The sequence below is a fragment of the Phoca vitulina genome, unplaced genomic scaffold (genome assembly GCF_004348235.1).
Source record: "Phoca vitulina isolate PV1807 unplaced genomic scaffold, GSC_HSeal_1.0 scaffold9, whole genome shotgun sequence".
In the NCBI taxonomy this organism is placed as follows: Eukaryota; Metazoa; Chordata; class Mammalia; order Carnivora; family Phocidae; genus Phoca; species Phoca vitulina.
This window is the reverse complement of record NW_022589712.1, coordinates 8238851-8344653: the sequence shown is the minus strand read 5'-3', so window position 1 is coordinate 8344653 and position 105803 is coordinate 8238851. Positions and strand designations below refer to the sequence as shown.

The following is a 105803-nucleotide window of genomic DNA, read 5'->3' as shown; positions in this document are numbered from 1 at the left end:
AAAGAAAGAAAGAAAGAAAGAAAGAAAGAAAGAAAGAAAGAAAGAAAGAAAGAAAGAAAGAAAGAAAGAAAGAAATGAAAGGGGATATAGTTCAGGAATTTGGGACTCCAAAGTCTGGGGAAGATATTTCTAAACCCCAAACAGTAAAAGATGTAAGACTGAAAAAGGCTCTGAGCAACAAAGGCTCCAGACTCAACCCAAAGCAAAGATGAAGGATTTGGGCTTCCCACGTGAGCCTATCATTTTAACTGACTCAACGTAGCTGCTATTACACGGATGGGGTGAACAAGCAAGGATGTAAATCATCCTTGAGAGGTGTGTCTAATAAAAAATTTTAGAAGTGGATACTGGCACATGAACTGGCAGCACACTTTGCTTAGAAACCCACCAAGTTTTTAAGGGAATCGTATTGCCATGGAAAACAATAGAGTCAGAACTAAAAAGTCTTCCACTGTTTGAGTTTTAAACTAACTTTCACACCAAACTTGCACTGGCAGAAACCAGGCCATGAAAGCTATGCATCCTCCCAGTAGAGGGAATTGCCCATCACCTACTCCAAATGAACAGTGGAGAATGCACAAATTAGAACCTCCAGGGGGTGGAGCCAGGGTCAGGAGAATGTAGCACAGGGAACAGAACCGGAGTCTAATCAGGAAACTGCTCTCACCCTTCATGATGCCTGCCATGGACCAGTGAGTGCTGAGTTATTTCCTCCCTCTTCTCTGAACAGGACTTTTTATTGCCATTATCTGTCCATGCACTTCCACTTACATTGGGTTGGGATGGGAAGGTTGGGCAGACACCTTGACTTTCTGGTTCATAGGTCCCCAGACCATGAGGGGCCACAAACAAATCTAATGGACAGGACTGTATATCACTTGGAGTTGGGACTTTGGAATATGGTGTTCTAACAACGAGAACGAAACATTGACCGAGACCGGTGACCTGCAGACAAGACCACACCAGTATCCCTTACAGTTTAGTATGGGATTAAATTCTAGCCAATGAAATATAAGCGGAAGTGATGTGTGCTAGACCGTACAAGCTCCCCACCAGCAAGTCCCCATGCTCTCTCCACTTCCGCCAGCTTGATGCCAAGTACAGGAACCCTGGACACTACATATTGAAGATGGTGGGGCGCAGTAGAAGCCTGGGTATGTGAATCACTATAGAGTAAGCGATTGACTAGGGGAAGCACTGGGAGCTTTATATGAAATAGAAATAAACATCTAGATGGGGCGGAGCAAGATGGCGGAGGAGTAGGAGACCTGGATTTCCTCTGGTCTCAGGAATTCAGCTGGATAGGGATCAAACCATTCTGAACACCTACAAACTCACAGGAGATCGAAGAAAAGAAGAGCAACAACTCTCTGAACAGAAAAGCAACCACTTTCTGGAAGGTAGGACGTGCGGAGAAGTGAATCCGAGGCGATATTCGGGAGGATAGACGGCGGGGGAGGGGCCTCCATCGGCCGCTTCTGGCAAGTGATAGAGGCGCGGAGCACAAAATCGGAACTTTTAGAAGTCTGCTCCGCTGAGGGACGTCACTCCAGTGACTAAGCAGGGGGTGGAACCCTCGTGGGACAGTGTGGTCTCAGGACCCTCGGGGTCACAGAAAGACCGGGGGTGCCTGAGTGCGGCAGAGCTCCCAGGGATCGGAGCAGGGAAGCCGGCTGCAGAGACGGAGCCCAGGCGCGGGCTCTCAGCTCGGGGTTGCCATAGACCGTGATCCGCGGCACAGTCGGGCCACTGCTCCTCCAGCAGGGACCCAACAAGCGGCAGATCCGGGGAGACTCACCTTCTTCCCCTGGGAGGAGAGGTGCGGGAGCGCACCGCAGGGATCTGCTGGGTTTGGAGACTCCACCCGGGGTCAGGTGCCAGATAGAAAGGCGCGGTCACAGGCCGGGTGAGCGCGGAGTGTGGCCGGAGACCGGGGAGATGGGAGTGACTGACGGCTTTTCTCTGGGGGCGCATTGAGGAGCAGGACCCCGAGTTCTCGGCTCCTCCAGGGCGGAGACTGGGAGGCCACCATTTTCACTCTCCGCCTCCAAAGCTGTACGGAAAGCTTGCAGGGAACAAAAGCTCCGGAGAGCAAACCCGAGCAGATTACTTAGCCCAGACGGCAAGGGCGGGGCAATTCCGCCTCCGGCAGAGACATTTGGGAATCACGGCAACAGGCCCCTCCCCCAGAAGATCAGCGAGAACAGCCAGCCAAGACCAAGTCTACCGATCAATGAGAACGGCAGAACTCCAGCGCTAGGGGAATACTGCACATAGAATTCATGGCTTTTTTACCATGATTCTTTAGTCTTTCAAAGTTAATTATTTTTTTTAACTGTCTTTTTTTTTTTTTTTGAATTTTTATTTTTCCCTTTTTCAACCAACATCTTATCAATCCCTTTTTTAAAAAAACATTTTTATTTTTCATTTTTAGGGTCATATTCTATCCCTTCATAGTAGTTACCCGTATTTTTGGCATATATATATAAGTTGTTCTCTCTTTAAAATTTTGAGATAGTTTCTTCTAACAGATCAAAATATACTCTAAATCTCTAGTGTATGGTTTTTTTCTACTTCCCTGCCTGATCACATTCTCTCCCTTTTTTCTTTTTTTTTTTTAAATCGTCTTCTTTCTTTTTTCAAACAACTTATCAATTCCTTTTATAAAATTTTTTATAATTTCCATCTTTACAGTCATATTCCATCCCTTCATCATATCAACCCTTATTTTTGTACATATATAAGTTTTTCTTTCTTTAAAATTTTGGGAGGCACTTTCTTTTAACAGACCAAAATACACCCAAAATCTAGTGTGTGGCACTGATCTATAAACCAGCCTGATCATATTTGACCACATTCTGTTTTTGTTTTGTTTTGTTCTGTTTTTGTTTGTTTTTATCTTTATCTTTTTCTTTTTTCTTTTTTTCTTTCTTTTTCTTTTTTCTCTCTTTCCCTTTCTTTTCCCACTGCTTCAGGTCTTTTCTGATTTGTTTAGAGTATATTTTCTGGGGACGTTGTTACCCTGCTAGCATTTTGTTCTCTCATTAATCTATTCTCCTCTGGACAAAATGACAAGACGGAAAAAATCACCTCAACAAAAAGAACAAGAGGTAGTACCGACTGCCAGGGACCTACTCAATACGGACATTAGTACGATGTCAGATCTAGAGTTCAGAATCATCACTTTAAAGATACTAGCTGGGCTTGAAAAAAGCATGGAAGTTATTAGAGAAACCCTTTCTGGAGAAGTAAAAGAACTGAAATCTAACCAAGTAGAAATCAAAAAGGCTATTAATGAGGTGCAATCAAACATGGGGGCGCTAACTGCTAGGATAAATGAGGAGAAGAGAGAATCAGTGAGATAGAAGACCAAATGATGGAAAATAAAGAAGCTGAGAAAAAGAGAGATAAACAACTACTGGATCACGAGGGCAGAATTCGAGAGATAAACGATACCATAAAACGAAACAACATTAGAATAATTGGGATCCCAGAAGAAGAAGAAAGAGAGAGAGGGGCAGAAGGTATAATGGAGCAAATTATAGCAGAGAACTTCCCTAATTTGGGGAAGGAAACAGGCATCCAAATCCAGGAAGCACAGAGAACCCCTCTCAAAATCAATAAAAATAGGTCAACACCCCGACATCTAATAATAAAACTTACGAGTCTCAGAGACAAAGAGAAAATCCTGAAAGCAGCTCGGGAGAAGAGATATGTAACCTACAATGGTAGAAACATTAAATTGGCAACAGACTTATCCACAGAGACCTGGCAGGCCAGAAAGGACTGGCAGGACATATTCAGAGCACTAAATGAGAAAAATATGCAGCCAAGAATACTAGATCCAGCTAGGCTGTCATTGAAAATTGAAGGAGAGATAAAAAGCTTCCAGGACAAACAAAAACTAAAGGAATTTGCAAACATGAAACCAGCCCTACAAGAAATCTTGAAAGGGGTCCTCTAAGCAAAGAGAGAGCCTAAAAGCAAAACAGACCAGAAAGGAACACAAACAATATACAGTAACAATCACTTTACAGGCAATACAATGGCACTAAATTCCTATCTTTCAATAGTTACCCTGAATGTAAATGGGCTAAATACCCCAATCAAAAGACACAGGCTATCAGATTGGATAAAAAAACAAGACCCATCGATATGCTGTCTGCAAGAGACTCATTTTAGAACCAAAGACACCCCCAGATTTAAAGTGAGGGGGTGGAAAACTATTTACCATGCTAATGGACACCAAAAGAAAACTGGGGTGGCAATCCTTATATCAGACAAATTAGATTTTAAACCAAAGACTGTAATAAGAGATGAGGAAGGACACTATATCCTACTTAAAGGGTCCATCCAACAAGAAGATCTAACAATTGTAAATATCTATGCCCCTAACATGGGAGCAGCCAATTATATAAGCCAATTAATAACAAAAGCAAAGAAACACATCGACAACAATACAATAATAGTGGGGGACTTTAACACCCCCCTCACTGAAATGGACAGATCGTCTAAGCAAAAGATCAACAAGGAAATAAAGACTTTAAATGACACACTGGAACAAATGGACTTCACAGACATATTCAGAACATTCCATCCCAAAGCAACGGAATACACATTCTTCTCTAGTGCCCATGGAACGTTCTCCAGAATAGATCACATCCTAGGTCATAAATCAGGTCTCAACCGGTACCAAAAGATTGGGATCATTCCCTGCATATTTTCAGACCACAATGCTTTGAAACTAGAACTCAATCACAAGAAGAAAGTCAGAAAGAACTCAAATACATGGAGGCTAAAGAGCATCCTACTGAAGAATGAATGGGTCAACCAGGAAATTAAAGAAGAATTTAAAAAATTCATGGAAACCAATGAAAATGAAAACACAACTATTCAAAATCTTTGGGATACAGCAAAGGCAGTCCTAAGAAGAAAGTATATAGCAATACAAGCCTTTCTCAAGAAACAAGAAAGGTCTCAAGTACACAACCTAACCCTACACCTAAAGGAGCTGGAGAAAGAACAGCAAATAAAGCCTAAACCCAGCAGGAGAAGAGAAATAATAAAGATCAGAGCACAAATCAATGAAATAGAAACCAAAAGAACAGTAGAACAGATCAACGAAACTAGGAGCTGGTTCTTTGAAAGAATTAACAAGATTGATAAACCCCTGGCCAGACTTATCAAAAAGAAAAGAGAAATGACCCAAATCAACAAAATCATGAATGAAAGAGGAGAAATCACAACCAACACCAAAGAAATACAAACAATTATAAGAACATATTATGAGCAACTCTATGCCAGCAAATTAGATAACCTGGAAGAAATGGATGCATTCCTAGAGACGTATCAACTACCAAAACTGAACCAGGAAGAAATAGAAAACCTGAACAGACCTATAACCACTAAGGAAATTGAAGCAGTCATGAAAAAATCTCCCAACAAACAAAAGCCCAGGGCCAGATGGCTTCCCAGGGGAATTATACCAAACATTTCAAGAAGAATTAATACCTATTCTTCTGAAACTGTTCCAAAAAATAGAAATGGAAGGAAAACTTCCAAACTCGTTTTATGAGGCCACCATTACCTTGATCCCAAAGCCAGACAAAGACCCCATCAAAAAGGAGAATTACAGACCAATATCCCTGATGAACATGGATGCAAAAATTCTCACCAAAATACTAGCCAATAGGATCCAACAGTACATTAAAAGGATTGTTCACCACGACCAAGTGGGATTTATCCCTGGGCTGCAAGGTTGGTTCAACATCCACAAATCAATCAATGTGATACAATACATTAACAAAAGAAAGAATAAGAATCATATGATCCTGTCAATAGATGCAGAAAAAGCATTTGACAAAGTACAGCATCCTTTCTTGATCAAAACTCTTCAGAGTATAGGCATAGAGGGTACATACCTCAATATCATAAAAGCCATCTATGAAAAACCTACAGTGAATATCATTCTCAATGGGGAAAAACTGAGAGCTTTCCCCCTAAGGTCGGGAATGCGGCAGGGATGTCCACTATCACCACTGCTATTCAACATAGTATTGGAAGTCCTAGCCACAGCAATCAGACAACAAAAAGAAATAAAAGGCATCCAAATCGGCAAAGAAGAAGTCAAACTCTCACTCTTTGCAGATGATATGATACTTTATGTGGAAAATCCCAAAGACTCCACCCCAAAACTGCTAGAACTCATACAGGAATTCAGTCAAGTGGCAGGATATAAAATCAATGCACAGAAGTCAGTGGCATTCCTATACACCAACAACAAGTCAGAAGAAAGAGAAATTAAGGAGTCGATCCCATTTACAATTGCACCCAAAACCATAAGATACCTAGGAATAAATCTAACCAAAGAGGCAAAGGATCTGTACTCAGAAAACTATAAAATACTCATGAAAGAAATTGAGGAAGACACAAAGAAATGGAAAAACGTTCCATGCTCATGGATTGGAAGAACAAATATTGTGAAGATGTCAATGCTACCTAGAGCAATCTACACATTCAATGCACTCCCCATCAAAATACCATCCACTTTTTTCAAAGAAATGGAACAAATAATCCTAAAATTTGTATGGAACCAGAAAAGACCCCGCATAGCCAGAGGAATGTTGAAAAAGAAAAGCAAAGCTGGCGGCATCACAATTCCGGACTTCCAGCTCTACTACAAAGCTGTCATTATCAAGACAGTATGGTACTGGCACAAAAACAGGCACATAGATCAATGGAACAGAATAGAGAGCCCAGAAATGGACCCTCAACTATATGGCCAACTAATCTTTGACAAAGCAGGAAAGAATGTCCAATGGAAAAAAGACAATCTCTTCAACAAATGGTGTTGGGAAAATTGGACAGCCACATGCAGAAGAATGAAACTGGACCATTTCCTTACACCACACACAAAAATAGACTCCAAATGGTTGAAAGACCTCAATGTGAGACAGGAGTCCATCAAAATCCTAAAGGAGAACACAGGCAGCAACCTCTTCGACCTCAGCCGCAGCAACTTCTTCCTAGAAACATCGCCAAAGGCAAGGGAAGCAAGGGCAAAAATGAACTATTGGGACTTCATCAAGATAAAAAGCTTTTGCAAACCAAAGGAAACAGTCAACAAAACCAAAAGACAACTGACAGAATGGGAGAAGATATTTGCAAATGACATATCAGATAAAGGGCTAGTATCCAAAATCTATAAAGAACTCATCAAACTCAACACCAAAAGAACAAAGAATCAAATCAAGAAATGGGCAGAAGACATGAACAGACATTTTCCCAAAGAAGACATCCAAATGGCCAACAGACACATGGAAAAGTGCTCAATATCGCTCGGCATCAGGGAAATACAAATCAAAACCTCAATGAGATACCACCTCACACCAGTCAGAATGGCTAAAATTAACAAGTCAGGAAATGACAGATGTTGGTGGGGATGCAGAGAAAGGGGAACCCTCCTACACTGTTGGTGGGAATGCAAGCTGGTGCAGCCACTCTGGAAAACAGTATGGAGGTTCCTCAAAAAGTTGAAAATAGAGCTACCCTATGATCCAGCAATTGCACTACTGGGTATTTACCCCAAAGATACAAAAGTAGGGATCCGAAAGGGTACGTGCACCCCGATATTTATAGCAGCAATGTCCACAATAGCCAAACTGTGGAAAGAGCCAAGATGTCCATCGACAGATGAATGGATAAAGAAGATGTGGTATATATATACAATGGAATATTATGCAGCCATCAGAAGGAATGAGATCTTGCCATTTGCAACGACGTGGATGGAACTGGAGGGTATTATGCTGAGCGAAATAAGTCAATCAGAGAAAGACATGTATCATATGACCTCACTGATATGAGGAATTCTTAATCTTAGGAAACAAACTGAGGGTTGCTGAAGTGGGGGGTGGGGTGGGAGGGATGGGGTGACTGGGGGATGGACACTGGGGAGGGTATGTGTTCTGGTAAGCGCTGTGAATTGTGCAAGACTGTTGAATCTCAGATCTGTACCTCTAAAACAAATAATGCAATATATGTTAAGAAAGAAAAAAAGAAGAAGAAGAATGTAGCAGGAGGGGAAGAATAAAGGGGGGAAATCGGAGGGGGAGAAGAACCATGAGAGACGATGGACTCTGAGAAACAAACTGAGGGTTCTAGAGGGGAGGGGGGTGGGAGGATGGGTTAGCCTGGTGATGGGTATTGAGGAGGGCACGTTCTGCATGGAGCACTGGGTGTTATGCACAAACAATGAATCATGGAACACTATATCTAAAACTAATGATGTAATGTATGGGGATTAACATAACAATAAAAAATTTAAAAAAAAGAAATAAACATCTATAGCTTATTCACTCACGTAGGGCTTCTCGGTACAGCAACCCGCAAAAACAGGGATGTACCTGGGCCGTAAACTCAGGCAGCCGGGCTCCACAATCTGGGCTACGCTACTCTCCATGAAAAAACACGAGGTATTATTATGAGCCACTTTCTCTTTTTCTCAATAAAAAATTGTAATGTCTAACCTGTAGTAGAGTCTCAAAATCTGGTAGGTGTCAGGGTTCATTATATAGTCCTTACTTTCCATCAGGGTTATTTCCCCCAGATCTCTCCTCCTCTTTTTTTAAATCTTTGCCAGAAATTTAACAGGAGCTCTCTGAGAATTTCACAAGTCAATGGCATACAAGATAATGTCTCTTAATAAGGCAATAAAGAAATAACATACTCCAAATCAATGATAATCACACGATTGCTCCAGGCAATAAAGGAATAAAGTCCAAATTTAGTCGCGGTGAAATTTAATATGAGTTGGTACCCGGGAGACAGCTTAGCCAACTGAACTGCGCCTTTTGATATCGCTTCAATGCGGCTGGGGATAAGAAGCTGAAAGACTCGGTTGTTCTTCCTTCCGGCATCCTTCTTTTTTTAATTTAATTTAATTTAATTTATTTATTTGAGAGAGAGAGAATGAGAGATAGAGAGCACGAGAGGGAAGAGGGTCAGAGGGAGAAGCAGACTCCCTGCTGAGCAGGGAGCCCGATGTGGGACTCGATCCCGGGACTCGAGGATTATGACCTGAGCCGAAGGCAGTCGCTTAACCAACTGAGCCACCCAGGCACCCCTGGCATCCTTCTTGAGCCCCAGTGAGAGACGGAGCCGCTACGAGCAACACCAGCAAGACTTCCATTGTTGGAGAACCTTGTTCAAAGGACGTAAGCTGGACGGATGCCCTTTGTGACATTAACATTTCGTGTAATCAGTATTCACTTATCCACCACAATTTTAGTCAATACACAGATAAATCCATAAAATGCTGGGAGTTGGCACCTAAGATGCTCTCTCCAAATCTATCATTCTACATCAAAGGGATAGGACATGAAACAGGCGTGCTGACCGCATCCCACGGGTGCTGAGTGAAAGCACCAGGCCTGGGCTCCAGGCCTGCCATGAAATTCACTGTTCTTCCTGTGCCGCGCGAAGGCCAGCAGCAGGGAGAGGGGCAGGCGTAAGGCCTTCAGTCACAGCAGTTCTGCCATCAAACATCCGTGTGGGTTTTGTCAGGTGAACTTGGTAAGTGAACTGAGCCTTGCAAATACAGGTATTTACAATGAGGACAGTATTATATCACATCATTTAATAAAAATATTTGAATATGGGCCAAAATGATGTGCTCAGTACCAAAGACACAAATGAACAAGAATCTCCTGTCCTGGGCCTTCCTGGAGCTCCTGTTTTAGTGGGGGCCAAGACAAACACAGAATGGCCTCTGTTAAGAGAAGCCATGAATGCAACAATGGGACAGTAAATGACTAGCAGAAAGCAGGGACTCGGAAGCGCTCATTCTCTTTCCCTTTCACAGTCTAAATTGAGAGGTCTTATTTTTCTTAATATGTTCCAGAAGAGTCTTGAGAACAGCACCCATTACCATTACAAGCACACGTGGGATAGCAAGCAGGAGGACCTCACCAAACAGGGGCACCTTACTCCCCCTTCCAGGACTGTTATACAAAGAGTCCAGGGGAAGATGCATGAGGTGAGCTCTTACTTCCCAGTATGAGTGGATAAAATATCACCTGCCCAGAACTTTATGGGGAAAAAAAAGTAAACAGCTTTTTATCGCAAGATGTGCTGTATATAGTTAAGACAATATTTTTTTTTTAAGATTTTATTCATTTATTTGAAACAGAGAGAGTGGGGAGGTGCAAAGGGAGAGGGAGAGGGAGAATCTCAAGCAGGCTCCCCACTGAGCTCGGACTCTGACATGGTACTCAACCGCATGACCCAGAGATCATGACCTGAGCTGAAACCAAGAGTCGGACGCCCAAACGACAGAACATCCCAGGCGCCCCAAGGCAATGTTCTGTCTGGTTAGTGTTTGAAGATGTTCTAACTTTATAATTTAGTATATAAAATACTATGCTATTTCATTATCAGATGTTACTACAGATATGAATAGGCTTCATATGCCTTCTGAGTTTTAAGAGTAAAATTTCAACTACCTATCACTTATTATCCCTGTCCCACAGAAAAGCAGTAAAAATGATAAAGCATTACATTATTGTTTTGACACACATGCATAATGCAGACCTCTTTTGATAGTTGACATTCTTTTATTAACAATCAAAAAACTTCACACAATAGGAAAATAAATGTTTCTCTAATGAATAATTAAGTGAAAACTATCCAGGACCTTATAGGATTTTTAATGCATCCCAGGTTTGATGTGTACCTTAGAAGACAGGACATCAGCTTGCACAATCATTAGGTATGACTGCAAATAAGAAACTGATTTATAAAAGATTTACCTAACGGCTTTCCCAAACAGTAGCTCCCCTGCTTAAATTAAAACAGGAAATAAAATTTGTATTTAGACCTAGTTTTAGATGACTCACAATACACATCAATCTTAACTTTATCGTCTTGATGTTACTTTTTTAAAGGTAGTCACCAGAAAATTCAAATCGCATTTTAAGATCATGAATTTGAGGTGTGCAATAAAACTTGTAATTTCTCAACATCAAAGTTTAATTATTACACAACAGTTGAAGCAGCAGATTCTACTTCAGACAGCATTTGTCTCATGCCGTTTTCTTGCGGCATTAATCACGTGATGGTGTTCGAAGCACATTTAAGACTAGAGCAGGCACTGCTGAGTGGTCACAAAAATCCCTCTTGGATGAACAATGAATGCTTGGTTCATTTCAGAAGAAATGGCTTTTACCTTTTCTATGTCTTTTCTATTATGAGAAACAGAGCTAAACAAAATTTTGAAGTCTCATTTTCTGCTGGATGATTAAAAGCTTTATCTGTAAATTATCTCAGTCTCTTAAAATCTATCTGAAGGGAGGAAAAAACAAAACCCTTAGGGAAAAACAGTGTGCTTTCCCTTGTTCCCACAACATAAAATCAGAGCAAAAATAGAGCGCCATAGAAATTTCAACATTGAATTTTTTTGAAATCTTAAAGCTTAATAAAAGTCAAAAAGTTTTATATTAATCAGTCATCTCTGCATACCTGCTAGTTCAATACAAACCAGGATCTGGCAGACTACTTGTATTCAAAATGCCATCTTTCAAAAAGGTTCTACTTTTCTAAATGGTCCATTTAAAGAGTTCACTGCCTTGCGTATACATGTATGTGTGTATGTATATGTATATATGTGTGTATCTATGCATATATGTAAGTGGTAAGCACATGACTCTCATTTGCACTCCATGAAAGTCACTTCACTGTGGTAGATGAAGGATGGCAATCCTAGTCTCCAAAGTGTCTTCAATCCACAAGCATACACAGTTATCACTACTCTCATCAACGCTGCTGACAATTCAGAAAGCCTAAGTACTTTCTAATTGAATTCTAAAAGAAAAGTGCCTTAAATTTAATTTTTTTAAACTTCAGTCTTCAATATTGAAACTGCTAAGTTACTCCATCTTTCCATGCAAAAAAAAAAAAAAAATAGAATAAACTTGGGGAAAAAATAATATACTAACTTGGGAAAACATCCAGTTACTAAACAGGCTTAAGAAAAAAACCTATATAGAAAAAGTATTCCCAAAAAAGGTAAAATCTATGTGTGTTGCTCACCACAGGATTATTTGAATAAATAACAATTAGTAACCAATGAAATATTCAGTACAGAACTGTAAAATAAATTAGGAAGTGTCCAATTGATAAATTATACAGCCACCAAAAATAAGGAAAATGACATGACAATGTCAAGCCAAATTACAAAAGGCTCCCTGCTACATTTAAACAGTCCCACCTGCAAGCACGAAACAGGAACACAATTTGACAGGCTGTGTCACTGGATTATGGGTATCGTTTTCCTTTATTTAAAGGACTATACAACATAAAGCTCTATAGTGACTGTGCATTTTTTTAAAAGAAAAGAAGATCAAATATGATGGAATAACTCAAAAACAAGTCTTTGAAAAGCAATGTTCCTGGGCAGGGACACGCCGCTGCCCACATCCAGAAACCAACCACCTGCCACTCTGGGAAGAGAGCACCCGACCCAGGCTGCCGCTCTGCAGAGGGGTGCTCGTGAACAGGGTGGAAACGTGGGGCAAGCGCCTGGCTGGAACAGTCTGTGGCCTCATTCCCAACATTCATTTTATCAACAAGGCCCAGATTTGTCCGCTTTGAGCAGGTACCTAACACATACTTCTATGTTTGATGACAAACTTTCACATAAAAGTCTTTTTATTTCTCCCAACAGAAAAATTCAAATGCACGACTATTTCCTTTTCATAATAGAGCAATTCTCAATTGGCAATCAAGTGATATTTTTTAAAAGACAAAATGGTGTTAACCCTGTGCAACATGTGACCAAAAATAATTAAAGGCCCATGGGTGATATCAAGTACTACTAGACAGAAGATTACTTACAAAAAGAGCAATTTTCAATAGAAAAACTGAACATTTCCCTTGGGAAACAAATTTAATCTTTTATCATTAAACAACTGGGCAAAGGACCAGGTTTTCTACAAGTGCAGTAAGGGGCAAAAGGCTTCCCCAGAGGCCCTAAGAGGACAGGGATGAGATCTTTTCGATGGTTTTATGATGGCTTTTATCACCTGCTGGCTGTTTCAGCTCTCAGAAAATGATGTTCAATCAAAAGACTAAATCATACAAAGCACTTACTATTTTCAGTTGCCCAATAACAAAATTTGAAAACAAGAAATTCATAGCATTAAATCATGTTCATCAAATGCTTGAACAAGCTAGAAATGCTACAATAGAGCAGCTTACTGGTAGACTACGGTACTCTGCACTACTACAAAAATAGTCGTGAAAAGCTTATTTTGCTCAATGTAATGATCACGTTTTACTTTTTGCAAGCCATGTATCTCTCCGTTACATTCTCCCAGTTGATTACATTCCAAATAGCTTTTAGGTAATCCGGTCTGACATTTTTATACTGAAGGTAATAAGCATGCTCCCACACATCGATCCCCAGTAGTGGAATAAGACCTATTGGAGAGAAGGGGGGGAAAAAAGCAAAAACTATGAATTTCAATCTAAAACGTAACTGCATCTTCTCCACTGAAACTTTATCCTTTGCATACAAAATTACCCTTTACAACATTCCCATCCATTTTTCAGTTTCTTTTACAAGTAGGAAATTCGCCTAAGAATGAACATCCCATAAAAATGTTTTTAAGCTTTGCTCTTTGGAAGAAAATGCGATAAAGAGTAAAAAATTTAAAATAGAGTTTGGAAAATTAAGTACGGTATTTTAAGAGCTGTTCTTGAAATACCAACAAAGCTATCCATGAGCCAATTCTCGGGCGATCAGTAAGGTACCATGTTTGTGGGGGTGCTTGAGGACCTTCCAAAGCAGTCAGGGGAGTTTTAGGAGAACCCGCTCTGCTCCTAAGGCTAATGTTAGTCTCAGAGAATACAGAGCATTTATGAGACACTAACAGAAAGAATAAGTTAACAAGGAAAACTGAACAGGACCAAAGAAAAAGAGACACTGTCCTCAGAAATTAAATAGTGTAAAGAAGGAATTACTTACACAACACTCATTTTCAAAAACTCTCAAACTAAATGACAAGCTCTCCTTTAGGAAAACAAGTACCAACCAGTAGGTCTTGAGCAGTGGGGAGGTATGTCACTAATCATGTATTATGAATAATTAAGGTAACAAAGTTTATAAATGATTTTTCCCCTCTGTAAACTGCCGTGACTTTTACGGATTTTCATTCCAATGGGCTTTCCTCAAGTGGAAGAGAAGCAGGTGTGGCCATGGTTCACCTGGAAATCACAGCCTTGCCTGTAAGGCACCTTCAAAGGTAGACCCGACTCTCTGAACATTCTCCAGCATTTCACTTTCCCAAAAGAGCCATTTAGAGCCTGGCTAAATCTGAATATATCCAGGGAAATGAGGCATGTAAGCAAGTCTGCGGGCATGTGTTGAGGCAGAAAACATGGCTGAGAACTACAGATAATTGACGTTAAGACGTCACCACAGGTCTGTTACATTGAGGATCAAAGTTCCCACTAACTGCTGGATGCCTTGTGACTATTTCCTAAAGACATTCTGATTCAATCTGGCTCAACATGGAAAAGGATTTGGTGTCCCCAGCCTGGAGCTTCTAAGCCAAATATTTTCCTATACCAAAACAAAACCCCCCAAAAAGGCATAAGTCTGGAAATCTGAGCTCTAGTGCCATTCTGACCACAGGTGCTCAGCAGACGGGCTGAGGGTCCAAGGCCTGAGGTCAGACTCAGCTTCCAGGTCTTTTCCTCCTGCGTGGTGTTTATCTAATTTCAGTGCATGTAATTATGTAAGCTGATACGCATTCTCTGTCAAATGAAGCAGGGTTTATGTTCAAAACATGTTTTGTTAATGTATCTGTAAAATTACATGTGCTAATTTTGCAAAACATCAAGGGCTTTTAAAGCATTTTTGCTTACACAAGGCTCAGGGTATTATCAGCTGTTAAGATCTACTCACATTAGGACATGCTCACAATAGGTTTAATCGCTGCTCTTGTTCCTTATTTCAAGGTAAATGCTTTACAGTGAACCATCTCCCACTAATGAATGTGAAACAATTTTCAAACCTAACCTGTTGTTCCTTGCAGGGGATCCTGGTTAAAACAAGCAGCAATCTGCAAGCGTCCCTGTTCCTTACTGAAACCAAGCCAACCCCAACCTGAGCCTTGGACGCCAACGGATACGGTGGTCAACTTCTCCTTAAATTTGTCGAAGGAACCAAAATCACGTTTGATGGCTTCCAGCAATTCCCCTATTTTAAAAAAAATCCAACAACATGCATAAGTGAACAGACTGTAACAATAAACAATTTTATTACATATATTAAAATATGCCTGTCATAAGGCACAAGATACAGCTAGACACATTGGAAGACATAATATAACACAGTGAGCCTAGACGGTACCACGTTACTCCTGCCTTGACACTAGCATCATAAGGTCTCACAATTGTAATTCACGGGTTTGTTACTGAACCATGTTAGAGGGATTTCTTCCCTCACTGTGCTATTTCCATCAGAAAAGAAATAATATTTTCCGTTAGCTTTCTTGTTTCCCTTCAACAGAAAATTTTACTTTGACTTCTACCCTACCTATTCTGTCTCAATTTGGGAATAAAATTTTATGGTTGTTATTTGGTTCTTCCCCAAGGCAGCCTGATCTTTCCTATCACAATTATGTAATTTTAAAGAGAGTGATTTTTGTCTTTTATTACTGAACAAAAGGTATACTATAAGAGCTATTGTCCTTTTATTCTGTAGCAATGTAACATATAATTCTAGATTGAGCACATCAACCAAATCAAGTAGGCCAAAATATCACTTCTCTGATTATCTATTATAATAGATAGTAATTATCTATTATAAGCACAAATAATAGAATAAAGTGGTACAGATAACCCAAAGTGTCAGAGAACCAAGACCTGTTGGCTGAAAATGGGCACCTCTGACATTCTACTGAATCCCAGAACCTCAGAAGTATTAAGTCACCGTCTGCAGACCTAACTCATAAAAAGAAATGCCCAGCTTCTCAAATTTACTCTCCCATTCATCTTTACTTCCAAATGAAATTGCTTATTACAAGTGCCTAAGATGCCTTCTACAAAACAATTAAAAACAAATAAACCCACAGAAACTTTAGGTACATGCCAGAAGCCCAGAGACAGGGAGAGCTCTACTTATGCCCCATACCTTCCCTGGGATGAGGAGGGTAATTAAGTCCTCTGGGCCTCCACGAGAGACACAGGAAGTCAAGTAAACGAGCCAGAGTGAACAAGACCATTAGCTCTGTAGTCCCCTCATTTACCCTCCAGGTGTCCTGGAAAACCTAATTTTCTGGGACAACTAACTTTTTATCAGTTAGGAAGAGCAGGAAAATAATAGCAAAAGGCACAATTCTGAGCATTTTATGTTTGATAACTTATTTAATTTTCAAAACAGCTCTATTACTGTCCCTGTATCGTACAGATGAAGAAAGTAGATACAGAATGATTAAGTATCTTACCCACCCCCAGGCTGCTCAACTTTTCTAAAAACCATTTACCAGTCTTGTTCTAATGTACAGCACATTCCAACCAGAAGTTGACACCGTATCTGACACTGTATGTGTATAAAAGCTGATGACGTAACTCCCTGAATGTACTCTCCATTCCTACACACGTCCCTTTCAAAGTTACAACTTTGTTGTACTCCTTGCTATGAAAAATATGCCACTATGATATCTCAGAATTAATGTAAGAAAAGCAACCGTCGTTCCCATCGTGCACAAAATGCAGCTAAGACTACACCAGTATCTACCAACCTCTGGGTTCTCCACCGCCCTTAGGGCTCAGGTTTGTCCAGAAGATGGAATGATTGATATGGCCTCCGCCATTGAATTTGAGCCCAGGCTGAAGAGCTACCTGAGTTGTAATGTCACCTGTAAAGAGGCAAACATACTTTTTAAAATTCTTACTTTTCAAACATTCTATACACCATTTTCTTTGTAAAACATCAGATAATTAGACTAGCTTATCTATAACATCCCTATCGGTCCTAAAATTCCACAGTTTCGAACAACAACAACAAAAAAAGATTATCTTAAAAAATTATTTGTCCCAGTGGATTTTCAATTCAATTAATAACATTCTGAACAACTCAATGAGTGTCCCAGCAGCGGGTGCAAAGCATGCAGAAAATTCTTTCCTGAGCTTCAAAGAACTCAAAGTTTTCTTGGATATTAAAGATTTCAGCAGGGGCGCCTGCGTGGCTCAGTCAGTTAAGCCTGTGCCTTCAGCTCAGGTCATGATCTCAGGGTCCTGGGATTGAGCCCCGCATTGGGCTCCCTGCTCAGCCGGGGAGCCTGCTTCTCCCTCTCCCTCTGCCTGCCACTCCCCCTGCTTGTGCCCTCCCTCTATCTCTGTCAAATAAGTAAAGAAAAGAAAAGAAAAGAAGAAAGAAAAAAAAAGATTTCAGCAACAATGAGAACAAAGATAGAAAACAGTGAAATGCAGTATGTGTGGTTCCATAAACAGTACTAAATGGTAAATTTTCAGGGGCGCCTGGTTGGCTCAGTCAGTAGAGCATACAACTCTCGGTCTCAAGGTGGTGAGTTCAAGCCCCACCGTGGGGGTAGAGATTACTAAAAATAAATATAAGTTTTTTAAAAAAATGGTAGATTTTCAGCTCTCATTTTCTAGATAGACAACTATTCCATTGGGAAATAGTTCAATGTTACATCAACAAAATATTCAGCATATTCAAGACTCAACTTCAGATTTCCAATCCCAAACTTACCCTCCAACGGCCTTCCCCAGCCCAGCTGCTTTCTCAGGACATTTCTGAGGACGTGGTCATTTCTTTTTTTTTTATCTTTTTTTTTTTTTAAATTTTTTTTATTGTTATGTTAATCCCCATACATTACATCATTAGTTTTAGATATAGTGTTCCATGATTCATTGTTTGTGCATAACACCCAGTGCTCCATGCAGAACGTGCCCTCCTCAATACCCATCACCAGGCTAACCCATCCTCCCAACCCCCTCCCCTCTAGAACCCTCAGTTTGTTTTTCAGAGTCCATTGTCTCTCATGGTTCTTCTCCCCCTCCGATTTCCCCCCCTTCATTCTTCCCCTCCTGCTACATTCTTCTTCTTCTTTTTTTCTTTCTTAACATATATTGCATTATTTGTTTCAGAGGTACAGATCTGAGATTCAACAGTCTTGCACAATTCACAGCGCTTACCAGAACACATACCCTCCCCAGTGTCCATCACCCAGTCACCCCATCCCTCCCACCCCACCCAAGGACCTGGTCATTTCTTACTCCTTTCCCCTCACACCACGTTCAACCCACCAACATACCCACCAGCAAAGCCAGCTCTACCGTTAAAAAGATCCAGAATCCAGTCCCTTCTTCCTGCTTCTGGTGCAGACGAGCAGCATCACCTACCTGCATCTGTGCCACCATATCCCATACTGGTCTCCTGCTTCCACACGGGCCCCCTACAGTCTGTTCTCAACACTGGCCGGAGGGCTCCTCTGCACCCCACACTGATCGTGGCACTCCTCTAGTCAAAGCCCTCCAAAGGCTGCTCCTCTCACTCAGAGTGAACCCCAAGTCCCTACAACCGCCTTCAAAGATACAGGTCATCTGACCCTGTGCATTTCCTCGCTGGCCCAGCTCCAGCCACACTGGCCTCCTTGCACTTCCAAGAGAAGCTCAGCCTGCTCCAGTTTAGGGTTTCCTAACCCTAACTGTTCCTAACCCTAGCTGTTGCCTGGACTGGAATGGAATACTCTTGCTGAAGATAGCCTCGTGGCTCATTCCCACATTTCTCCGTCATGTCTCCACGGACATGGCAACCTCATCAGTGAAGCCCTCTCAAACCACAATATAAAATGGGCAATTTTCACCACTTCCCCAACTTGTTTTTCTTGATAGGACTTACAGCCCTGGCATACTACTACATATTTACTTGTCCATCTGTCTCCCCGCTAGAACAAAAGCTCCGATAATAACAAGGACTTCCGTGCACTGCTGTGTCCCAGGGGCCGATATATTGCCTCCTACATACCAGGCACTCAATAAATGTTTGATTGACTAGATAACTGAATACATTAAATGTAGTTTTTATGAAAAAAAAAAAAACTAATTCTCTGATATCTATACTTAAAAAAAAAATCACATTGGAAGACTTTTTTTCTACCTTGCTAAATAAGTAGGCAAAATATTCTTTTCCATGCCTTTAAGAAGCTAAGATTAACTATTAGGGAAAATGGCAATTCCCTTGTTCAATTAAATCCCAAGGGCTTATTATTCACAAGATACTAAGAGACAAAGTGGAAGACACAAAGAACCACTGAGAGCTCTGTGCTTAGGGAGTTTACATAATAGAAGAAGTTCTCTAATCTGTTCTTAGGGCATACCTCGGAGAGGAGGAAAGGGCCAAGTGATCTCAGAATACACAGATCATCTTGGAGAGTTGTTTTAAGATGCCAACTTCTTGTTGTTATTATGTTCACAATATAATTTTGTTATAGATCAGTGTCCCTCTTAGAAATTATTCTAGGAAAATCACCCTAAAAATAAATGTAGGTTTTATGTTGTTTTTTAATAAATCAACAGTAACTAAATTTTTCTAATGGGAAAGAAACATGCTATTGAAAACCAGCTTAATAATCTCAATCTCTTAAAGTTTACTTCATCATTTTTTTTTTTAAGATTTTATTTATTTAGGGGCGCCTGGGTGGCTCAGTCATTAAGCGTCTGTCTTCAGCTCAGGTCATGGTCCCAGGGTCCTGGGATCGAGCCCCGCATCGGGCTCCCTGCTCTGCGGGAAGCCTGCTTCTCTCTCTCCCACTCCCCCTGCTTGTGTTCCCTCTCTCGCTGTCTCTCTGTCAAATAAATAAATAAAATCTTTTAAAAAAAAGATCTTATTTATTTGTCAGAGAGAGAGCATGCGCACAAGCAGGGGGAGCAGCAGGCAGAGGAAGAAGCAGGCTCCCCACTGAGCAAGGAGCCCGATGCAGAACTAGATCCCAGGAGCCTGGGATCATGACCCGAGCCAAAGGCAGACACTTAACCGACTGAGCCACTTCATCATTTTTAAATTTTAATATAGGGGTGCCTGGGTGGCTCAGCTGGTTAAGCGTCTGCCTTCAGCTCGGGTGGAGATCCCAGGGTCCTGGGTTCAAGCTGCTTGGCGGGCTCCCTGCTCAGCAGGAGGTCTGCTTCTCCCTCTTCCTCCGCTCCTCCTCCCTGCTTGTGCTCTCTCTCTCTCAAATAAATAAACTGAATAAATAAATAAACTTTAATATAAATTTGGGGGGTGCCTGGCTGGCTCAGTTGGTAGAGCATACGACTCAATCTTGGGGTTGTGAGTTCGAGCCCCACATTGGGTATAGAGCTTAAAAAAAAAAAAAAAAAAGTAGTAATTGGGGCTTCTGGGTGGCTCAGGTGGTTAAGTGTCTGCCTTCGGCTCAGGTCATGATCCCAGGGTCCTGGGATCCAGCCCCGCGTCAGGCTCCCTGGTCCACAGAGAGCCTGCTTCTCCCTCTCCCTGCCGCTCTGCCTGCTTGTGCTCTCTATGTCTCTGTCAAATAAACAAATAAAATCTTTAAAAAAAATAAAAAATAATAGTAATAAATAGAAATGTGCGGGGCTTTGCAATCTGCTTTTAAAAATACTATTAAGTTCAACATTTTCCTTGGTTTCAATTCAATTTTTTTCCTGTTAAGTACAAGTTAAATACTTCTGTTTGAAAAGTATTTATTTACCTACTTTTAATGAGATTGATGATGTTTATGTCACTTAATACTTTTGCCCCAAATTTTCAAACATGAAAATTTAATTCTTCGACAGTCTTTAAAATACATAATTTTTTAAATAAAAGAAAACTTTGTAGGTACTTATTAATTTATAGTCAACATAATACAACATAATGTACAGCTTTTTTTGTTTTCAGTAACTTTCATGAAAACAAGTAAAGGTGTGATTGCACAAGAGAAGGACTGAAATTAAGTTGTTTTTAAAATATTGAAGAGAAAGGTTCAAGTTGTCAGGTGTTATCATGCAGGAAATAATTTCACAACTGGGATATTCCCCACCTTGTCATCATTACCACATCTTCCCCGAATTTGTTATTTTCTAAAACCCCTTTCCCGTACAAATCACCAAAATTTTTCCCCGTACTCATGGTTCCCGTCACAAATCTTCCAGAATGTGGCAACTTCCTCTTGTTTTTGTTTAGCCAATTACCTCATGCAATCAGGCTGAAATACTACATTTTCCCACTAGATGCCCCCCGTCAACAAGATGTCACGGTCTGAAATTTACTCAAATTTCAGAGGACCTAAAGTCAATAAACTTGGAAAAAATACATCTTTTAACTGGGCAGCTTATTAAGCAATACATACCGTCAATTATTTTTCTCGTGCAAGCCACTGATTAGTAGGCTGAAAAGTGTAATAGGATTTTGTACAGAGACATTAAAACACAGATCCTCGTACACACACGCCCCCAGCCACAAAGTCCACACGCTCCTTACTGGTTTTGTCAACTAAGCTCTTTGGGGGGGGGGGGAGTGTACGTCCATATTATATCATAATACTGAATTCTAAGTATTAGTAGATACACACAGGCCTGTTTCAGTTTCCCCCAAAATGACTGCATTCCTTGTGAATTCTGACCCCCCGTCAATTCCAGAACACGCGGAGGAGCCGCTCTCCTGAACGGAGGGACTGGCTCCCGGGGCCGCGCCTCGCTGTCCCCTTCCCGGTGGTTTCTCGCCGGCAGGCAGCCTGGCACCTACCCTTCTCCAGCGCCTCCAGATACTTCTCCTCGATGACATTCAGGTTGTTCACGTAGGTCGCGTGGTGCTTGCTGTGGTGCAGCTGCATGATCTGGGCGTTGATGTGAGGCTCCAGGGCGCCATAATCGTACGGCAAGTCGGGGAGGCTGTGCTTCTGTCTGGAAGCCAGCGACCCCAGCGCCGGCACCAGCGTCCGGCTCGTGCTGGAAAGAGAGCAGACGCAGACCGATTCGCTCACGCGTCTACGCAGACCCAGCGCCATCTGGGCCTTTCTACCGCTTGCTCGCTCGCCCTCCACATTCGCTGAAGCTTTAAACCAACGCGGCAGCCCTGCGCCGCGGCAGCACCGGGACGCGCTCAGCGGACACCTGCCCTGACGCAGGGCCGCCCGCCGCGTCCCCACGACGCCGGGGCCCCGAAGATGCCCGGGACCCGCCGCGCCGGCGCGGGCACGCACGGAGCGGGGCCGGTGGAAGCGGCCGCCCGTGCCCCTTCGCCCTCCGGGCCGTGACCCGTCCCCGCTGCGCCATGCGGCCCGGCCGCCTCACCTGCGCGCTGCCCGGGACAACATGGTGAGCTACGCCAGCAGTCTAGGCCGCAGAGTCGACCCGCCGCGCCGACGGCCCGGCGTACACAGACGCACGCCTCGGGCCGCGCCGCAAGGACACCGCCGACCTCCACGGGCTCCGCCCCCTGCGCCTGCCGCTCCCACGCCGGGGGGCGCGCGGTCTCGGGGTCTGCCCTGCCGGAGCCAGCCCGCGCCCTGAGCCCAGGGGATGCGAAAAGGAGGGACATGAGGGACCTGCCCCAGGGGGCCAGGGGAACCGCGGCGCCCACCTGCCCGCTTCTGAGCGTGCGACCAAAGGGAAGGCCGCGCTCTACCTCCCCCATGGTGGAAGATGGTACGGCCCGCAGCCCCGCCCCCCCCCCGTCCCCCTCGGGGGCCCGCGGGCAGGGCCTCAGCAGGCGCAGCCGGCGCAGCCCCGCCCCTTTGCTCCCGGCGCCTCAGGGCCGCGGTGGGGTCCGGCGACTCCTGGGAGGGAAGGCTGCGGTTTCCCTGAGCAGCCTTGGCGCGCCCTAGCGAGCTAGGGAGGTCCCTCAGGAAGGAGAGTCCTGAGCGCTGGTAGGGTGTAGAGCCGGTGCCCCTCCAGCCGCTGCCCGATGTGACCTTCCTTTCCGAGTGAATTTGACCTTGGGACCGGAGCCAGGACCGGGGCGGCCTGATAATAGTGTTACTGAACGCCTGCAATGTGCCAGGGACTATGCTGCTGGGTTTATATGCATTTATCTTTATTTCACTCCTAGAGTAGGTATCGTTGACTCCAGACGATATTAATGAGCTCACTGAAGTTAAGCAGGTTGCCCTGATCACACAGTTAATAAGTAAAAGAGTGGATTAGAACCGAAAGTTCGTACTTTCTTGATTACTAAGCCTTACCAGTCAGGTCCTGAGTGTTTGTTCAGAGTGACTTCCAAGAACCGAAAGCTCAGGAGAATATTACAAAAGTGCAACAGAGGATTCTTTCCTACTGTGTCTAACAGCCCAATGAGCTGCATCTAATGCTTTCTCAACAATTAAACAATCCTAAATTGTGTGAATCCTTTCTATATAGAAGTTAGGAAACCCTTACACTATTATTGGCGTAAGTTGGATCCTTACTGAATAGAATAATATAAAAGGAAGCAGAGTAGGTGCTGAATAGTTTCAGCTACTCTCTTACACCCCCCTCCCTATCTCTCCCCCCTTCCCAAGGATGACTAGGTTTTGGGTTGGGGAATAGCTAACAGGAACCACTGAGCTGGCTTCTCAGCAAGAGGGCTGGCGCTTGCCAACAGTTGGGAAACTAACCAAGAATATTTGATGGGATAAAGGAGGAAAATCAGGTTGGGGGCAAGCTAGGCATATGCTTAAAACTCAAACTATGGTTGGTTACGGAAATTAAGAAGCATTTTAGCTGAACTGAGATATAAAATAGTTTTTCAGTCAAGGTAGTCTGGCATTGATATCGTGAAGGGCAAGCTAGTTAGAAAGCTGTTCCGTGAATCCTAGCTGAGGTCCTAAGAGCCAGTTTTAGGGTACTAGCTCTGAGAACTGGAAGAAAAGGACATTTTGAAGGACGAAATAACAGAATTCAGTGACAGATCAGTCACTAATAAAAAGGCTTGTTCTATCACTGTAAGGCAACTGAGCCCAGTTAGGCTGCATGGATGTACTCCTAGTTTGTACAGATGATGATACTTTGATACTTAAATTGACCCCCTCAGGAGATGCCCTTTTGAACAAGGAACAATTGGGGGGTGGGCTAGTGACAGTAACAGTCTGGTAGAAGTGTCTCTCACATCACGTCTGTATCAGCTACATCCTTCCAGAAGACAACCCCAACTGTGAGAGTATCTGGATTGAGACCAAGGATTTGGGGGACACTGGAGATTAGGAGAAGTTTTTTTACCTTCTTTGTCTGCCACATCCAATAAACGGGCCTCTTTTTCTTTTTTGTTGGCGACTATAGGAAGTACTCATTCAGTATTGGCCCGGAGTTAGATTACAGTTGACTGGGGTCTGTCCCAAATTCCTCCAGCCAGCTCAGGATGTCATCTGCCACATCTGGCAGTATAACTGGGCATTTCCCTTGCATAAACTTCCCAAAGCTACTCAGACCCACCACGTTAGACCAACATATTGGCTGCAGGAAGCAAAATATGGGTTGAGATGAAATCATTTTGAGCCAGTTATTAATCACATTCATATTCTAGTGACTGAGTGTCTCGAACACAGAAGAGCATATCCATTCCCTCATGTAAAAGCAATCTGAAGTAGGCAGTCCAGGCTGGGATGACAGTGCCATGAGATGATCAAGGACCCAGGCTCCTCTGTCCTCAGAGTTGCTTCATGATCCGTGATAGTTTCTAGAGCACCAGCCATCTCACCTCCTTCCCATGAAGAGGGAAGGAAAAAAGGTTGGGCCCCAGCTGTCTCCCTTTTAAGGACCCTTTGCAGTAGATTCACCCAACAGATACACTTAGCTACAGAGAAGGCTGGGAGACGTAGTCAGTTAGCTGTGCATATTTCCAGCCTGAAAAAAATGTGAAATCTAATCTCCAGACTCATCTCTTGTATATGACTCAGGTCATAATTCTTGGACCTGAGCTTGATACTGCTCCTCCATTCTCATGTTGGGTTGTACTTTCAGTCACATTACTTCTTAGCCTCAGTGAAAACCCAGCTTCCTAGAGCTGCCTCTGGCAGTGGGTCACCTGACTTCCCACCCTTGCAGACCATAAACCTGGGAAGCCAGAATAGAGGAGCGTAAAAAGAAAGGGGGTCCCATATCTAGAGTCCAGCAGATCCCTCCATAAAGACGATGCAGTGTCTACCCCTTTAGGGGAATGAATAACCCACCATCATAACTACTCCAGGTGTATTAGTCAGAGTTCCCCAGAGAAACAGAATTGATATGATTTGTATATATGGAGAGAAAGAGATGAATTAAGAAATAGAATTGAGGGGCGCCTGAGTGGATCAGTTGGTTAAGCGCCCAACTCTTGATTTCTGCTCAGGTCACGATCTCAGGGTCATGAGATTGAGCCCGGTGTTGGGCTCAGCACAGAGCCTGCTTGGGATTCTCTCTCTCCCTCTCCCCTTCCCCTTTGCGTGCTCTTTCTCTCTCTCTCCAAAATAAATAAATTAATCTTTTTTAAAAAAAGAAACAGAATTGATATGATTTGTATATAGAGAGAGAAAGAGATATATTATAAGGAATTGACTCATGGATTATGGAGGCTGGCAAGTCCAAAGTCTACAGTGTGAACCGACAGGCTGGAGACCCAGGACAGCCAATCATGTGGATCCAGTGCAAAGACAATCTGAGGGAGAATTCCTCTTGCTTAGGAGGTCAGTTTTTGTTCTGTTCAGGTCCTCAGCTGATTGGATGAGGTCCACCCACATTATGGAAGGCAATCTGCTTTACCCCAAGTTCACCCATTTAAATGTTAATTTCATCCAAAACACCCTCCAAATTGACGCATAAAATTAACCATCACACCAGGTAGAAAAACAACTTGGCCAATGTATTCTGTGTGAGAAGTGGGTTGATCTATTAATATCCCAGGATTATCATGGAATAAAATTGAATTCATGGGCACAGTTCTAAGAATAATTCCCGAGAGCTACCCAAGATGAATGGACCCACATCCCTGAGGGCAATGACCAAGCATAACGATCTCAGGCTGGCTGTATCTCCCGGCCAGCATATGCCAGGGGTTACACCCCACACCAAGGAACCAGCGTAGGTGTGCAGGAGGCTTGGCCTCATATACCACAGAGGTTCATGCCAGAACTTGGTCCACTGGAAATAGTATGAACTTTGGGTCCCACCTCAGGCATGTCCCAGAACGCTAGCTATCTTGGCCTACATCCCCCTACTCTGGTGCTGGCTTATATCTTCACTGGCTCTTTTGTGGGGGAAATAGCATAAAATCATGTGAAATAAGCCTAGAAGTGTTTTCACCCTAAGAGTATTAATTTAGAGGCACCTGGGTGGCTCAGTCAGTTAAGCGTCTGCCTTTTTGGCTCAGGTCATGATCCTGGGGTCCTGGGATCCAGCCCTGCAACGGGTTCCCTGCTGGGCGGGGAGTCTGCTTCTCCCTCTCCCTGCCCCCACCCCACTCATGCTCTCTCTTACTATCTCTGTCTCTCTCTCTTAAATAAATAAATAAATAAATAAATAAATAAATAAATAAAATCTTTAAAAAAGAGAGTATTTAGTTTAAGGAACTAGTCAGCTATATATTGGTACAAGATAGTCTGGTTGATTATCAATTACTCTTGTATGGGGTTTGAAGCGTATCCTCTCAGTGATGCACAAACCAGAAGTTCTCTTAATCTCAACACTGACCCTGAACATTCAACTCTCCCTTGAGCAGACATCTTAGTTTTGTCCCAGACCAGGTTAGTACTTAACTCAGTTATTATGGACTGCATTGTGTCCCCCCAAAATTTATATGTTGAAGATCTAACACCCAGTACCTCAGAATGTGACTGTATTTGGAGATAGGGCCTTTAAAAAGGTGCTTAAATTAAAATGAGAGTTTCAGGGTAGGCCCTAAGCCAGTGTGACAGGTGTCCTTATAAGGGGAGATAAAGTCACACACAGGCTGAGAGGTGACCATCTGCAAGCCAAGGAGAGAGATCTAAAGAGAAATCAATCCTGCTGACAGCATGATCTCAGACTTCCCGCCTCCAGAACTGTGAAAAAATAGATTTCTGTTGCTTCAGCCCCCCCGTCTATGGTATTTTGCTTTACAACCCAAGCAAACTAATACAGCAGTTCACAGCTTTCTGTAATCCAATCTGGTTATCAAACTGTCAGCCACTGTTGAGTTTATAATCACAATCACTGGGTCTCCTTCCCACTAGGGACTCCCACGGCACTCCCCTCCCCTCTCCTCCCTGCCCTGCTCCTTCAGAGGGCTTGCTGGCACTCACCTGCAGGGAGGGAAAGGGGAGTCTGTATCCAGGAGGGATGGCCTTTCTTAGCTGTCTCCTGCTTTGGTGTCATCTGACCCCAGGTACCAGTTCCAGCCACAGTCAGAGGCTGAGAGAGAAGAGGTGCGTTTTATCTCGGTCGGGTTCCACTTCATCCTAGTGGCCCCACATATGTACAAGGTAGACAGATACATATACAGATGACATATCTGGCTGAGCCTCACCCCAGCTGGCTCTCTGTCAGGTAGACCCCTTGTCTCTGCCCAAGCGTGGCCATGCCTCTGTTGGGCTCCCCTGTCCCTTTTCTGGGTGAATGTTCCTTTGATCAACATGCAGGGCAGGGCAGCCTGGTTCATGCTTCATCACCATGCTCCCTTTGAGACTGGTTGGTGCCTCCACCTTCAGAAATATCCTGACAAAAAGTGGGTACCAGTGTCCAAGCTCACCCTCAATGTTCAGGGCGCATAGGTTCCATGATCCCCTTTCTCCAAGGGCATGAGTGGAGAGCAAAATCAGAAAGGATCAAGCCCAACACTCTGTTAAAGCCCAGAACTGCTCTTCCTTTCAGTCCCCCTTCTGTATTTCCCAGTGGGGGAAGCTGCCAAACCTGCACAGCTTGTCCACAACATGAACCTCTCCACCTTTGATCCAGGCTGTAGGGAATCCATAATCTTACTTCTGGTAGCAGCTGACTCCATTAGTTGGAACTGGAGGGTGAATGAGAAAGGATTTCAACTGGTGCTTCAACCTCTGTGTTCTGTTGTTATTATTTATAAATTTATTTTTATTTTTTTTAAGATTTTACTTATTTATTTGACAGAAAGAGAGATAGCGAGAGAGGGAACACAAGCAGGGGGAGTGGGAGAGGGAGAAGCAGGCTTCCTGCTGAGAAGGGAGCCTGATGCGGGGCTCGATCCCAGGACCCTAGATCATGACCCGAGCCGAAGGCAGACACCCATCGACTGAGCCACCCAGGCGCCCATGTTGTTATTATTTAAACAATGATGTACCTACTGTCCTCTGGATGCTAAGCTCGTTATGAGTTGTGTATAGAACCAGCGATCATACTTATCCCCAGGAGCTTTGTCACAGACCTGGGGAGCCTGTCACTCAGGAAGGATGGTGACATCTGGGAGTGCTGATGGGAAGGCCAAAAGCCACCCAAACACTGGAGTCTGAGGTCAGAGGCCAGAACCCAGAGAGCAGGGTCTCTCCCCCAAGCAGAGCTGACATTTTGGACCAGATGACCCTGTTATGGGAGTTGCCCTGTGGATTGTAGGATATTTATCCACCTCCCTGTTACCCCCCACTAGATGCCAATAGCACTCACTCACCTCCAGCTTTGACAACGAAAAATGTCTCAAACATTGCCAAATGTCCCCTGGGGGCCAAATCATCTCGAATTGAGGACCACTGTCCTAGAGGTAAAACTATTACAAAAATGTCACACCAAGTGAGTTAGTCAGCAAAGGATGCCAGACCATGGAAGGCATAGTGGAGAAACCCATGCTTTTCCACCATACCATGCCGTTCCAGGCAGAATACATATCGTAGAAGCTTTCATACACAGTCCACCTCAACAGCTTTCCAGATTAACAGACATCTTTCCATTCCTCTGTAGGGCATAGTGACAGATGCCCGTAACCCATGAATTATCAGGGCCAGACCACTCACTACTGCCCCAGCAGTTGGGGTGGGTGCTTACCAAGAGGCAGGTGTATTTGTTCCCCTAACAGATTTATGCCTAGTTTTACTTATTTACCAGTTATTGAAATTATGTGATTTAACGAAGTCCTATTTAAGATGTGAGAAAGGAAGTTATTTTAATGAAAACTAAAGTGAATACTTTGTAAAGTTTCAATAAAGGTGAGCCACTAAAAATAATCGCTGTTCAATTAGATGAGGGCAAAATAAGTAATATGATTGGGAAGATCATTGAATGGTGAAAGGATCAGATTGCTTTGCAGGTGTCTTCAAGTTCCCACCCCACAGCTGAGAACTGAAAACGGAAACCATAGACAATGCATGATTAGTGTGGTCATGGGCAGCTCCAACAATTTTCTGGCTCTTCATCTGAAAAGTATTGAATGGATATGCATTTGCATGTTTTAAGTTAAAATGCATTGTTTAAAATAAGTACATGACATTTTTTTTCTGACTCCAACTTTTTTGATCACATGGAATAAGAAGACGTCTCTTAGTGTTAAATGAAGAACACCTATTTCTGGGTATGCACTTTGGAAGTTATGTTTAAATGACTGGTCTTTGGGGGCACCTGGGTGGCTCAGTCATTGGGCGTCTGCCTTCGGCTCGGGTCATGATCCCGGGGTCCTGGGATCAAACCCCACATCGGGCTCCCTGCTCAGCGGGAAGCCTGCTTCTCCCTCTCTCACTCCCCCTGCTTCTGTTCCCTCTCTCGCTGTTGTCTCTCTCTGTCAAATAAATAAATAAAATCTTAAAAAAAAAAATAAATGACTGGTCTTTGGACATAACGTTTATTTTTGTTAAAATCTGACTTTCTGCTGGCCTACTTTTCTTTCGGGGTCAGCATAAAGCAGAGATCTCATTTTCTTTTCTTAAGCTTCCCTGGAACACAATGCGGTCTCTCAGCTTTTTGACTAAGTTCTGGGTGAGAAATCCTCAGTGACAGGTGGTCTCCAAAACCACAAGAGTCAGTGTCAAACAACAGCTAGACAAGACAGTAATAGTCAAGTTAAGATTCCCCCACAGGCCCCTCGCTCCCCACACCACCAGCATGAACCATAACCCCACACCTCCTCTCTCCTGCAGCTCAATCCCTGAAAAGCTAGAAACCAGGGTTAGCATGCTAGGAGAGGAAGAGCAGGAGAAGAAGGCCCAAGACTGGAAGAGCCCACCAGCTTCCCTCTCCTCCCACTGCAGACCGCAGACTTCCCTCTCCTTCTCCCACTGCAGTCCTGCACTAAAGCACAAGTCTCAACTTAAAGTCCATGGCAGAGGTTTGTACATAGGACTGGGCATTTAAGACTGAGCCTGTGTCCCAACTTAAAGTGATTATATGATTTATCACCTACAATTAAAAAAAAAAAAGAAAGAAAGAAAAAAAAAGGTCCTGGCACCAGCATTTTGGTCCAGGGGCAAAGAAAAAACCAAGCTCAGCCGGCCAACATAATGACACAGTGGAGTCACTGTGCGATCACATCCCACAAATCATTGCTACCCAATGTGGCAGCGACACACCAAGCCTGTTTACCAGAGGGGTGCCTGGGGGGCTCAGTCAGTGAAGCCTCTGACTCTTAGTTTCTGCCCAGATCATGATCTCAGGGTCATGGGATCAAGCCCTGTGTGGGGCTCCCTGCTCAGCGGGGAGTCTGCTTGAGGATTCTCTCTCTCTCTCTCCTTCAGCCCCCCCTACCCCCCTCAATTAAGGAAAAAAAAAAAAGACTATGTCTACAGAAATTCTCCCAGATTTCTGGTCTTTGAGTGGCACTTCAGATTTCTAGCAGTAATGTGGATTTTTTTTCCCATGAGTGTGTCGCATGGGTCATTTCAGTGGGGATTTTAGAGGCAAGCTTGCACCCACACCACCACGTTGCCCAAGGGTACCCACCTCTGATCAGCCCAAATGTGACTTTAAATCTAGCAAGTACTATGAAAAGTTACAACTTAGGTTCTTCAAGATATGTTATGGCATCCTGAGTTGTTTTCAAACATCTCTTGAAAATTCCTTTAGAAAAGTTGGGGCGCCTGGGTGGCTCAGTCAGTTAAGCGCCTGACCCTTGATTTCGGCTCAGGTCATGATCTCAGGGTTGTGAGATCAAGCCCTATGTTGAGGCAGGGGCGTGGGGGGCTCTGGACTCAGTGGGAAAACTGCTTGAGATTCTCTCCTTCTGCCCCTCCCTTTGCCCCTCCTGCCTCCCTCTCTAAAAAAGATTAAAAATAAAAAAATAAAACATTTAGTAGTAGTATGAATTTAATTTTTTATTTCTATTTTTATCTTTTTAAAGATTTTCTTTATTTATTTGAGAGATTGCACGAGCGGGGGGGCAGGTGCGGAGCAGAGGGAGAGAGAGAAGACGACTCCCCACTGAGCATGGAGCCCTCCATGGGGCTCAATCCTAGGACCCCGAGATCATGATCAAAGATCATGAGCCAAAGTCAGACACTTAACCGACTAAGCCACCCAGGCACCCCTGTACAAAGCAGTTATTAAGAACACTTAGAAAGCTAAATACATTTGAAGATAGGTTGAAGTAAATGAGAATGTTAAATATTAGGTAGATAACTTTAGGAAGACCATTATATTCTTTTGAGTCAATAAATGTTGATAAGAATTTAAATGATATTAAACAGAAGAGAAATGTATTTAAAAGAGCTAAATACATTTTAGCTCTTTTAAAGCTTTTGTGTAATGAATATACATTTATATAACTAATAGAACTTCAGTGAACACAGAACCCAAGAAGATGTTCACCCCATGCTACATCTGTCTGTTGAAAATAATCGGGACAGCACGCCTTGATTCTATGAGTGACGTTGTTACCCCAGTTGAATAGGACAGTAACTGAAGCAATTACACAACCTCTCGTCTAGCACAAGGCCAGGGATGATCCAAATGACAATGAAGTGAGCACTTGATCCCAGTTTTCCAAAGGCCAAGGCTGAAGCCACATATAGAGTGGGTTGTGGAAAAATGCCTAGGTCAAAGCCACACCACGGTTTATCCTTTAAAAACTTATTAAATAGGGGCACCTGGGTGGCTCAGTCGGTTGTCTGACTTCAGCTCAGGTCATGATCTCAGGGTCCTGGGATGGAGCCCCACATCGGGCTCCCTGCTCATCAGGGGGTCTGCTTGTCCCTCTTCCCCTTTTCTCTCTCTCCCAAGTAATTACATAAAATTTAAAAAAAGTATTATATATTTATTATCTTTGTAATGCCTTCTAGTAAGATTCCTATACGAAACAAGCACATTTAGCTGCTGTGATTTATCCTGGCTATCTTACTCATTCCCTGTTTTCAATGTCTGAGGCCCACGAACACTTCCTGGCCCTTGCCAGTCCCTTCTTCTAGGGGCTGGATCCCCTTCTCTGCCTCTGGGCTCCCGCTTGGGCTCCCACTTGGATTATAATTAGCACGGCTGCCACAAACTCTGTCCAGCATCACCTTCCACCCGCAGGACTCCCTCACTGCTGAGCCCTGCTCAGAGAATGGAGCTCTGGAAACATTTGTTTGCCTAAACACACCTAAATTTTCCATGCCTTCTGGACATGGCCTTGGACAGCCTGGTTTTCCTTATTAAGAAAGACCCTGTGGTCACTGCAGCCACTTTTAGATAGCCTCCTACCCAAATCTGCCCTTGTTATCATTTGGTTATTCCTCTCTCTGGGGCGGAAGCACGACTCAAACTTACTGGGTGGTTTGGCTATATTTAGCACTTATTTTCTACGGAACAAGAACAAAATCCCCCTCCACTGTACATAAACCTTCTCCTGCTGAGAGGGGAACTTGTTCTTAGGCACAGGGGTCTACAGGCATAAAATAAGGCTGTCCCAAAGAGGGACCCTTACTTTTATCATATCAGGCTGAGGAGATTAAACATACTTTTAAGTTACGTTCTCTGCAGTAGTCATACGTTTATTTTGCTGAAGGTTTCTATGTGTACATATGTTCCTGAGGGAAGCCTGTTGTGTATGTTTAGGAGAGGAGACCCTGAAATCAGCTTAACTTTGTCCAAGTTGAGGCTTTCCCTCTTCTTATCTGTGCTGTTATTGAACCTCTCTGTGCCTCGGCTGTCCCACCTGCCAAATGGGACTAATACAAGACCTCACTTCCCTACAAGTCTGCTTGTGAGAACTAATAAAACAATGTATGTAAAGCCTCCAGCAAAGTGTTAAGAATCATTTTCCTTCTCTTTCTTTCTATAACTTTCCCCATCTTCTTTTTCCTGTCCTGAAAACCAGGACCTCAGATATCCCTGAGTCCCCCACTGTGTGATACATCTCATACAGAATGTTTCCTCCTCAAGAGGGATGAGCCCAGCTTTGATCTGGAACGTTGGGCTTCATCAGCCCCTTCTCCGGACGGTACACCACCCCCTGGGGAGTCATCCTCTAAAAGTCCACCTTGACTTGGCTTTGACCAAGGGCTTAGAAGCACAGCGTTTCGATTGTTTCCTTTTCTTTCATCACAAGGTGGTGCTCTTTCCCAGAATACTAAAAAGCACTTCCGGTGTCGCCCTTTGTTGAAAAGGTGTAACAACGTGTTGGGGTTGTGCGGTAACTCCTGCCCCAGTGTCTCCAGATTAACCACATCCCGGCTCACCGATGCTTTTAATCAGTAGCCTGTGATGGCACGCGTGGGGGTGCTGGCTGTAAAGAGTGGTTGCTGTCTAAAGATTTTCTGTCTTGCTGGGCTGCCTCTTCCCTGGTCCTTTGGTTATAGGGAACAGACTTTTCTGGGGGGGGGGTGGAGTATGTTTTGTCTATGCCTGTTGGTATTTTGAGATTGCCTGCTTCTGAGGTTTATAAAGCAAAGAGAAAGTTCAGGCAACGGGACAAGCTTTGTGTTGCTCTCTGGTCCTGATGTCCCTAGCCCGTGTGCTTTCTTACGTTCGTTCCATAGGTAACATGCAGGACTTTTTGTTGTGCTTCTTGAGAGGAACATGGAATAGTATGTCTGCTCCATAACCCCAAAAATGGAAATCTTCCAGAACTGCTCTGTGGACGATGTTTTTGATGGGTGGCAGGGGACCAACTAGGAGGCTGTTGGAATTTTGCATGAGAAAAGATAAAGATCTGGATGTGGTCAGTAGCACTGGACACAGATGAGTGGGATAGAGAAAAGAGGCTAAAAAAGGCAGGGGGGTGCCTGGGTGGCTCAGTCGGTTAAGCATCTGCCTTCAGCTCGGGTCGTGGTCCCAGGGTCCTGGGATGGAGCCCTGCATCGGGCTCCCTGCTCAGCGGGGAGTCTGCTTCTCCCTCTCCCTCTACTTGCTGCTCCCCCTGCTTGTGCTCTCTGCCTTCAAATAAAAAAAAATTAAAAAAAAAAAAGGCAGGAAAGAGCAATGAAAATAAGTCTTATGTTATTCCTAACAGACGTCTGTAGCAGGTGGTCAGCACAGTGACTGGAACAACTGCTCTTCTCTGCAAGAAGTACACATTTTCAATGATCAGGAGCGAGTCAGGCACATGGTTTTTGGATGGACTGTCTCCTGAGCTAGTGGTTCTTTAATCTGTGGGGAATAAAAGGCTGTCCTTTTTAAAAATTAGAAGAGGTTTCATTGAGTGTTTGACCCAACAGAACTTAGCTGTTGTACCCACAGGCTGGCAAGCAGCAAAGGAAAAGAGAATAGTAGTTCTGAAAAGTTCTGAAAAGAAGATTCTCCAGGCCCTTTACATCTTTAATGTGGCTAGGTCTGTGTCTTATAAGGCTTGGGTTTCTGGAAGTAAATAATGGTATGTAAATTTCTGCTTTATCAAGTCACTAAACAATGAGGGCCATAATCATAACCTAACGTAAAGTGGTACAGTAAGAACAATTATTTTGATGCACGGGTTCAATAAAGCAAACATAATCCATATATTGAGACTTTTAAGTATTCAACTCTCTGCAGGTGAATTGTTTTATTATATTTTTCCCCCAAGAAAAACCTAGCTTTACTTGGTACCTTTCCATTTTCTTTAACTTGTTTATCATGTAAATACTCTTTTTCCCTAACTGCCTAAGTCAGAATGTGTTTGGTGATGTGTTAATATGCACCCTGATGGACAGTGGTTTAAAATATATTTCTATTTTACTTCATAAAAAGCCCAGCAGTTGGCAGTCCCTGGGTTCAATTGGGAAGCTTAACAATGTCATCCACAATCCAGGAACTTTTCACTCCCTACTCTGTATTCTCAGCAGGCTGGCTTCTGTTTTCCCACTTGGTACTTCCTGATCGTGAGATGGTTCCTATAGGTACGAGCATCACAGCCTCTCCCAGACTGTTAAGAGGAAGGGAGGGCAAAAAACACTTTTTCCTCATGTACACCTCTCTTATCAAAAAGAAAAACCTTTCTCAGAAGCCCCAGGAGATTTCCTCTGGTCCTGGCCAGAACTGATCAACTGGCTAATTCTGCCTGCAGGAAGATGGGGTATCATGATTTTTGGTAAAGAAGATTCCAATACCCCCCATTGATTTTCATCAGGGGAATCCTCCCCATACAGAGGTACTGGAACTATAGACAGGGTACTTTCAGTTGTCACATAAATAGAGAGATACCACTGGCATTTAGTGGGTTAGTCTTGGGATGCAGAATGTCCTAAAATGCACGGAACACTTTTACACACACAAAAAAATTCATCCTACCCCAAATATCAATAGCACTCCTGTTAAGAAACATCGGCTCATACCAGCCATAATTCATCCCCTGGGCTGAAGATCTTATGACTCAAACACCATTAGGAAACCATCAGCAAGAAGAGGAACATGGCTCCCAGCAGTGTGTGCCATGGTACCCTGGTGGAAGTTGGAAGGAGTACAGTGATGCTTAGTCATGCTGGCATACTGAATCCTTTTCAGAAAGTGCTGTTATTTGCACTGAATGGGTGACAAGGACAGAGATCATGATAGGGAAATTATCTCCAAGGTCTGCCTTTATTTTATTATTTTTTTAATAAAGGATTTCCCAGGAACTAGACAAGCCTGTTTTCAAGAACAAGTGATTCTGCGTTCCCCACACCTCTATTATCTCTGCTCCCTGCCCCCATCAAGGATTCAGAATGACTGAAACTTCCAGTAGAGTCACTATTTGGGGGATAAAATTTCCTTTGTATTTAGTATAGTGTGGCAAGTATTTAATGAATGTTTCTTGGGTTTTTAACAAATACACTGATTCAAAACAATACAAGAAGGGGCGCCTGGGTGGCTCAGTTGGTTAGGCATCTGCCTTTGGCTCAGATCATGATCTCAGGGTCCTAGGATTGAGTCCTGCATTGGGCTCCCTGCCCAACGAGGAGCCTCCTTCTCCCTCTCCCTCTGCCCCTCCCTGCTCCTACTCTCTCACTCTCTCCCTCAGATAAATAAAATCTTTTTTTTTTTTTTTTTAAAGATTTTATTTATTTCTTTGACAGAGAGAGACACAGCGAGAGAGGGAACACAAGCAGGGGGAGTGGGAGAGGGAGAAGCAGGCTTCCCGCTGAGCAGGGAGCCCGATGTGGGGCTCGATCCCAGGACCCTGGGATCATGACCTGAGCCGAAGGCAGACGCTTAACGACTGAGCCACCCAGGCGCCCCAGATAAATAAAATCTTAAAAAAAAAAAAAAAATACAAGGAAACAAAGCCTGGAAAATTGTTCAGTATTATGTTCAGGAGATAGATACAGTGAAATAGCATTTTAAAAATAGTACTTGTAAAAATTATTATATGAATATAATTATTTATTTTTTAAAACTTGTTTAAAGAGTACCAATGGAGTTCTTTTGGTCTGTAAAGAAAGACTAAACACCATTAGCTTTATGGTTATAAACGTTAATGAAACCTGAAAGATTAGATACATTGGGTTAGTATATTGCATTGCTGCTCAAAGAAAAACTTTGTAAGAAAGTCACTGTAAAACCCACTAGCTTAAAAACAGAAAATTGGTCTAGAAAGCTTTGTTTAGCTCCCATATGTGTGAAACCGCAAATCTCTATGATCGACACATAATAGGCTAAATAATGTCTCTAAAGCTAATTGCTAATGAGCAATAGGAGATAACCTAGTAAGGAAGAGTAGAAAGAGCAAGGCAGACAGGAAGAATGGACCAAGCCAAAGTACTGACTTATGGAAAAACTTGACATGCTCAGGGTCATGGTCATGCCATTTCTGAGCTCAGAAGAGCATCCATGAATTACTACCAACTTCTTTAACTGCCAATTCTGCCCATCTCCAAGCTCCCTGGACTTCTTATGTGCCAATGACAAAGGCCAGACTTACTGTGAGTGCCTTTTTCTTCTTCTTCCTCTTTTTTCCTATTCATATTTTATAAGATGGTTCCTAAATCAAAGTAGTAGGAATATAGGTTATAGGCTACTAGGCTGATGGGAAAGAAGTGGCCAATTTACTTCACGTCAGTCTAACTCAACAGCATGTGCTATTTAAAACAGTCAAATGTAAATAACTTTCAGCATACTTTGATATCTCTTTTGAAATTGTAGCTTAAAGTTGGGTGGATAGTGATACTGAGGACTGGGCTAGACCTAACTCAGGTGTTCAATAAAAAGTTATTGCTTACAGTTTCATAAAGTTTTGGGGGGAATAATTTTGCTAGTGCCATTAGATTTGTTACTATTACTCTTTCTCCTGTATTTTCTGTAAATTGGAGGTTGTCCCACTATTACAGATTCTAAATTTGTTCATTTGGTTCAGATGGTGACCACCAAATGACTCCACTATACAAATGTATTCTCTTCACAATTAGATAAATAATCTGAGAAATGATATTTTGGTTCCAAATGCATACTCTGATTTCCCAGCAATCTGTCATCTAAAGGTTTTAAAGTCCATTGATGATCCTTGCCTGAATCAATTATTTCTTTAGATTTGCATACTAATTATTTGCTAATTACATTATTTATTCTACATTTATTTGCTAGCACCCTATTGTGAGGAAAAGGTTTTCCTCATTAACCAGGAGTGAACCACAATTTTCCTTTTCTTAAAAAAAAAAAAAAAAAAAAAGGGTAGGGCAAAATACTATATTCCCTTTAATTGCTCATTTTCAGAGTGACTTGATGTAATACTCATTTCCAAAGACGGAAAATCATCCTCTACCCCTTCTCTCATCAAGTGTTACTCTAGGGTTATAGATTTTTATCTATTCAATTTACAATGAATTGTTGCCATTTTCCTTTTGATGTTAAAATTACCATGAATACATACATACATATGAGGGTTAATTTATATGAAGTGTATGTACATAATAAATATATATACCTTATATGAGGTAAAATTGACATTAAGTGTGCCCATTTAGTGGCGCAGTGTGATGAATGGTGACATATATATATGTTATATATATATATATATATATTATATATATATATATATCTACAAAGCCTGGGTAAACACCACCTTAATCGTGATGTAGAATACTTCCATAACCCCCCAAAGTTCCCCATTTTCCTTTCCAGTCAATTCATGCTCCGCCCTGCCCCACCCAGGCATGGATTTGACTTCTATCCCTATAGATCAGTTTTGCCTGTTCTCCTGAGTCTTGTTGACTTATCTTTATTAGCCTAAGCACTTCCTCTGCATTCAGGCACAAAATGTCTGACTCATCCTGTACTTTCTCTGCCCCAGCCTGGAATCAGCCAATTCTCCAAAGAGTTTTGGATCTATTTAGTGAGAAATGGAATTTAGAAACCATGATCTGGGGGGCAAGTGTGCTCATTGCTCCTGAAGGTGACCAACCATCCTGGTTTGCCTCCAACAGTTCCAGTTTTAACACTGAAAAGGTAGCATCCTGGGAAATCCCTGGGACAGTTTGTCACCCTAGTGCTTCTTGGCCATTTCAGTGCACAGAACCAGGAAATTTATTTTTAGAATCACGTGCTCAAATTGATACTTATAATTTAAGTGTATTACAGGCTTTTTCTGAACTTCCTTGATTTTATATTTGTACCTCCTTTTCTCTTATGCCTAAAAGTTATACATTATAATATTACTTGTTATCCTATAATATAGTTTCTAAAGGCCATTAATTCTAAACCACTGAGAGAAGCTTAAGATTCCTTTATAGTTCTTTTTCATCCTTAGAACATATCCCACCACAGATGTTGCCTGAGTACTATGTTCAAAAGCCCTGGGGGAATAATTATTTTCTCTGGGTAACAACATTAGTTATGTTACCAATTTGACTTAAAGGTAAGTTTGTTTCAACTTGCTTTCAACGTTTACTTTGGTTCCTTTACTTACTTTTTGGCTATGTAAAACTTTAGAAGGTCAAAATCATACGTCTTGCTTCTACTTCTTTCCCCTGCACCCTTTCCACAATCCTCTGTAGGTAACCGTTTTTGTTTCTAGGATATCCTTTCAATTTTTTCTTTCTTTTTTTTAAAGATTTTATTTATTTATTTATTTTCGAGAGAGAGAGAGAGAGAGAGAGAGAGCATGTGCGAGCACACGAGTACACACGAGTGGGGAGGGAGGGGCCAAGGGAAAGGCAGACTCCCCGATGAGCAGGTAGCCCAATGCAGGACTCAATCCCAGGACCCTGGGATCATGACCTGAGCTGAAGGCAGACACTTAACTGACTGAGCCACCCAGGCGCCCTGTCCTTCCAATTTTCCATATAACTTGGGACTCATTCCAAAGCAACTCATTCTTTTTTTTTTTTTTTTTTTTTTTTATGGCTGCATTGTATTCCATTGTATGGTTTTATCACGTCCAACCAGTTCCCTATTAATGGACATTCGGGTTATTTCCAAACTTTTGTTATGACAAATGACACTGCAACAAGTAACCTTGCCTACATGTTGTTTCCATTTGTGGAGGTGTATTTTCAGAATACGGTTAGGGTTAGAAATAGAATTGCAAGATTTAAGAATAAATGCAAATGGCATTTTGGTACTCCATAGGTCTTCAGTCATTTTTCCATTGCCACCAAGAAATTTATGAGCACTGTTTCTCCAGAGTTTTGTAATTTCAATGTGTATTTCCATTATAAGTGAGGGCAAACAGCCTTCTATGTTTGAGGACCACTGCTATTCTTTTCTGTGAATTGTCTGTTCACGTTCTTGCCCAAAAATTCTCTTTGGATTTTGGTCTTTTCCCAGTTTTCAAGATTTCCTGTGCTGTAAGTTGCAAATATTTTCTCCACACTGATCTGACTTATTGGGAATATACCACGAACCCTTTGACCATCTGGAGAACACTTCAATCTTATCCTTATAAATCACCTCAAGTCGGGACAGCTCCCTTAAGGATAAACACTTTTAGTAAAGCCGGATAAGGGAAGATCAATCAAAAGAGTTACCTGGCCCCTTGTAGTTAAGTGTAAGAAACTGTTTCACGCTTGGCAGGTAACACCATCGTTCTTATGCAATGGTCTGGGTGACACAAAGTCTTGCGTAAGGGAGCATGTTCAAATTACAAAACGTATTTCATAAGGCTCATTAACAACTCACAGGGTTCGCCTTCCCCGCGTTTGAGTTTGCAAGGTGCCCCTAGAGCTGCTGACACAGGCATAACCCCCATCTGCTAGACAATAGCTCCTCCGTTTGGCCTCGGGATGTCAAGGTGGGGATGAACCAAGAAGCCGGATGCTGCGTTTCAGAAGACAGAACACTGGTTTCTAAGCTCTCAAGCAACAAGGCTAAGCGAAGCCTGAACTGACCCTACTCTCCACCCACGGCCTAGATCCTGAGGTTGCACCTGGCCCGCCAGCGCGCGGAAGCATCACCGATGCACCCTGCACCACAAACCGGCCAATCACGCGCCGCCTGGCCCAGATTCCTCCGCCAGAGGCTGCGCCGCAGCCGCAGGTGGCCCGGCGAGCGCTTTCGCCCCGCGCCGCCAATTGCGACCCCCGCCGCCCTTCCCGTGATGCCCCGCGGCTGACCTCCGACCTCGTCGCCCACCCCCTCCTCGCGGTCCGCTTCTCCCCCCGCCCCCGCCGAATTTGCAGCGCTCCAAATCTGTGAGGCGTGCTACCCAAGCGCAACTCCTCCCTTAGCGCCTGGAGGATCCGGGCGAGTGCCGTCCCTTCGCCTCTCCTCCCTGCAGCGGGGCCCAGTGGCGGGCCGGTGGCTGCGGCCGCATCCGTGAGACGAGTCGGTGAGTGGGTCAGACGCAAACATGGCGGGGCGGCGACGAGGGCGGGCGACGACTGCGGCGCGTTAGGGCCGGGCTGCGCGGCGGGCGGGGCGGCGGGCGGAGCGGGGCGGGGCGGCGGGCGGAGCGGGAAGGGGGTGGGGCGTCGGGGCCTCGCGTCCTCCCTCAGCGCCATTTTGTGGCAGCGAGACCCGCAAATAAAGGGGAGCGACGGGGCTGCGGCGGTAGGAGGAGCGCGGGGGCCGGGGGTAGTGAGGTCTGGAGGTCTGGGCGGCGAGCGGGCAGCGCGGCCTTGGCCTATGTGACTGGGCGGCGCCGACGCGGCCTCCGTCTGGAGAGGTAGGTGCGGGCCGCCGGCGGGAGCGGCCGCGAGGACCTCCGGGTCCCTAGGGCTGAGGCGCGGCCGGCCCGGGGAAGGGCGGGCAGAGCTCAGAGGGTGAGTCGGGCTCCCGGGCCCGCCGGCCTCCCGTTAGCTGCGCCTCTTTCCCGCCTGCGGGGACATTTCCGCTGCCCCGAGGCCATTTTGCCTCCATCCTCCGTCCCGGGGGCGAGGTGGGCGCTCCCGCGGGCCGGCGTTACCGGGAGGCCGCCCCCTCGGTGCACGTCGTGTCCCCGCCTCTCTGTCGCCCCCTCCCACCTCTCTCCTCTGGATCCCGAGGATTGGCGGCACTAACGAGTTCAGCAAGGGAAGGAAAGCCGTGTTCGTTGACCAGTTTCACGTCGCGCAGGTTATTACTGCAGCCGCATCCTCCTGTAGACTTCCATTTTTAAATGATGGCATACATTCTGAGTAAAGAAAGAATTCTTTATTAATTCAGTAGAGGGGAGGTTTTCGTGCAATTTTTTAAGTCTCGTCTTGGGTCTCTCTAAGGTTATTTGATTTTTGAAAACCATATTTAGTCAGTAGAGGACACAGTGGAAAGTCCAAGTTCTTGTTTTGATGAAGTCAATTTGGTCTCAAAGGTCTGTGTTACATTCCTGAGAAATTGTGTTTCTAAAGTAAAAAGACGGTTCTTTTGCCCAAGGTAGAAGAGTATTTCCAACAGTGTGTTTACAGTCTTGAGTTGTCCATCTAGTTTTGCATTTCTTTAGTTAATTCCATTACTGAGGAAGGTTAAGTGGAAGTCACGGGTCTGTCACGAGTTCTCGTTTTTTAATTTTTAAGTTCTGACCACTAAGTTTTCTATGATAGGTGCATGTATTGTCGACATTCAAACCCCCATTAAGAAAAAAACTTACGTTGGAAAATCTTTTCAAGGTACCTAAATTTTATTTACTATTGTCGTTCAGTAGCACCTGATGAGGCAAGTCGGGGAAAGAAATAGCAGTCCACCAGGTGGCATGTGATGAGGATAAAGTTAAATTTTAAGGGTTTGGGTGGGTGTATTTGGGGAGTTCTTTTATTTTAGATCTTACCTTGTCTTAAACAGGTAGCTATAGCCAAGTGGTCAGTATTTTCACTTCTCAGTGGCGGAACTGAAGCATAAATTTCTAAGTCCCAAAGGAGGAAAGTAATAATAAAAGTGTGTCCCAGGCACTGCTGATGTTTTACTTAGCTCATCAGAACTTAATAATACCTAGTTTTCCTGATTCAGTTTTGAGTCCTGCCTGCTCAAAATATTTTTGTGTATTAGGAATGAGTTGGTCTACATGATACAGAAAATCTCTATGGTGTGGAGACAAGAGCTGTAATTATATTTGTACAGGACGTTACAGGTTTCAAAGCCCCTTGTGTTCTTGTATGTATGTAGTATAGAATCCCCTTGAAAATATCCTGTACTTGGTGGTCTTAGCATTTTCATATAATTGTATGTTATGTTGCTCTTGAAAAAAGTTTACTCTTAAAATTTTTAAGTTGATGGGTCTTTTAGCAAAACAAGATCTATATAGTGTTTGGTTTTATGCTTGTTTTTATTTTTAAAATTATTTCCTACTTTTTTGCCTTTAAATGTTTTCTGATACTCAGCTTCTCAGAAACTTTTCAGTATTCCCATAACCGTATATCCCATTGGATATTAAGCTGGTTCATCAGGCTAGAACTGGGTGCTATAAGTAAATATTCTCCGCTCTTGAACATGCAGTTGGTGGAATTTAGTTTAATTTTTTTAAATGCACATTAAAATTATCTTTTGATGTTGATGTTTTATTTGAAAAATCCTTTGTGTAACATTTTTATGGCACTTGAGCATTGAGATTTGCAGCACTTTGTAAGGCAGGCAAAATTGGTATCCATTTTTTTTTTTGCTGATTTGGAGACTGCAGCCCAGAGTTAAGTGACTTGCTCAAGATCCATTGACTGATAAGAGTCAGGAAAAGGTGCTCCTCCGATTCCTAACTGTAATACCCTTTTTACTATAGAGCCAAGGTTGTTTGCTGTTGGATTATTAGTTTCTTGAGTTTAGTTAGAATTAGTTTCAGTGAGGTACATGCTTTCTCAAATTGTGTTGGCTGGTGTTCACCTCTCTGAGAGAGAATTGAGTTGCATAACTTTGGATCATAATGCTAAGAGCCAGGGAAGTACTGTGATCTGGGATGCTAGGCACCTAGCCAACCGAAACCGAACTCTCCATCGTAAAGTTTTTGTCAGTGTTAAAGGCATCAAGAGTACATAGTGATTCTGAGATCTGAATTTAAGAGATTATCCTGAATTAATCCATGTGAATAACTGAAACCTTTACATAATTTTAAGACCATGTTTTAACCAATCTTAAACCTCCGAAAAGGTAACCATATTGGCCAATTTTAAGTTTTTTCTCTTTTGCTTTTCTGTGTTCTTTAGTTAGTTAAGCTTATTCATTATTGAGGATGGAAGAGTGGAAGAATAATCCATCTTCCTCAGTTACCAACTTTAGAGAGGTGCTTCATTTGGGGTCCTAACCCCCAATTCATTAATTAATAGCTGTTTTGACCAGAGTTAATCATTTAGTGACTCATAATCATTTTCATCATCTGGAAAATGGAGGCTAACTTTGACTTTGAAAAGTTGTGATTATTAAGTGTGACTCATAGCAATGAGTATATATTCATTTTTCCCCCCAAGATTCAGGATTCAGCTCCAGATATTTCAGTTACTCCATTTTTCTGATACAAAAATAGATATAAGAACCTGGGATGTACACTGTCTTCATGAATCTAGAATTGATTTTAGATGACTGTTGTGCTTTCAGTTGTAATTTAAAGGTTGCCTTGGGGAATAATTTTCCTAGTATATTCATGCAATGTGAAAGTCAAATTTGAGAACCAAATTTTATTTTGACTAAATAGTTGAATGTTGATACTTTTAAATTTAAACCTGTTCTAATTTGCCTTTTGCTAAGCTCCTTGTTTAACTCTTATGGCATATTATGGAGTCTGAAGGAAAGATTGATTTTTCAGTAGCTAAAAATCAGGGAGGAATTTCTTTCAAAATACTTAACCTTTGAATTCCCAGGTCACATATTCTATAACATGTGGAATGACATGTGACTCTGAGAGTCAACATGAAGTGCAAACCTTTATACAAAAACTGCTTTTATCTTTGGCGTATGTCACAAATTTATATTTTTATAAAGAAAATATACACATTCTTTGAGCGATGTGTAATTAAAATTTGTCTACCATCAAACTTTTTAGAAGAGCATATAAACCAGTGTTTAAAAAATTTAAAAACTTGCTGTTTAGAGTTTTAAAAATTGGAGATCACCAAGAATTCTGCAGTGGGGCTTAGAAACAAAGACAGGAGCAGGCAGGTCATGATCCCAGAGTTCTGGGATCAAGCCCCACATCGGGCTCCCTGCTCACAGGGAGTCTGCTGCTCTCTCTCTGTGTCTCCCTCTCCCACACTGTCTCTGTCTGTCTCAAATATATAAATCTTAAAAAAAAAAAAAAGACAGGAGCAGCAGGTCTTCATTGTTATCTCAGCCTTTGAATTCTCCCTTCAGTTTCTTCAAGAAGTAGTGATTGAGAGTCTTTGTTTTTTTTGATGGGGAGAAGGAAACTAATAATTGCTTATTTTGTGCTAGTCACCATACTAAAGATTAATATAGTTTATCTTTAGAAGTAGCCGAATAATTTTAGCCTTGGTGGTAATAATTCATTTTGGGATGGGAAACCGGCGCTCAAGTTCTGTGGCTTTTTTTGTTTTCATAGTTTGCACCCTCTTATAGAAAAGCAGGGTTACTAGAACTTCTTTCCTGTGTTTCCTAGTCCTTTCAATGCCCGTTAAAAACAGTAGCTTATTTGTTGCTAATTAAGCTTGCAATTAATTTTATTTTAATGGAATAGTTTGGATATGTATTAAGAAAAGAATGAATAAATAAACCTGGGGAAAGAAAGTGTCACGTTGTAGAAGCATTTACTAGTTTATAACTGGAATTTATATTGAGTAACATCCATAATGCTTAAGTTTTATGACTAAAATTTTGAGTAGCTGTGGTGCCCATTAACTAGTTAACAGGTAGACTATCTGCAGTGGTAAATTTAACTGTTTTCAAACTGTCACTTACAGCATTTTACCACAGTATCTATTATATTAGGTTTCACATTCTCAAATTTTACAGTAGGTCATCATGGTTATTTTTTGGGGAAAATTAGGTTGGGTTATTAACTCACTGTTAATGATTTCAGTAGTAACTGAAGCAAATTCATTTGTTCATATTTCCATTCAGCATATGTTTGAGTGCCTACTGTGTACTGTGGCATTAGCAGTGAATGAAACAGCTCTCATGGAGCTTATTTTATAATTGGGAGAAACAGATAAGTATGTAAAATATCAGATCATGATAAGAACTATGAAGAAAAATAAAGATTGATGTGAGGGGATAGCAGAGGATTGGCATGCACTATTTTGAGTGAGATGGGAGCCTTTAGAAGGATTTAATCAGGTTAGTGGCATATATAGGTACACATATACTAGTTAAATTGGCTAAAAGTTCAAATGGCTAGAATCGATGTTTACCTATTATATTTAGCGTAAACAAATGGGAAATTCCAAGGAAATGCCAGGCTTGATTTCTGGGTTCCAATAGGTTGCAGTCAAGTAGAGTGAATGTACTTTAAACATACTAAAATAGAAGTAGATCTCTGTGGGGATAACCGTGGTGAAGGTTTGTTTCCCAAATGATTGGAATCACTGGTATCATGTTAGGATAGTCACTAAGCCGCTGTCCATTACTTCTAACAGAGTATAAACTGGGCAACAAGAAGAGGTCTAAAGTAAACAGGGACCAATTTAAAGGAAAAAATTAGAAAAATATACAGACCTTAAGTTGTAGAAATATGGTTATGTCTTTATAGATATTGGCCAGAGACTTGATCAGCTTGATTAGCTCAGAAAAAAATGACATACTCAGGTTTTTGCTTGCTGCATCCAATGGTAAGATTATTAAAGAGGGAAGAATTAAGCCAGTAATATAATATATGATCAATTTATGATTTTTTTTCTAAAATGTCCTGATTTCTTTAACACAGTATATCTAGTCTGAAAATGAGGTTTTAATGGCAGTTTATGATTGGAATATCTGATTTACAGAGTTGGGATGGTATGTAACATAAAAAATGGTATCGGAAGATTATCTCCTTTTGAGGAACTCAAATAATATGAAGTCCAGTAGCTTTTAAAAATTCAGTTTTACACTATAAATTCTTTGGCTAGGGGCGCCTGGGTGGCTCAGTCGTTAAGCGTCTGCCTTCAGCTCAGGTCATGATCTCAGGGTCCTGGGATCGAGCCCCGCATCGGGCTCCCTGCTCAGCGGGAAGCCTGCTTCTCCCTCTCCCACTCCCCCTGCTTGTGTTCCCTCTCTCGCTGTGTCTCTCTCTGTCAAATAAATAAATAAAATCTTTAAAAAAAAAAAAAAAAAAAAAAATAAATTCTTTGGCTAATTTTTAAAATATTGTATAATTGACATGTAAGGTCAGTTAGTCTCAGGTGTACAACATAATGGTTGGATATTTGTATATTCTGTGAAATGTTCACCCCTTTAAGCCTAGTTACCATCTGTTACCACATAGTTAGAAAAGTTCTTTTACTTTTTTCCTTTTGAAGACCTTCAGGATTTATTCTCTTAGCAACTTTCAAACATGCAATACAGTATTATTAATTATAGTTACCATGCTGTACATCTCTTGGAATTTGTTATGAGTAAGTAAAATGAATATAAAGGAAGTGTAAAATTTAAGGGGAAGATTCATGACAAAACTGTTGGATATAAAACGTAGGAATAAATTTAAATTAGCTTGTGTCCTTGTTTGAATATTAGGAAGTAGAAGTGTTTTCAGTGAGCATAATAAAGTTAATGAGAGTTGTTCCGTTGTATAACCTATCTTTTGCTATTGTTAAGTAAATTTTGTATAAATTTATAAAACTAATTTGAGATACAAATTTTGTGGCATGAAATTAAATAGTGTAGGAATATTTTATTAAGGTATAAATATATATCATATATGTAAGCGTTGTACAGTAGTGAATTATCACGATGATAGAGTCTATCTACCTTACTATAACAACATGATGCTGTAAAAGGAAAGGCTTAGCAACTGGAACTATACTTCATATCCTTTCAGCAAGACGCCTGGGATACTGCCTGAGGTCAGTGTCTGACTTTAGCACAGTGATGTCACTTCTGTAAGATTTGTCTTTCTCATAGGGTGGTTGCAAGAATGCATTGAAAATTTACATTTCTGTTAGTCCTTTGTAGGAATATCAAAAGGAATGATCAACTTTTTTTGCAAAGGAATTTTTTTAATAACTTAAGAACAGTGGTAATGTAAGGTGTTAACAAAGGAGAAAGGTGGGTGTGGAGTATACAGGAACCTTGTAATATTTTTGTAACTTTTCTGTAAATCTAAAACTATTACTAAATAAATAATGATTTGGTCAAAACCGAGTTCCCTAATAAATTAGTTTGGGAAGCCAGTATTTCTTGTTACTACCTTAACCAGAAGAACATCAGTTGAACCTCTTCTCTGCCCCTTTTTTCTAGGATTCAAGATGACCAACGAGGAACCTCTTCCCAAAAAGGTGTGTTTTGTTTTTTTGCCCACAGTTTTTAAGTCCTTGTGTGTGGGGGGGGCAATCAATAGGTTTGAAAGGACTGTCTTTATTTGCTTATTTTTCACTCTCTTGCATTATAACACTGCTAGCGTTGAGGGTGTGTAATGTGCTAGACATTGTATCTTGTATGCAAAGTATTTTTAGAGTATTTTCAGTTTTTGGAAAACTTGTGTTATAATTTATCTCCGTGGTCTACTCTTAATCTTTGCTATGTGAATATTTCCACCTGCATAACTATAAATGTGAAAAAAGATGTCTTCACGAGTTGTTTATAAGTTACTTCTTTCGTACTTTTTCAGTCCCTTTGGTTGTAAGGTAAAACCACTTCTTTATTTTTCAACAGAAGGTTATAGCTAGTTCGTAGATTCTGCTTTCTCCTCTGAAGTTGTTTCTCATTTTCTCCCTGTTCTATTTCCCTAACTTAATTCAGTTTAGTCATTATTACACACACACACACACACACACTTAAAAGTTGCAAAATAACATAGTTTCTGAAAGTAATTTATAATTCAAATGGGAAAGCAGGGTATGAGCTTATTAACAAGTGAATATTTAAATGAACAGTTTAGGTGGTAAGTATTAGGGATTTGTCTTAAGTTTTGAAGTCAAATTATTCATGAAATAAAGAATTTTACTGTGTTTTAATAATCAGAATTAACTGTGTGCTTTCTGTTAGATTTTTTTTATTTTTATTTTTTTAAAGATTTTATTTATTTGACAGAGAGACAGCGAGAGAGGGAAAACAAGCATGGGGAGTGGGAGAGGGAGAAGCAGGCTTCCCGCTGAGCAGGGAGCCCGATGTGGGACTCCATCTCGGGACCCTGGGACCATGACCGAGCCGAAGGCAGACGCTTAACGACTGAGCCACCCAGGCACCCCACTTTCTGTTAGACTTTTAATATATTTTGGTACAATGATTTGCCCTCTTCCATGGTAGTACTATGTTACTGGTTAGTGTTACAATTTGAAACAAGTTTCTTATAAAGGAAACTTAATAAAGCATTAATTTTATACTAAAGCAGGAGAGGTGCCTCACCTTTACAATCTTCACTTGGTGTAGAGAAACACTTAATATTTCTCAATTTACAAAGCAGTTTCAGCTAGAATATTGTGCCCATTTTTTAAAACTTTTTATTTTGAAATAATTACTGATAAACCGAAAGTTGCAAAGAATTGTACAGGGGGTTTTGTGGCACTCCTCATCCAGCCTCCTTTAGCGTTAATCTTGCATAACTATGAGACATCTTACATAACGATAAACCAGGAACTTGACATTGATACAGTCCAGCTTAACACGGGCATATTGTGTGTGTGTGTTTTGATAGCTCATTGTAGTTTCATCATGGGTGACTTAGTGTTACCACCATCACAACCAAAATAGTTAACTGAAGCATCACCACAAGCTCCCATTTTGCCATTCCTCTATAGCCCCATCCATCCCAAACCCTTGGCAACCACTAATCAGTTCTCCATTTCAGTAATTATGCTATTTCACAAATGTTGTACAAATGAAATCAGGCAGTATATGTAACTTTTTGAGATATTTTTTCCACCCAGTATAATTTCCTGGAGGTTTATTTAAGTTGATCCATAGGCTTTCTTTTTAATGGTGAATCTAGTATTCCAAGGGTATGGATGTATCATAGTTTAACCATTCAGCTGTTGAAAGACATTTGGGTAGTTTCCAGTTTGGGGGCTACTACAAATAAAGCTGTAAACATTCATGTACAAATTTCTGTGTGAAAATAAATTTTTTTATTTCTTTGAGATGTATGCTTATGAATGCAACTGCTGGGTTGGTTGTATGTTACATCCATTTTTTGTTTAAAAGGAATTGCCAAAATATTCTCCAGAGCAGCTGTACCATTTTACATTCTCACCAGCAATGTGTGAAAGTTTGGTTTCTCTACATCTTCCCCCAGCATTTGGTGTTACCACTATTTTTTTAAAAGCCATTCTAATAAGTGTATAGTGATAGCTCATTGGAGTTTTAATTTGCATTTCCCTAAGAATGATGCCTATGTTAAAGATAGTGTACCTTTTAAAAACAATAATATAAGATTTTTTAAAAAACAATAATATGCACTGGGCCATTTAACCTGGGGCTCTGGAGAGGTTTCATATATTTCAGCACAGAGGTTCTTTGGGAGGGCCTTTGTGTATTTTCAGTAATAAGGGTATTCCTAATAACAGAAATGAACAATTGGACTAAAATGTTAAGATCCTGTCTTTATAAAAAATATGAAGAACATAAGAGCCAGTGGTATTTAATATTTTAAAGTTTTAGGAAGAGCAGTCAGTTCATATTTTAATTTTCTTTATATACAGGTTCGGCTGAGTGAAACAGACTTCAAAGTTATGGCACGGGATGAGTTAATTCTAAGGTAAAATGTTCTTTTATCAAAAATATAAAATGCTTTCTATAGAACATATTGTGATTCTATCCTATAATTATTTTCAAGTTTGATTGTTTGGTTTTTAACATTAATACATCCTCAAATCATTTAATGTACTTTTTTGAACATACTTCCTATGGTCTGTTTCTTCAATAGGTAAACATTGAGGAAAGCATAACACTTGAAAGAACTAAAGTACTAGCTTGGGTAACTTCTAGATTGCTAGATAACCTGGGTTTTTCTTGCAGAGGGAAGGTACTCAGAATTTTAACTTAGAGCATTTGAAAGACCCTGCTCTCAGAAAGCTTTCAATTTAACAAATATGTAGACTTGTTTTGATGTCATTATTTTTTCCTTTTCTGATTAATGTGTGAAAAAGTTGTAGTCCTAAAGGATGATATGTTTAGTTATGGAAGAAATACATTATTTACTGATAGCAAAGTTACTCTTTCTCGTAACTGTGACATTGGTCAGTTCGTATAACTTTATATCCATTTTCTCCTCTGCAAGTTAAGGAGTTGAATTAAATTACTTTAAAAGGTTACTCCAAGCTCTGAATTTCTGTGGTTATCTTATGAATGTCTTTGAAAAGCCAATGGTCAAGAACAGCATTAAGGGTATTTCTTTTTTTAATATAAGATGGGATCAACACATGTTTTGTGTTGTGTAACTTAAATTTGTTCTTTTTACATTTTATTACTTTGGGTGATAAGTTTTTTAGATGATAATTTTTAGAGACAAAGAAAGTATTTTTCTTTTATTTTTTTTAAGATTTTATTTGAGAGAGAGAGTGAGAGAAAGCACAAGCTGGGGGAGGGGCAGAAGGAGAAGCAGGCCCAGGCTCAATCCCAGGACCCTGGGATCATGACCTGAGCCGAAGGCAGATGCGTAACCGACTGAACCACCCAGGTGCCCCAGAAAAGGTGTTTTATAAAATAGGCAGGTGTAGATGACATGTTCCATTGTTAACTAGAGTCTGATAATTTCCCACCTTCCTTAGCTACTCATATTGTGGACAAGCTCTTTATCGTCTTCATGCAAAGGACTGTTTTTTCATTGCATACATTTATTTTCCCATACATGAAATTTAAATTCTTAGTATTCTAAAACACTCTTGTCCTCTCCTGCTGAGGTGTAGACCCTTGCTTGTGATATACTGCCACTCACGTGTTGATATTCTCTTTGTATCTCTGGTTAGTATATGTAGTCTTTTTCTTCATTTATTTGTAGGGAGAGAAATCAGTAATATAATTTTAATAAAAATTCATAGTAGCAATTTTTTATATTAAGTTACCTTTAAGGTTTTTAAGTCCTGCAGTTTATATTCTTCTTTTAGGGAATTCTCATATGTGACTTTTTTTTTAAAAGATTTTTTATTTGAGAGAGAGAGAGCACAAGAGGGGGGAGGGTCAGAGGGAGAAGCAGGCACCCTGCCGAGCAGGGAGCCTGATGTGGGACTCGATCCTGGGACTCCAGGATCATGACCTGAGCCAAAGGCAGTTGCTTAACCAACTGAGCCACCCAGGCGCCCTCATGTATGACTTTTAAGTGAGTTTTTACCCCTCGTTAATTCTCTTGGTGATTTTAAATCAAGTGCTACTTGATTTTAAATCAAGTGCTACTTATCTAACTATTCTGTGTTATCTGTCATCTTGAAAGGATGCTCTTGGTTGAGGGACACCTGGGTGGCTCAGTCGGTTAAGCATCTGCCTTCGGCTCAGGTCATGATCCCAGGGTCCTGGGATCGAGTCCCACCTCGGGCTCCCTGCTCAGTGGGGAGACTCCTTCTCCCTCTACCCTTTCCCCCTGCTCATGGTCTCTCAGATAAATGAATAAAAATCTTAAAAGAAAAATAGGCATGCCTTTGAACAGTAGTCTTTATGTAAAGCTTGGTATTATGGAAATTTTTTTTCATTATGTTGTAGTATTAATGTATCTCATAGCAAACCTGTCAAAGTTACTGAGGTTTTATAGAAAGATTTTCTAAAATCAAAGGTACGTTGACCCTTCAAACAGGTTTGAACTGTGGGGGTCCATTTAACGTTCAGATCTTGTACAGTATAGTACTTCAAGTGTATTTTCTTTTCTTTTTTTTTTAATGTTTCCTTTTTCTAGCTTTATTGTAAGAATGTAGTGTATAATACATACACAAAATATGTGTAATTTAAGTGTTTATATTTATCAGTAAGGTTTCCTTCTGGTCAACAGTAGGCTATTGGTAGTTAAGCTTTTTGGGGAGTCAGAAGTTACACACGGAGTTTTGACTATGCAGGGTTTGTCACATCTAAACCCCCACCCTACATTGGTCAAGGATCAACTGTAAATTTTGATTAGCTGTAACTGAAAAGCAGCTTAAAAGCATAGCTCTTCAGTAAGCAGGATAGCAGACTTTCAGGGCATGTTACTTTTTGTTAGTTGCTTAAACATAAGACTAGGGACATTGTTTTCAACAGTAATTGCCAAGCTAGCATAGCCTGTATTTTGAGGGTAGAGGAATATAACAAGGAAGAAAGGTTCCTTCATACTCTGATAGTATATGTCATTTATGCAGATTGTTTCTGCCAAGTAGGTGTGGTTTAAAGAATAGTCCTGGAAAATAGTATATTCTCCCTTTTTTACAGACAAAAATAAATACTACTTTGAACCACTGCTTTGGCTTTATGGTATTTTCACAAAAGAGCCAAGATAAAGAACCTTTAGTTCTTTATAATTAGGCATGTTTCTTAGGTTCCATTTGTTTGAGGCAGACAGCGTATCTGAAAGTAGTAATAAGTTTTTTACTTAGCTTTTGTAATCTAGGCATTGTGCTGAGCCTCAGTGATACAAAGTCCCGTAAGGCATATGAACTGACCCCCAAAGGAGCATACTTGGTATATTCTCGGCAGAGAACACTTTTTTTCTGTATTTTCTTTTACGTAGTTTCCGTAAGTTCAGAAGGAATAATGAAGTGGCTAATTTTATTATTGGTTAAAAATCATGTAGTGAAATTCTTCACATTACTTAAATTTATAAGTTTATGTGTGTGATTTTCTAGTATTTTTAATAAAAGTATCAATGTGACAACTAATATATGAATTTGTTTTTGTACTAGATGGAAACAGTATGAAGCATATGTCCAAGCTTTGGAGGGCAAGTACACAGATCTTAATTGTAAGTTTGAATATTAGCTTCCTAAAAGTTATGTGACTATCTCCTTTTAGATTTTTGTTATAGACACAGGATAATTGGTTTTACTAAGCAATTATAATTTTTTTTATGTTTTTATTTATTTAAGTAATCTCTACACCGGTGTGGGGCTCAAACTCATGATCCCGAGATCAAGAGTCGCACGCTCTTCCAACTAAGCCAGCCAGGTGCCCCTAAGCAATTGTAATTTTCATTCAAGCATTTTGTTAAAGAACTCTCCCAAGCATTCACTATATTGCTGCTACAAAACAGATGAATGAGCCATGATCCCTCTTCTTGAGGAATTCCTACCCAATCATTTGGGGAAGACCCGATATGTAATAATCGTATAATAGCATCATTGTTTTAGTAGAATTACATACAGGTGTCTGAGAGTAGAGATGGGGAAATATATAACTACTTGAAACTTTCCTTGATGTGTCCATAATTCCTTCCACAGAAGAATTGGAAGTGAAGCTTGAGTTACTGATTTTAGAAAGGAGGTACAGAGAAGCAACACATAAATTCTGAGAGCTTAATGTGTAATAACAGGGTATAGGTACATATTTACAGATTTTTCAAAACTGAAAAATAATACCAACAAAGTTTATTAATTTCAAACCATTTTAGTTTTTGTCACTTTTCACTGAGTTAGGAGTAACATACTATTTGTGAGTATACAAAGCAATATTGTTTTCCAAGTTCAGAAAGCTTAATACCCTGAAATTTCAATTACTATATGATTATATTATAATCCATAGACATTAGTATTGTGAAAGCTTTTTTTTTGTTTTTACGATTTTCTTTATTTGACAGAGAGAGACAGGGAGGGAGAGAGCAAGCACAAGCAGGGGGAGCAGCAGAGGGAGAGGGAGAAGCAGGCTTCCCCACTGATCAGGGAGCCCGAAGTAGGGCCTGATCCCAGGACCCTGGGATCATGACCTGAGCTGATGGCAGACAGTTAACCAACTGATCCACCCAGGTGCCCTGAAAGCTTTTTTTTTTTTTTTAAGATTTTATTTATTTTAGAGAGAGAGTTTGCACGTGCATGTGCACGAGCAGGGGGCGGGGGGGACAGAGGGAGAAGGAGACAATCTCAAGCAGACTCTGCCCAGAGCTCTGAACCCCATGTGGGGCTTAGTCTCACAACCCTGAGATCATGACCTGAGCCCAAACCAAGAGTCAGATGCTCAACTGACTGAGCCACCTAGGTGCCCCAATATTGTGAGAGCTTTAAGTGATAATTTTTTATGCAGTTACTGGCATGTTTTCATCGGATAGGTTGAAAACAATATAGTCAGGACGTTGTGGACACGCTATAGATGAAGATAACGACGTTCCCCATGTTCTGTTGGAGGTAGATTGTGCAATGACAACATAATTCTACGTAGTATTAGGTTGCTGTAGGCCACTCCAACACCGCTATCTCTTAAAAGAGCATTCACGATCAAGAACAAATTTTATAACAGATTGTTATAAAAGTAGGATAGAAACTAAAGACTTGATGAATTTTTTTGCCCCTGCTTTTATTCTTGACAAAGGCAATCAGAACTTTATTTTGGGTAGGTCATTTTGAACTTTATTTTGAGTAGGTCATTTTGATCTTGAAATTATATTTCATAATTCATAATGGAATTTTTTTCTTTTATTCATCAGCTAATGATGTAACTGGGTTAAGGGAGTCTGAAGAAAAACTAAAGCAACAACAGCAAGAGTCTGCTCGCAGGGAAAACATCCTTGTAATGCGACTAGCAACCAAGGAGCAAGAGATGCAAGAGTGTACTGTAAGTATTTCAAATGTTTTAGGTCTTTTGAGGAATTGGTTTTTAGTCTGCATTATTACGTGTATTGGTAGTTAGCTAATTTTACAAACTTAATAGTAATTACAAATGAACATTTTGTTAAGGTAGGTAGGCTTTGAGCTATAAAATGCTAAAATTTTGGTAGATCACCCCATTGTTGGATTATAAAAATATTTTTTTTGGCCAAGAAGTTAAAAGTTTTAAGTTATTCTCTGAAATTTAACATACGAGAATCAGTATATTGATTCAGATATTTTTCTTGATACCTGAGGGCATAAGAAGCATTTGCTCTTGCTAAGCAAACTGTCTCTTTCTCCTTTGCTCTCTTTACCTCTCTGTGTATAAAACTTTTTTGTTAGTATCAGTAACCTCTTCCATATCTGCTTTTAATGTTACAGCTTTCATTTGTAATATTTGCCATTTTTACATAGATCTGAAATCCGGTGACATATTTGATCATTCACCTCTGGTTGAATTTAGGTTCAGTTATATGCTATCTTCAGTAGTCTTACCCAGTTCTTTTTATTAGTGTTTGTATATATGTTATGTAACGTAGAGGTAGTTTTATCCATGTTGTTCTAATTTTGAAAATCTGAAATTTTTAAAAAAATTATTTAATCTCTACACCCAATGTAGGGCTCAAACTCACATCCCTAAAATTGCATTTTTTTTTTTTTTTAAGATTTTATTTATTTGAGAGAGATCATAAGCAGGGGGTAGAGGTAGAGGGAGAACTGACTCTGCTGAGCAGGGAGCCCGATGTGGGACTTGATCCCAGTACCCTGGGATCATGGCCTGAGCCGAAGGCAGATGCTTAACCGACTGAGCCACCCAGGCGGCCGAATTGCATGCTCTTCTGACTGAGCCAGCCAGGCGCCCCAAAAATCTGAAATTTGCTTGAATTCTTTTGTGTAATCTCCATTGGTCTGATAACACTGTTTATTAAATCTAATGCAGAAGGCAATATTCTGATCATTGGAGACTCTGATAATATATGGGGCACAGTCCTATTCCTAATTCTGTTCTTACTAATATAGTGTTCTTTTAGGGCTCAGTCACAGTCCTTTTATTTCTTAAAATTTCTTTTCTCAATAATCATATACCTTTAGTTTCTGTAGTTTAAACTCTTGACCATCCCAATCTTTGGTTATTTTTTTTATGTGGACACATTTTTCCAGGAAGTCTTGCCCAGTAGTTTGAATATAATTTTCTTTTCTTTATTTGTAACACTCACTCCATCCCTTCAAAAAAAAATTTTTTTTTCCTCTTAGATTTTCATATCTAATGGAGTGGGTACTATGTCTCTAGAGTACCGAGTTTCAAAACTTTTTGATTCTTTTCTACTTTTTCTGGTATTAAGGATTCTAGATTCTACCTAGTTTTAGGTCTCTGTTTGTATGGCACTCTGCTACATGCTTATCACATGAAAAGGATGAATCTTACCTTCAAAGTGCTAACCACTGGTAGAGTGTGAATGGCTCATGTCAATAGTATTATCGCATAGCACCAGTGTGTCTTGAATTCTTTCTTCTTGGGTCCTACCGTTGCCATCCTAGTTTATGTACTTTTTTTTTAAACAATGGTTAGATGCCACACAGTGGATGGTGATGCCTTAACCATATGTGTGTTGTCAGGAGTGAGGGCCTATTCCATCCTTGTCAAGGGGAGTGTTCCTTTCATACAACATGTAGTTCTTATACTTCTTAACACTTACCTAGACAATATATGCTCTTGACTCACTTCTGTGATTCTCCAGCTATTTTATATATACTCTGGCAGTTTTGATCATATCATGCCTGATCGGAGCCTTTGGTGATGCTCCATCACCCTTTTGTCTTCTCATCCCAGGTTTTTAAGGCTATTTGAACTAGAACCTACCCATTTCTAGTCATATTTTTTACAGCTCTCCCCTGCACAGGTCAGCTAAACAACTATTTTCAGTTAGATACAGAGTAAGGTTTTGCAGAAAGGGCGGCAGGAGCAAAAACATAAGGAACGGGCAAGATTATATGTGCAGATGAGGGCAGTTCACTTTGTAAACCTAAATAGTAACTGTGTCAGTATTGGAGAGGCATGTTTTCTTTAGGGATCCCAGGCCGTGGTGTATATACTATATGATACGCTTTATTCCTGTTCAATTATTTTAGCAACTCGTCTTATATTGAATAAACAGTTGTACTTTTTTGTTTAAAATGAGTTACTTTAAAAAATCTCATTAAGCTAAATAAAAATTACTTCTGTTTGCTCAATGAAATAGTAAATATATTCCCAATCCAGATATTTGTATTTTTTACTAAATTTATGGTAGAAATTAGCAGTTTGTAAATTGTTAACTTTGATCCTATTTAAGCCTTAGTGTGCAGCAGGATCTTGAACCAAATCTACTTTGGATGTGAAGAAAGTGATGCATTTAATGCTAATAAACTGTATTTCATATTTTAGAAATGTATTTTTAGTGTGCTAGTAAGTAGTACAACTGAAGTCGAAATTGAAGGTTTCGTATGTAAGTAGAGGGGTTCTGGTGTGGTGGAAAAAGCCCTAGGTTGGGAGTGAGGAGGCTTGAGAACTGTTCTCTAGTCTCAATTCTGGCACTGAACTAACTGTATCCTTGGACAGTTAGCTTATTTAATTTCAAAAATAAGCAGTTTGGATTTGGTCAGGCACATTCCACCTATACAATTCTGTGATTCAAATCTACTCAGAAGGAAAAATTGAATATATTGACGTAAGGTGCTATTTATAATGCTGTAATGACAACTCATGTAAATATAAGCATTATATATTTTTAAATTTGGAAATACAAATATGTATTTTAAGTTCCAATTTTTTACTAGGTGTATTTTTTAGGAGACATACATAGAATAATTTCTATAGATACAAATTTGGAAAGAGGAAACCACTGTACTTTTCTTTTTTAATATTTATTTATTTGAGAGAGCACAAGTGCACAGTGGGGCAGGGCAGAGGGAGAGGGAGAGAGAAACTTCAGTGGGGCCTGATCTCATCACCCTGAGATCATGACCCTGAGCCGAAACTAAGAGAGTCAGACGCTTAACAGACTGCGCCACCGAGGCGCCCCTCACTGTACTCTTATATAATATTTTACACATGGCTTTTTTCTAGTGGGTGTCAACATTTTTAGGAAATACAACAGTGATTTTTTTTTTTTGGTATCATTTTGGTTTCAGAGTAGGATGTAGCCTTTCCAGATATGGAAATGCAATCATAGCCTTAATTCCTACATGGATAACCTTAAATAGTTGTTTATAATTTGTACTTTTCTAAGAGGATATTAAGATCAAAGGGGGAAGGACTTAACAAGTTAGTAAATTCTGTGAACGAAAGGGATTTTGTCTCACCTTCCTATGTATATATTTTTCTTTGATTTGGTAGTAATTGGTTTTTTTGCTTTGTACAGACTCAAATCCAGTACCTCAAGCAAGTCCAGCAGCCTAGCGTTGCCCAACTGAGATCAACAATGGTAGACCCAGCGATCAACTTGTTTTTCCTAAAAATGAAAGGTGAACTGGAACAGACTAAAGACAAACTGGAACAAGCCCAAAATGAACTGAGTGCCTGGAAGTTTACGCCTGATAGGTAAACAAATCATACTCCCCAGTCAAGACTTCCCTGACAGTCCCACTACGAGAAAGCTGTGGTGGGACAGCCAAGTACTCGTTTCCACACCAAGACTCAGACTTTTTGAGCCAAAAAAAGCCACATTCTTATACTATCCAGCTTGTAATGGTTAATGTAAAACTTACCAGATGAACCTTGTGTTTCAGCTTTTTTCTCTTCCCCCTCCCCTTGCTTCAGAGGCCTGATGGCGTCGGACTATTCCGAAGAAGTGGCCACCTCCGAAAAATTCCCCTTCTAGAACATGTAGACACTTGAGAAATGTTTCTGTTTGAAGAAAATAGAGGGAGAAACAGAAGTTTTAAGTCTGTGGCACACTGTGTCTTCAGACAGTTTGGAGGAATGAAAACCTAGAGATTTAAAATCATGAATTGAACATGTAAAATTCCAGTAAAATGTAAAAATGGAATATGCATCGCTCTTAACCTTGAGCATAGTGACTTAGAGACACTGTATATCAGTTTTGCCAATAAGACTGTGGACTTCGTGATTGTTGTTGAACTTCTGGGTCAAAACTCAAATGAGGTGAATTTTGCCTTTAAAGAGTTTATTTGCTAAGAACCAATTTAATAATAGTCACGAGAGAATCAAATAATAGATGTCAGTACAAGTAGTTCATATATTTAACCATTTAGTTTGGGGCTCTATATTACTTGATTGAGCCTTAAATCAATGTGGTTTTAATCAATGGTTTGTTCTTTGAATGGTTGCTAATGCTGTAGATAATCTTATTGAGGACTGTACAAACAAAAAGGTGTGGTATCAAACTTCAGGTTGAAAATGTTTGAAGCATTATAAACATTCATTTCACTACTAGATTGTATAAGGATATTGGCTGTGATGAGACTCACTGCATTATTTTTTTTAGTAGTGAAATTAAATCCCCATTCCATTCAACAGGCACATGTTGAAAGAGCATTGTCGTTGGTGTTAATGGGGGAATGTGTTTCCTTCATTGTATTTGGGCCTTTTGTATTGCACTCTTGATATTAAATTAAATGTGCCTTGAAATAGTTGTTTTTTTTTTTTTTTTTTTAAGTTCAAGGAATACTATGATGATTTTGTTGTACTTTTAACATTTTGATTTTGGGGGGCTGTGGAGAGCAGATTGATTTTGGAAAAATTGTTGCTGTGCTCTTCAAAGTGAAGGAAAAGGCTGTGTCTCATTTTTAAAGACCTACGTTTTTCCAGCTGGTATCATAAAAGACAAGGAGACTTGACACTTGTTACTTTTTGACACCTTGTCCCAGGATATTGCAGTAGAAATTAATGTGGGACAGCTTCACAGGGTGCCTACCAGAAGATTGGGGACATAATGTATTGGAACTGTGGGCTGGCCTAAGTGAGACATTTTGTGAATTGAAAAAAAGGTATAGTGATCATTTCTAGCAAATTCATTTGATCATTTAGATAAATGAGGCATTATTTTCTTCATGCTTCCATCCAATCCTGGAGGTGAATTTTTTTCGTCAGATCATTCTATAAGTCACCAGTGCGAATTTTCACTTGGTGATAATGGAGTCTAAGATGAGTGGAAGATATATGTTCCAGATTGTCCCAACGTTTAAGTGCAGTTTTAACAAGGGTGACTTAAGTTCTCTCTTAACCATTCAAATCAATTGTAAGTATCTTGTATGTTTGTGCTTTAGGGAACTGATTGTGGGGCAGAGGGTGGGTTGAAGAAGTGGTTTGTGTGACTTTACAGCAAGAGGTCCGCTTCTAAAATTCTCACTATTTGTGGGGTTGGAGGGTAAGTAACCAAATCTGTTTGAAATTAGCTTATTGTGCCACATTAAGGCATTTGCGTATATTTTATGCCATTTAAGATCACAGTAGAAATGGCCTGCATATTTTTAGTAAGTCAAGAAATAATTCATAAAATGTATTATTAACATGTACTCAGATTTATTAGCCAGCATCTTTCTTTGCCGCTTAGGTAAGAGTCACTGTGAGGTCTGTGGATTTTTTTTCTTCTTACTGTTAAAAACGTTTTTTAATAAGTTAATACAGGCTCATGTATAAAATTGGAACAGCATGAAGAAAGATGGAGACAAAAAGTGAGAGTCACTCCTGGATGTGACCTTTCCTTCCCCAATCTGTTCTCCAAGAGCAGTAACCACTGCTAAGTTTCTTGGGTATCATCAAGATAATTTCTATGCATATACAGTCACTTTATAGATATCGATTTTAAACAAATGTGAACGTACGTAACATAGATGATTGAAGCTTGGCGTCCCCCCCCCAACACATTTTATCCCTTGCACAGTTTTTTATTTTTGAAGTACATTTAGATTACTTAATTTTTAATGGTTACATAATATTTTCTTTGTATTAATAAATCATAATTTATTTTAATCACCTGTAAATGGATTTTTGTTCTGTAAAGAATAGGCTATAAACGGTACTATAAATACATCATTAACTTGAAACAGTGCTCAGTCAGTACTGTGTTTGGAATAATTCAAATAGAATGGGTTGTGGGTCCCCCCCACATACACACACTTTCTTATTCTGTTTTAATTTTGAAAGAGAAAGATTGAGTTATCTTCTCTGCTTTAGTTAAAATATTCCATACATGTAACAGTGCATATATTTTAAGAGTATTTAAGAGCAATCTATTTCAGTTGTTTTGACAGTTCTGTTTTGCATTTAATCATTTAGGTAATTTTGTGTACACCTCTCAGATATCCTGGCCCTCTTCCTTGTGATTATAAAGCAATGTATAGCGTCTGTTCTTTTTTATAAATCTTTCTCTCAAACTGTTTCCTTTCATATTTTCTTTGGAATTATTTGATTTTAGGAATGGGTTGGGGGGGTTGTAATTAAAGAAAATTATTCCAAAGACAGTTACTTGTAATTGAACTCTTCTCATTTTGGGGGATGTGATGAACACAACATAAATCTTATATGACATGGTAAAATGACAAAATGTGTAAAGAACAGTTTTGTTAAGACTTGTTTGAATAATCACTAATTTTAGAAGTGATAGGGTTATCTTAGACCAGGCCTTTATAAAAAGGTACTACGACTATGAATGAAACATTTTTTGCATTCACTTTATGATATACTTTATATGAGATTAAGTCAGGTCACAAATTAATGTATTGGTTTTACAGTATTTTTTCCTACTCTCTCTTAAATTCACATAGAAGGATTTTCAGGTTAGTTGGAAAACACTGATGCTATATAGACTTTGTATAAGAAAACAAAATTGTGGGAGCATGGACAGTAAGGTGGGAGGAGAGCTGCTACCTGACAGCGGTACCTATCTCTGAACTCCCTCGTGGGATTTCTAAACTCCGGTTCATTGGAGGCCAAAGTCTGAGGGTGCTAATGGGAGATGGTGGGGAGGGGAGTTTTCTGGAGCTACAGTTGCAATGAACAAGAACACCAGCTACTAAAGTTGCCATATAGAGAATAAAACCCTTAGCAAGTGCTTTCACCTGAGGCTGCTTTGAGCAGCAGTAACCCAGGTTTTACTGTACCACAGATAAATTTAAATTACCAACTTTTGCTTGAATTACATTAGGGTAGGATATGTACTATGGGTAAAAAAAACAAAACAACGCGGAGTCAAAGCATGAGAATCATTTACAAAATGCTCTCATTTTAAGTCTGAAAGCCTATGATAATCAGGTTCAGATGCATTCTGAAGTGATATATCAGGCAGGTGAAAGCCCTGGTAGGTGAAGGAAAGAACAGAAAGTGTCAGCAAAAAAATTTTCTAACCAGTTAGGTTAGGTCTTTCTGAACTTAACACCATCAGAAGAATATCAGACTGTCCCTGGTGGAGCATGTGACTCTTGATTTCGGGGTTGGAAGCACCATGTTGGGTGTAGAGCCCACTTAAAAAAAATTTTTTTTTTTAGTATCAGGCTGTCCTATTCAAGTATCAGGTAACATCACAATTATGTACTTAAATCAGATCCCTTTAAAAGTGATCATTTCTCTTGTTATTGTTGAGTCTAAAAAGGCAAAGTTTCATTGAGGACTGTTAACAAGGCTTTTGATTGCATTTTTGTAGTTGCTGTGTATGTGTGTGTAGGTTCTATAGAAGGTTGCACTAATACTTGGTAACTAATTTGTGGAAAGTTTGGTGCTCCTAATTTGGCAGATATTTAACATATTTACATATTTGTGATAAACAACCCCAATCTTATTTTCCTGTTCTAAAGGTAATCTTCTATAACATGAATAAAATCTTAACCACATATCAATATTAAATTTTTAAAAACTTGTGTTTAAGACGGCTCAAAAGTATATAAAAAAAGTTAAATGAGGGATTAGTAGATGGAAATATTCTTTTTTTTTTTTAGATTTTATTTATTTATTTGACGGAGAGAGACACAGCGAGAGAGGGAACACAAGCAGGGGGAACGGGAGAGGGAGAAGCAGGCTTCCTGCCGAGCAGGGAGCCCGATGCGGGGCTCGATCCCAGGACCCGGGGATCATGACCTGAGCCGAAGGCAGACGCTTAACGACCGAGCCACCCAGGCACCCCGCGGATGGAAATATTCTTAAGGCTCTTTTTAAAAAGGCTCTTTAGGGACGCCTCAGTCAGTAGAGCATGTGACTCGATCTCAGGGTCATGAGTTCAAGCCCCACGTTGGGTGTAGAGATTACTTTAAAAATATTAAAAGTCTCTAAAAACAATTATTGAATATGCCTCATTTACTGCAATAAACATTCTTATGACAGCTGCCTATGAAGAGGCACCCTCATCAAATGCTACTTTAGCAACAGTAAATATACTCTACGTTATTGCATTTATCTTTTCAAGAACTTTTCTGTTCCATGAAACTAAGTACCTTAGTGTTTTATTAATACTGGTATATCTGAGGTTTGCATTAGTTAACTGGCTTGTTTCTATTTCAAGTGATAATTTGGGATGAAAATAGATATCAGAATCCATTACTAGTGTAATAGAAAATGTGGCCATTTGGGTACTTTTTGTTTAGGGTTTATTTTTGCTGCTGTATTGGCAAAATACTGAAATGCAGAAGATGGACGTGTTCCAGAAAAGAAGATGGTAATTATAGGGAGGCATCTGCCGTGACAGTTACATTCTGTACGTGTTAACATCTATTGCTGTAATAATTGCAAGCAAACAAGGTTGTAGACACTTGTCTTCATTTTATGATGGATGGCTCTTTCCTTTGCAGCCAAACAGGCAAAAAGTTAATGGCGAAGTGTCGAATGCTTATCCAGGAGAATCAAGAGCTTGGAAGGCAGCTGTCCCAGGGACGTATTGCACAACTTGAAGCAGAGTTGGCTTTACAGAAGAAATATAGTGAGGAGCTTAAAAGCAGTCAGGATGGTAAGGGTTTTTTTGAAAAGTTTGGTTAACTTTGCACTGGCTTTAAAAAATTTGCCAGGCATGAATATTATAGATTAGATTCTGTATGTACTAATCTGTGCCAGTGGTCCTGAAAAATTATAAATGAAACATTTCTAGTTGAGTCAGCAAAGCCATTTAACTTTAGTGGTTTCCCCCCCACACACACTCTTGTTTATTGTGCAAATTTCCTAAGTTTTTGGTTTTTTGGGGGGTGGAATTTGGTGAAAGATAGGCTGTTTATTACTAATGCATTACATATATAAATTCATATTCAATATTTAAAAGGGGGTTATCTTCATTTAACCAATATTCTAAGTGTCAATATTGGAAGTATTTGGCTATTTCCAGTGGTTTAAAAATACAGAATTAATTGTACCTGTTAAGGTCCTGTTTAGTGAATAAGATGTAATATTTAAATTTGCTAAAGATAAACTGGACTTAATTGTCAGCCACTGCCGTCCTCCTTCTCCCCCCCCCCCCACTTTTTTTGGGGGGGCAAGTGTAGCTTGTATCCCTTCTGTTTTTTCTCTTTTTGAGGAAGATGAATAGTAACTAAAATATCCGAACTCTGGAAAAGAATTGAAAGTTAAGGGGCGCCTGCCTTTGACTCAGGTCATGATCCCAGGGTCCTGGGATCAAGCCCCGTATCGGGCTCCCTGCTCAGCGGGGAGCCTGCTTCTGTCTTGTGCCCTCTGCTTGCTCTTTCTCTATCAAATTAATAAAATTTTAAAAATAAATAAATTGAAAGTCAATATATTTGATAATTGCAAAGATCAGTAGTCAATATGATACCTTTTAACGTACCTTTTCAAAGTGATACTTATTAGCTCTTAATATTTGTAAACATAGTGACTAGGCGATTTTGTATAGTAGTCAAGGACTTTCCCCTCTCCCATGCCTTTTTAGGACTTAATGGACATGTGTATTTTATCAGTTTTCAGGAGTTATTTTCTCTGATTTTTGTTTTTGTTATAGCATAGGCCTCTTTGGAGTCTTAGAGTAGAGGACCCACTGCTCCCTAGGGCTAAACCTGCTGTGGAGCTGAGACAAACACTGGCTAGGGGGGTAAGGAGAAAGGGAACCAGCCATGTGGGCCCCAGGTAAACATGTGGAGTGGATTTGGGGGGGCTATAATCAGTTGTATATGGCTAGATGGTTTGAATCAGTTTTAACTTGGTTGCTTTAAGATATTTTAAGCATGTCTCCCCCACCCCCCCCACCCCTGAAAAACCCAAACTCATTCTTAAATGGCTATTTTTAAATTGCAAGCAAAAAAACTTTAAGTATTTTGTGATTTTTTAGAATTGTATTCGTTCACTTAAACATTTACTGAGTGTCTGGCTTTGTGACAGACACTAATATTTTTAAAATATGTTCTAAATCTTTAAAAATATAAAATATGTTTAAGAGATATTAAAGTAGGTTTGACTCTCCTTTGCACAGAACTGAATGACTTCATCATTCAACTTGATGAAGAAGTAGAGGGTATGCAGAGCACCATTCTAGTTCTTCAGCAACAACTGAAAGAGACTCGCCAACAGTTGGCTCAGTACCAACAGCAGCAGTCTCAAGCTCCAGCCCCAAGTACCAGCAGGACTACATCTTCTGAGCCTGTAGCACAGGCAGAGGCCACAGGTAAAGACTGCAGTCGGCTGGCCAACGGACCAAGTAATGGCAGTTCCTCCCGGCCGAGGACGTCTGGGTCTGGATTTCACAGGGAGGGGGACACAGCCGAAGATGACTTTCCTTCTTCTCCTGGGAATGGTAATAAGGCCTCCAACAGCTCAGAGGAGAGAACTGGCAGAGGAGGTAGTAGTTACGTAAATCAACTCAGTGCGGGGTATGAAAGTGTAGACTCTCCCACGGGCAGTGAAAACTCTCTCACACACCACTCAAATGACACAGACTCCAATCATGACCCTCAAGAGGAGAAAACAGTGAGTGGGAAAGGTAACCGAACTGCGGGTTCCCGCCACGTTCAGAATGGCTTGGACTCAAGTGTAAATGTACAGGGTTCAGTTTTGTAATATTTTTTCCAGCAAATTTTTATACAGTGTCATTTAATTTGGGAGAGGATACTGTCCAGAAAATTAACGCATACTTTTGTCACAATTTGCCTTTTTTTGTGGGTGTGGTTTTTTTTCTCCCCCCTCCCCCTTTTTTTTCCTTCCCCTTCTTTGCTTCAATACCTCTGCCACTTTGGAAATTGTAACAGTTAATTACCTTGAATGTTGCTAAAAGGACATTTTGTGTAGGGTCAAGTTATTTTTATATGAGTTAATGTGAAGTTGTAAATGGAAATCTTTCCTTAAAGTATAACACAATGATGTCTGTATAAATCTGTGTCTCTCCTAGAACCTGTGCTGTGTAAGGGCATTCTTACTCATGCTGTTATTATACTTATGCACCATTCAGACTTGTTAGAGTAGATGTGGGTTTATGACTGCCAAGTTTGCCCAGTACAGTAGTTTTATCACTAAAAGTTGGACTTGCTGATGGAGTCCTATAGTAGTTTCAGTGTTAGATACAGTTTTTTCCACCATACATCTGTGCATTTTCTCTTAAGGTGACTGAATGTTTAAGAAATTTGTGTGCATAGTTACTCAGTTTTTATGAACTGTTGTATCCTGTTAATGCATATTGCTCTGTGACTCCAGTATATCTTACCTGTACTGACCAAACCTAAATAAAGATTTTTATTGTAACCGCTTGCATTAGTTTTTTTATTTGTATGTGTGTGTTTAACTGTTGTCATTTATTTTCATTGAATTGCTGAATTTCTACTCATCATCCTTCAACATACCACAATGCTGAAGCTTATGTTCATGCATCAATTTTGATTGTGCACTTAATTTTTAAAAAAGGTATGCTTTAGGGCATTTGGCTGGCTCAGTTGGTGGAGCATGCAACTCTTGATCATAGGGTTGTGTGTTACAGCCCCACATTGGGTGTAGAAATTACTTAAAAAAGTAAAATCTTTAAAAACAAGTATGCTTTGTTTTGCAAAATGAACATGGAATTTAGGACTATAAATGTTTTTTTTTTTGTGACTTGTAAAAATAATTATAAAATATTCAAATATTTTAAGTATAAAGAAAAGTATTGGAAGAAAATAGTTACGTATTAGTTTTTAGTTGAAAAGTAGACTTTGTTTTTGTGAAATGATTCAGGTATCTGTATAGTCAATGATTTTTATTTTTTTTTAAGATTTTGACAGCACAAGCAGGGGGAGCATCAGGCAGAGGGAGAGGGAAAAAAGTAGGCTGCCCGCTGAGCAGAGAGCCCGATGTGCTTGATCCTAGGACCCCAAGATCATGACTGGAGCCGAAGGCAGACACTCAACGGACTGAGCCATCCAGGTGCCCCAGTGATGTTTATTTTAAAACATAGGCCACATTCAGGTCTTGATCTCAGGGTCGTGAAATCGAGTCCCACATCGGGCTTGCGCTTACCGCAGAGTCTGCTTGGAGTTATCTATCCCTCTAACCCTCTCCCCTCCGCTCGCTCGCTCTCTCTCTAAGTCTTTAAAAATAAAAAACAGCCACTGCTCTTGAGTTACACTAATAACATACCTGCTGATACTACATGGTAAGGCTGTGGGATGTTAAAATAAAGGAGAAAGTGTATTTAAGATGTTTTAAGACTCAAGTTTGTTTCATTGTCTGATTTTAAACATTAAGTATCAAAGTGTATGGTATGGAATGGCTTTAGAATCTATAGCTTTTCATATATGTGGTTGAGATGAAATGTGATTTCTGCTTAAAGGAAAATATTTTCTTGTTTTAGGTATTGTAACATAATCAAGGAACCTCAGAAGTGGAGTTAACGACACTTGAAACAGGTACAGCTTATTTGAAAATAGCTCCTGTGTTTTTGCTTGTTTAACTGGCATACAGGTATATCTTGCCTTCATTGGTGTGTTTAAGATAACTGCACTTCTTGACTTTTGATTAGCCTCTTGTGTAGTCTCAAATAGATTCTACACAATTTTAAATACATTTACTTAGGATAATTAAACATTTCGGTGTATATTAAAATACTAAATATTTCCTCCATTATAAAGTACTTTTGACTTTGGTTTTTCTTAATGTATGTCCTTTTTTAACTTGCCCAATTTAAACAAAAATGGAATTTCTCTTTCCTTTGATGTTCTGTAATCTTTGTTGTACAGTAGGAAATTAATTTTTCAACTAGTGATAGAATTTTATGACTAAATTTAATATAGACCTGTTGTATGTCATTACTAATTTTGAAGTTTTTGATGCATCTGTGTTAGTTGATGAGTAACTTGGGCAGAGAGAACTTTGGATTGTGCAGAGTCAGTATTCTTCATTTTTGGAATTGGATGCTTTTTTTGCTGGTACAACTATGATAAGAGAGGTGGTAAGTCATAATCCAGGATGAGCGAGTGGACTCTGGAGCTAATGGATTTGAATCCTGGCTTTACTGCTTAACCTGCTTCATGGCTGGGGCAAGCTCCTTTCTCCCTCTGTGGCTCAGTTTTTTCCTGTAAACTGCATTAAATGAGTTAATACATGTAAAGTGCTTACAGCAGTGCCAAGCACACAGTGACTGCTCAGTAGATGTTAGCCGTTGCTATTATCTCAAAGTGCCAGTCCTGATGACGGACCATCTCCGTTGATCAAACTACTTCAAATATAAATTTATATTATTTGGATAGAAAAGATGGAACCTTACTTTAAATGGATTGTGATGTCTGAGATGTAAAAGTGAAAAGCTGCCTGTTTACTTCCTGTTAAAAATGTATTACTTCTCTTTAACTGGTACAAGTGAGTGCTGAGGCATTCTTTAGATGACTCCTGGAAATGGAAAATCCCGCCGTTTGGCAAAAGCTTCAGTGTACTGCAAAAAAGGTTAATTTTAAGGGCAGTCAATTTGGATAAAACCTAAAAAGTAAGATAGTTTTGATGTCTCTACTTTAGCATTATTCCAGGGAGATTTGTACTATGAAGATAGTAAAAAAAATGCCTTAACATTTTTGATATCTATTGAATACTTAACATGCCAAAAACTGACACATATTTTATATATGCCATTTTACTATCACCCCAGTGAGAAGAGGCACTTGTTTGTTTTACAGAACAAGAAATGGGTTTAAAAGGGTTAAGTGATCACCCAAAGGTTGTTAAGTGTTGGGTCGGCGCTCTAGGGTGCTGTCATCAAAGCTTCCTGGACAGTACCTGCCTCAGAGCTGGCAGCAGAAGCATGTCTTGATTTCAAGAGCCCAGGCTTGTTGCTGTGTCCTCCTGCCTCATCCTCTGTAGTAGGAGGAAGAACTGCTGGAGCTGAGCGTGACATCTTGCAAGCAGTCTGAATGGTTGTTGTGCCAAACATGTAGGAGCTGGTAACAACCAAATGAGCCAGCAATGCGGTGATGGGGGAAAATGCAAATTATAAAACTTCTGAATATAGTTGAAGATGCTGGATAAAGTAAGAGGGTTTAGTTAAGAATAGTCTTAGAAGTGGTTTGACTTTTGAAGGAAATACCAGTTTGTGGACAAGAGGGATGAGAACATTTCATGAAGGTCTGGTATGATTGGAGGGTGGTGTACCAGTTGCCATCTCTTCACATAAGGTTCAGTGGATGCTGCTGCTGGAAAGGTTGTAAAGAGAACAAATGTAACCATGCTGGGTATACAGGGCTCACTAGATGTTCGTTTTCTTGGCCTCTCAGCTATATTTGATGCAACTGAGCACTCTAGTTTCTAGGGCGCTTCTTTTTTTTTTTTTTTTAAAGATTTTTTATTTATTTATTTGACAGAGAGAGACACAGCGAGAGAGGGAACAGAAGCAGGGGGAGTGGGAGAGGGAGAAGCAGGCTTCCAGCTGAGCAGAGAGCCCGATGCGGGGCTCGATCCCAGGACCCTGGGATCATGACCTGAGCCGACGGCAGGCGCTTAACGACTGAGCCACCCAGGCGCCCCTCTAGGACGCTTCTGCAAACAATTTTGCAAAGCCACTCTTTCTCAAAATTTTCAGATATTCCTTATTTCTCATTGGTAGCAGTTTGTCCTCTAGTCCAGTCATTGCCCCCTCATCTGTTGATGCTTTCGTAGGAGTTTATTTATCCCCGTGGTTATAATTAACACTTCTTACAACCCTGGATGATATTACCTTTGACCTGGAGCCATCCTGGGGTAATTGTGCCAGGAAAGAATGGAGCTTACCCCTATTGTCAAGAGTGCACAGGAAACTAGCTGTGGCCAATCCACAGTGTTGAGTCATTGCTACCTTCAGACAAACCAGGGGGTTTGCTACATGGGAGGTTGGGGGATTCTACCTTCTGGCTTAAATCTGGCCTGCGCTCCTGCAACCCTGTTTGTGAAACTTAACCAAGAACGGTTGCAAGTCCCCTTCAGGAGAAACTGGCTCAGTAGCACTGATGTAGCAGTGACCCCGCACTTGCACTTGGAGATTATGGTGCATACCCACCCACTCTACCAGCTTAGGTAGCATATGATCGTAGATCTAGATGCCATTTTTAAAATGATACTTTTCTTTTGCCTATTTGTTATTCTTAGTTCCTATCTGGCCCATACAAAGCTCTGAATAGAGCTTTTTGAGTAACTGTAATGACTCCCCTGAAGACAGGTGCTGTGTAGCCCCTCAACAGAAGCAAGCAATTATCCTCTCAATTTTTGCTCTTGGTTCTTGATAGAGCCTCCAGGTAGGAAACAGTTGAATACATTCCTTGCATCCCGAAGAATATATTCATATTCATTCATGTGTGTTAGGCACTGGGCATAGAGAATATATTAGTATTCATATTTAATGCCTGCAATGCGTTAGGAGCTGTGCAAAGAGCAGTATAACAAGATGATCTTGCAAAGCTTATGTAGTCTACTACAGGAGACAGATGAAACTAGGAATTTTAATATCTGGTAAGAAGACAAGTTAGGTAGATGATGCCAAGGGGCACCAAAGGCAGGAGATAGGCTTCCTGGAAGAAGTGATGTCTAAGTGGAGTGTGCTTGCTACCCAGTAGGTTGGTTGACAAGGTAAGTTGCACTGCTCATTTTTTGAATGGAGATGAAAGAATAAAGGCTGGAAGAGGTAGATGTTAATAATGAGTTTGGTTTAGATGTGTTAAACTTGATGTGCTTATGGGGAATTTTAATGGAGAGGGCATCTGCTCAGGATACAACTCGATGAGAGAGATTTCAGAGTGGTCAGCATATAGCGGTAACTGAAGCCATGGGAGTGACTGGTATTACCCAGAGTGCTGGTGCAAAGTAACAACCTTGGGGAATATATTAAGGGGCAAAGTAAGCCCACAAAGGGCACTGAGTAGCCAGAGATGTAAGGGGACACTGGGATAGAACAGAGCCTGAAGCCAAGGCACAAGTTCCATACATTCCTAGATTCTGCTATGTTTTGGGACGGACCACATTGCAGAAAGAAGAATCTTAGATTTGCTGCTGAATTCTTAGGGAGGACTGCTGATTCCATCACTATTCCAGACTAAGGATTTCTCCCAAAGAAAACAACTGTTACCCAAGCTGTCCTACTGCAGGGCCAATGCTTTGTCTTCTCTGGTTCATTTGGCCCATCCACATACCTCTGCAAAGTCTTAATGTATCCTAGGACCTAATGTGTTTTCAATCTACTTGAAAGCTCTTCAGAAGGATTTTCCAGGCTTGGCAGCAGTTTCCCTTGCACAACATTGTGACAAAGTTCTCTGCCCCAGTTCTCTTGCCCCAGTGTTCTCAACAAGCACTGCCTGCCTAGAAACCCCTTTCCTTCCTACTGTATCCAAAAATATTACTTTCCTCCTAGGAATTCAGTGTGGATAAATCAGGATGTTCTCAGTGGCATGTGACACAATAGCTTGTCTAATTCAAGCTGGCCTAAACAAGAAGTATTTGTCTCACATAGTTGGAAAATCAGAGGTTGAATTCAGACGCTGAACTTAGGGTTGACCTCAGAGATGCCCTCGAAGGCTGTACTCTTTCCACCTCTACTCTGCTTTCCTCAGTGTGTTGGTCTTGCCAAGGGTCATGCTGGTTCCGCTCATACTCAAAAGGTGGATGCAGCAGTTCCAGGCCTCACACCCAGACACTGTCCAAAGGAAAGAAGGATCCATCCTTCTTTCTGTTTCTTAGAAGTGAGACTATTGTTCCCAGAACCAAACCAGCAAACTTCCTTCACCCTTCTGTGGTGAAGATTGGGTCACATATCTATTCAGTAAAATGGATGTTGAGAATCAATCATTATAACTGGATCTATGGAAAGAGGTGAAAAGTATTAAGTCTAAATCCATGATATTCCAGCTATCGCCGATTACTCCACCCAGGTGTTTACTCAAACACACCTTGCCAATATTGACAATCGATGATTGTTCAATGTTAATTATTCAAAAAATTTTTAAGAGTTTTAAATTTTTTCTAAGATTTTATTTGAGAGAGTGCATGGGTGCACATGAGCAGGGGGAGGGGCAGAGAATTTCAAGCAGATGGCTGCACTCTTGCAGAGCCCAACTCGGGGCTTAATCTCATAACCCTGAGATAATGACCCGTGCAGAAACCAAGAGTCAGATGCTTAACCAACTGAACCATCCAAGCACCCATAAAGATTTTATTTTTAAGTAATCTCTACCCTCAGTGTGGGGTAGAGAACTGATAACCCCGAGATTGAGTTGCATGCTCTGCCAACGGAGCCACCCCAATTCAAGTATTTGAGTTTCCGTATCTGTGGCTGACTCTAACCTCTATATGGGGTCTTATGCAGCCCTTGGGGATTGTTAAAGCTTTTGGATAATATCATGAAAATTCACTAATATTTATTAATGCATTAAGCCCCTACTGTGGGTCCAACACTGCCCTGAGGGCTGGAGAGAAGACAAAGCAAGAGCTCTCTCTGGAAGACTAGACCACACTGTGGGGTGTGTCCAAGAGAAAACACCCAAACCTGAGGCTGAAGAGTGGGTTACTGTTATTGGAGGAAATGTTCTGGTCTGTGGGATTAAGACACCCCGACCTCCTCACACATCAGCGCTGGAGCTGATCTGCCAGCATAATTATAAGGCAAATGGTGCCAACCCCACAGGAAGGCACAGAAAAGGGTTTGCCCAGAGGAGAACCAAGTTAACCTCTAATGAATGGATGATACTGGCGCCCAGGCAAAACGGAGAGGAGCTTTCGAAGCCACCAGAGCAGAAGCACACAAAAGAACCGCCCGCAGGCTTGCAGCTGGCAGGATTCGCACCCACATTCCCACCACTGGGATCCGAGTCCTGGGCTGAACGTGGGGTACTACTGTCACCGCTGGGTGGTGCTCACTGGCTCGAAGAACACCAAGTTCAAAAAACCTACCCTCGCCCCCCAAAACAAAAACGTCAAGACAAACTACAACACCGGGGTGTTCGGATAAGGGCCTGAGGTGAGGGTGGGGTGTGTCTCGGCCTGGGCCCGGGGTCTCGCGGGCCCGCCCACCGCCTAGGCCCCCTCACGGCCAACCTCACCGCCAGGCGCCCCGCCGTCGTGCCTGCGCACTGACGCCCGCGGAGACGGAGGCGGGGCGGCCTGCGGCTCCGCCCCCCGGCGCGGCCTGTGAGCGGCCGAGCAAGCTTTTGCCTCACTCGCCCGCAGCGCCAGGCCGGCAGCAGCTCGAGAAGTGGTCGTGCGGCAGGATGAGTGCAGGCTCTGATCCCGTGGTCATCGTCTCTGCGGCTCGGACCGCCATAGGTAAGTGGCCGGCGGCGGTTCAGCCGCGGGGACCCCGGAACCCCTGGGATGCCCCGGAACCGGCACCCCGCGCCTTCTCGGGCCTGCCGGCCGGCAGCCCCACCCCATCCTCGCCCGCTGAGGCCTACTCCGCTTCGCGTGCTCTGATTGGATCCCCGGGTAGAACCACCGTGCCGCCCTGCCTTCCCATTGGCTGGCGAAGGTAGGCGCTCTCTTTCGAGTCCTCTGGTTGGCCAGCTCCTGGAGGAACCATGTCAGCCCGTGGCCGCAGGGGCGGGGTCGCTGGGTGGTCTGAGCGGGGCCGCGCTGGTGAATGGAGGATTCCTGAGAATTGCCTTCCGGTGCTTAGCGCTGTAGAGATTTCACAGCCCTTGGGCGCGCGGGACTGTGGACCCCTTTTGTTAGGGAAGCGTGGGCCGAGCGCATCTGCTGGCGCCTGGGAAATGGATGCGTGGGTTTCCCGCGGGTCCGCTCCGTGCCCGCTCGAGCCGCGCTGGGCGCCCTCCTCATCGCCCGAGCTTTCCCTTCTTCCCTAGGCTCCTTCAATGGTGCCTTAGCCACCGTCCCTGCCCATGACCTGGGCGCGACCGTCATCAAAGAAGTCCTGAAGAGAGCCGCCGTGGCTCCCGAAGAGGTGTCGGAGGTCATATTTGGACACGTTTTGGCAGCAGGTAATTCCTCAGAGATCCCGGCGGAGGTCAGGTTCCCTGGAAGCAGCCCATCGACACCCCCTCACACCTCCCGCTCCCGAAACTTACGTTCTTAACTCCGGAGGTCTGCTCGCGGAGTGCCCGCTGTTGGGATTCTTCCTGCTGCCCCCTGCCAGGCCCCGTCACTAGCTACTGTCCCTCTTAACACCGTGCGACTTTCCTAGGCGTTTTCTGATGAACCTGGACTAGACCACCGTCCTCCACTGCCTTTTTCATTCTTTAGAACCAGGCCCAGCCTCACCCATCAGAGAGTATACACGGCCCTCCATATGCCCCGAAGTGTCACACATCTAACAGAAATGTGCGAATTCCTCCTTTGTGCCCTGCGCTGTGCTAGGTGCTGGGGACGGGGCTCCAACAACACAGGTGAGGTCCTTGCCCCATAAGGCTCACCTCCTGCTCCTCACAGGGCTGTCACTCCCTGGCGGGGACAGGTGAGTCACCAAGAGTGCTCCAGTCTCACTTCTGGTTCCCACTGAGTTTACAGACCGGTGACCACTGACAGTTCCTAGTTATTAATAACTAGATTCATGAGGGGCACTCCCCCTGCTTGTGTTCCCTCTCTCGCTGTGTCTCTCTCTGTCAAATAAATAAATAAAATCTTAAAAAAACAACAAACAAACAACGAGATTCATGCTCACTCCGTAGCATAAATTCTAATTGCTCCTAGTGGTAATTGGTAATGCTCACTTACAACCAACTTTTGTCCTTACCCTACCTGAGACCTGGCCCATTTTTTGTTATATTCACTTTATAGTTTTGTAGTTCCAATTCCTGATTATCTTTTCTCAAATTGTCCTTAGGGGCCATAAAGTTGGAGCCTACCACTTTGTCATGACTCTCAAGGGCTTTAAAATATGTAATATTCTCAGACTGGCTGCCTTCAGCCCACATCCTCCTTCTTTCCCAGCCCCGCGATTCAGACTTAGTTGCCATAGGGCCCGTCATGCTGGGTTCTCTGTTATCTCTTCCACGTCTGTCCTCTCTAGTATCTCCACATAATTATAATACAAATAATAGCTATGTTCATTGAGGACCTGCTGAATGCTGGGCCTTTAAAGCACTCTGCTTAGTGCTTTCATTGCTTTATTGAATCCTCTCCGTAAGTCCGTTGAATCGTATTATCTGTTCTGCAAATGATTAAATGAGATTTTCAGGGGCACGGTTTGAAGTGCAGCTAGTATTTGAACCCTCATCTGTCCGGCTCCTTAAGCCTAGGTGCCCTCCACAATCCTGTAAAAATATTACCTGGGCACCTGCTGTGCTCCAGGCACTATTCTTTCCACTAGGGATAAGCAGTGTTCATATCAGATAGAAATCCTCATTCTCATGGAACTCATACTCTGCTAAATGCCAGGCTATTAGTTAATTATGTGTAACACTCATTTCTTACCTTGAAGATGGGGGTTATGAATAGACACATAATATTTTTATGAAGGAGTTATTTACTTAAATGCATATGTAATTAATTGTAGCTTCAAAAGCAGGAGCCTTAAATAATGTCTTTTTTTATTAACTAGCATGCTATGAGTTTAATTCAGAGGTATTTTGATTCCTTTTTTTTTTTTTTAAGATTTATTTATTAGAGAGAGTGTGTGTGCATGAGCACGGGGAGGGGCTGAGGGAGAGAGAGAATCTTCAATCAGACTGCTTGCTGAGCTTGGAGCTCACCCTGAGGTTCAGTCCCAGGGCCCTGAGATCATGACCTGAGCCAGAATCAAGAACCAGCTGCCTAACCAACTGAGCCACTCAGGCGCTCCTCATTCTTTTTAATAATTTCTCCTGTATCTGTTTTCAATCTCAGTCTCAGGGCTACCAGTCTAATCCCAGATAAAGAACATTGTGATGAATATAATCTCTCAATTTTTGTCTGTGACCCATGTGCTGGTTTTTGCTAACAAACTCACTGAGGAAAGGTACTAGGTGTGGGTGTATCTGAAATTGGCAGCAGAGTGACCACTGTATAAATATCGATCCTTTGATAATAGACAATGGGTACTGAGAATATTTGAAACTTTCCACTCCATTCCCTTCCCTGCTACGATTATATGTGTAATGTATTTCTTCCCATTCCCTGAAGGAAGTCCCCGCAGTTGAATTATAGAAAGGTATTTGTCAGTTCTGATTTTGTACATGTCTTGTTACATAACCAGTTAACCATGTGTGATGAATATCAAGGAAGGGAAGAAGTTTTCCTCTTTAACCCTCTTACCATGCTAGATGTCTTAAGCCATGATCATGGAAGCTCATAGCCCTAGTTAGAAACATGAATAATGCCCAAGTTCTGCCCTGTGTTTAGAAGAGAGTGTGCTTATTCAAGCTCTGTCAAAAGATCACCAGAAGAACATTTCCTCCTTATGATATTAATAACTTCCTTGTGGAAAAGAAAGCTTATGTCCACAAGCAAAGGATAATCCATATTCAGGGGCTAGACTGGCAAGTATAGAGTGGACATGGGCCTTTTTCTGTCTGGTTGGGAGTGTGGCTTGGTTCAGCTTGGCTGGGAAGTGACAGGAGCCCAGTTGTTAATCTGATATCTGTGCACTTTGATCTAAATATTTTGCCCTTCTCTTTGATTGCTGTGAGGTCTCTGTGTTCCCTCTGCCAGGTTGTGGGCAGAATCCTGTTCGACAAGCCAGTGTGGGTGCAGGAATCCCTTACTCGGTTCCAGCATGGAGCTGCCAAATGGTCTGTGGGTCAGGCCTAAAAGCCGTGTGCCTTGCAGCCCAGTCAGTAGGGATAGGAGACTCCAGCATTGTGGTTGCAGGAGGCATGGAAAGTATGAGCAAGGTAAGGCCTCTGGAGAGATGGCTGTCACTCGTCTCTCACTAATAAACTCATGTCCGTGCCATAGCGGAGTAAACTGACCCATAGAAGAGCTGAAACCAAACAGTAAACCCTGAAAAAATGGATTCAACTTTGAATCCCTATCCGGATGGTTTTATTTTTATTTTTTAAAAGATTTTATTTATTTATTTGAGAGAGAGTGAGAGCATGAGCTGGGGGGGAGGGGAGGGACAAAAGAAGAGGGAGAAGTAGGCTCCCCACTGAGCAGGGAGCCTGACATGGGGCTTGATCCCAGGATTCTGGGATTGTGACCTGAGCCCAAGGCAGACACTTAACCGACTGAGCCACCCAGGTGTCCCTCTACCTGGTTGTTAATTAGTCTTCCAAGTTGCATGGGAGATCCAGGTTGTAGAAAAAGCCCATCAGCCAGTGTGATTGGAACAGAATATACTTTTTTCTAAAATGTTACCAAAGCATAAAATATTTTCTGAATTAAACCTATAACATTAGTCAGTTGGTATCCTTCATCTCAAATTTTTTTCTCATTGTGGGGAAAAGTCAAAAGCAGATGTTTTCACTTACTGTCCTGCACTTGACAAGGAGGACCCCAGGGACCCAATTTAGTTGACCTTTTGGAAGCATAGAATGTGGAAAAGAGGACCAGGCGGGATTTGTTTCACCAAGGTCCAGCCCTCAAATTGGCATGGCAGTGAAAAGGAAAAAGTATATCCCCTGCTTCCTACAGGCAGTTCGGGGTCTGACCTGGGGATCCCCTAGACAGAGGCCGATACTGCTCAGCAATTGCTGAGGCCCAGGAGGAGGTAAGTTGAAGGTACTAAACAGGATCCGAGTGACTGAAGGGACAGTGTCTGTGTGGTACTTCACAAGGTGCTTTTATACATAACCGTCACAGCAGCCTCAGAGGGTAGGTGGTATCATTCCCAATTTACAGATCAGGAAACTGAGGCCCAGAGCCAGAATTCAAACAGAGATCTTCTGACTCCCAAATGTTTCCATCCTATTATAGCTGCTGTTGAATTGGTAGGAGTTAAGAAGATCCCCACCCAGAAATCCCTTCCCATTAGTTAATTAGGCAACCTGATTATTCTCATTATAGGCATTATGTCTTTTATCAAAATAAGTGACACACGGTTAGCATCATTTATGCTTTTAGATGAGCTCCTCATTTAACAGATAACTTGTTGCCTCTTTGGAAAGAATAAATGAGGTCCTTAAGGAAATAGGACACAGAATGGAGAGATTTGGTGGTAAATGGAAATAGGTAGGTAGGAGAGTAACAGCTTCTCAGGAGTAGGCAGGATAGAGTAGTCTTCTGATTCCAAGGGTCTTCAGGCCCCAGACCCTGGGTGGGGAAGAGGGTGGGCCAGAATTGTGGGTCACAGAGGGGGGTCTAGGTGAAGACTGAGGAACCATTGGATAGTTTTGAGTGGGATCCTGAGGAGAGGACTAGTGTCAAACAATCCTAAATCCATTTGTATTTCTTGTTTCCAGGCTCCTCACTTGATTCATTTGAGGGCAGGAGTCAAGATTGGGGAAATGCCACTGGCCGACAGCATACTCTGTGACGGGCTTACTGACGCATTCCACAGCTACCACATGGGCATTACAGGTAAGGCAGACACAGCCGAAAACAGACCAAGGGCGGAAAGGTTTACAAGAGATCCTATAATCGTCAGCTTTGCAGGTGCTCTGCTCTTGAAGGGCAGGGACCATGTCCTGATCATTCTGCATCACAGATGGCAGGGCTCCTTCCGCTTTGCTGAGCCCAACTGAGGAAATAGCATGTCCCCCCCCCCCCGTGACTCCTTGACCTTTGCAGGTTAGAGGTGGGCGGGGCTCCCGAGCTCTGAGCAATCTCCCATTTTACTGTGGGAAGAAACGAGGGCCCACGAAGCGCGGTTGTGTGGCCAAGGCGGTTATCAGAGATGACCGGGTACTTCTCGTGCCTCACGCTGCCTTCGTGCTGTGCCACCCGGCCTGCCTTAGTCGCCTGCGGTCCAGGTGAACCAGCGGAGCAGCCAGAAAATCCAGCGAGCTCCTGTTTTCCCACTTTTGGAACGTAAAACTCAAGAACAGAAGGGACATTTCATTGTAGAGTTAGTTGAAGAAACAAGCCCTGAGAGGTTACACACCCTTAAATGTAGGTGGCAGTGGCCCTGGGTCTAGGAGAAGTAGCAGTCAGACGGAAGTCAGATGAGGAAGTGGGGGAAAGAGCAAGAGTCTAAGCAGAGGGGACAGTGTGTGTCAAGGCAGAGGAGCAGTGAGGAGCTAAGGCGTCTTGGCCCCCGTGAGCTAGAGCGGCAGCAGGGATGGCTAGGGAGTGTGGCCACACCCCGGCAGCCTCTGTGTGCGCCGCGCCGGGGTCTTCCTGGTCGTCGAGGCCGGGCCAGGGGTTCTCGAAGTGTGATACGACAGCCGACTGTCTCAACGTCACCAGAGGCTGTCCCTGAAAATCCAGCTCCCAAGCCCTTTCTGAGGTGTTACGGGCTGAATTACGACCTTCCAAAAGTCCTATGTTGAAGCCCAAACCGCAGGACCTCAGAACGTGACTGTATTTGGAGTCAGGGCCTTTTAAGGAGTAATTAAGTTAAAACGAGACCTTTACCGTGGCCCCAAATGCCGTCTAACTGCGTCCTTGTAAGAAGAGGACGAAATACGGGAGATGTGAGCCCGGGAGAAAGACCGTGTGCGGACTTGGCGAGAAGGCGGCTGGGAGCGAGGCCTCAGGAGAAAACAGACCTGCTCACACCTTGATCGGAGATGAGAAAATAAATTTCTGTTGCGTTAAAAAAAAAGACTCAGGCCATGATGTAGTAATTAGTAAAGACTAGACTCCCTAATATAGACAAATATAAAAATGGTCAAAATATATCAAGCTACTGTTTTCAAATATCGACCAACAATCATATAAGACTGAGATTCTTTTTTTTTTTTTTTTTTTTTACACGCTGCTGGGGCCCTTATTTGTGAGGACCTTCCAGAATCCTCCACATTCCCACTCGAGGCTCAGCCCCCAGCACCGCACAGCTCGGTCTCTTGCAGGCTCCCGGCAGGGGGTGTCTGGAACAATCCAAATTAGCAGCCACCCCCACTCCCCTTGTCTCTGGTTCCGGACAAAGGCTGTCAGTCCGGGGAAGGTCCTGCGTGTTCTCCACAGTGGCGCAGGCATCTCCAGTGGGCATGGCCTCAGGAGCGGGTTGTGGGGGACGGTTGCCGGGAACTGCTCCCACTCTCTTGCTGGTACCTCTGCTCCGGGAGGGCTTGTTCTAGCAGGGTAGGTGCATGCCTTCCACACAGTCAGGCCTTCCCCACGGAGCCTCCGTCTGATGCCTATCCGCTCTTTCCTCCTGTCAGCCTTGGGAAACCCTTCCTCCTAGATTTATATAGAGGAACGTGTTCCTCCATTTCTGGTGTTCGAGCTCCCCAAGGACAAGGTACTGGGAGTCTAACTGGGCTTGGAACGGCTCCACCAACTTGGTGCAGACCAGGATCCTGTGCTGTCAGATCCATGCTGAGCCCCAGGGTCCTTCGGGATTGAGTCATGTCACAGAGCCACAGCCTGCTGAATGTTCTCAGTGTGCCCATGTCCGGACCTTGGCCCAGGGGAAGTAATAGACCCCAGGTTTGGGCAGCATCCGAAATAGTTGGGAGGGCTGTTTGAAGATTCCTGTCAGGGCACTGGGGCCTCGGGTTCCCTCTTTCTGCCCCACAGAATCCCGTGATGAGGGAGGGGCGGGTTAGCAGAGCACCTCGCTTTCCCCCACCCAGAGCAATTTGTTGCCCTTCTTCTGGGGTCCCCTCCCCAGGGGGCTGCTCTGGGGCTCCCCTGGACGAGAGTGGGGGACTCGCCCACACCAACCCCACCTCTACCTCAAATGCAGTCAGTTGCAAGACTGAGATTCTTTTTTTTTTTTTTTTTTAAAGTAGGCTCCACACCCAGCATGGAGCCCAGCGTGGGTCTTAAACTCATGACTCTGACATCGAGAGCTGAGCTGAGATCAAGAGTCGGATGCTTAACTGACTAAGCTACCCAGGCGCCCCGAGATTCTTGAAAGAAGGGAAAACTCCACTGTCACTGACTTTCTACCTGGGGGGATGGTGGCCATTGAACTGGGGAGGCCGAGGTCAGAGTTTGGAGCTGCTGAGATTCCTGGAGTTTGAGGGGCAGAGTACTGGAGAGAAGGAAGCTAGGAAAGGAGCTCCAGAAATCTCCATAAGGGTTCCCTCATCTCTGGGGTCAAATACTCAGCTATGCATGTGTAGGACAACACCCTACCAGGTCCAGTAGAAACAGCTGCTAGGGAGTTGTGAATTGATTACTTGGAGACATAGGAGTTCTGACCATGCAGAGTAGAAACTTTACTGAACCCACTGGACACTCCATTGACATCTCAGAAAGACCACAGTTTAGGGGCAGGGTCCCTCTAGCCCCAGAGTAAGGACTACTCTAGACACAAACTAATAAGCTTAAAAAAATAAGCTTCAAAAGGATCCAGATGATCCGCCAGTATGTTAATGGAATGAAACTCAGTATACTTGCTAAAGATAATAAAATCCAGATGTTCAACAGTATAGCAACTGTGTAATGTCCAGGATGCAATAAGAAAATCAGGAATGTGAAAAGTAGTGGGTGAAATTGGATGGGGAAGAACACATTTCTTCATAATGTCAAAATAACTTCCCATAACTTCCTGATTAATTATAAATGGAGGGACACCTGAGTGGCTCAGTCAGTTAAGCATCTGTCTTTGGCTCAGGTCATGAGGGTCCTGGGATCGAGCCCCACATCTGGCTCCCTGCTCAGCGGGGAGTCTGCTTCTCCCTTTCCCTCTGCCCCTCCCCCTGTTTGTGCTCTCTCTCTCTCTCGCTTGCTCTCTCAAATAAATAAAAATTTTTAAAAAATCATAAATGGAACAATAGTAACTTTACAGTGTAGAGACACTTTAACCAAGTGATCAAAGCTCACACCACCTGAGATAAACTAATATCACAAGTATCCTGATAAGATTCACTGAGAAGGTCATGTCAGTGGGATACCTGCTTTTCTGCAAAATCTTAATCTAATCTTGAGGAGATCTGAAACCTAAATTGGAGACATTTGATAGAAGAATTGGCCCCTGCTCCTCAAAAATATCAAGGTGAAGAAACACAAAGATAGTGTGAGGAACTGTTCCAATAAAAAGACACTAAAGAGATTGACAGTGAAGTGCAAGGCGTGATCCTGGACTGAACATACAAATTAGCCACAAAGGACATCCCTGGGACACAAGGTGAAACTGGAATATGGACCAAGAATTAGATAATAGGCCTGTGTCAGTGTTAAATTTCCTGATTTTGAGAGCTGTGCTTATGTAAGAAAATGGCCATTTGGGGGAAATATACAACAAAATTAAAATTTAGGGATAAAGAGGCATGATTATAACTTTTTCTCAGATGGTTCAGAGAGAGAATGATGAAGTAAATGGGGCAAAAATATAAACAGTTGGTGAATCTGCATGAAGGACATTTCTGAAAGTCGACAGTTAAATAGAAAGGAAAAGAGAAGGAAGGAAGCAAAGAAAAAAATGGCTTCTTAAGAGTCGCTGCAGCCTCCCTGAATTCATCGCCCGTGGGAGGCCAGACGGCTGCAGAGCACTGTCTCAGCCTGTCAGCGGGCCTGCTTGTAGGTGCGGGGGGCGGGTGCAGTGCTCGGTTTCAGGTGAAAAACCTGAGCTACTAAAAGCCAGTTCCTGAAAATGTTTGTCTTTTGCTTTATTACTATTATTTTCTTTCACAGCTGAAAATGTAGCCAAAAAATGGCAAGTGAGCAGAGAAGATCAGGACAAGTTTGCAGTTCTGTCCCAGAACAGGACAGAAAGTGCACAGAAAGCTGGCTATTTTGACAAAGAGATTATACCAGTTTTTGTATCTTCTAGAAAAGGTGAGTATATAGATTGTAATGGTTTGAACATTGGCGTGCCTATTTATAGGTAAGAGTAATACTCCAAAAAATAATACACAGGAATGTCTATACATCGTGTCTTAGTTATGTCTTTCGGGTTGCAAAGAAAAGATTGATCTTGGATGTGCCTGAAAATGGCAGGGTGGGGGTCTTGTTTATGGGGTGCTGGAGGGTAAAGAACATGGGACACTGTGTCAGCACCGAGCACCCCTGGTCCCAGAGTGTGCACACCGTTCTGTAGATGGAGCAGGTTTTGTGTGAGAAACTGGATCATTGGCTCATGGTCGTTAGGAGGCAACAGTGACGTTCTGCCCCTCCAGGCTCAATCTCCTCAGAACATCCATTACTTCCTGTATGTATCTGTATACATTTCATATTTCATGAGGGTGCATGTTTTGGGGTCCTTTGCTGTTATCTAATATGGAATGCTCCGGTCAAAGAGCTGTTATTGAAAACTGTTCGGTTGCCCGTAAGTGCCATCGCTTATGTCCAACCCTTAGGAGAGTGCCTTTGACGTTCCCTGATCACGTCGGTTGTAACCAGCAAGTCCTACGCCCCACACCTTAGCCACCTTTTGCACAAAGAACTGCCTTCCTCAGAAGGGGCTGTGGATGTGGAAAACACTCAAAGTATCTCATGAGGACAGTGCTTATGAAATGTTTGAACATGCAACTTTTTTATGTGTGCTTTCCTGTTGGAATGAAAGTATTTTTTAATAAATTTTTTAATAAACCTTTCCAAATCTGAAGCCTCACGCATCATGTCCGAGAACTCCACCATTCCTAATACGTTCACTGCCATCTCTGTACTAATTTTGGTTAATTCATCTTCCTTTGCTCAGGTCTTACTGAAGTGAAAGCAGATGAATTTCCTCGCCATGGGACCAACATAGAAGCCGTATCTAAGTTAAAGCCTTACTTTCTTACAGATGGAACAGGGACAGTCACTCCAGCTAATGCTTCAGGTTAGATTTCCCAAAGGGCAGTTGGGGGAATACCATCTTCTGCTAGGTCTACCAAATTAATGCCTTTTTCATTTCATTTATTATTTATGTACAAATTATGCTAAGACCTTTAGTTGCTTGAAGGGAAGATGTTTCTCGTATTTGATTATTACTTATCATTGCCCTATTTTTGACTTAACCTATATATTAAAGAATGGATTTGACTTCCTGACATCCTAACTAGACATACAAATGAAAAAGCAAACTAGGGAACCACAAAGTTTAATCTCCTACCTTGATGCTTTTCCAAAACCAGAAACTCCCAATGCCTTATGTGAGAGCAAGGCTCTTTCTCCCATTTCTTTTCATTACTCTTCCCTTCCCCAGTGTTTTAATCTTTCCACTTCCCTTGGTTAGAATGTTGTGGTCAATTAGGTCATATTACCAAACTTCGCATTTCTAACTACACTGTAAAATAGGAATTATGGCACATGACTTTGCCAAGATGTATTAAGAATAATTGAACGCAGGTCTTCAGGTGTTAAGAGAAAGTAGACACAGGTATAGAACTCAAATTAATGAGCATTTCAAAAATGAAGACGTTCATATTTTACAGGAATAAATGATGGTGCTGCAGCTGTGGTTCTTATGAAGAAGTCAGAGGCTGCTAATCGAGGGCTCACACCGTTAGCACAGATAGTTTCCTGGTCACAAGTAGGTGTGGAGCCTTCCATTATGGGGACAGGACCAATTCCAGCGATAAAGCAAGCTGTGAGTTTAATTCTGAATGTTAGCACCTGTTTTGTTGGTAGAACAAACCTCTTTGGGACCAGACCAACACCCTGTAGTTCCCTTTTCAGTTCTGCCTCTTAAACCTTGGCTCAGATCCTCTCCACTCCAAAATGCCAAGGTTGAGCTTTTGTTTATTCCTATCAGATTTCATTTGCTTTGTTTCTCTTGTATGAAAGCCTTCCCATTAGCCTTCAATGACCTTATTCATGTAGTTTCCTCTCTATAGTCTCCTTCCCTGCCAAAAACAACAGCCGAGAACATTTGGATCATAACGCTTTTTAGCGGAACTGATGAATCACCTAGATCATCTCACGTACGCTTAACATGTTACTGCTTCAAAACTTTTTTTTAGAATCCAGAGGAATGTTTTATCCATGGTCTTAGAATTGGTATCACTAGGTTCAAGTGGGAACCCTTAAGAGATCCTTTAATATCACAGTCTGTTGTTCTAGTATCTACAAGAAAGATTCCACCTGGGTTTTTAGATCTCTGTTCCATTAATCTTTCCCTTAGGTTGCAAAAGCAGGTTGGTCCCTGGAGGATGTGGACATATTTGAGATCAACGAAGCATTTGCAGCCCTCTCTGTTGCAATAACTAAAGAACTGGGATTAAAACCAGAGAAGGTAAGCCTGAGCAGGCAGTCCCCAGGACAGCAGGCAGGTGAACATTTGCAATGCAAATTTGATTGTAAACAGCAAGACCTAGGTACGCAGAGCTCCACAGTGCGGCAGGTACTGGCCGTCTTGTTAACTGGGCGGACACTGGGAAGCTCCTGCTGCAATTAGTTATTTTATTGCTTCCCAGGGTGAAACCCCTGGACTCCACTCACTTTTGACACAAACAGAGCATTGTGACTCTTCTAAACTAGTAAGGTAGGGTGGATGTCACGGGTATAAAGTTCCTAAGCAGTAAAATAAAAGTGGAATTTGAAAGGACAGTTTACTGGTGTAACATTAAAAGGGAAAATATAATTTAGGATTTTTACCCTATGTCCAGAGAATAAATGGTATGTATCTTTTCCCTCTTAGGTCAACATTCAAGGAGGGGCTATAGCCTTGGGCCACCCTCTTGGAGCATCTGGCTGTCGGATTCTTGTTACCCTGTTACACACGATGGAGCGGAAGGGTGGACACCGTGGTGTTGCTGCCCTGTGCATCGGGGGTGGGATGGGCATAGCAATGTGTGTTCAAAGAGGATGAAATTGCTTAACAATTAATCATGCCTAAACTCAACTGGAACCTAATCTCTTTTTAAACTAAAAAGGTACTAAGTTACAGTATGTGAAATCACAGGACCAAAGTGAGGATGGAAAACATCTTTCATAAGAACCCAAGGCTTGACAGCTTGTTATTTTTTAATGTGTAATACTTGAGGAACAAGAGAAGTGCATCCAACATTGTTATAAATAAAAGAGAAAGCAGATCAGTCATCAAGGGCTCCCGAGTGAACGGCATCTTCGTAACCTCCATGCTTGTCATCTTTGCTCTCAGGGTGTAATTTGATGAGATCATCAATTCGAAGAATGGTAATTGCAGCTTCTGTTGCAAACTTCAAACTCTTCACTTTCACTATGGTTGGTTCAAACACCCCTGCTTGTTTGTTGTCTCGAGGTTTACCATTAACCAAATCAAGACCAATCCTGCAATTGAAAAAAAAACAAACAAACGATAAACGGGTTCTTATATAATGTAGACCTATCCCATTCCAGCTCTTTAAATCCAGCCACTCCACTCAAATGTTCATCTTGGAAAATGTTGGGACCTTATGGTAGACCCCTAAGACTACAGTAGCTGATGACAAGTAATGAGAAGTACCGAAGGAGTTGTAGAAAGGTTAGAGGATAGTACAGATACTGTTTCTAAACATCATTTAACATCTTAAATAGGGACTGCTTAAGAAGATTCAGATCACCCCAAAACAATCCCCCTCTGCCTCTGTGGGACCCTTGTATAGGTACAGGGACTACCCAGAGAAGCAGGAAGAGATTTGGAAATCAGAGATGCTAACTAAAATACACCCATGCTAATATAATCACTAGCTATCACCTTTCTTGAATTTAAAACAAAGCTAAACTACCACATAGACTACACGGATGACCATGAAAGAGACAAACTGTATGCTTACCATTTTAGATTTTTGCGTTCTGGGTTAACTTGAGCCTCATTATGGAAAGCTCTTAACTTTGCAACCAGATCTGTGGAGTCTTGGGCAGCATTAACTGCCAGTGTGTTGGGAATAACAAGAAGAGATCTTGCAAACTCCGCGATAGCAAGCTGTTCCCGAGACCCCTGAGAAGAAAGACAACGAGCTGTCTTCACAAAACCCGCAGCAGCAGCGCCGGCCTCCGAGAAGGCCTTATCAACCAAGTGCCAGGGATGGTGTCCCGTGCCCTTCTTGAAAAAAACCCGTTATTAGATATTCTTACCATGCTGGTTGCGTAGTTCTCAAGGTATATGGAAAGGGCTGCTTCTACAGCACCCCCACCTGGAACCACAGACTTTGACTCCAAAACTCTCTTCACCACACACAGAGCATCATGTAAGGAGCGCTCCATCTCGTCACACATGAAATCATTTGCCCCACGTAAGATAATTGATGCAGATGTACGAGCCTTAGTGCTATTCAAAAAAACAAAGAATTCTCACATCAGTACTTTTATAAAATAAATCTACACAGAAATTCACTGTAAGCACCTTAACCGAATCCCGCTCACACAGTTCATTCAGACACAGAGCAGCAGTGTCCGGGCTGCGCAGAGGAGATGAAATGGGCACTCCACCTCCACCAACCACGGCCTAACATTGTTCTCTCCCATGCGTATAACCGCTCCTATCACTGAAAGACTAGAGCAGCAAATCAATGGGAAGGTGATCTACTCGCTAATACCATCTGTACAGCTCTGTAATTTAGAAAGCAGCTTACTTTTTGACCAAGATCAGCTCATCATCACAAATTCTCTCCTGTACCACCTCTTCTGCTTGTCCCAGCATCGAAGCTTCAAAAGTTTCTTCTCCTTCCAAATTGGCCAGGGTTGACAGAACAGTTGCTATTAAAATGATGACAAAGATCTGTAAACATGGTTTTCCTATGAATGTTTTCATATCCTGTCTTAAATTCAGAAACATTTATGATAAAAGCAATGTATAGGTGCCAATTTAAGGTTTGCAGTTAGGCATCAGACAAACCACTGTCCTTTTATCCTAACATGGAACTATGTCATTTTGAGGTAAAGAAATTCAGTCAGTTAAAGAACTTTTCCAGTAACATGAAAAGTGGCTCTGTAAGATGTATCTGCAGCACAAAGCATTAAGGGAGTAAGTAAAAACTTTATATTTTTGAAGCTGCTCAGTGAGAACATCCCAACATAAAGAGACACGCTGGTGTATACGGTAACGTGACACACCGCAGCTGGGAGCCAACAGAAGCCCTACCTCCAGAAGCTTTAGCGATGCGTTTGAGGTCCTTTTTTAAAACTCTTCTAACTGCCATAGCTCCTGTCTCCACAAAATACTTCAGACACATGTCGTCAATTCCACCGGTGGTTAGAATAACGTTGGCACCAGTAGCCAGGATCTTCTGGATCCGCTCCTTGGTGATATCAGATTCTCTACAGAGATGTGATAACCCAAAGTTATCTTTTGTGTTGTTAATCTAGTTCTATCTTCCATCAAGTACTTTCCACAAAATAAGTGCACATTAAATTACATCAAACATTCTTTCCCTTCTGTGACCAAAATTTAAATCAATTTACAGAAAAGTTCAAATAATTTAAAATAATCAGTTGTCTCCCCCACCCCAATGGGGGTTCCTAACCAAACACTGTGGTCAGGAAGGGAACAGTGACCCTGCCTTTAGGGATCTGGCAGGGAAACACTGTCAACCATGCTCTGAAAAAGTGTTACTACAATGGAATGCAGAGATGGTGAGAGGCCAGACTCCAGCCTGCCAGGTGAGACAACGAAAGCCTGAAAGTCTGGAGTTAAGAGGGGTGCAGCATTGAAATGGCCAGTAGGACCAGAAAACGGAAAACCTTTTGTAGGGATGCTAGAGTGTGGACTGTTAGCAAGTTTAATATTTTTAAATAAGAGTATTATCAAATCTGTCTTCAAAAGGATCCCCTGACGTCAGGGTGGAGACTGCACTGGCAAGATGGAGCAGTGAGGTAAGGAGGCGGTAAATGGAGATCGAAGACCATGTCTGATGAGAACAGATGGTCCGAACAGAAGTCTCAGTTTATGGCTGAGGTGATGGGGAGGGTCAGTCAATGGTTCCTGGGGTAAAATGGTGCAGGATGAGAAAGAGAAAGAGTTCAGTTTTCAAGAGGTGCATCTGAAGCCCCTGTGTTCTTCACGCGAGCCTGCCAAGAGGCAGGCAGACACAGAACGGAAATCATAAGCAAGCTATGGGGAAGGGAAACAGATTTGAAGAAGGCAAAATACCAATCACTGAAATAATCTCACTTACCATTCAAAGAATTTTTTTTTTTAAGGTTTTTATTTATTTGACAGAGAGAAAGCCAGAGAGGGAACACAAGCAGGGGGAGTGGGAGAGGGAGAAGCAGGCTTCCCGCGGAGCAGGGAGCCCGATGCGGGGCTCGATCCCAGGACCCTGGGATCATGACCTGAGCCGAAGACAGACGCTTAACGACTGAGCCACCCAGGCGCCCCACCATTCAAAGAATTTTTAAAGTAAAATGAATTCAAGATGAACCTAAATTTAACCTCCCTGAGAATACTGAGCTAGATGCCACACTGTGGGCAGGAGCTGCGAAGCCAAGCACATCCTTCAGGCTCTAACTTTAGAGCTTACAGTCTGAGTCCTACAAACACACAAAACCATGCTAAGGCCCAGGAAGATCAAGTACAGAACTCAGGGTAGAGTAGAATTTAGATTGAAGGAGAAAGAAAAGCTTCTTTGAGAGACTGACCAGCTAAAGAATAAGTTAAAAAATTAACCAGTCAAAACCAGTAGGCTGAGAGTATGTCACAGGCAGAGGGAAGAACATTACTAAGGACCAGCAGGGTAAGAGTTTGGAGGATCTTAGTTCCAGGTGTGGCCAGACCACAGCGAAAAAAACATGTAAGAAATTAAAAAAAATCTATTCCAGAGCAACAGGAAACCTACAAAAAGCTCTGCCCTTGGAAGTGATGAGGTCAACGTGGCTGCTGTGTGGAAAACAGTCTGGGAGAGGGGACAAGAGTGAAACCCAGGTTGGGGCGCCTGGGTGGCTCAGTCATTAAGCGTCTGCCTTCGGCTCAGGTCATGATCCCAGGGTCCTGGGATCGAGCCCTACATCGGGCTCCCTGCTCAGTGGGAAGCCTGCTTCTCCCTCTCCCGCTCCCCCTGCTTGTGTTCCCTCTCTTGCTGTGTCTGTCAAGTAAATAAATAAAAATTAAAAAAAAAGAGCGTGAAACCCAGGTGACCAGCTTGGCTTGGCTGCCTCTACAACAGCCTTGGCAAGAGATTTGATTAGAGATTAGGAGACAGAAAGGCACTAGGTACACAAAGAGGAGTTAAGAATATTTCCTAGTTTTCTCCAAGGGCAAAAAACGGCACTAAAACGGCAAAAGTAGATTTATGGGTACCACCCTAAGTTCAGTTTTAAACATTGACTTTGAGATGCATAAGTGTTCATAGGTGTCTGGAGCTCAGACAAACAGATTTGGAAGTCTCCAACACTAACAGTATCTGAAGTCCTAGGAGTGACAAGGAGTCCCCGGGATACCGGGGACAGCAGAGCAGACCAATACAGACAGGGCAGTATCACAAAGCCACTCACCACCTCTCCAAGTGTTCCAAGGGAGTAGTCAACCAGCTGGATAAAGGTCAAATGAAGATTCAAAGTGTCTAGTGAATTTTACCCTAGGCACCACTAGTGACTTTAGCAAATGGTCCTCCACTGGAGAACAGAACAGAACTGAGAAGATGAGAAATAAAGTATGAGAAAACAGTTTTTGTATAAAAAACTTGGGACATCCAGCTGTGAAGAGATGGGGAAGGATAGGGGGTACCGGGAGCAGGAGGCTTTTATTTCTGGTTAAGAGAGCTACAAAGGGGCTGCAAGTGGAATTTAGAAAAGGAAAGGAATAGAACTAGTAATGGAAGATGCAGCTTGAGAACACTTAAACTAGAGGAATTTGGTGGAAGAAAGGACAATTTCAGTTTATCGGGAAGAAAAAAAGTACATATGCAGATCTAAAGGGAGAGAGCATGCCTGACTCTTGGCAAAGATTTCTTGTAGGTTTGGGTCAGTTACTGTTTATTTTTTAACAAACCAACTAACCATTAAAAAAATATGTGAACGATATGGGTCAAGTGGAAGCAGGCAGTCAGACTGAACTCTAGCTCTCTAGCACGCTAACCAGTCCATAACCATGCAGTATCCCCTAGCACCTGGTGTACAGCAAGCACGCAATCAACGCTATACTGCTTATCTGAGGAATTACATTCTTGGATATATTTTTAATGTTAATCACACACAGAATCAAAATTTTCATTGTACTTTTATCACCGAATCTATCTTAAAACACCAAGTCACCACCATTTTCTAACTTTCCAGCAGAAGTTTGACTTTGGTTAAAAATTAATTTTTCGGGATGCCTGCGTGGCTCAGTCGGTTAAACATGTGCCTTCACCTCAGGTCATGATCCCAGGGTTCTGGGATCAAGTCCCGCATTGGGTTCCTTGCTCAGCAGGGAGCCTACTTCTCCCTCTGCCTCGCCCCCTGCTCATCCCCCCACCCTCTCAAATAAATAAATAAAAATCTTAAAAAAAAAAAAAAGCTTATTTACTTATTTCTTTTTTAATTTATTTGACACAGAGAGAGAGAGAGAGAGCACGAGCACACAAGCAGGGGAAACGACAGGCAGAGGGAGAGGGAGAAGCAGGCTCCTCACTGAGCAGGGAGCCTGATGCAGGACTCAATCCCAGGACCCCGGGATCACGACCCGAGCCGAAGGCAGACACTCAACCAACTGAGCCACCCAGGAGTCCCAAAAATAACCAAGTTTAAAAAAAATAAATAAAAGTTAATTTTTCAAGTCCTCCAAGACACCCACACTTAAGATAATCCAGTTGCATCTTCACCATCCTCTGCTACCTGGCAACTGGTTGATTACTTGCTGTTACCTAGGAAGTGTAACATTCCTTGTTTTTATTTTTTTTAAAAAAGATTGCATGGGGGGGGCAGGGGGCAGCAGGGAGGGGGCAGAGGGACAGGCAGACTCCCTGCTGAGCACAGAGCCCATAAGGGGGCTCCATCTCAGCACTGAGATCACGACCTGAGTCCAAGTCAGATGTTTAACTGACTGAGCCACCCAGGTGCCCCACTCCTTGTTTTTAGTATACTTTTTTTACTGTCACCTGCTCTAAAAGAAGTATAATTTACAAACACCTCTTTCAAAGGTCAAAAATAAACTCTCAACATACCTCTGTCTAATCTGGTCCAGTTTCTCAGGGTCTGTAATAACCACTTGTACACCAAGCTTCATTTTTGTTTTCTGCAGGCTGAAGTCAAGGCAAGCAATTTTTGCATTAACTATTCTTTTGGTCATGCCTATAATTGAACATATTAAATCCTTTTGTAAGAACTGTAACAATGTTACATTTTAAAAATACAGCTATTCTTAAAGCATGATAAAAGTAGTGAGAAATATTAAATTATACTATCCTTAAAGACAGAAATTTACATTTTTATTACATTTAACCCTACAAACAAATTTTTATGGCCTCTACCCATGTACTTTGTTTAACTTGCATTTTTCCTAAGTTTTATGTGCTTAAGTTACACAAGCGAAACTGAAAACCTGGATGTACAATTTCCTTTTCCCCCGGGCTTTCCTAAAGAACAGTTAAGTGCTAGTCTTGGATAGCTCACCTAAAGGACGTATATAGTACGTAGTCCACAAAAAGCAAATTTTAGCCTTTAGTATCAAATCCTAAGCCTTACCCTGGGATCCCACCACACAGTTGAGTGCATAGCCATTGATGAGCATACTCTCCATCTGACTTCTCCCATGGGCTTTCAGAACATTAACGGAATTGACTGGATAGCGAGGCTGGCCTCTTACGTCTGTGTATTTAACTGCAAGTACAGCATCTACTACCATATTGGCAAAAAAATCACCACTTCTAAGCCAAAAGTTAAGGAGAACAAGAGACATGGAATGGACAATGGGTGCACACAAAAATCAAGGGAATTCAAAGGCACTTCTTTTAGCAATCTCATCAAAGAAACAAGCATTAATTATGCCATCAAAATACTGGAGTACTATTTATCATTGCTTGCAATTCATATTACTATGACACTTTATTATCTCTCCCCCTAGAAAAGCAAGGAAGGGAGCAAATAATTTTAATACAGTTATCACTCAGCACAAAAACTAACCAAGATCTTGCTTTCAAAAAAGCCTAAACTTGATTGAACCATCACAAGGATACATTCCAATGATTTTGGAAGACATCGATGTCTTAGCAGCATTGATCAGGCAATCTCTTCCAAGTTCATCTGTGTTAATAATTAGATTTTCACTGATGTATCGTACTGCCTCCCTGTTGGAAGTGTGTGGGAGAACACTTTTATAAATTCACTACTCAAGCTTTTTTATTTTATCACTGTCAAAATGTGTTAGGCACCAATTTTCTGTTTGGCCATTTCATATAGGAGGAGGACACAAATAAATCCTCCCTCTTCAGATCATGGCAGTTTTAATCTATCCCATAAGCATAGCCACCAAAATCTATTATTGGGAGAAAATGTGGTAGTCAAATGGGAAAAAAAAAACACCACACTACCCTACTTCTTACTTCAAATATTACTATAGAACAGCATTTTTTCAAAATAAAATTTAGTCATTAACATTTCAACACCACAAACTGTTTACAACTATAACATCACATACTGTAAAATTTCCTCTGAATGCAAACAAGCTTACTTGCAAGCAAGTCGATAGCCACTAATAACTGATGTGGGATGAATTTTCTGTTTGACTAGTTCATCTGCATTTTTAAGAAGTTCTGCTGCAATAATAACCTGTTGAGAAAACATTCATCGCTCTTAGTCCGACAACATGTGCAATGCGTATGTAAAAACAACACTAAAATGATCAGCTTTCTCAACCAGAATGCTTATGATGGTAAATAACTGTTTATTGGGAATCTGAAAAAAAAAAAAAATATGTAACTGTACAGTTGTGTTTTTTTTTGAGAGGAGAAGAGAATCTTAAGCAGGCTGCATGGAGCTGACATGGGGCTAGATCTCACAACCCTGAGATCAAGACCTGAGTCAATGAACCGACTGCGCCACCCAGGTGCCCCTTACAGTGTTTTATATGCAAATGGCCAAAGGCTGATAGGAGCTGAAAACTGTTCTGGCTTACAAACCAGTTCTGCAGAACCAATAGTAGAGAACTACACATCTACTACCTTTAAAGATTAAGTGCTCAACAGGAACCAACTGAAGACTTTACTACTCCTATGATCTATATTGTTTGAGACTATTACTTGGTTTATTTTAAAAACCATTCTTCTATGTAGTGTATACACACACACACACACACACAATGGAATATTAGTCATCATAAAAGAAAATCTTACCATGTGCAAGGGCATGGATAGAACTAGAGAGTATTATGCTAAGCCAAATAAGTCAATCAGAGAAAGACAATCATATGATTTCACTCATGTGGAATTTAAGACACAAAACAGGATCATAGGAGAAGGGAGGTTAAAACAAAATAAGGTGACAAAGAGAGGGAGACAAACCATAAGAGACTCTTAATCTTAGGAAACAAACTGAAGGTTGCTGGAGGGGAGACGGTGGTGGGTGGGATGGGGTAACTGGGTGATGGGCATTAAGGAGGGCATGTGATGTAATGAGCACTGGGGGTTATGTGCAACTGATGAATCACTGAACTCTACTTCTGAAACTAATAATACACTCTGTGTTAATTAACTGAATTTAAATAAAATAAAAAAAACCATTCTTCTAAAGACATTAAAAAATCAAAACTCTGCTTCTTCTGGGGAAATTATAATCACTTTATTTTTAATAATATTGTAAACAAGTTACTTAGAAACTATTTTTGTTATTTCAGAAGAGGTAGATTCCATTTTTTCATGGTTCGAAGTTTAATCTAGAAATATAAACATCTTCCCCACAAACCACTGCCTGTTTTAGAGCAAACTATTATTTGCTCCTTACCAAGTAACAGTGTTTCTATACTACAAAGCACACTACATCGGTTTGCTGGATGATCCTGAGAAGTTTGTTATCATGTTATTGTTCATGTTTACTTTCTTGCACTCCCATTGTGAACTCTCGAGATTGTCCATTAGCATTTAATATAAAACATCTTTTTTTTTTTTGGTTTAAAGCCAGTAACATTCTTCCCCTAGCTAGCTATAAAGAGAAGATTTTTAGGAACTTCTAAGTTTCAGGTAGTGAGAGAAGAAAACTTTTTTTTTTTAACAAGGGGCTTGAACTCAGGACCCTGAGATTAAGAGTCAGACGCTTAACTTACTGAGCCACTCAGGCAACACAGAAACAGAACTTTAAAAAAAAAAAAAAACCCTCTGTATGCGATGTATACATATTGTTGTAGCTGAAAAACTCATGAAACTTGTGAAAATCCACATTTAAAATGACTCAACTATATTATCTCTTAAGTTTCTCTCCTTTAAACGGTACAAACTAGCCGTAAGTACTGATTTTCAAATTCTGTTTCTGAATCATTATGCCAGAAACAACTTAAATTTTCTCCCTTTTAAGTATATAACTTATTTCTGACTCAGAAACAAATGACCTGCTTATGGCTTCACTTTGTCGGAAGTTCAATTTTAGGAAAACAACTGATCTACAGCCATCTACCAGGTGACAAACTACCTACCACTGAGGTGGTTCCATCTCCCACTTCTTTGTCTTGCAGATCAGCTAGCTCACAAAGAACCTTAGCTGCAGGATGTTCTACCTCCAGTAACTTCAGGATGGTTGCACCGTCATTAGTAATGGTTACATCCTAAGAAATTTGCAGGGAAGAAAAAAGACAACACAATCACTGGCAAACACAGGGCATCCTTTAAATTAACACCAATCCACTATCACCTTTACCACACCTTCCAACACCAGCACTGTGATAAAAACAGAGAATTCACATAGCTAACTGCTTAAGCACTGTTACTTTCCTTTAAAGTAACAAACAGGTGTACTTACACCAATATCATCCACCAACATTTTATCCAAGCCAACTGGACCAAGAGAGCTTTTTACAATATTGGCAATGGAAGCCGCAGCCATAACTGTAGAAATGAAAAAAAAAATTAAATCCACTGCCCCAAATGATAGCCATTCGAGCTTGAAGTGAGTAAATGACACCCAACAGCCTCCGGATTTCCCAGATCTACAAATCTATCCTTAATTACTTAAAATAAGATGGGCAGGCATCCATACATTCAACGTGTACGCGCTCTCAAGAGGTTCAACAACAACAAATGCCGTAATTCGTACCGTTTGCTAGGAAAAACCCACTTTAAGTACCACGGAGGCTAACGTTCAACTGAAATTTCCTCAACCAACTGCACCGTCAAAACCTGTCAGCGATGGGTGGGTAAGAATCGCAGCCGGACACGGAGCGCCGGCATCCCCTGCAGAGTCTAACCAATGGGGTACAACGGGCAGGTCATCTGGACTGCGGCCATTCGTTCCTCAGCGAAACGAGCAATTAAGACCAGTTTCTGGCTAATGGTCCTAAAACGAGGCGCAAAGGTTGAGATACACGCTCATGCTGGTCAGAATCGGAACCCGAGAGGCGCAGGGCACCCGGACCAAAGGGGACTCGAGGCGTGACCGGCACGTGTCACTGCAGGGAGCTGGCTCTCCAGACCCGGGAGCGCTTTTCTAGTTCCAGGGCCTGGGCACCCGCGGCCAACCACACGCAGCGGGACACATCCCCAGAACGTGCGGGGCTCTCCGGCATTCCTCGCCTGCGGGGCGAGGGCGCTGCCGCCCCACCGCGCAGTGGCGGACCCCAGGCTCTCTCCCGGGAGAGAAAGGGAAGGCGCTGCGCCCGCAGCCGCGCACCGCCGTGGGCCCGGCCCAGGCCTTGTTCGCCCTTACCGTTCTGGGAGCGGATCGCCTCCCCAGTGCTGCGGTCTCCGAACACGGACAAAGGCCCCTCCATCTTCGCGGCGGGGTACACGTCGAGTTTCACTCTCACTGCGGGAAACCAGCGTCTGGGTCCCTAGGCCCGGCGGCGGCGGCGGCTAAGGCGTGGAACCGGCCCGAGCGAGGCCGCGGGGACTGCTGGGAACACCGGTGCCCCCGCCCGGCCGAGGGGCAGGGCGGGAAGGAAAGAAGGGATGGGGGGGGAGCGAAAAGTGCGGAAGAGCAGGAAGGGAGGAGCCGGGAGGGGGCGGGCTCAGCATTTTCGCCCAATTAGAGAACGAATAAGAAGGGCGCGAAGGTAGGAGAACGGAAGTAAGGATCTTGCCCGGAAGAAGGAAGGAGGTGCTCGGCTGAAGCTTCTCCTCCCCTCTTCCAGGCACGGGTTGCGCGTGCGCCTTCGCACATTCTAGTGCCTTCTAGAAAAAGTGGACGGTAGGGCGGGGCTTGGAGTTGGGGTGTGACGAGAGAGGGCGGGCCCTTCACGGGAAAGCTGGCTTTCTGAGCTAGTCCTGCGTGTTCGCTTTTAACGGTCTTCGGCGAGCACGTGGCGAGTCACGAGCTTGGTTCCTGCGCTCACGGGCCTAAGCTGGGGGCCTAAACGTGGGTTGGACGGGCAAGAGCTTTACATGGGCCATACGGCAAAAATGACAACTACGGTTTCTGAAGAGAAACTGCATCTCGCGCTGCCCCCGATTTCTCTCATTCCCCAGGGGGGCTGCGTGTGGATCCAACAACGATCGGTCGACGCTTTGCGACCACAATGCCCAGACAAAGCGACGTGAAGTTACCGGAGCCTTGCGCCCGCGACTCCGGCGAAACGCTGCGCCTAAACTAGTGGGTTGCGCCCCGCCCCCAAGCGCGTTGCGCAACTGTTTGGCGGGCTGCAGCGTCACGTGCACTCCATGGTAGGCAGTGATTGGAGGAGCCGAGGCAGCCGATCGTCCCGTCAGCCGCTCGGCGGCGGGGCTTGTTAGTTCCGGGTCGAGCCGTAGGTGACCTCCTGAATCCAAAAGCTTTTCCCTGAGTTAACATGGCTGCGGCCGCCAAGCGGCTGGGACGCCGATGACGAAAGGACGCGAGGCTTTTCCGAGGTTTTGCCCGCGATCCCTCAGCAATGGCGCTCCGGTCGCGGCTCTGGGAGAGGCTGCCGGTTTGCAGGAACCCCGGTAATTCCCGCTTCTCTCAGATGACTCCCCAGGGCCTGCACAGTAATGTGCATATGCAAGTCGTGTTTTCAGTTCAACCCCACCGGACAGTAAACTGGCTAACAGCATGGTGGCGACAGTAGTAGGAAATCAAGCGGGGTCTGTGGTGACTGTGCCCTGTGACCAGATTTACCTCTTCTCTCCTTTCCGGGGAGTGGATGGGGATAGAGGTTGGGTCATATTCCTGTTTTGTCCGTGTTTGTAATTTTTTAAGATACATGTGGTGGTTCCCATTCTTAGGGTGTGGGGTCGCAGCGCTCTCAACCAGTTCCAAGCCAGCGGCGAAGCCTGAAGTGGACCCTCTGGAAAATGCAGCTGTTGCCCCAGAGTTCACCAATCGGAACCCCCGCAATCTGGAGCTCTTAGGTGTGGCCAGGAAAGAGCGGGGTTGGGGGACGACGTGGCCCTCCCGTGAGTTCTGGCACAGGTAATTAAGTCGGCTAGTTAATTGACCCTACAGGGCAGTGCACGGTGCCCTGCAAATTGTTTTCATCAATTCAGTCAACGGTCCAGATATTTCTGGAGCTTGTCTCCTCAGGAAGCTGCCATTTGGTGGTGGAGGAGGGGTCAGTGGACGGGGGTTGGGGGGATGTGAGGGGGTGGACCTGGAGGGACAAACAATAAATAGGTGTCAGGGAGGAAATTTAAAGAGGATGATGTTAGGATGGGGAGACGGGGTGCCTGCTAAGGCCCCTTCTGAAAGATAAGACAATCTGCCAAGAAGAGCATGCCCAGCAGAGGAAATGGCTGGGGTGGGAACGGGCTTGTGTGTCTGAACAACTCCAAGGCCAGTGTACCTGGAGTCCAGTGTGCGGAGGGAGTGAATAGCGTAAGGGAGGATGGACGGGTAGGTAGGAGACAGATCATTAACTTCGTAAATTGAAGTAAGCACCTCACAGGTTTTCACAATAGTGGAAAACAGAATGTAATAAATTTTGAGGTTGAATTGAAGATCATTCTAGTTGCTTTGGGGAGAAATTTGTAATGGGGGAAGAATAGAAGCAGGAAGGCAAGTTAGGAGTCTGTTCTTTGTTATGAAGATGGTTATTTATTGAACACTTTGTATTTGCCAGGAACTCTTAGTTGCTTTATGTGCATTTTCTCATTTAACCCTTAAAATTACTTTATGAAGCAGATACAGTAATTTCCTTCATTTTATGGGAGCAAGAGAATGGGGGCTTAGGGGGACAAGGTTAAGCTCTAGAGCTAAGATACAAACATGTTTTGTCTGACCTACCTAAGATCCAAGACACTATAAATTATTACACTTGCTGCGTTATGTTGGTGTTTATCTGCTGGTTATTTACTTGGTAAACATTTGTTAAAAATGGAGTATTTCTTAAGGACTATATAAATTGTAATTGGAAGTTAAATGGGAGTCATAACGATGTGATACGTTCATTCAACAAACATTAGGCCTATGACACTTCATAGGCATTGTGCTAGATGCAGGAGATGCAAAGATGAAATACATGTCATCCTTGTTAGCAAAAATTTTAAGTTTTGTTGTGGAAGATGGAATAGGGATAATAAAATTTTACAGTTGCTATGAAGCATTTTTACTTAGTGTACGTAGGAAGGAGTCAAAGGGAGTAGGCAGATCACTTGAATTAAATCTAAAATTCTTTTGACACATTCAACCTATTTACTTAATATTGGATCATTTAAATAATTAGAGATCTATTTTCCCACTTTTTTTTCCCTATCTGATATATTCACAGTATTATCAGTATAGAATTTTGGCATATTATAATAGGAAGTGACCTTAGAGAGGATGAGTCCTATGCCTCTGTTGAACAAATGGTTTAAGACAAGGATCAGCAAACTATGGCCCATGGGCCATAGTTGGCTTGCAAGCTAAAAATTTCCTTTCTTTAAAATGTGAGAAAGAATTCCAAAGAATAATATTTTGTGATATGAAAATTATATAAAATTCAAATTTCATTATCCACAAAGGATGTTTTATTGTAACACACCACCACTCATTCTCACCTGGCTGTTCTAGTATTACTATGGCTGAGTTGAGCAATTGCAGGAGACCCTATGGCTTACAAAGCCTAAAACATTTACTGTCTGAGCCCTTATGGAAAAGGATTGTTGACCTTTGATTAAGAAATTGTGATTTTGGGGCGCCTGGGTGGCTCAGTCGTTAAGCGTCTGCCTTTGGCTCAGGTCATGATCCCAGGATCCTGGGATCGAGCCCCGCATCGGGCTCCCCGCTCAGCGGGAAGCCTGCTTCTCCCTCTCCCACTTCCCCCTGCTTGTGTTGCCTCTCTCGCTGTCAATCTCTCTATCAAATAAATAAATAAAATCTTAAAAAAAAAAAAAAGAAATTGTGATTTTTACTAGGGCTGTCAGCAAAACCAGGTGTAGAACCCACATTTCTCAATCTAGTGTTTTTTCCTGCTGTTTCACACTAAGAATCCTGGTGTGACCTCTAATTTTGGTGTCTTATTTAATGTGAGCTTAATTTTTTAAATGTGTAATATAAATGTATGCTATAAAATCCAAAGGGCAAATAGGTTTTATGTGTATCCTTTTGGAGATAATTTGTGCACATAAGTATAAACTTAGTAGTTTTTAAATTACAAATATTAGGGCACCTGGGTGGCTCAGTCTGTTTTAAATGTAAGCGTCTGCCTTCGGCTCGGGTCATGATCCCAGGGTCCTGGGATCAAGTCCCACGTTGGGCTCCCTGCTCAGCTGGGAGCCTGCTTCTCCCTCTGCCAACCGCTCCCCCTGCTTGTGCTTTCTCTCTCTGTCAAATAAATAAATAAAATCTTAAAAAAAAAAAATTACAAATATTAGCATACCACGTACACTGTTTTTCATCTGAATCCTCCCTGCCCCCTTCAGAATCCATCTTGGAAATCCTTTCTGTTTAGAACATTGGCTCTGGAGCCAGACCCCTGGACTGAAGTTCTAGCTCCCTTACTTACCATTAGTTGTAATCTTGCTAAAGTTACTAACCCTTTTTATGTCAGTTTCTGTGGCCTTAAAAAAAGAGAGAAAGAAAGAAAGAAAAAAGAATAATGAGAGACCATTTTGAAACATGAGCTCTGCCTGTAAACAGGACAGTGCCTGGCATGGTAGGTGCTCAGTGAATGGCAGCTACTTCATTCCTTCCGGTAACTGGATAGAACACCACCGTATGGATGTTTTAGTTAGCTAGCTCCATATTGATGATTACCTTAATGATTCCAAACAATGTAGCAATGAATTGCCTTGTCCATGCATCTCATCAGTGAGATGGGCGTATTTTCATGGGCCCGAGAGTCTTTAATGTTTTGTTTCTGTGAACAGTCTGTTCAGATCCTTTGCCTATTAAGGTATTGGTCTTTTTTTTTTTTTTCCGATTATAGGAGGCTTTTTACATACGGAAATTAGCCCTTCGAATAAATAATATGTGTTTAAAGTATTTTTTGTTTCTTGCTGCCTTTTGACTTCAGTTTACTGTATTTTTAACTGTAGAAAACTTTGGTTTTTCTTTATAAAAGGATGACATGGTTTGATGTCCTATTTAAATAGGCTTACTTTAGACTCTTAATCATAGGAAACAAACTGAGAGTTGCTGGAGGGGAAGAGGGTGGGGGAATGGGATAACTGGGTGATGGACATTAAGGAGGGCACGTGATGTAATGAGCACTGGATATTATATAAGACTGATGAATCACTGACCTCTATCTCTGAAACTAATAATACGTTATATGTTAATTGAATTTAAATAAAATAAATAGACTTACTTTGAGGTTGTAAAAAACAATCTGCTTGCTAGTATTATGATTTCAGTTTTTAATTTAAATCTTTGATCAGTCTTACATTTATTTTGGTGTTACTGGAAAGTAGAAACAGTAAGTATATCCTTACTCATTGGAGGGTCACAGCTTAGCTCTTCCTCTTCAGATCCTTTTTTGAAATCATGCTGTGTAATAATTCTCACATCTCAGAAATAACAAATTTCTCCTGGATATTTGAGGTTAAGTGGAAATGTTTAGTTTATTGTTATTGAGGGTAACCTCATAAAGACAGGAAAAACAGCTTTCCCAAGTCAAATCTAGGTTAACTCTGTTCAAGTAAATGAAACAGACATTGCATTCTTGAGTAATGTGTAGGCCTTTATTCACTTGAGGCCTTTTATCTTTAGGATTCTTTTATGATTTTATTCTCTTCTCATCTCATTTAGGTTGCGAGTTATAAGGACTCAGCATCATGTAGAAGCGTTGGTTGAGCATCGCAACGGCCAGGTTGTGGTTTCAGCATCCACTCGGGAATGGGCTATTAAAAAGCATCTTTACAGCACCAAAAACGTGGTGGCCTGTGAGAGTATAGGACGAGTGCTGGCAGAGCGATGCTTAGAGGCAGGAATCAACTTCATGGTCTACCAACCCACTCCTTGGGAGGCAGCCTCAGACTCGGTATTTTGGTTTTCATGTACTTATTTTTAAAAGGTATGAATTCTTGACAGCAGGTGCTTACATAGTAACAATAGTTGGATTTATCAAGTTCTTTCCATGTGGCAGATCCTGAGGTGGGTATCCTGACATGTGTGACCTCATTCCATCCTCATAGCAGCCCAGAGGGTCAGGAGTAGTATGCCCAAGTCACCTGAGGCTGGCTTGTCCAGAGTGAGTCCAGGGTGACTGACTCTGCAGCCACGATGTCCCCCACTCTACTTCCCCGTTTATGTGTTAACATCTTGTCTGTATGATGAAACACCACTAATCTTTGACATCCCTAGAGTCTCTTATCTGTGTCATTATTAAGATCACTTTCTGGGAAATCAGTGTAGGCTAGGGTTTAGCAAGGAGCAAATCAGCTGTTTTAGTTCTCTTGGGAAGCGAACTGTTTATTGTCAGCTTCTTTATTGTGCTAACTTAACCTTTTCCTTTTTTCGGATCTTCAAAACTAGATGAAACGACTACAGAGTGCCATGACAGAAGGTGGTGTGGTGCTGCAGGAGCCTCGGAGGATCTATGAATGAAAGAGCAGCGTTGTTCCGAACTGTGAATATAAAGCTGTGAGCTGTTGTGTCCTTCAGAAGGGAGCATCTGGAAGAACAACCAGCTTGGAAGTTTTGTACAATCATGTAACGGTGGAATGTTATCACTAGTTAAGGTCATCCCCTCCTCCTCTTGTGTGTGTGTTGGGGGGCGGTGGTTTAATTAAGGGCTAAATTCTTCCCCTCTCTTGGACAGAAGTATCTGGGAAAAGCTGTTGCCAATTATAATTAACTTTGCAAGGACAAATTAAATGTTGTTTATAAGTTAAAGAATAAACGCAGATATGAGCAGTTTCTGGTTACATGAAATCTTCTTTGCCTTTGAGCCCTCTGTGGCAAGAGTACACATAGATTTGTGCAAACTACTTGTTACCATGTCCAGCTCATAGTGGTTAATCTCAATAAATGACAGCTGTTGCTGTTCAGAGTGTGGACCTTTTTTTAAAATAGGAACTGTCCGTATCAGTTAATTTATTATAAACAGTCTTAGTGCTGTGAAGATAGAAGGGGCATATCGTGACCTTAGTTGGGCTCCTGAACCCTGACATGCAGAACCAGATGTGAAAGAAGAAAGAAACGCAGTGAGGAACTGAAAGTGGAGGTGGAAAGGAGCAGGGCTGGTGTATGCTCAGTTTGCCTTGCAAAGAGAATTTGTTGGATAGGAGATGAAGCTTGAAGTGCAATCACCTTAATCTAAAATGAAGCTGGGCCAAGTGGGAATCAACGGCAACTCTTTTATAGGAGTCGATTAAATCAAAATAACTTTCTGGCTATTTAAGACCGGTGCAATGAGAAAGAACCTGTAAGCAGTTAAGGTGGCTTCTAGAGCATTTCCCAATTTTTTTTTTTTTTTTAAAGATTTTTAAATTTATTTTATTGAGAGAGAGAGAGCACAAGAGGGGGGAAGCGGGAGAGGGAGAAGCAGACTCCCTGCCGAGCAGAGAGCCCGATGCGGGACTCGATCCCGGGACTCCAGGATCATGACCTGAGCCGAAGGCAGTTGCTTAACCAACTGAGCCACCCAGGCGCCCTGCATTTCCCAATTTTTAAATGTGTATCCCAATTATATATTTATACATAAGTGAAATAACATTACTCTTTCTAATCCGAGTGTTTGGTATTTTAAAAAGATGGGTATGCACCAACATTTTTTAAAAGTATGATTGGTTCTGAGAGGATGCAGTGACTTAGTGGTCCTCTTGTGATCAATAAATACCCCAGTGGAGACATTTGAAAGTGTTTATTATAGGTCCGATATTTTCTTGCCTCATCTTTAAGACTGGAGCACTTCACTTTGAAGATTGTGGTTGTAGAAGGCTTTCCAAACAAGTCTGGTGTTCAAGGGCGGATGTAAAGACCAAAGACTGGACTAGTGGCTTTGGAAATTGGCAGTGACAAAAATAGGGTTCACCTGGAGGTAACGCTGTAGGTAGGGGTTTTCTCTGCAAGGAATAGGATGGTCCTAGATCATCTCTGCACCAAAGGTTTCCTCAGTTTGATAGGCAACTCCTGAGGGTCTTTGTGGCAAGTTTGAGAGATGGTATTACCGATGATGTTGCAGACAAAGTGAAGAAGATGGGGTGTGGGGGAGGGGACAGGGCCAGCGCACTAGGGGCCAAGGGCGAAGACGTGCAGATTTCAGCGCGGACGAGACGTGGCCCCTCCCCCCGCCGCAGCTGCCGTGATTGCCTACTTCCTGCGGTTCCTTCAGGTGCTCCCGCCCGGTCTGCACGTACCCTTCTTCCGCACTGTTTTCTCCTACCACGCCTCTTAATACGCAGCTCTACGGAAGTGCCACCTTCCCGCGACTGCAGAGAGATCGCCGCCGCCAGGGGACCCGGGCTCTGGCTGCGAAGGCGGGGTCTCCGGCAGCCCCGGCTGGCGGGCGAGGGGTGCAAGCAGACACCTGTGGGCGGGCAGGTGGCGGCACGCGGCCAATCGCCGTGCGAGCCCCTTAAGAAGGGCGGCGCGGCGGAAGCGCGTGGCAGCACGTGGCCGCACCGGGCGCCCTCGGCCGAGCTGCGTGGCCATGGACGTGGGCGCCGACGAGTTCGAGCAGAGTCTCCCTCTGCTGCAGGAGCTCGTCCTGGGCGCCGACTTCGTGGGTGAGGCGCGGGGGAGTCGGG

The 105803-nt window shown here is 42.2% G+C and overlaps 5 protein-coding genes, 1 long non-coding RNA gene, 2 other non-coding genes and 1 pseudogene across 11 annotated transcripts; 3 read left to right on the top strand and 6 right to left on the bottom strand.

Moving 5' to 3' along the window:
* Positions 1–10590: 10590 nt before the first annotated feature.
* Positions 10591–22450, bottom strand: SOD2 (superoxide dismutase 2). Its single transcript, XM_032407543.1, has 5 exons — positions 22339–22450; positions 21791–21993; positions 16803–16919; positions 15077–15256; positions 10591–13473 (listed from the first exon to the last, which is right to left on the bottom strand). Exons 1-5 carry the CDS (start codon positions 22359–22361, stop codon positions 13328–13330), a joined length of 669 nt encoding a protein of 222 aa, XP_032263434.1. The 5' UTR covers positions 22362–22450; the 3' UTR covers positions 10591–13327.
* Positions 22451–27028: 4578 nt separating this feature from the next.
* LOC116634366 lies at positions 27029–40998 on the bottom strand. 2 transcript variants are annotated; one of them, XR_004299960.1, is made up of 4 exons: positions 40928–40998; positions 27883–27982; positions 27500–27687; positions 27029–27384 (listed from the first exon to the last, which is right to left on the bottom strand). It is a non-coding gene; the product is annotated as an uncharacterized LOC116634366 (long non-coding RNA). The 2 variants fall into 2 exon arrangements; XR_004299959.1 differs by lacking the exon at positions 40928–40998 and having other exon boundaries at positions 27883–28022.
* On the top strand, positions 40932–67119 carry WTAP (WT1 associated protein). Of its 2 annotated transcripts, none has more exons than XM_032407542.1 (8): positions 40932–41050; positions 48007–48044; positions 50406–50461; positions 53565–53623; positions 55295–55422; positions 58859–59037; positions 64239–64393; positions 65858–67119. In XM_032407542.1, the coding sequence occupies exons 2-8, from the start codon at positions 48015–48017 to the stop codon at positions 66439–66441; spliced, it is 1191 nt and encodes a 396-aa protein (XP_032263433.1). In that variant the 5' UTR covers positions 40932–41050; positions 48007–48014; the 3' UTR covers positions 66442–67119. The 2 variants fall into 2 exon arrangements, with proteins under 2 accessions (XP_032263433.1, XP_032263432.1); XM_032407541.1 differs by lacking the exon at positions 40932–41050 and adding an exon at positions 41200–41386.
* Positions 57015–57127, bottom strand: LOC116634809 (annotated as a pseudogene).
* Positions 67120–73965: 6846 nt separating the features above from the next.
* Positions 73966–86532, top strand: ACAT2 (acetyl-CoA acetyltransferase 2). Its single transcript, XM_032407539.1, has 9 exons — positions 73966–74118; positions 74655–74789; positions 77437–77618; positions 79128–79245; positions 83413–83556; positions 84419–84541; positions 85137–85291; positions 85826–85936; positions 86342–86532. The coding sequence occupies exons 1-9, from the start codon at positions 74064–74066 to the stop codon at positions 86510–86512; spliced, it is 1194 nt and encodes a 397-aa protein (XP_032263430.1). The 5' UTR covers positions 73966–74063; the 3' UTR covers positions 86513–86532.
* Positions 86533–86630: 98 nt separating this feature from the next.
* On the bottom strand, positions 86631–97656 carry TCP1 (t-complex 1). Its single transcript, XM_032407538.1, has 12 exons — positions 97426–97656; positions 96523–96608; positions 96200–96328; positions 94247–94344; positions 93753–93863; positions 93262–93443; positions 92742–92868; positions 88745–88920; positions 88236–88359; positions 87739–87931; positions 87438–87601; positions 86631–86952 (listed from the first exon to the last, which is right to left on the bottom strand). Exons 1-12 carry the CDS (start codon positions 97487–97489, stop codon positions 86736–86738), a joined length of 1671 nt encoding a protein of 556 aa, XP_032263429.1. The 5' UTR covers positions 97490–97656; the 3' UTR covers positions 86631–86735.
* LOC116634803 lies at positions 88051–88180 on the bottom strand. The gene has a single exon (XR_004300045.1). It is a non-coding gene; the product is annotated as a small nucleolar RNA SNORA20 (small nucleolar RNA).
* LOC116634805 lies at positions 93949–94088 on the bottom strand. The gene has a single exon (XR_004300047.1). It is a non-coding gene; the product is annotated as a small nucleolar RNA SNORA29 (small nucleolar RNA).
* A 773-nt stretch (positions 97657–98429) lies between the features above and the next one.
* MRPL18 (mitochondrial ribosomal protein L18) lies at positions 98430–104102 on the top strand. 2 transcript variants are annotated; one of them, XM_032408286.1, is made up of 4 exons: positions 98430–98639; positions 98919–99105; positions 102862–102944; positions 103588–103655. In XM_032408286.1, the coding sequence occupies exons 1-4, from the start codon at positions 98588–98590 to the stop codon at positions 103653–103655; spliced, it is 390 nt and encodes a 129-aa protein (XP_032264177.1). In that variant the 5' UTR covers positions 98430–98587. The 2 variants fall into 2 exon arrangements, with proteins under 2 accessions (XP_032264177.1, XP_032264176.1); XM_032408285.1 differs by having other exon boundaries at positions 98434–98639; positions 102862–103093; positions 103588–104102.
* Positions 104103–105803: the final 1701 nt, after the last annotated feature.

Bases quoted from the DNA above. Each gene is read 5' to 3' on its own strand.
- MRPL18 (XM_032408285.1), top strand. From the start codon at position 98,588: ATGGCGCTCCGGTCGCGGCTCTGGGAGAGGCTGCCGGTTTGCAGGAAC. The intron at 98,640-98,918 runs GTAATTCCCGCT...TCCCATTCTTAG, and splicing joins GCCGGTTTGCAGGAACCCCG to GGTGTGGGGTCGCAGCGCTC. The intron at 99,106-102,861 runs GTAATTAAGTCG...CATCTCATTTAG, and splicing joins TCCCGTGAGTTCTGGCACAG to GTTGCGAGTTATAAGGACTC.
- SOD2 (XM_032407543.1), bottom strand. From the start codon at position 22,361: ATGTTGTCCCGGGCAGCGCGCAG. The intron at 21,994-22,338 runs GTGAGGCGGCCG...CTCTCTTTCCAG, and splicing joins TTGTCCCGGGCAGCGCGCAG to CACGAGCCGGACGCTGGTGC. The intron at 13,474-15,076 runs GTTAGGTTTGAA...TCTCTCCAATAG, and splicing joins TCCCCTGCAAGGAACAACAG to GTCTTATTCCACTACTGGGG.
- WTAP (XM_032407542.1), top strand. From the start codon at position 48,015: ATGACCAACGAGGAACCTCTTCCCAAAAAG. The intron at 55,423-58,858 runs GTAAGTATTTCA...TGCTTTGTACAG, and splicing joins AAGAGATGCAAGAGTGTACT to ACTCAAATCCAGTACCTCAA. The intron at 64,394-65,857 runs GTAAGGGTTTTT...TCCTTTGCACAG, and splicing joins GCTTAAAAGCAGTCAGGATG to AACTGAATGACTTCATCATT.
- TCP1 (XM_032407538.1), bottom strand. From the start codon at position 97,489: ATGGAGGGGCCTTTGTCCGTGTTCGGAGACCGCAGCACTGGGGAGGCG. The intron at 92,869-93,261 runs GTAAGGCTTAGG...GTTCAATTATAG, and splicing joins CTGTGTGGTGGGATCCCAGG to GCATGACCAAAAGAATAGTT. The intron at 87,932-88,235 runs GTAAGCTGCTTT...TTTTTTGAATAG, and splicing joins GAGCTGATCTTGGTCAAAAA to CACTAAGGCTCGTACATCTG.
- ACAT2 (XM_032407539.1), top strand. From the start codon at position 74,064: ATGAGTGCAGGCTCTGATCCCGTGGTCATCGTCTCTGCGGCTCGGACC. The intron at 77,619-79,127 runs GTAAGGCCTCTG...TCTTGTTTCCAG, and splicing joins GCATGGAAAGTATGAGCAAG to GCTCCTCACTTGATTCATTT. The intron at 85,292-85,825 runs GTGAGTTTAATT...TCTTTCCCTTAG, and splicing joins TTCCAGCGATAAAGCAAGCT to GTTGCAAAAGCAGGTTGGTC.